The sequence below is a fragment of the Taudactylus pleione genome, unplaced genomic scaffold, assembly GCF_031769625.1.
Source record: "Taudactylus pleione unplaced genomic scaffold, aTauple2 ptg000277l, whole genome shotgun sequence".
NCBI lineage: Eukaryota > Metazoa > Chordata > Amphibia > Anura > Myobatrachidae > Taudactylus > Taudactylus pleione.
The window spans coordinates 4,066,434-4,190,199 of record NW_028284679.1 but is presented as its reverse complement, the minus strand read 5'-3'; the positions used below and the strand labels follow the sequence as shown (position 1 = coordinate 4,190,199).

The window sequence follows — 123,766 nt, the reverse complement described above, 5'->3', positions numbered from 1 at the left end:
GTGAGTGTGCCCTGTCCCAGGGATCTGCCAGGGAGTGTGCCCTGTACCAGGGATCTGCCAGTGAGTGTGCCCTGTACGAGAGATCTGCCAGTGAGTGTGCCCTGTACCAGATCTGCCAGTGAGTGTGCCCTGTACCAGGGATCTGCCAGTGAGTGTGCCCTATACCAGGGATCTGCCAGTGACTGTGTCCTGTACCAGGGATCTGCCAGTGAGTGTGTCATGTACCAGGGATCTGCCAGTGAGTGTGCCCTGTACCAGGGATCTGCCAGTGACTGTGTCCTGTACCAGGGATCTGCCAGTGAGTGTGCCCTGTACCAGGGATCTGCCAGTGAGTGTGTCCTGTACCAGGGATCTGTCAGTGAGTGTGTCCTGTACCAGGGATCTGCCAGTGAGTGTGCCCTGTACCAGGGATCTGCCAGTGACTGTGTCCTGTACCAGGGATCTGCCAGTGACTGTGTCCTGTACCAGGGATCTGCCAATGACTGAGTCCTGTACCAGGGATCTGCCAGTGAGTGTGCCCTGTACCAGATCTGCCAGTGAGTGTGCCCTGTACCAGGGAATTGCCAGTGACTGTGCCCTGTACCAGGGATCTGCCAGTGAGTGTGTCCTGTACCAGGGATCTGTCAGTGAGTGTGTCCTGTACCAGGGATCTGCCAGTGAGTGTGTCCTGTACCAGGGATCTGTCAGTGAGTGTGTCCTGTACCAGGGATCTGCCAGTGAGTGTGCCCTGTACCAGGGATCTGCCAGTGACTGTGTCCTGTACCAGGGACCTGCCAGTGAGTGCGTCCTGTACCAGGGATCTGCCAGTGACTGAGTCCTGTACCAGGGATCTGCCAGTGACTGTGCCCTGTACCAGATCTGCCAGTGACTGTGCCCTGTACCAGGGATCTGCCAGTGGGTGTGCCCTGTACCAGGGATCTGCCAGTGACTGTGCCCTGTACCTGGGATCTGCCAGTGAGTGTGCCCTGTACCAGGGATCTGCCAGAGACTGTGCCCTGTACCAGGGATCTGCCAGTGAGTGTGCCCTGTACCAGGGATCTGCCAGTGAGTGTGCCCTGTACCAGGGATATGCCAGTGACTGTGTCCTGCCCAGGGATCTGCCAGTGAGTGTGTCCTGTACCAGGGATCTGCCAGTGAGTGTGCCCTGTACCAGGGATCTGCCAGTGAGTGTGCCCTGTACCAGGAATCTGCCAGTGAGTGTGTCCTGTACCACAGATCTGCCAGTGACTGTCCTGTACCAGGGATCTGCCAGTGAGTGTGCCCTGTACCAGGGATCTACCAGTGACTGTGTCCTATACCAGGAATCTTCCAGTGACTGTATCCTGTACCAGGGATCTGCCAGTGAGTGTGCCCTGTAACAGGGATCTACCAGTGACTGTGTCCTGTACCAGGGATCTTCCAGTGACTGTGGGCCTCATTCAGAGGCGTTCGTTAGATGCAAGCGGTTGCTCTGAATCAGGGCGGCCGCTTGCATCCTGAACGGCCGCCTCCATGTCGGTCGTTTGGCTGTGGGTCAAGACCATCGGGGCTTATGACGAGACCCTAAGGTAGGGTCTCGTCAACCTTATGCCCCAGGGAGCTTCCTGCTCTAATCGAGCAGGAAGCTCCCCACTGCCATCACTGATGATGTCAGTAGGGCCGCCCCCAAACGGCAAGCGTTCCTATTGGAACGCCTCCGCTTGGCCAGGAACGCCCCCGGCCCACCCAGCAAATGGGGCGAGCTGTCACTCAACATCGACAGCTCGCCCCGTATGCAACGAGACCCCTACCGACGGAGTGCCCGTCGTTAGCCGGATCTCGCGCATGCGCACGACAGAGCCATCTCCGTCGTGCGCATGCGCTGTGGGGCAACTCACAGCACTGTGGGGCAGCTCAGCGCTCACGACCGACTCTGAATGAGCTCCAGTGTCCTGTACCAGGAATCTGCCAGTGAGTGTGTCCTGCATCAGGGATCTGCCAGTGAGTGTGCCCTGTACCAGGGATCTGCCAGTGAGTGTGTCCTGTACCAGGGATCTGCCAGTGAGTGCGTCCTATTCTTGTGTTAATACCTCACTATCTATATATATATATATATATATATATATATATATACTGGGGTGCAAGTGGCTTGTGACCACATTGCGTAAATAAATAAAAACAGAAAACTCAGCCGTCACCAGTCCTGGGAATGGCGAGTGCAGGTTTGCACCCCAAATCTGGAAGTGGCGAGTGCAGTGGATTTCTGACTTTATTTGGTTAATTTTTAATTAGCCTTTTTGTGATCATAGCTTGCTCAGGCACCCCTGTGCAAGCTCATTTATATTAACCTGTGTCAGCTGCCTTTTTGGTAGTATGATAGGAGCTATGTTTGGTGACTGTCTTTGCCTTTAAAAGCTATAAGTTAGCTGGCAGGTGAGCTTTAAACCAGGTAACATGTTTTCAGTGTAAACTCTGTGATAGCAGCTACCAGGTTTCCATAAGTATAAAGATAGTGTAGGACCTGCAGAGAAGTGGGGTCCCGTGATATGGGCTGCAGGCTTAAATGCATTGATCAATCCATGAACCAAAACCCCATTATTTATTTATTATTGTGAGTGACTTATATATGTGTGTGTGTAACATTCTTAGGGTGATTAAGCCTATGTAACTATAACTGTTCTTTATACACAGTGAGATGGATGGACAGAAGAACACAGCTGATTGTGCAAAGCCAATGACCAGTGACCTGCAGGGCCCTGATGGTGAGTTAACCAGGATGAGGTGTTCCAGGTCTCATGGGCCCCCAATAGGTAATCGTTGATGATGATGTGTTAGAGGGGTCAAGGATCCTTAGATAGCATTAGAATGAGTTGTTTGAGATCACATGGGCAGCTAGTGGCATGAGTGGGAGGAAGAGGTACTATAGATCTCCAGGGCCCCAATAGATGAGATAGTTAAAGATGTCAGGGGCCCCTAGACATAAGAGTGGGTGGATAATGAGGTGTTAGAGGACTTAGGGGCCCCTAGAGGTGAGTGTGGGTGGATGATGAGGTGTTAGAGGTCTCTGTGACCCCTACAGGTGAGAGTGGGTGGATGATGAGGTGTTAAGGCCCCTAGAAGTGAGAGTGGGTGAACAATGAGATGTTACAGGTCTCAGGAGCCCCTACAAGTGAGTTTAGGTGTATGATGAGGCATTGGAGCCCCTAGAGCTCAGAGTTGGTGAATGCTGAAATGTTAGTGGTCCCTGGTGCCCCTACAGATAAGAGTGGGAGAATGATGAGGTGTTAAAGGTCTCAGGGACCCCTAGAGGTGAGTTTGGGTGAATGATGAGGTATTGGAGCCCCTAAAAGATGTCAGGGGCCCCTAGACATAAGAGTGGGTGGATAATGAGGTGTTAGAGGACTTAGGGGCCCCTAGAGGTGAGTGTGGGTGAATGATGAAGGGTTAGAGGTCTCTGGGGCCCCTGGTGGTGAGAGTGGGTGGATGATGAGATGTTAGAGGCATTGCAGCCCCCAGTGGTGAGAGTGGGTGGATAATGAGGTATTAGAGGTTTCTGGGCCATTAGTGGTGAGAGTGGGAGGATGTTGAGTCATTAGAGATCTCAGCAGCCCCTAGTGCTGAGAGTGGGTGGATGATGAGGTGTTAGAGATCTCATGGGCCCCTAGAGGTGAGTGTGGGTGGATGATAAAGTGTTAGAGGTCTCAGGGGCCCCTAAAGGTGAGAGTGGATGGCTGATGAGGTGTTATAGGTCTCAGGGGCCCCTACAGATAAGAATCAGTGGATGATGAAGTGTTAGAAGTCTCTGAGACCCCTGGAGGTGAGTGTGGGTGGATAATGAGGTGTTAGAAGTCTCAGGGGCCCCTAGAGGTGAGAGTTGGCGGATGATAAAGTGTTAGAGGTCTCAGGGGCCCCTAGAGGTGAAAGTGTGTGAATGATAAGGTGTTAGAGGTCTCAGGGGCCCCTAGATGTAGAAGTGGTGGACGATGAGGTGTTAGAGGTCTCAGGGGCACCTAGAGGTGAGTGTGGGTGGATGATGTGGTGTTAAAGTTATGGGGGCCCCTAGTGGTGAAAATGAGTGGATGATGAGGTGTTAGAGGCATTGTGGTCCCTAGTGGTGAGACTGGACTAATGATGAGTTGTTAGTGATCTCAAGGGCCCCTAGAGGTAAGAGTGGGTGGATGATGAGGTGTTAGAAGTCTCAGGGACCCCTAAAGGTGAAAGTGGTTGGATTATGAGTTTTTTTCTCCCGGGCCCCTAGAGATGAAAGTGGGTGGATGATGAGGTGTTAGAGGCATTGTGGCCCCTAGTGGTGAGAGTAGACTAATGTTGAGGTGTTAGACGTCTCAGGGGCCCCTAGAGGTGAAAGTGGGTGGATGATGAGGTGTTAGAGGTCTCATGTGCCCTTAGAGGTGAGTGTGGGTGGATTATGATGTGTTAGAGGTCTCAGGGGCCCTTAGAGGTGAGTGTGGGTGGATTATGAGGTGTTAGAGGTCTCAGGGAACCCTGGAGGTGAGAGTGTGTGGATGATAAGATATTAGAGGTGTCTGGGCCTCTAGTGGTAAGATGAAGTATTACAGGTAACATTTTGGGTTGTATTAGTCACAGTTCATTGTCATTGTGACATTATTTTACGAGACTGAGATGTAACCTAGAACCTAATATTATATCAGTCACTGTATATTGTATGTATGAGCGATAGTCCTGCTGCTGACACTCTCAATGTTTTCACCAACAATCCTGATTGTACAGCGCTGTGGAATAGGTTTGCGCTATATAAGACGATGAGACGAATGACACTTTCTCTTCTGCACAAGGCTACATTTACGTGGAGTCTGGCGATGAGGAGTCCGTGATTGTGATCTCAGATGTGGAAGACGCCGTGGGTGAGACACGCGCTGGGAAGAGGTTACCCTGATAGATTAGCGTATTAATGATACATGTGACGGTGCCGTCTGTTCACCAGGATTATTGTATTACTCAGACTTATGTATTTATATCTTATATTTGTCCTTCACATTTCCAGCCTTCATACTCAGGTAATATGTAATACGCTAAGCACTTGCTCTATAAGATACACAATGTATTATATAGATATATAGTGTAACAAGGATGAGATTGTGCTGATTAGGTCCATGTCTGATAATTCATTATTTCTTATATTATAAAATGACTGGTTGAGTGGAGAGCTCACATTATAAGTGATCAGTGTATAATACACAAGTGCTGGAACTGACTGTACAAAGAATGCGTTATATCATCAGTGTATAACATTGAGGACGGGATGCGTCTCACCACTCATGCAAAGGACAGCTCTCCTGATAACAGCTCTCCTGATAACAGCTCTCCTGATAACAGCTCGCTTGATAATAGCTCTCCTGATAACAGCTCTCCTGATAACAGCTCTCCTGATAACAGCTCGCCTGATAATAGCTCTCCTGATAACAGCTCGCCTGATAACAGCTCGCCTGATAACAGCTCTCCTCCTGATAACAGCTCTCCTCCTGATAACAGCTCTCCTGTTAACAGCTCTCCTCCTGATAACAGCTCTCCTGATAACAGCTCTCCTCCTGATAACAGCTCTCCTCCTAATAACAGCTCTCCTCCTGATAACAGCTCTCCTCCTGATAACAGCTCTCCTCCTGATAATAGCTCTCCTCCTGATAACAGCTCTCCTCCTGATAACAGCTCTCCTCCTGATAACAGCTCTCCTCCTGATAACAGCTCTCCTGATATTAGGAGGAGAGCTGTTATCAGGAGAGCTGTTATCAGGAGAGCTGTTATCAGGAGGAGAGCTGTTATCAGGAGACCTGTTATCAGGTGGAGAGCTGTTATCAGGCAAGCTGTTATCAGGAGAGCTATTATCAGGAGAGCTGTTATCAGGAGAGCTGTTATCAGGAGAGCTGTTATCAGGAGAGCTGTTATTAGGAGGAGAGCTGTTATTAGGAGGAGAGCTGTTAACAGCTCTCCTCCTAATAACAGCTCTCCTCCTGATAACAGCTCTCCTCCTGATAATAGCTCTCCTCCTGATAACAGCTCTCCTCCTAATAACAGCTCTCCTCCTGATAACAGCTCTCCTCCTGATAATAGCTCTCCTCCTGATAACAGCTCTCCTCCTGATAATAGCTCTCCTCCTGATAACAGGTCTCCTGATAACAGCTCTCCTCCTGATAGCAGCTCTCCTGATAACAGCTCTCCTGATAACAGCTCTCCTCCTGATAACAGCTCTCCTCCTGATAACAGCTCTCCTGATAACTGCTCTCCTGATACCAGCTCTCCTTTGCGATAGAGAGACTTCCAGGTTTATGAGCCAGAAGTCCCCCTGCATGCTGAGAACGCGCTGTGTGCCACATGGGGCACTGGGAGGGATATGATTGGATCCCTTGTGTAAAAATGAGCTGAATGTGGAATAAAGCCCATAAGATTATACTGGGCGATGTCGTGTGAAGATGGTGTTACCCACCGGCTGCAGGTTGTGGACGCCTTTGCTCTCCGAAGCTTAGTGCCTATGAGAGATGCAGTCAAGCCCCTGAAAACTGCATTTTCAGGTGTTTGACTGCATAATAGAGGATGGTGCACCCCACCCTGACTATGACACATAATATCTAAATCATTTATATAATACACTATATTATAAACTGTCAGTCTTCTGATGGGAGGAGAGAGAGGCTGCACCCAGGGGTGGTCCTTCACTGTAGTATAATAGATTTATGTATACTCGTATATATCTCAAAGTGCATTATGTATATATGTATATAAAATAAAAAAGCAGAAGTGTAATAAAAATGATGTCATATCATGACAGTTAGTCTGAACTCTGACCCCTCCCACCAATGTCGGTGATGTCACTTCTAGAGAGTACCGGCATAATACATATCTACAGTCTCCTCACACTTCTATTACTACCCCATACTCACTCATCTATCATACCTCACCTCATGGTGACATCACACCTCACCTCATGGTGACATCACACCTCACCTCATGGTGACATCACACCTCACCTCATGGTGACATCACACCTCACCTCATGGTGACATCACACCTCACCTCATAGTGACATCACACCTCACCTCATGCTGACATCACACCTCACCTCATGCTGACATCACACCTCACCTCATGCTGACATCACACCTCACCTCATGCTGACATCATACCTCACCTCATGGTGACATCACACCTCACCTCATGCTGACATCACACCTCACCTCATGCTGACATCACACCTCACCTCATGGTGACATCGCACCTCACCTCATGGTGACATCGCACCTCACCTCATGCTGACATCGCACCTCACCTCATGCTGACATCGCACCTCACCTCATGCTGACATCGCACCTCACCTCATGCTGACATCACACCTCACCTCATGGTGACATCGCACCTCACCTCATGGTGACATCGCACCTCACCTCATGCTGACATCTCACCTCACCTCATGCTGACATCACACCCCACCTCATGGTGACATCACACCTCACCTCATGGTGACATCACACCTCACCTCATACTGACATCACACCTCACCTCATGCTGACATCACACCTCACCTCATGGTGACATCACACCTCACCTCATGCTGACATCACACCTCACCTCATGCTGACATCACAGACACCCCTGATACTCACCTAGTATTAATACGCATTGCTGCATCCCACCCATAGGGAGAGAGAGAGATAATGTTATACTGAAGTACCTCACAGTGAGGTGGAGGTCGGTGAGCTCATCCCTACGTCTCTCCTTGCAGAAGGCTGCGTTTACGTGGAGTGGGAAGATGACGTGTCCTCCGCTGGTGGCCCAGGTAAAGGGCTGAAGGCTAATAAAGGAGACCATGTGCGAGGTGCGTTCAGCAGGGGGGAGGTTGTCTGATAATGTTGGCCAGGACGGAGCCAGGACTGAGGCGGGGATAATGCAGAGCCCTGGCAGAGCACGCTGGCACACTTATAAGGGGAGGTGTATCACAGCTTCTATTGAGAAGTTCCCCATAGCAACCAATCAGCTGCCAGGTATAATCCTATAAAATGTACTTCATAAATGAGAGCTAGAAGCTGATTGGTTGCCATTGGGCAGGCAACTCCTCCACTTGTCCTCATTAGAAGGTTTGATACATCTCCCTCATAATGAGCTATGTACTGAGGCCTAACACGCACTATGGCCGGGATGTACTAAGGGGGAAAATGCCGTAAAACCCCTGAAACGGGGGATTCTCCACATTTTCCATATGTACTAAGCACCGGAATTCAGGCAGCGTTACCTAATAGAAGGTTATGGACTTCTTACCGGGACTCTTACCCTAAGAGGGATCCGATAGTATACCTCCCATCTCCCCCCGCACTCCATGCAGAAGGACGCCATAGGGACTTCTGGGTGTTAAACTCGGAAGTGCCTGTGTCCGGAAGCGTCGCACAGGACAGATCTTATCGGGAGAGCCGTCCTATGTGCTTTGGCGCACTTCCCTGACACACAGTTATGCGCTGCGCTTCGGATGCTGTCTCTTCTACCCGTCGGTCTAAGTCGCTCTAGATCAACTACCTGTCACAACTTAGCTCTCACAGTGTCTACCAGCGCCTGTGCCCGGTGATGCCTCCTTGTGGCGGGCATCCCCTGCAGTGATTCTATGATGGCACCAGCTAAGCTGCTGTACATACAGGAACCTTCCATCCTCCTGACACTGAGCAGGGACTGGAGGCCGCGTCTGTGCAGCTATATAAGGTCACGCAGCCGGCAGCCCCGGGCCGGGTCTTCTCTCCTCTGCGATCACAGTCCCAGTGACGTTGTCCCAGAATGCCAGGTGCGCCCGCAATGACGTCACGGGTTGTGCCACACCGGCATTGTGGGAAGAAAGAAGGAGGGAACAAGTGGCGCTGCGTGGTGGTCTCAGATTGTGGGGCTGCAGCGGGCAGGCGCTGTCTAATTAGCAGGGACACTGTGGACGCAGCACCCTGGGCAATAGCCCTGCTTGCCCGCCCCTAGAGCCACCACTAGGTTCTGGCCCGGAGTGGCACCTTGCCAGCCCCTGTACATACACAGGCCGGGCTTCCACTTCCAATGATTAAAAAGTAAATTAAAATTAGAGAGTAAAAATAAAATAAATAAATAAAAAAAATAATCTGAAACAAATGAAAATGTTGTTATAAATGACTGTGTATTTGGTTATAGACATGTAGGCCTCCTGTGCACTTGTACACGTCATATAGGTAGGCCATGCTTTCATTACATGATTGGTTTTAGCACGGATCAATAACCTTCATGCGCAGAAAGCAGGACACTCAGCGCTGGCGGTTACTACAGGTGACGGACAATCATTGCCCCCTCTGCAGCCGCTGGTACAGGGCAAACAGCAAAACTTTACAACTCGTAATAACTGACACCAGTATTTTAATGCTAAGCGGCTGCAAATGGCGATGTATCGGCGGTATTCTCCCCCGCACTCTGTATTATTCCTATGAAAGCAGGTGCAGGTACTCAGCTTACGTTATGGGGTGATGGGAGATTTATAGCAGCTACCACACTCTAGATTAGTCTCCAGACATTATGTTACGGGTTTCTTCCTGTTTCGGAGACTGAGGGGTCTAGTTACTAAGCAGTGTTAGGAGACAGAGTGAAAAGTGATAAAAAAGTGATAAGGTACCAGCAGTGCTCGAATTGGGAATTTAGAGGTGGGGGTATGGCGAATTAATCTCTTCCCCCCCCCTCCCCTTGGGCCCCTGCTTCCATATCACCCCATTGTACGTCTCACCCCCCCCCCCACTCTCCCTGCCTGCTCCCCTCTCTCACACCCTGCCCTTCCCTCTCTGTCACCCCCTACAATACGAATCGCCTGCCTCCCTCTGTCTGCCCCTCTCTCTATTCCCTCTCACTACTTACCTCTGTCCTGCGCTCAGTGCGCTCCTGGAACGGAGCTGTCAGGACTCAGGAGCACCGGGTCCCACGTTGCTGGTGCAGTTGTGCGAGCCAATGAGAAGCTGCCACTTGGCAGCTTCTCATTGGCTGGCGGCCGCGAGCCCTGTGATTGGCTGGCGGCTGCGAGCCCTGTGATTGGCTGGCGGCTGCGAGCCCCGTGATTGGCTGGCGGCCGCGAGGCTTGCGACTGGCTGGCGGCCAGTGTGTGCTGACTGTAGCCGGGACCGGATGCTTTGTCCCGGCTACATGTCAGCGTGTCCGCTGCTGCCGATCGAGATGTGTCCCCTGCGGGACACATCTCTACACATTTCCGCCGCTGTTCCAGCGCTGGGATGCCATACTGCATCCCAGCGCTGGTACATTCTTTTCTGCGGCTAAAATGAAGTGGGGTCGGGAAGTGGCGGTATGTCATACCGCCGTATACCGCCCCACTTCGACCACTGGGTACCAGCCAATCAGCTCCCAACTGTCATTTTTCAAACACAGCCTATGAGATTACAGTTGGGAGCTGATTGTTTAATTGTGCACATTACATTGTGTAATACTGCACATTACGTGGGCGCTGTGCGCTGACCGGCGCAGGCTCACGTTTCCATTGTACTTATGTTTTGCAGAAAGACTGTTCAATGACGTCAGGCTGGCGCTCAGAGGAATGGAAGGTGCGTTATTCACCTGCTGCCTCTACAGCAACATAACTAAGTAAAGAAGCTCCGCTCTCCTAGGCTTGGTGCATATGAGAAAAACTGCATTTTCGGGGATTTGACTACATATAATAGAGGATAGTACATCCCACCCGGAGTCTTTTAAGGCTAAACATTAGATGGGGAATCCACCTTCAGACAATATTATCTTCCAGGTACAATTTGTTTATTTCTATTGCTTTTGATTACGGCAGGTGTGTGCAATGAAAACAGTTCTGTCTGTGCAGTGTCATATCTAAGGGCAGGAAATAAACAGCTAGCTGATACAGTTGTGTCTGCAGTGTCATATCTAAGGGCAGGAAGTAAACAATTAGCTGATACAGTTGTGTCTGTGTAGTGTCATATCTAAGGGCAGGAAATAAACAGCTAGGTGATACAGACACAACTGTATCACCTAGCTGTTTATTTCCTGCCCTTAGATATGACACTGCACAGACACAACTGTATCACCTAGCTGAGTGGTTCCCAAACTTTTTTGAATCACGGCGCCTAGTGCCTCAGAATTGTTTTCACGGCACCCCTAAGCCAAAAGTTTGTCATTGAGAAATTCAGAAAAAAATGTAGTAAAGTAAAGTAAATTGTGCTGACCTGTCATCCTTAGGCTCAGTTATGTGGTGCTGGACAGGTTTGCGCTTTTGTTTGTCCATATATTTACAATACATTGACCATAAAGAATTTGATTTGGTGCTGGACCACCAACCTGAGACACCCCTGCTAGTGCCCCGAGGCACCCCAGGGTGCCGCGGCACACAGTTTGGGAACCACTGACCTAGCTGTTTATTTCTCTGCCCTTAGATATGACCAGGGCCGCAACTAGGGGGGGTTAAAGGTGCCCATGATTCAGGTCCTGCACCCCCTCGCGCAGTGTTGTAGTCGCTATGACTTGGGGGCTGCAGATTCCATGCGGACTAGCCGTCCGCATGGGCTCTGCTGAAAACAGCCATTCAAAAATGGCCGCCGTCAAGTAGGGGACAGATGCTAGAGGTCGTACTGGACCTCTAGTGTCTGTTAGGCCAGCGCAATGCACATAGCATTCCCAGAAGTACCGGGAACGCTGGTGCTGCCGGGAGAAGATGAGTGTCATATCTAAGGGCAAGAAGTAAACAGCTCGCTGATACAGTTGTGTCTGTGCAGTGTTATATCTAAGGGCAAGAAGTAAACAGCTTGCTAATACAGTTGTGTCTGTGCAGTGTCATATCTAAGGGCAGGAAGTAAACAACTCCCTGATACAGTTGTGTTTCTGCAGTGTCATATCTAAGGTCAGGAAGTAAACAGCTAGCTGATACAGTTATGTCTGTGCAGTGTTATAGCTAAGGGCAGGAAGTAAACAGCTAGCTGATTCATTTGTGTCTGTGCAGTGTCATGTCTAAGGGCAAGAAGTAAACAGCTAGCTGATACAGTTGTGTCTGTGCAGTTTTATATCTAAGGGCAAGAAGTAAACAGCTTGCTAATACATTTGTGTTTGTGCAGTGTCATATCTAAGGGCAGGAAATAAACATCTAGGTGATACAGTTGTGTCTGTGCAGTGTCATATCTAAGGGCAAGAAGTAAACAGCTCGCTAATACAGTTGTGTTTGTGCAGTGTCATATCTAAGGGCAGGAAATAAACAGCTAGGTGATACAGTTCTGTCTGTGCAGTGTCATATCTAAGGGCAGGGAAATAAACAGCTAGGTGATACAGTTCTATCTGTGTAGTGTCATATCTAAGGGCAGGGAAATAAACAGCTAGGTGATACAGTTGTACGAAGGTGGATTTACCTTTCTTGCCTGTATTATAGTGAATGGAGGGGACACTGTCACGTAGCCGTTGCTATCTTCCCCAGTGCATCTGCCATGACGCTTCTCCTCATCCTCATGTGTCTCTTACCTCTCCGCCAGATTTCTGCATTGCCTGTGGTAGTTTAGATGCCTGCGTGGAGCACCCCCTCTTCATTGGGGGCTTGTGCCGGAGATGCCAGGTACAATGTGACGATGTATCACCCTCACAGGCACACACTAACACATCCTATAGCGGTCTCACCTCTCACACTGCGCTGAGTGCTGTCTATCACCCTCACAGGCGCACACTAACACATCCTATGGTGGTCTCACCTCTCACACTGCGCTGAGTGCTGTCTGTCATTTTCACACTAACACATCCTATGGTGGTCTCACCTCTCACACTGCGCTGAGTGCTGTCTATCACCCTCACAGGTGCACACTAACACATCCTATGGTGTTCTCACCTCTCACACTGCGCTGAGTGCTGTCTGTCATTTTCACACTAACACATCCTATGGTGGTCTCACCTCTCACACTGCGCTGAGTGCTGTCTCTCACCCTCACACTAACACATCCTATGGCGGTCTCACCTCTCACACTGCGCTGAGTGCTGTCTGTCACCCTCACACTAACACATCCTATGGCGGTCTCACCTCTCACACTGCGCTGAGTGCTGTCTGTCACCCTCACACTAACACATCCTATGGTGGTCTCACCTCCCACACTGCGCTGAGCGCTGTCTGTCACCCTCACACTAACACATCCTATGGCGGTCTCACCTCTCACACTGCGCTGAGTGCTGTCTGTCACCCTCACACTAACACATCCTATGGTGGTCTCACCTCCCACACTGCGCTGAGCGCTGTCTGTCACCATCACAGGCGCACACTAACACATCCTATGGCGGTCTCACCTCTCACACTGTGCTGAGTGCTGTCTGTCACCCTCACAGGGGCACACTAACACATCCTATGGCGGTCTCACCTCTCACACTGCACTGAGTGCTGTCTCTCACCATCACAGGCGCACACTAACACATCCTATGGCGGTCTCACCTCTCACACTGCGCTGAGTGCTGTCTATCACCCTCACAGGTGCACACTAACACATCCTATGGTGGTCTCACCTCTCACACTGCGCTGAGTGCTGTCTGTCACCCTCACAGGGGCACACTAACACATCCTATGGTGGTCTCACCTCTCACACTGCGCTGAGTACTGTCTGTCACCCTCACAGGCGCACACTAACACATCCTATGGTGGTCTCACCTCTTACACTACGCTGAGTGCTGTCTGTCACCCTCACAGGCGCACACTAACACATCCTATGGTGGTCTCACCTCTTACACTACGCTGAGTGCTGTCTGTCACCCTCACAGGCGCACACGAACACATCCTATGGCGGTCTCACCTCTCACACTGCGCTGAGTGCTGTCTGTCACCCTCACAGGCACACACTAACACATCCTATGGCGGTCTCACCTCTCACACTGTGCTGAGTGCTGTCTCTCACCCTCACAGGCGCACACTAACACATCCTATGGCGGTCTCACCTCTCACACTGCACTGAGTGCTGTCTCTCACCCTCACACTAACACATCCAATGGCGGTCTCACCTCTCACACTGTGCTGAGTGCTGTCTGTCACCATCACACTGTTAGGATCTTCAGTTAGCAGATCCTATTGCTTGGACTTCCAGCCTTTGTTACTACTGAGGCACTGCACTAATTACTGCCCCTGTGCAGTGTCAGGTGCACTAATTGATTCTCCTCTCTGGACACAGCCCAGGTACACAGTAATCTGTCATTAAGGGAAAGCTGCTTGGATTGGATTCTGTCTCTGTTAAATTCCACCCAGCCCTGCACTCCATGCCGGTGATAGAAGTTTGTTCGTACTTCCGGTTCCTGTCTCCTGCATGTCAGTCGAGTACCTGTGTCAGTCTTGCTGTGTTTCATGTGAGCCGTTTCTTCCATCCAGGCGGCTCCACCTGCATCTCGTCCATACGTGCTGCTTGTACCATCTGGGCAGCACGGAGCGCTTCCTACCCCAGAAGCATCTGTCATCATCCGGTGAATTGTGTCAGCTCAGCAGCACCAGTCGCAGCTAAGCCTTCCAGGTGCGCAATCCACCAGCACATCGTCGCCAGTGTCATCCCAGCGACACTGATAGCAGCCACCAAGCTGGCTCCAACAGCCCCAAGGCTGCTTCACATCACCAGTCCCTTGGCCATGACTATAAAGGCCACAACCAACCCTCAAGGCTGCTCCTACTGCCCACAGGCGGCATCTCATATTCCATAATTCGCCCCAACTAGCCAACTGGCAGCAGTCCTCTTACCTGATTAACTGTCCAATCCATAAAACACACTATCACATCCTATGGCGGTCTCACCTCTCACACTGCGCTGAGTGCTGTCTGTCACCCTCACACTAACACATCCTATGGTGGTATCACCTCTCACACTGCGCTGAGTGCTGTCTGTCACCCTCACACTAACACATCCTATGGCGGTCTCACCTCTCACACTGCGCTGAGTGCTGTCTGTCACCCTCACAGGCGCACACTAACACATCCTATGGTGGTCTCACCTCTCACACTGCTCTGAGTACTGTCTGTCACCCTCACAGGCGCACACTAACACATCCTATGGTGGTTTCACCTCTCACACTGCACTGAGTGCTGTCTCTCACCCTCACAGGGGCACACTAACACATCCTATGGTGGTCTCACCTCTCACACTGCACTGAGTGCTGTCTGTCATCCTCACAGGCGCACACTAACACATCCTATGGTGGTCTCCCCTCTCACACTGCACTGAGTGCTGTCTGTCACCCTCACACTTACACATCCTATGGTGGTCTCACCTCTCACACTGCGCTGAGTGCTGTCTATCACCCTCACAGGCGCACACTAACACATCCTATGGCGGTCTCACCTCTCACACTGCACTGAGTGCTGTCTGTCACCCTCACACTTACACATCCTATGGCAGTCTCACCTCTCACACTGCGCTGAGTGCTGTCTATCACCCTCACAGGCGCACACTAACACATCCTATGGCGGTCTCACCTCTCACACTGCACTGAGTGCTGTCTCTCACCCTCACAGGGGCACACTAACACATCCTATGGTGGTCTCACCTCTCACACTGCACTGAGTGCTGTCTGTCACCCTCACACTAACACATCCTATGGCGGTCTCACCTCTCACACTGTGCTGAGTGCTGTCTGTCATCCTCACAGGCGCACACTAACACATCCTATGGTGGTCTCCCCTCTCACACTGTGCTGAGTGCTGTCTGTCATCCTCACAGGCGCACACTAACACATCCTATGGCGGTCTCACCTCTCACACTGCGCTGAGTGCTGTCTATCACCCTCACAGGCGCACACTAACACATCCTATGGCGGTCTCACCTCTCACACTGCACTGAGTGCTGTCTCTCACCCTCACAGGTGCACACTAACACATCCTATGGTGGTCTCATCTCTCACACTGCGCTGAGTGCTGTCTGTCACCCTCACAGGCGCACACTAACACATGCTATGGTGGTCTCACCTCTCACACTTCCCTGAGTGCTGTCTGTCACCCTCACACTAACACATCCTATGGCGGTCTCACCTCTCACACTGCGCTGAGTGCTCTCTGTCACCCTCACACTAACACATCCTATGGTGGTCTCACCTCTCACACTGCGCTGAGTGCTGTCTGTCACCCTCACACTAACACATCCTATGGCGGCCTCACCTCACACACTGCGCTCAGTGCTGTCTGTCACCCTCACAGGCGCACACTAACACATCCTATGGCGGTCTCACCTCTCACAATGCGCTGAGTGCTGTCTCTCACCCTCACAGGCGCACACTAACACATCCTATGGTGGTCTCACCTCTCACACTGCGCTGAGTGCTGTCTCTCACCCTCACACTAACACATCCTATGGCGGCCTCACCTCTCACACTGCACTGAGTGCTGTCTGTCACCCTCACACTAACACATCCTATGGCGGCCTCACCTCTCACACTGCGCTCAGTGCTGTCTGTCACCCTCACAGGCGCACACTAACACATCCTATGGTGGTCTCACCTCTCACACTGTGCTGAGTGCTGTCTGTCACCCTAACAGGCACACACTAACACATCCTATGGTGGTCTCACCTCTCACACTGCGCTAAGTCTGTCTATCACCCTCACAGGCGTACACTAACACATCCTATGGCGGTCTCACCTCTCACACTGCGCAGAGTGCTGTCTGTCACCTTCACAGGTGCACACTAACACATCCTATGGTGGTCTCACCTCTCACATTGCGCTGAGTGCTGTCTGTCACCCTCACACTAACACATCCTATGGCGGTCTCACCTCTCACATTGCGCTGAGTGCTGTCTGTCACCCTCACAGGCGCACACTAACACATCCTATGGCTGTCTCACCTCTCACACTGCGCTGAGTGCTGTCTATCACCCTCACAGGCGTACACTAACACATCCTATGGCGGTCTCACCTCTCACATTGCGCTGAGTGCTGTCTGTCACCTTCACAGGCACACACTAACACATCCTATGGCGGTCTCACCTCTCACACTGTGCTGAGTGCTGTCTCTCACCCTCACAGGCGCACACTAACACATCCTATGGCGGTCTCACCTCTCACACTGCACTGAGTGCTGTCTCTCACCCTCACACTAACACATCCAATGGCGGTCTCACCTCTCACACTGCGCTGAGTGCTGTCTGTCACCCTCACACTAACACATCCTATGGTGGTCTCACCTCCCACACTGCGCTGAGCGCTGTCTGTCACCCTCACACTAACACATCCTATGGCGGTCTCACCTCTCACACTGCGCTGAGTGCTGTCTCTCACCCTGACAGGCGCACATTAACACATCCTATGGCGGCCTCACCTCTCACACTGCGCTGCGCTGTCTGTCACCCTCACACTAACACATCCAATGGTGGTCTCACCTCTCACTCTGCGCTGAGTGCTGTTTGTCACCCTCACAGGCGCACAGTAACACATCCTATGGCGGTCTCACCTCTCACACTGCGCTGAGTGCTGTCTCTCACCCTCACAGGCGCACGCTAACACATCCTATGGTGGTCTCACCTCTCACACTGCGCTGAGTGCTGTCTCTCACCCTCACACTAACACATCCTATGGCGGTCTCACCTCTCACACTGCGCTGGGTGCTGTCTCTCACCCTCACAGGCGCACACTAACACATCCTATGGCGGCCTCACCTCTCACACTGCGCTGCGCTGTCTGTCACCCTCACACTAACACATTCTATGGCGGTCTCACCTCTCACACTGCGCTGAGTGCTGTCTCTCACCCTCACAGGCGCACACTAACACATCCTATGGCGGTCTCACCTCTCACACTGCGCTGAGTGCTGTCTGTTATCCTCACAGGCGCACACTAACACATCCTATGGCGGTCTCACCTCTCACACTGTGCTGAATTCTGTCTGTCATCCTCACAGGCGCACACTAACACATCCTATGGTGGTCTCACCTCTCACATTGCGCTGAGTGCTGTCTGTCACCTTCAGCGGCACACACGAACACATCCTATGGTGGTGTAACCTCTCACACTGCGCTGAGTGCTGTCTATCACCCTCACAGGCGCACACTAACACATCCTATGGCGGTCTCACCTCTCACACTGCGCTGAGTGCTGTCTGTCACCCTCACAGGCGCACACTAACACATCCTATGGCAGTCTCACCTCTCACACTGCGCTGAGTGCTGTCTATCACCCTCACAGGTGCACACTAACACATCCTATGGTGGTCTCACCTCTCACACTGCGCTGAGTGCTGTCTGTCACGCTCACAGGGGCACACTAACACATCCTATGGTGGTCTCACCTCTCACACTGCGCTGAGTACTGTCTGTCACCCTCACAGGCGCACACTAACACATCCTATGGTGGTCTCACCTCTTACACTACGCTGAGTGCTGTCTGTCACCCTCACAGGCGCACACTAACACATCCTATGGTGGTCTCATCTCTCACACTGCGCTGAGTGCTGTCTGTCACCCTCACAGGCACACACTAACACATCCTATGGTGGTCTCCACTCTCACACTGTGCTGAGTGCTGTCTGTCACCCTCACAGGCACACACTAACACATCCTATGGTGGTCTCCCCTCTCACACTGTGCTGAGTGCTGTCTGTCATCCTCACAGGCACACACTAACACATCCTATGGCGGTCTCACCTCTCACACTGCACTGAGTGCTGTCTGTCACCCTCACACTTACACATCCTATGGCGGTCTCACCTCTCACACTGCGCTGAGTGCTGTCTATCACCCTCACAGGCGCACACTAACACATCCTATGGCGGTCTCACCTCTCACACTGTACTGAGTGCTGTCTGTCACCCTCACACTTACACATCCTATGGCGGTCTCACCTCTCACACTGCGCTGAGTGCTGTCTATCACCCTCACAGGCGCACACTAACACATCCTATGGCGGTCTCACCTCTCACACTGCACTGAGTGCTGTCTCTCACCCTCACAGGGGCACACTAACACATCCTATGGCGGTCTCACCTCTCACACTGCACTGAGTGCTGTCTGTCACCCTCACACTAACACATCCTATGGCGGTCTCACCTCTCACACTGTGCTGAGTGCTGTCTGTCATCCTCACAGGCACACACTAACACATCCTATGGTGGTCTCCACTCTCACACTGTGCTGAGTGCTGTCTGTCATCCTCACAGGCGCACACTAACACATTCTATGGCGGTCTCACCTCTCACACTGCACTGAGTGCTGTCTGTCACCCTCACACTAACACATCCTATGGCGGTCTCACCTCTCACACTGTGCTGAGTGCTGTCTGTCATCCTCACAGGCGCACACTAACACATCCTATGGTGGTCTCCACTCTCACACTGTGCTGAGTGCTGTCTGTCACCCTCACAGGCACACACTAACACATCCTATGGCGGTCTCACCTCTCACACTGTGCTGAGTGCTGTCTATCACCCTCACAGGCACACACTAACACATCCTATGGCGGTCTCACCTCTCACACTGCACTGAGTGCTGTCTCTCACCCTCACACTAACACATCCAATGGCGGTCTCACCTCTCACACTGTGCTGAGTGCTGTCTGTCACCATCTCACAGTTAGGATCTTCAGTTAGCAGATCCTATTGCTTGGACTTCCAGCCTTTGTTACTACTGAGGCACTGCACTAATTACTGCCCCTGTGCAGTGTCAGGTGCACTAATTGATTCTCCTCTCTGGACACAGCCCAGGTACACAGTAATCTGTCATTAAGGGAAAGCTGCTTGGATTGGATTCTGTCTCTGTTAAATTCCACCCAGCCCTGCACTCCATGCCGGTGATAGAAGTTTGTTCGTACTTCCGGTTCCTGTCTCCTGCATGTCAGGCGAGTACCTGTGTCAGTCTTGCTGTGTTTCATGTGAGCCGTTTCTTCCATCCAGGCGGATCCACCTGCATCTCGTCCATACGTGCTGCTTGTACCATCTAGGCAGCACGGAGCGCTTTCTACCCCAGAAGCATCTGTCATCATCCGGTGAATTGTGTCAGCTCAGCAGCACCAGTCGCAGCTAAGCCTTCCAGGTGCGCAATCCACCAGCACATCGTCGCCAGTGTCATCCCAGCGACACTGATAGCAGCCACCAAGCTGGCTCCAACAGCCCCAAGGCTGCTTCACATCACCAGTCCCTTGGCCATGACTATAAAGGCCACAACTAACCCTCAAGGCTGCTCCTACTGCCCACAGGCGGCATCTCATATTCCATAATTCGCCCCAACTAGCCAACTGGCAGCAGTCCTCTTACCTGATTAACTGTCCAATCCATAAAACACACTAACACATCCTATGGCGGTCTCACCTCTCACACTGCGCTGAGTGCTCTGTGTCACCCTCACACTAACACATCCTATGGCGGTCTCACCTCTCACACTGCGCTGAGTACTGTCTGTCACCCTCACAGGCGCACACTAACACATTCTATGGTGGTCTCACCTCTCACACTGCACTGAGTGCTGTCTGTCATCCTCACAGGCGCACACTAACACATCCTATGGTGGTCTCCCCTCTCACACTGTGCTGAGTGCTGTCTGTCATCCTCACAGGCGCACACTAACACATCCTATGGCGGTCTCACCTCTCACACTGCACTGAGTGCTGTCTGTCACCCTCACACTTACACATCCTATGGCGGTCTCACCTCTCACTCTGCGCTGAGTGCTGTCTATCACCCTCACAGGCGCACACTAACACATCATATTGCGGTCTCACCTCTCACACTGTACTGAGTGCTGTCTGTCACCCTCACACTTACACATCCTATGGCGGTCTCACCTCTCACACTGCGCTGAGTGCTGTCTATCACCCTCACAGGCGCACACTAACACATCCTATGGCGGTCTCACCTCTCACACTGCACTGAGTGCTGTCTCTCACCCTCACAGGGGCACACTAGCACATCCTATGGCGGTCTCACCTCTCACACTGCACTGAGTGCTGTCTGTCACCCTCACACTAACACATCCTATGGCGGTCTCACCTCTCACACTGTGCTGAGTGCTGTCTGTCATCCTCACAGGCGCACACTAACACATCCTATGGTGGTCTCCACTCTCACACTGTGCTGAGTGCTGTCTGTCATCCTCACAGGTGCACACTAACACATCCTATGGCGGTCTCACCTCTCACACTGCGCTGAGTGCTGTCTATCACCCTCACAGGCGCACACTAACACATGCTATGGCGGTCTCACCTCTCACACTGCACTGAGTGGTGTCTCTCACCCTCACAGGCGCACACTAACACATCCTATGGTGGTCTCATCTCTCACACTGCGCTGAGTGCTGTCTATCACCCTCACAGGCGCACACTAACACATCCTATGGCGGTCTCACCTCTCACACTGTACTGAGTGCTGTCTGTCACCCTCACACTTACACATCCTATGGCAGTCTCACCTCTCACACTGCGCTGAGTGCTGTCTATCACCCTCACAGGCGCACACTAACACATCCTATGGCGGTCTCACCTCTCACACTGCACTGAGTGCTGTCTGTCACCCTCACACTAACACATCCTATGGCGGTCTCACCTCTCACACTGTGCTGAGTGCTGTCTGTCATCCTCACAGGCGCACACTAACACATCCTATGGTGGTCTCCACTCTCACACTGTGCTGAGTGCTGTCTGTCATCCTCACAGGCGCACACTAACACATCCTATGGCGGTCTCACCTCTCACACTGCACTGAGTGCTGTCTGTCACCCTCACACTAACACATCCTATGGCGGTCTCACCTCTCACACTGTGCTGAGTGCTGTCTGTCATCCTCACAGGCGCACACTAACACATCCTATGGTGGTCTCCACTCTCACACTGTGCTGAGTGCTGTCTGTCACCCTCACAGGCACACACTAACACATCCTATGGCGGTCTCACCTCTCACACTGTGCTGAGTGCTGTCTATCACCCTCACAGGCCCACACTAACACATCCTATGGCGGTCTCACCTCTCACACTGCGCTGAGTGCTGTCTGTCACCCTCACACTAACACATCCTATGGTGGTCTCACCTCTCACACTGCGCTAAGTGCTGTCTATCTCCCTCACTGGCGCACACTAACACATCCTATGGCGGTCTCACCTCTCACATTGCGCTGAGTGCTGTCTGTCACCTTCACAGGCGTACACTAACACATCCTATGGTGGCCTCACCTCTCACACTGCGCTGAGTGCTGTCTATCACCCTCACAGGCGCACACTAACACATCCTATGGCAGTCTCACCTCTCACACTGCGCTGAGTGCTGTCTCTCACCCTCACAGGTGCACACTAACACATCCTATGGCGGTCTCACCTCTCACACTGCGCTGAGTGCTGTCTGTCACCTTCACAGGGGCACACTAACACATCCTATGGCGGTCTCACCTCTCACACTGCGCTGAGTGCTGTCTCTCACCCTCACAGGCGCACACTAACACATCCTATGGCTCTCTCACCTCTCACACTGTGCTGAGTGCTGTCTGTTATCCTCACAGTCGCACACTAACACATCCTATGGCGGTCTCACCTCTCACACTGCGCTGAGTGCTGTCTCTCACCCTCACAGGCGCACACTAACACATCCTATGGCGGCCTCACCTCTCACACTGCGCTGCGCTGTCTGTCACCCTCACACTAACACATTCTATGGCGGTCTCACCTCTCACACTGTGCTGAGTGCTGTCTCTCACCCTCACAGGCGCACACTAACCCATCCTATGGCGGTCTCACCTCTCACACTGCGCTGAGTGCTGTCTATTATCCTCACAGGCGCACACTAACACATCCTATGGCGGTCTCACCTCTCACACTGTGCTGAATGCTGTCTGTCATCCTCACAGGCGCACACTAACACATCCTATGGTGGTCTCACCTCTCACATTGCGCTGAGTGCTGTCTGTCACCTTCAGAGGCGCACACGAACACATCCTATGGTGGTCTCACCTCTCACACTGCGCTGAGTGCTGTCTATCACCCTCACAGGCGCACACTAACACATCCTATGGCGGTCTCACCTCTCACACTGCGTTGAGTGCTGTCTGTCACCCTCACAGGCGCACACTAACACATCCTATGGCGGTCTCACCTCTCACACTGCGCTGATTGCTGTCTATCACCCTCACAGGTGCACACTAACACATCCTATGGTGGTCTCACCTCTCACACTGCGCTGAGTGCTGTCTGTCACGCTCACAGGGGCACACAAACACATCCTATGGTGGTCTCACCTCTCACACTGCGCTGAGTACTGTCTGTCACCCTCACAGGCACACACTAACACATCCTATGGCGGTCTCACCTCTCACACTGTGCTGAGTGCTGTCTATCACCCTCACAGGCGCACACTAACACATCCTATGGCGGTCTCACCTCTCACACTGCACTGAGTGCTGTCTCTCACCCTCACACTAACACATCCAATGGCGGTCTCACCTCTCACACTGTGCTGAGTGCTGTCTGTCACCATCTCACAGTTAGGATCTTCAGTTAGCAGATCCTATTGCTTGGACTTCCAGCCTTTGTTACTACTGAGGCACTGCACTAATTACTGCCCCTGTGCAGTGTCAGGTGCACTAATTGATTCTCCTCTCTGGACACAGCCCAGGTACACAGTAATTTGTCATTAAGGGAAAGCTGCTTGGATTGGATTCTGTCTCTGTTAAATTCCACCCAGCCCTGCACTCCATGCCGGTGATAGAAGTTTGTTCGTACTTCCGGTTCCTGTCTCCTGCATGTCAGGCGAGTACCTGTGTCAGTCTTGCTGTGTTTCATGTGAGCCGTTTCTTCCATCCAGGCGGCTCCACCTGCTTCTCGTCCATACGTGCTGCTTGTACCATCTAGGCAGCACGGAGCGCTTTCTACCCCAGAAGCATCTGTCATCATCCGGTGAATTGTGTCAGCTCAGCAGCACCAGTCGCAGCTAAGCCTTCCAGGTGCGCAATCCACCAGCACATCGTCGCCAGTGTCATCCCAGCGACACTGATAGCAGCCACCAAGCTGGCTCCAACAGCCCCAAGGCTGCTTCACATCACCAGTCCCTTGGCCATGACTATAAAGGCCACAACCAACCCTCAAGGCTGCTCCTACTGCCCACAGGCGGCATCTCATATTCCATAATTCGCCCCAACTAGCCAACTGGCAGCAGTCCTCTTACCTGATTAACTGTCCAATCCATAAAACACACTAACACATCCTATGGCGGTCTCACCTCTCACACTGCGCTGAGTGCTGTCTGTCACCCTCACACTAACACATCCTATGGTGGTCTCACCTCTCACACTGCGCTGAGTGCTGTCTGTCACCCTCACACTAACACATCCTATGGTGGTCTCACCTCTCACACTGCGCTGAGTACTGTCTGTCACCCTCACAGGCGCACACTAACACATCCTATGGTGGTCTCACCTCTCACACTCCACTGAGTGCTGTCTGTCATCCTCACAGGCGCACACTAACACATCCTATGTGGTCTCCCCTCTCACACTGTGCTGAGTGCTGTCTGTCATCCTCACAGGCGCACACTAACACATCCTATGGCGGTCTCACCTCTCACACTGTGCTGAGTGCTGTCTGTCATCCTCACACTTACACATCCTATGGTGGTCTCACCTCTCACTCTGCGCTGAGTGCTGTCTATCACCCTCACAGGCGCACACTAACACATCCTATGGCGGTCTCACCTCTCACACTGCGCTGAGTGCTGTCTGTCACCCTCACACTAACACATCCTATGGCGGTCTCACCTCTCACACTGCGCTGAGTACTGTCTGTCACCCTCACAGGCGCACACTAACACATCCTATGGTGGTCTCACCTCTCACACTCCACTGAGTGCTGTCTGTCATCCTCACAGGCGCACACTAACACATCCTATGTGGTCTCCCCTCTCACACTGTGCTGAGTGCTGTCTGTCATCCTCACAGGCGCACACTAACACATCCTATGGCGGTCTCATCTCTCACACTGCACTGAGTGCTGTCTGTCACCCTCACACTTACACATCCTATGGCGGTCTCACCTCTCACTCTGCGCTGAGTGCTGTCTATCACCCTCACAGGCGCACACTAACACATCCTATGGCGGTCTCACCTCTCACACTGTACTGAGTGCTGTCTGTCACCCTCACACTTACACATCCTATGGCGGTCTCACCTCTCACACTGCGCTGAGTGCTGTCTATCACCCTCACAGGCGCACACTAACACATCCTATGGCGGTCTCACCTCTCACACTGCACTGAGTGCTGTCTCTCACCCTCACAGGGGCACACTAACACATCCTATGGCGGTCTCACCTCTCACACTGCACTGAGTGCTGTCTGTCACCCTCACACTAACACATCCTATGGCGGTCTCACCTCTCACACTGTGCTGAGTGCTGTCTGTCATCCTCACAGGCGCACACTAACACATCCTATGGTGGTCTCCACTCTCACACTGTGCTGAGTGCTGTCTGTCATCCTCACAGGCGCACACTAACACATCCTATGGCGGTCTCACCTCTCACACTGCGCTGAGTGCTGTCTGTCACCCTCACACTAACACATCCTATGGTGGTCTCCACTCTCACATTGCGCTGAGTGCTGTCTGTCACCTTCAGAGGCGCACACGAATACATCCTATGGTGGTCTCACCTCTCACACTGCGCTGAGTGCTGTCTATCACCCTCACTGGCGCACACTAACACATCCTATGGCGGTCTCACCTCTCACACTGCGCTGAGTGCTGTCTCTCACCCTCACAGGTGCACACTAACACATCCTATGGCGGTCTCACCTCTCACACTGCGCTGAGTGCTGTCTGTCACCTTCACAGGGGCACACTAACACATCCTATGGCGGTCTCACCTCTCACACTGCGCTGAGTGCTGTCTCTCACCCTCACAGGCGCACACTAACACATCCTATGGCGGTCTCACCTCTCACACTGCGCTGAGTGCTGTCTGTTATCCTCACAGTCGCACACTAACACATCCTATGGCGGTCTCACCTCTCACACTGCGCTGAGTGCTGTCTCTCACCCTCACAGGCGCACACTAACACATCCTATGGCGGCCTCACCTCTCACACTGCGCTGCGCTGTCTGTCACCCTCACACTAACACATTCTATGGCGGTCTCACCTCTCACACTGCGCTGAGTGCTGTCTCTCACCCTCACAGGCGCACACTAACCCATCCTATGGCGGTCTCACCTCTCACACTGCGCTGAGTGCTGTCTGTTATCCTCACAGGCGCACACTAACACATCCTATGGCGGTCTCACCTCTCACACTGTGCTGATTGCTGTCTGTCATCCTCACAGGCGCACACTAACACATCCTATGGTGGTCTCACCTCTCACATTGCGCTGAGTGCTGTCTGTCACCTTCAGAGGCGCACACGAACACATCCTATGGTGGTCTCACCTCTCACACTGCGCTGAGTGCTGTCTGTCACCCTCACAGGCGCACACTAACACATCCTATGGCGGTCTCACCTCTCACACTGCGCTGATTGCTGTCTATCACCCTCACAGTTGCACACTAACACATCCTATGGTGGTCTCACCTCTCACACTGCGCTGAGTGCTGTCTGTCACGCTCACAGGGGCACACTAACACATCCTATGGTGGTCTCACCTCTCACACTGCGCTGAGTACTGTCTGTCACCCTCACAGGCACACACTAACACATCCTATGGCGGTCTCACCTCTCACACTGTGCTGAGTGCTGTCTATCACCCTCACAGGCGCACACTAACACATCCTATGGCGGTCTCACCTCTCACACTGCACTGAGTGCTGTCTCTCACCCTCACACTAACACATCCAATGGCGGTCTCACCTCTCACACTGTGCTGAGTGCTGTCTGTCACCATCTCACAGTTAGGATCTTCAGTTAGCAGATCCTATTGCTTGGACTTCCAGCCTTTGTTACTACTGAGGCACTGCACTAATTACTGCCCCTGTGCAGTGTCAGGTGCACTAATTGATTCTCCTCTCTGGACACAGCCCAGGTACACAGTAATCTGTCATTAAGGGAAAGCTGCTTGGATTGGATTCTGTCTCTGTTAAATTCCACCCAGCCCTGCACTCCATGCCGGTGATAGAAGTTTGTTCGTACTTCCGGTTCCTGTCTCCTGCATGTCAGGCGAGTACCTGTGTCAGTCTTGCTGTGTTTCATGTGAGCCGTTTCTTCCATCCAGGCGGCTCCACCTGCATCTCGTCCATACGTGCTGCTTGTACCATCTAGGCAGCACGGAGCGCTTTCTACCCCAGAAGCATCTGTCATCATCCGGTGAATTGTGTCAGCTCAGCAGCACCAGTCGCAGCTAAGCCTTCCAGGTGCGCAATCCACCAGCACATCGTCGCCAGAGTCATCCCAGCGACACTGATAGCAGCCACCAAGCTGGCTCCAACAGCCCCAAGGCTGCTTCACATCACCAGTCCCTTGGCCATGACTATAAAGGCCACAACCAACCCTCAACGCTGCTCCTACTGCCCACAGGCGGCATCTCATATTCCATAATTCGCCCCAACTAGCCAACTGGCAGCAGTCCTCTTACCTGATTAACTGTCCAATCCATAAAACACACTAACACATCCTATGGCGGTCTCACCTCTCACACTGCGCTGAGTGCTGTCTGTCACCCTCACACTAACACATCCTATGGCGGTCTCACCTCTCACACTGCGCTGAGTACTGTCTGTCACCCTCACAGGCGCACACTAACACATCAAATGGTGGTCTCATTTCTCACACTGCGCTGAGTGCTGTCTGTCACCCTCACAGGCACACACTAACACATCCTATGGCGGTCTCACCTCTCACACTGTGCTGAGTGCTGTCTTACACCCTCACAGGCGCACACTAACACATCCTATGGCGGTCTCACCTCTCACACTGCACTGAGTGCTGTCTGTCATCCTCACAGGCACACACTAACACATCCTATGGTGGTCTCCCCTCTCACACTGTGCTGAGTGCTGTCTGTCACCCTCACACTTACACATCCTATGGCGGTCTCACCTCTCACACTGCGCTGAGTGCTGTCTATCACCCTCACAGGCGCACACTAACACATCCTATGGCGGTCTCACCTCTCACACTGTACTGAGTGCTGTCTGTCACCCTCACACTTACACATCCTATGGCGGTCTCACCTCTCACACTGCGCTGAGTGCTGTCTATCACCCTCACAGGCGCACACTAACACATCCTATGGCGGTCTCACCTCTCACACTGCACTGAGTGCTGTCTCTCACCCTCACAGGGGCACACTAACACATCCTATGGCGGTCTCACCTCTCACACTGCACTGAGTGCTGTCTGTCACCCTCACACTAACACATCCTATGGCGGTCTCACCTCTCACACTGTGCTGAGTGCTGTCTGTCATCCTCACAGGCGCACACTAACACATCCTATGGTGGTCTCCACTCTCACACTGTGCTGAGTGCTGTCTGTCATCCTCACAGGCGCACACTAACACATCCTATGGCGGTCTCACCACTCACACTGCACTGAGTGCTGTCTGTCACCCTCACACTTACACATCCTATGGCAGTCTCACCTCTCACACTGCGCTGAGTGCTGTCTATCACCCTCACAGGCGCACACTAACACATCCTATGGCGGTCTCACCTCTCACACTGTACTGAGTGCTGTCTCTCACCCTCACAGGCGCACACTAACACATCCTATGGTGGTCTCATCTCTCACACTGCGCTGAGTGCTGTCTGTCACCCTCACAGGTGCACACTAACACATCCTATGGTGGTCTCACCTCTCACACTGCGCTGAGTGCTGTCTGTCACCCTCACACTAACACATCCTATGGTGGTCTCACCTCTCACACTGCGCTAAGTGCTGTCTATCACCCTCACTGGCGCACACTAACACATCCTATGGCGGTCTCACCTCTCACATTGCGCTGAGTGCTGTCTGTCACCTTCACAGGCGTACACTAACACATCCTATGGTGGCCTCACCTCTCACACTGCGCTGAGTGCTGTCTATCACCCTCACAGGCGCACACTAACACATCCTATCGCGGTCTCACCTCTCACACTGCGCTGAGTGCTGTCTGTCACCCTCACACTTACACATCCTATGGCGGTCTCACCTCTCACACTGCGCTGAGTGCTGTCTATCACCCTCACAGGCGCACACTAACACATCCTATGGCGGTCTCACCTCTCACACTGTACTGAGTGCTGTCTGTCACCCTCACACTTACACATCCTATGGCGGTCTCAACTCTCACACTGCGCTGAGTGCTGTCTATCACCCTCACAGGCGCACACTAACACCTCCTATGGCGGTCTCACCTCTCACACTGCGCTGAGTGCTGTCTGTCACCCTCACAGGCGCACACTAACACATCCTATGGCGGTCTCACCTCTCACACTGCACTGAGTGCTGTCTGTCACCCTCACACTAACACATCCTATGGCGGTCTCACCTCTCACACTGTGCTGAGTGCTGTCTGTCATCCTCACAGGCGCACACTAACACATCCTATGGTGGTCTCCACTCTCACACTGTGCTGAGTGCTGTCTGTCATCCTCACAGGCGCACACTAACACATCCTATGGCGGTCTCACCTCTCACACTGCACTGAGTGCTGTCTGTCACCCTCACACTTACACATCCTATGGCAGTCTCACCTCTCACACTGCGCTGAGTGCTGTCTATCACCCTCACAGGCGCACACTAACACATCCTATGGCGGTCTCACCTCTCACACTGTACTGAGTGCTGTCTCTCACCCTCACAGGCGCACACTAACACATCCTATGGTGGTCTCATCTCTCACACTGCGCTGAGTGCTGTCTGTCACCCTCACAGGTGCACACTAACACATCCTATGGTGGTCTCACCTCTCACACTGCGCTGAGTGCTGTCTGTCACCCTCACACTAACACATCCTATGGTGGTCTCACCTCTCACACTGCGCTAAGTGCTGTCTATCACCCTCACTGGCGCACACTAACACATCCTATGGCGGTCTCACCTCTCACATTGCGGTGAGTGCTGTCTGTCACCTTCACAGGCGTACACTAACACATCCTATGGTGGCCTCACCTCTCACTCTGCGCTGAGTGCTGTCTATCACCCTCACAGGCGCACACTAACACATCCTATGGCGGTCTCACCTCTCACACTGCGCTGAGTGCTGTCTCTCACCCTCACAGGTGCACACTAACACATCCTATGGCGGTCTCACCTCTCACACTGTGCTGAGTGCAGTCTGTCACCTTCACAGGGGCACACTAACACATCCTATGGAGGTCTCACCTCTCACACTGCGCTGAGTGCTGTCTGTTTTCCTCACAGTCGCACACTAACACATCCTATGGCGGTCTCACCTCTCACACTGCGCTGAGTGCTGTCTCTCACCCTCACAGGCGCACACTAACACATCCTATGGCGGCTTCACCTCTCACACTGCGCTGAGCTGTCTGTCACCCTCACACTAACACATTCTATGGCGGTCTCACCTCTCACACTGCGCTGAGTGCTGTCTCTCACCCTCACAGGCGCACACTAACACATCCTATGGCGGTCTCACCTCTCACACTGCGCTGAGTGCTGTCTGTTATCCTCACAGGCGCACACTAACACATCCTATGGCGGTCTCACCTCTCACACTGTGCTGAATGCTGTCTGTCATCCTCACAGGCGCACACTAACACATCCTATGGTGGTCTCACCTCTCACATTGCGCTGAGTGCTGTCTGTCACCTTCAGAGGCGCACACGAACACATCCTATGGTGGTCTCACCTCTCACACTGCGCTCAGTGCTGTCTATCACCGTCACAGGCGCACACTAACACATCCTATGGCGGTCTCACCTCTCACACTGCGCTGAGTGCTGTCTGTCACCCTCACAGGCGCACACTAACACATCCTATGGCGGTCTCACCTCTCACACTGCGCTGAGTGCTGTCTGTCTCCCTACCACTTACACATCCTATGGCGGCCTCACCTCTCACACTGCGCTGAGTGCTGTCTATCACCCTCACAGGCGCACACTAACACATCCTATGGCGGTCTCACCTCTCACACTGCGCTGAGTGCTGTCTCTCACCCTCACAGGTGCACACTAACACATCCTATGGCGGTCTCACCTCTCACACTGCGCTGAGTGCTGTCTGTCACCTTCACAGGGGCACACTAACACATCCTATGGCGGTCTCACCTCTCACACTGCGCTGAGTGCTGTCTCTCACCCTCACAGGCGCACACTAACACATCCTATGGAGGTCTCACCTCTCACACTGCGCTGAGTGCTGTCTGTTTTCCTCTCAGTCGCACACTAACACATCCTATGGCGGTCTCACCTCTCACACTGCGCTGAGTGCTGTCTCTCACCCTCACAGGCGCACACTAACACATCCTATGGCGGCCTCACCTCTCACACTGCGCTGAGCTGTCTGTCACCCTCACACTAACACATTCTTTGGCGGTCTCACCTCTCACACTGCGCTGAGTGCTGTCTCTCACCCTCACAGGCGCACACTAACACATCCTATGGCGGTCTCACCTCTCACACTGCGCTGAATGCTGTCTGTCATCCTCACAGGCGCACACTAACACATCCTATGGTGGTCTCACCTCTCACATTGCGCTGAGTGCTGTCTGTCACCTTCAGAGGCGCACACGAACACATCCTATGGTGGTCTCACCTCTCACACTGCGCTGAGTGCTGTCTATCACCCTCACAGGCGCACACTAACACATCCTATGGCGGTCTCACCTCTCACACTGCGCTGAGTGCTGTCTCTCACCCTCACAGGCGCACACTAACACATCCTATGGCGGTCTCACCTCTCACACTGCGCTGAGTGCTGTCTGTCACCATCTCCCACCTCTAGGGCTGGTTCCTGAGCTGGGGTTACCTGGTGGATGAAGACGGGCGTCAGTGTTTCTGCAGTGTCTGCTCCTCTGGGAAGGAAATACTGATGTGTGGCAGCAGGTGCTGCTGGAGGTGAGAATTACAGTGTATGTGATTGGAGTGGGGGTCCCATTATAATTCTACACTCCGATTCCAAAATATTGTTTATTTATTTTAAATATAGAGAGTTTAGGGGTCTCTGCTTTAAGTGTAATTAAGAGGTTACTGGGCTGCAGCTGCATTTACCTGGGATACTGCACTCCTGTTATACAGCACTCCTATACCTTACTCCTGGTATACAGCACTCCTATACCTTACTCCTGGTATACAGCACTCCTATACCTTACTCCTGGCATACTGCACTCCTGTTATACAGCACTCCTTACCTTACTCCTGGTATACAGCACTCCTATACCTTACTCCTGGCATACTGCACTCCTGTTATACAGCACTCCTTACCTTACTCCTGGTATACTGCACTCCTGTTAAACAGCACTCCTTACCTTACTCCTGGTATACAGCACTCCTATACCTTACTCCTGGTATACAGCACTCCTATACCTTACTCCTGGCATACTGCACTCCTGTTATACAGCACTCCTATACCTTACTCCTGGTATACTGCACTCCTGTTATACAGCACTCCTATACCTTACTCCTGGTATACTGCACTCCTGGTATACAGCACTCCTATACATTACTCCTGGTATACTGCGCTCCTGTTATACAGCACTCCTATACCTTACTCCTGGTATTCTGCGCTCCTGGTATACAGCACTCCTATTCCTTACTCCTGGTATACTGCGCTCCTGTTATACTGCACTCCTATACCTTACTCCTGGTATACTGCACTCCTGTTATACAGCACTTCTATACCTTACTCCTGGTATCCTGCGCTCCTATACCTTACTCCTGGTATACTGCGCTCCTGTTATACAGCACTCCTATACCTTACTCCTGGTATACTGCACTCCTATACCTTACTCCTGGTATACTGCGCTCCTGTTATACTGCACTCCTATACCTTACTCCTGTTATACTGCACTCCTATACCTTACTCCTGGTATGCTGCACTCCTGTTATACAGCACTCCTATACCTTACTCCTGGTATACTGCGCTCCTGTTATACTGCACTCCTATACCTTACTCCTGGTATACTGCGCTCCTGTTATACTGCACTCCTATACCTTACTCCTGGTATACTGCGATCCTATACCTTACTCCTGATATACCGCACTCCTATTCCTTACTCCTGGTATACAGCACTCCTATACCTTACTCCTAGTATTCTGCACTCCTGGTATACAGCAGTCCTATACCTTACTCCTGGTATACTGCACTCCTATACCTTACACCTGGTATACTGCACTCCTATACCTTACTCCTGGTATACAGCACTCCTATACCTTACTCCTGGTATTCTGCGCTCCTGGTATACAGCACTCCTGTACCTTACTCCTGGTATAATGCGCTCCTGTTATACTGCACTCCTTTGCCTTACTCCTGGTATACAGCACTCCTATTCCTTACTCCTGGTATACTGCGCTCCTGTTATACTGCACTCCTATACCTTACTCCTGGTATACTGCGATCCTATACCTTACTCTTGGTATACTGCACTCTTATACCTTACTCCTGGTATACAGCACTCCTGTTATACTGTACTCCTATACCTTACTCCTGGTGTACTGCACTCCTGTTATACTGTACTCCTATACCTTACTCCTGGTGTACTGCACTCCTATACCTTACTCCTGGTGTACTGCACTCCTATACCATACTCCTGGTATACTGCACTCCTATACCTTACTCCTGGTATACTGCGCTCCTATACCTTACTCCTGGTATACTGCGCTCCTATACCTTACTCCTGGTATACTGCACTCCTATACCTTACTCCTGGTATACAGCACTCCTATACCTTACTCCTGGTATACAGCACTCCTATACCTTACTCCTGGCATACTGCACTCCTGTTATACAGCACTCCTTACCTTACTCCTGGTATACAGCACTCCTATACCTTACTCCTGGCATACTGCACTCCTGTTATACAGCACTCCTTACCTTACTCCTGGTATACTGCACTCCTATACCTTACTCCTGGTATACAGCACTCCTATACCTTACTCCTGGCATACTGCACTCCTGTTATACAGCACTCCTATACCTTACTCCTGGTATACTGCACTCCTGGTATACAGCACTCCTATACATTACTCCTGGTATACTGCGCTCCTGTTATACAGCACTCCTATACCTTACTCCTGGTATTCTGCGCTCCTGGTATACAGCACTCCTATTCCTTACTCCTGGTATACTGCGCTCCTGTTATACTACACTCCTATACCTTACTCCTGGTATACTGCACTCCTGTTATACAGCACTCCTATACCTTACTCCTGGTATATTGCGCTCCTATACCTTACTCCTGGTATACTGCGCTCCTGTTATACAGCACTCCTATACCTTACTCCTGGTATACTGCACTCCTATACCTTACTCCTGGTATACTGCGCTCCTGTTATACTGCACTCCTATACCTTACTCCTGTTATACTGCACTCCTGTTATACAGCACTCCTATACCTTACTCCTGGTATACTGCGCTCCTGTTATACTGCACTCCTATACCTTACTCCTGGTATACTGCGCTCCTGTTATACTGCACTCCTATACCTTACTCCTGGTATACTGCGATCCTATACCTTACTCCTGATATACCGCACTCCTATTCCTTACTCCTGGTATACAGCACTCATACCTTACTCCTGGTATTCTGCACTCCTGGTATACAGCAGTCCTATACCTTACTCCTGGTATTCTGCACTCCTATACCTTACACCTGGTATACTGCACTCCTATACCTTACTCCTGGTATACAGCACTCCTATACCTTACTCCTGGTATTCTGCGCTCCTGGTATACAGCACTCCTGTACCTTACTCCTGGTATAATGCGCTCCTGTTATACTGCACTCCTTTACCTTACTCCTGGTATACAGCACTCCTATTCCTTACTCCTGGTATACTGCGCTCCTGTTATACTGCACTCCTATACCTTACTCCTGGTATACTGCGATCCTATACCTTACTCTTGGTATACTGCACTCCTATACCTTACTCCTGGTATACAGCACTCCTGTTATACTGTACTCCTATACCTTACTCCTGGTGTACTGCACTCCTATACCTTACTCCTGGTATACTGCACTCCTATACCTTACTCCTGGTATACTGCACTCCTATACCTTACTCCTGGTATACTGCGCTCCTATATCTTACTCCTGGTATACTGCGCTCCTATACCTTACTCCTGGTATACTGCGCTCCTATACCTTACTCCTGGTATACTGCGCTCCTATACCTTACTCCTGGTATACTGCACTCCTATACCTTACTCCTGGTATACTGCGCTCCTGTTATACAGCATTCCTATACCTTACTCCTGGTATACTGTGCTCCTGGTATACAGCACTCCTATACCTTACTCCTGGTATACTGTGCTCCTGTTATACAGCATTCCTATACCTTACTCCTGGTATACTGTGCTCCTGTTATTCAGCACTCCTATACCTTACTCCTGGTATACTGCGATCCTGTTATACTGTACTCCTATACCTTACTCCTGTTATACTGCGCTCCTGTTATACTGTACTCCTATACCTTACTCCTGGTATACTGCACTCCTATACCTTACACCTGGTATACTGCACTCTAATACCTTACTCCTGGTATACCGCACTCCTATTCCTTACTCCTGGTATACAGCACTCCTATACCATACTCCTGGTATACTGCGCTCCTGGTATACAGCACTCCTATACCTTACTCCTGGTATACAGCACTCCTATACCTTACTCCTATACTGCACTCCTGTTATACAGCACTCCTATACCTTACTCCTGTTATTCTGCACTCCTATACCTTACTCCTTCTATACTGCACTCCTGTTATACAGCACTCCTATACCTTACTCCTGGCATCCAGCACTCCCATTCCTTACTCCTGGTATTCTGCGCTCCTGTTATACAGCACTCCTATACCTTACTCCTGGTATACAGCACTCCTATACCTTACTCCTGGTGTACTGCGCTCCTGGTATACAGCACTCCTATACCTTACTCCTTTTATACAGCACTCCTATAACTTACTCCTGGTATACTGCACTCCTATACCTTACTCCTGGTATACTGCACTCCTTTTATACTGCACTCCTATACCTTACTGCTGGTATACTGCGCTCCTGGTATACAGCACTCCTATACCTCACTCCTGGCATACTGCGCTCCTATACCTTACTCCTGGTATACAGCACTCCTATACTCCTTAACTCTCCGCTCCCACAGCCTGCCCTATCCCTAATGCCTAACCCTCCCCTCCCACAGCCTGCCCTTTCCCTAATGTCTAACCCTCCCCTCCCACAGTTGCCCTTTCCCTAATATCTAACCCTCCCCTCCCACAGCCTGCCCTTTCCCAAATACCTAACCCTCCCCTCCCACAGCCTGCCCTTTCCCTAATGCCTAACCCTCCCCTGCCACATCCTGCCCTTTCCCTAATGCCTAAACCTCCCCTCCCACAGCCTGCCCTTTCCCTAATACCTAACCCTCCCCTCCCACAGCCTGCCCTTTCCCTAATGCCTAACCCTTCCCTCCCAGATCCTGCCCTTTCCCTAATGCCTAACCCACCCCTGCCACATCCTGCCCTTTCCCTAATGCCTAAACCTCCCCTCCCACAGCCTGCCCTATCCCTAATACCTAACCCTCCCCTCCCACAGCCTGTACTGTCCCTAATGCCTAACCCACCCTTCCCACAGCCTGCCCTATCCCTAATACCTAACCCTCCCCTCCCACAGCCTGCCCTTTTCCCTAATGCCTAACCCTCCCCTCCCACAGCCTGCCCTTTCCCTAATGCCTAACCCTCCCCTGCCACATCCTGCCCTTTCCCTAATACCTAAACCTCCCCTCCCACAGCCTGCCCTATCCCTAATACCTAACCCTCCCCTCCCACAGCCTGCCCTTTCCCTAATGCCTAACCCTTCCCTCCCACATCCTGCCCTATCCCTAATACCTAACCCTCCCCTCCCACAGCCTGCCCTATCCCTATTGCCTATCCCTCCCCTCCCACAGCCTGCCCTATCCCTAATGCCTAACCCTCCCCTCCCACAGCCTGCCCTTTCCCTAATGCCTAACCCTCCCCTGCCACATCCTGCCCTTTCCCTAATGCTTAAACCTCCCCTCCCACAGCCTGCCCTTTCCCTAATACCTAACCCTCCCCTCCCACAGCCTGCCCTTTCCCTAATGCCTAACCCCTCCCCTGCCACATCCTGCCCTTTCCCTAATGCCTAAACCTCCCCTCCCACAGCCTGCCCTTTCCCAAATACCTAACCCTCCCCTCCCACAGCCTGCCCTATTCCTACTGCCTAACCCTCCCCTCCCACATCCTGCCCTTTCCCTAATACCTAACCCTCCCCTCCCACAGCCTGTACTGTCCCTAATGCCTAACCCACCCCTCCCGCAGCCTGCCCTATCCCTAATACCTAACCCTCCCCTCCCACAGCCTGCCCTTTCCCTAATGCCTAACCCTTCCCTCCCACATCCTGCCCTTTCCCTAATGCCTAACCCTCCCATGCCACATCCTGCCCTTTCCCTAATGCCTAAACCTCCCCTTCCACAGCCTGCCCTATCCCTAATACCTAACCCTCCCCTCCCACAGCCTGCCCTTTCCCTAATGCCTAACCTTCCCCTCCCACAGCCTTCCCTTTCCCTAATGCCTAACCCTTCCCTCCCACATCCTGCCCTATCCCTAATACCTAACCCTCCCCTCCCACAGCCTGCCCTATCCCTATTGCCTATCCCTCCCCTCCCACATCCTGCCCTATCCCTAATGCCTAACCCTCCCCTCCCACAGCCTGCCCTTTCCCTAATCCCTAAGCCTCCCCTCCCACAGCCTGCCCTATCCCTATTGCCTATCCCTCCCCTCCGACAGCCTGCCCTATCCCTAATGCCTAAACCTCCCCTCCCACAGCCTGCCCTTTCCCTACTGCCTAACCCTCCCCTCCCACAGCCTGCCCTATCCCTACTGCCTAACCTTCCCCTCCCACATCCAGCCCTTTCCCTAATACCTAACCCTCCCCTCCCACAGCCTGCCCTGTCCCTAATGCCTAACCCTCCCCTCCCACAGCCTGCCCTTTCCCTAATACCTAACCCTCCCCTCCCACAGCCTGCCCTTTCCCTAATACCTAACCCTCCCCTCCCACAGCCTGCCCTTTCCCTAATACCTAACCCTCCCCTGCCACAGCCTGCCCTTTCCCTAATGCCTGACCCGTAATACCGTCAGGATATCAACAAACTGGATTCTAACCGCCAGATGGTGACTTCATCCCTAATATAACAGCCGTGGATCATTTCTATATATGTATACACCTACACTGCATATATATGTGTACACCTGCACTGTATATATGTGTATACACCTACACTGCATATACAGTCAGGTGCATAAATATTGGGACATTGACAGAATTTTCATATTTTGGCCTCTATTCACCACCACAATGGCTTTGAAATGAAACAAACAAGATGTGCTTTACCTGCAGACTTTCAGATTTAATTTGAGGGTAATTACATCCAAATCAGGTGAACGGTGTAGGAATTACAACGGTTTCTATATGTGCCTCCCACTTTTTAAGGGGCCAAAAGTAATGGGACTATCAACTCAAAAGCTATTTCATGGACAGGTGTGGGCTATTCCCTCGTTATTTCATTATCAATTAAGCAGGTAAAAGGTCTGGAGTTGATTCTAGGTGTGACATTTGCATTTGGAATCAGTTGCTGTCGACTCTTAATATGAGATCCAAAGAGCTGTCACTATCAGTGATGCAAGCCATCATTAGGCTGAAAAATCAAAACAAACCCATCAGAGAGATAGCAAAAACATTAGGTGTGGCCAAATCAACTGTTTGGAACATTCTTAAAAAGAAAGAACGCACCGGAGTGCTCAGCAACACCAAAAGACCCGGAAGACAACAGAAAACAACTGTGGTGGATGACAGAAGAATTATTTCCCTGGTGAAGAAAAACCCTTTCACAACAGTTGGCCAAATCAAGAACACTCTCCAGGAGGTAGATGTATATGTGTCAAAGTCAACAATCAAGAGAAGACTTCACAAGAGTGAATATAGAGGGTTCACCACAAGATGTAAACCATTGGTGAGCCTCAAAAACAGGAAGACCAGATTACAGTTTGCCAAACAACATCTAAAAAAGCCATTACAGTTCTGGAACAACATCCTATGGACAGATGAGACAATGATCAACTTGTACCAGAGTGATGGGAAGAGAAGAGTATGGAGAAGGAAAGGAACTGCTCATGATCCAAAACATACCACCTCATCAGTGAAGCATGGTGGTGGTAGTGTCATGGCGTGGGCATGTATGGCTGCCAATGGAACTGGTTCCCTTGTATTTATTGATGATGTGACTGCTGACAAAAGCAGCAGAATGAATTCTGAAGTGTTTTGGTCAATATTATATGCTCATATTCAGTCAAATGCTTCAGAACTCATTGGACGGCGCAGATGGACAATGACCCGAAGCATACTGTAAAAGCAACCAAAGAGTTTTTTAAGGCTAAAAAGTGGAATGTTATGCAGTGGCCAAGTCAATCCCCTGACCTGAATCCGATTGAGCATGCATTTCACTTTATGAAGACAAAACTGAAGGGAAAATGCCAAAAGAACAAGCAGGAACTGAAGACATTTGCAGTAGAGGCCTGGCAGAGCATCACCAGGGATGAAACCCAGCGTCTGGTGATGTCTATGCGTTCCAGACTTCAGGCTTTAATTGCCTGCAAAGGATTTGCAACAAAGTATTAAAAAGTGAAAGTTAGATTTAGGATTGTTTAGTTTGTCCCATTACTTTTGGCCCCTTAAAAAGTTGGAGGCACACATAGAAACCGTTGTAATTCCTACACCGTTCACCTGATTTGGATGTAATTACCCTCAAATTAAATCTGAAAGTCTGCAGTTAAAGCACATATTGTTTGTTTCATTTCAAAGCCATTGTGGTGGTGAATAGAGGCCAAAATATGAAAATTCTGTCAATGTCCCATAATTTATGCACCTGACTGTATATGTCTGTATACACCTACACTGCATATATATATGTGTACACCTGCACTGTATATAGAAGTGTATACACCTACACTGCATATATATCTGTACACCTGCACTACATATATAAGTGTATACACCTAGGGGTAAATTTACTAAAGTGAGAGTTTTTAGAAGTGAGTTTTAAAAATGATGTTGCCCATAGCAACCAATCAGATTCTACTTAACATTTAACTAGCACTTCCTAGAAGATAATAGCTAGAATCTGATTGGTTGCTATGGGCAACATCACTTTTTTAAAACTCTCTTCTAAAAACTCTCACTTTAGTAAATTTACCCCCTAGACTGCATATATATGTGTACTCCTGCACTGCATACAGTATATAAGTGTATACACTGTAACATGGGGTATAGAAATGAGGGCTCCAGACAGGCAGGTACTTGGTAAAGCAGTGGCTTTTAATGGCAGCAAACACTGCACCTTTGAATACGTGAGCATAATCCTGGATACACACAGGCACATAACAGAAAATGAGCAAATAAACATAAAAGTAAATGTCACAGTACTCCTTGTGCTTAACAGTCAGCTGTTACAATATCTGTGGATCTTCCAGGTCCTGGCACCCTAATGCTAACCCCCCCGATCTATCGCCTGCCCAGCTTGTCCGGCATCAGGAGCAAGGAGCATCAGGTGTGTGAGAGTTTTAAACCCTTCCTGTGCTCCAGTGATTATTCCAGCTGGGTCTGGAGTGAGCTGATCCCACCAGAATGTGGGCAATTCAGGTGAGAGACCACCCCTCTCACCACACATCCCCCCCCTTTTGCTTTTCCAAGTGACAGCCGACTCCACTCAGCTTTCTCAAACTTCCGGGACAACGCGTCCGCGTTTCTATGTTGAGCTCCCGGCCGATGCTGTACGACAAACTTGTACTGCTGGATGGTCAAGAACCAGCGCGTCACTCTGGAGTTAACTTCTCTGTTGAGGTGCATTTACCTCTGAGGTGCGTGATCCGTGACCAAGACAAATTCTTTTCCCAGAAGATAATACTTCAGGGCTTCTACTACCTACTTTATCACCAAGCGTTCTAGCTTAAATATGGCGTATCTTGTCTCTCATGGCAACAGCTTTCTACTTAAGTAGAGGATCAGCTTTTCTTCACTTGCAATGGACTGTGACAAAACAGCTCCTAAGCCTGTCATGGAGGTGTCGGTTTGCAGGACAAAGGGTTTCCAGTGCCTGTAGAATCGGTTTGGAACACAGGGCCGTCCTCATATCTTCCCAGGTGGCTTCAATTGTTTTGGCCCAGAGAATTCTTTCTGGTTGAGCCTTCTTAAGGGTCTCAGTGAGGGGTAAAGCTCTGGACGCAAAATTTGGAATGAAATGGCGGTAATAGCCTAGCAGCCAAAGGAAAGTTCTCATTTGTCACTTGGTGGAGGGTCTTGGCCAGGACTGAATCGCCTCCACTTTCCGCAGTTGGGGTTTCACTTGCCCATTGCCAATCACATACCCGAGGTGATTGGCCTCAGAAAGTCCAATGGTACACTTTGCTGGATTAGCTGTAAACTCGGCTGTCGTAAACTGTTTAGCATTACTTGGACTTTGGGCAATTTTCTGTATAGATGACAATGTCGTCTAGATAGGCTATAGCGTACCCCTGGTGTGCCCTCAGCAGGCGATCCATGGCACGCTGAAATGTCGCTGGTGCTCTATGAAGGCCAAAAGGGAGCATTTTATATTGAAACCGGCCATCAGGGGTCGAGAAGGCAGTCTTCGCCTTGGCGGTCTCACTTAGGGGAATTTGCCAATATCCCTTTGTGAGGTCCAGGGTCGTAAGATACCGCTACTCACCAAATTACTGCTGGACTCCTCAATGACCCCAAGTTGGAGCATCTATTTCACCTCTTGCTGTACTGCTCGCCACCGCACCTCAGGGATACGATACGGTTGCTGCGTTACGCCCACTCCTTCAGGCGTATTTATCTCATGCTCTACTGAGGCAGTACACCTACACTGCATATATATGTGTATACACCTACACTGCATATATATGTGTATACACCTGCACTGCATATATATGTGTATACACCTACACTGCATATATATGTGTATACACCTACACTGCATATATATGTGTATACACCTGCACTGCATATATATGTGTATACACCTGCACTGCATATATATGTGTATACAACTACACTGCATATATATGTGTATACACCTACACTGCATATATATGTGTATACACCTGCACTGCATATATATGTGTATACACCTACACTGCATATATATGTGTATACACCTACACTGCATATATATGTGTATACACCTGCACTGCATATATATGTGTATACACCTGCACTGCATATATATGTGTATACACCTACACTGCATATATGTGTATACACCTACACTGCATATATATGTGTATACACCTACACTGTATATATATGTATATACACCTACACTGCATATATATTTATATATATATATATATATATATACACACAGTGGGGCAAAAAAGTATTTGGACAGCCACCGATTGTGCAAGTTGTTGCACTTTAAAGGATGAGAGAGGTCTGTAATTCCCATCATAGGTACACTTCAACTGTGAGAGACAGAATCAGAACAAAAAATTCCAGAAATCACATTGTATGATTTTTAAACAATTTATATGTATATTCTTTCTGAAAAAAAATATTTGGACAATCAAAAAGTTTAACTCAATACTTTGTAAAGTAACCTCGGTTGGCAATTACAGAGGTCAAACGTTTCCTGTAGTTCCTGACCAGGTTTGCACACACTGCAGCAGGTATTTTGACCCACTCTTCAATGCAGATCTTCTCTAGATGTGTCATGTTTTGGGGCTGTCGCCGGGCAACACAGACTTTCAACTCCCTCCACAGATTTTCTATTGGGTTGAGGTCTGGAGACTGGCTAGGCCAATCCAGGACCTTGAAATGCTTCTTACGGAACCTCTCCTTAGTTGCCTGGGCGGTGTGTTTGGGGTAATTGTCATGCTGGAAGACCCAGCCACGTTGCATCTTCAATGCTCTTACTGAGGGAAGGAGGTTTTCCCCCAAAATGTCACGATACATGGCCCCATTCATCCTCTCCGTAATATGGATCAGTCGTCCTGTCCCCTTTGCACAAAAGCATCCCCAAAGCATGATGTTTCCACCCCCATGCTTCACAGTGGGTATGGTGTTTTTGGGATGCCACTCATCATTCTTCTCCCTCCAAACACGGCGTGTGGAGTTTATACCAAAAAGTTCTATTTTGGTCTCATCTGACCACATGACATTCTCCCAATCCTCCTCTGGATCATCCAGATGGTCACGGGCAAACTTTAGACGGGCCTGAACATGTGCTGGCTTAAGCAGGGGGACCTTTCGGGCGCTGCAGGATTGAATCCATGACGACGTAGTGTGTTACTAATGGTAACCTTTGTGACTGTGGTCCCAGCTCACTTGAGGTCATTGACCAGGTCCCCCAGTGTAGTTCTTGGCTGATCCCTCACCGTTCTCAAGATCATTGATACCTCACGAGGTGAGATCTTGCATGGAGCCCCTGGTCGAGGGAGATTGTCAGTGATCTTGTATTTCTTCAATTTTTTTAATAATTGCACCAACAGTTGATCTCTTCTCACCAAGCTGCTGGCCTATTGTCGAGTAGCTCATCCCAGCCTTGTGCAGGTCTACAATGTTGTCCCTGGTGTCTTTAGACAGCTCTCTGGTCTTGGCCATGGTGGAGAGGTTGCAGTCTGACTGTTTGAGGGTGTGGACAGGTGTCTTTTATACAGTTAACCAGTTCAAACAGGTGCCATACTAACAAGTGGAGGATAGATGAGCTTCCTTAAGAAGAAGTAACAGGTCTGTGAAAGCCAGAATTCTTGCTGGTTGGTAGGTGTCCAAATATTTATTTTCCGCAAAAATATACAAATAAATTGTTTAAAAATCATACAATGTGATTTCTGGAATTTTTTGTTCTGATTCTGTCTCTCACAGTTGAAGTGTACCTATGATGGGAATTACAGACCCCTCTCATATTTTAAAGTGCAACAACTTGCACAATCGGTGGCTGTCCAAATACTTTTTTGCCCCACTGTATTTGTAGACACCTACAATGCATATATATATATGTGTATACACCTACACTGCATATATATACAGTCAGGTGCATAAATATTGGGACATTGATAGAATTTTCATATTTTAGCCTCTATTCACCACCACAATGGCTTCGAAATGAAACAAACAAGATGTGCTTTAACTGCAGACTTTCAGATTTAATTTGAGGGTAATTACATCCAAATCAGGTGAACGGTGTAGGAATTACAACGGTTTCTATATGTGCCTCCCACTTTTTAAGGGGCCAAAAGTAATGGGACAAACTAAACAATCCTAAATCTAACTTTTCACTTTTTAGTACTTTGTTGCAAATCCTTTGCAGGCAATTACAGCCTGAAGTCTGGAACGCATAGACATCACCAGACGCTGGGTTTCATCCCTGGTGATGCTCTACCAGGCCTCTACTGCAAATGTTTTCATTTCAGTTTTGTCTTCATCAAGTGAAATGCATGCTCAATCGGATTCAGGTCAGGGGATTGACTTGGCCATTGCATAACATTCCACTTTTTAACCTTAAAAAACTCTTTGGTTGCTTTTGCAGTATGCTTCGGGTCATTGTCCATCTGCACTGTGAAGCGCCGTCCAATGAGTTCTGAAGCATTTGACTGAATATGAGCATATAATATTGCCCGAAACACTTCAGAATTCATTCTGCTGCTTTTGTCAGCAGTCACCTCATCAATAAATACAAGGGAACCAGTTCCATTGGCAGCCATACATGCCTACGCCATGACACTACCACCACCATGCTTCACTGATGAGGTGGTATGTTTTGGATCATGAGCAGTTCCTTTCCTTCTCCACTCTGGTACAAGTTGATCTTTGTCTCATCTGTCCATAGGATGTTGTTCCAGAACTGTAATGGCTTTTTTAGATGTTGTTTGGCAAACTGTAATCTGGTCTTCCTGTTTTTGTGGCTCACCAATGGTTTACATCTTGTGGTGAACCCTCTATATTCACTCTTGTGAAGTCTTCTCTTGATTGTTGACTTTGACACATATACATCTACCTCCTGGAGAGTGTTCTTGATTTGGCCAACTGTTGTGAAGGGGTTTTTCTTCACCAGGGAAATAATTCTTCTGTCATCCACCACAGTTGTTTTCCGTGGTCTTCCGGGTCTTTTGGTGTTGCTGAGCTCTCCGGTGCGTTCTTTCTTTTTAAGAATGTTCCAAACAGTTGATTTGGCCACACCTAATGTTTTTGCTATCTCTCTGATGGGTTTGTTTTGATTTTTCAGCCTAATGATGGCTTGCTTCACTGATAGTGACAGCTCTTTGGATCTCATATTGAGAGTCGACAGCAACTGATTCCAAATGCAAATGTCACACCTAGAATCAACTCCAGACCTTTTACCTGCTTAATTGATAATAAAGTAACGAGGGAATAGCCCACACCTGTCCATGAAATAGCTTTTGAGTTGATAGTCCCATTACTTTTGGCCCCTTAAAAAGTGGGAGGCACATATAGAAACTGTTGTAATTCCTACACCGTTCACCTGATTTGGATGTAATTACCCTCAAATTAAAACTGAAAGTCTGCTGTTAAAGCACATCTTGTTTGTTTCATTTCAAAGCCATTGTGGTGGTGAATAGAGGCCAAAATATGAAAATTCTGTCAATGTCCCAATATTTATGGACCTGAGTGTATATATATATATGTGTATACGCCCACACTCAATATATATGTGTATACGCCCACACTGCATATATATGTGTATACGCCCACACTGCATATATATATATGTGTATACACCTATACTGCATATATATGTGTATACACCTGCACTGCATATATAATATATATATATATATATATATATATGTGTGTGTATACGCCCACACTGCATATATATATATATGTGTATACACCTACACTGCATATATATGTGTATACACCTACACTGCATATATATATATATATGTGTATACACCTACACTGCATATATATATGTGTATACACCTACACTGCATATATATATATGTGTATACACCTATACTGCATATATATATGTGTATACACCTACACTGCATATATATATGTGTATACACCTACACTGCATATATATATATATGTGTATACACCTACACTGCATATATATGTGTATAAACCTACACTGCATATATATATGAGTATACACTTACACTGCATATATATATGTGCCTGTAACCCTTTCCTTTCCACTCCATGTTGTCTGACAGGTGTTTCTGTGTAGAATGTGTGGACCTGTTGGTGGGTGCAGGGGCCGCTCAGGCCGCTATAGAGGAAGACCCCTGGAGCTGCATCATGTGTGATAAGAAGGGGGTCAGAGGATTGTTACAGAGACGGGATGACTGGCCCCCCCGCCTACAGTCTCTCTTATCCAACAACCATGATGTAGAATATGTAAGTGACCAAGGAGGCTGATGTGTGCCATGGCATAACATATGTACTATTGTGCCCGGTTAGATCACCCCATGCTGTCAGCTCTATATCAGAGTCATTATAATCAGTCTGACAAACGTGATCCCTCTGGGTGGATGTGACAAACTTTCAGTCTGATCACTTTTGTCTCACAGGACCCTCCAACGCTCTACCCCCCAATCCCACCCATGAGAAGGAAGCCAATCCGAGTGCTGTCTCTGTTTGATGGCATTGCGACAGGTGAGCTGACACTCTGTTTCCCCCTTGCCACATAATGACTTCAGGATTTACTCTCAGATCTCTGACTGTCCTGCTAGAGGTAATATAGAGATTCTCTGCTGTCCTAGTACATAGAGCAGTGATTCCCAACCGCGGTCCTCAAGGCACACTAACAATCCTGGTTTTAGTGATATCCATGCTTAAGCACATATGGTTAAATCAAAATAACTAAGGTACTAATTAAGTTGACTGTGCTCAAGTATGGCTATCCTTAAAACCTGGACTGTTAGTGTGCCTTGAGGACCGTGGTTGGGAACCCCTGACATAGAGCAATGACCAGATAGCATTCCCCTCAGTAAATAAACAGTACTCCCCGTTCTTATGGCGTTGGAGCATCCGGCAGCTAATTTGGGATGGACATCAGAGGCCGATTGTTATCAAACAACAATGTTACCGTTTCGATGGAAGTACTTTTGCCATCAATTAGCGGGAATTCGATGGTTGGCAGGCATCGGATGCAGCTTTCTGTTGACATCAGATGGGTGGCTGTATTTTTTAACTGCAGACACCTGGAAGAAGTGGCCACAGCTCGGCTAAAGCATACCTCCCAGCTCAGCTACAGCGTACCTCCCACCTCAGCTACAGCATACCTCCCAGCTCAGCTACAGCATACCTCCCACCTCAGCTACAGCATACCTCCCACCTCAGCTAAAGCATACTTCCCAGCTCAGCTGCAGCACACCTCCCAGCTCAGATACAGCGTACCTCCCAGCTCAGCTAAAGCGTACCTCCCAGCTCAGCTAAAGCACACCTCCCAGCTCAGCTACAGCACACCTCCCAGCTCTGCTAAAGCGTACCTCCCAGCTCTGCTAAAGCGTACCTCCCAGCTCAGCTACAGCGTACCTCCCAGCTCAGCTACAGCACACCTCCCAGCTCAGCTACAGCGTACCTCCCAGCTCAACTGCAGTGTACCTCCCAGCTCAGCTACAGCGTACCTCCCAGCTCAGCTACAGCGTACCTCCCAGCTCAGCTACAGCGTACCTCCCAGCTCAACTACAGCGTACCTCCCAGCTCAGCTACAGCATACCTCCCAGCTCAGCTACAGCGTACCTCCCAGCTCAGCTACAGCGTACCTCCCAGCTCTGCTAAAGCGTACCTCCCAGCTCAGCTACAGCGTACCTCCCAGCTCAGCTGCAGCGTACCTCCCAACTGTCCCGCAGAGGCATCTGCTCACAGTGATGTGAATGGCGGTGTCGGGAGGCTCTGCCTCCTTTTCCAGAAACTCCACACCCTTTTTGGGCACCAGGAACAGCAAGGTTGAGAGGTTTGGCATTTGTTCTACCTCAAGGGGCAGGAAAATGTAATCTTCAATCTGTCTTCAGTTCCACTAAGTGATTCTGAAATTTCAGTCCTTAGGGACTTTCATTTGTCCCCACGAACCAGCATGATGAGTTCCAGTGGAAGATAGACTCATTTAAGCTACAACGTACTTTAAAGCTAAAATAATTTTTTGGTAAAAAAGATTCATCTGCCGTGACAGATTGTAGGCAGCTATCCCTAGACAACTGCACCAGATTACTACACGTTCTCAATTTGAACCCCAATCATCTAATCCCTCCATTAAAATATTTTTGAGACTATTGGAACAAAGTATTAGTGATGTTTCACATCATACTCACTCTAATTTAAATAAACTAGAATATCATGCTTTAAGAGCTTTACAGTCAGGTGCATAAATATTGGGACATTGACAGAATTTTCATATTTTGGCCTCTATTCACCACCACAATGGCTTTGAAATGAAACAAACAATATGTGCTTTACCTGCAGACTTTCAGATTTAATTTGAGGGTAATTACATCCAAATCAGGTGAATGGTGTAGGAATTACAACGGTTTCTATATGTGCCTCCCACTTTTTAAGGGGCCAAAAGTAATGGGACTATCAACTCAAAAGCTATTTCATTGACAGGTGTGGGCTATTCCCTCGTTATTTCATTATCAATTAAGCAGGTAAATGGTCTGGAGTTGATTCTAGGTGTGACATTTGCATTTGGAATCAGTTGCTGTCAACTCTCAATATGAGATCCAAAGAGCTGTCACTATCAGTGAAGCAAGCCATCATTAGGCTGAAAAATCAAAATTAACCCATCAGAGAGATAGCAAAAACATTAGGTGTGGCCAAATCAACTGTTTGGAACATTCTTAAAAAGAAGGAACGCACCGGAGAGCTCAGCAACACCAAAAGACCCGGAAGACCACGGAAAACAACTGTGGTGGATGACAGAAGAATTATTTCCCTGGTGAAGAAAAACCCCTTCACAACAGTTGGCCAAATCAAGAACACTCTCCAGGAGGTAGGTGTATATGTGTCAAAGTCAACAATCAAGAGAAGACTTCACAAGAGTGAATATAGAGGGTTCACCACAAGATGTAAACCATTGGTGAGCCACAAACACAGGAAGACCAGATTAGAGATTAAACAACATCTATAAAAGCCATTACAGTTCTGAAACAACATCCTTTGGACAGATGAGACAAAGATCAACTTGTACCAGAGTGATGGGAATAGAAGAGTACGGAGAAGGAAAGGAACTGCTCATGATCCAAAACATACCACCTCATCAGTGAAGCATGGTGGTGGTAGTGTCATGGCGTGGGCATGTATGGCTGCCAATGGAACTGGTTCCCTTGTATTCATTGATGATGTGACTGCTGACAAAAGCAGCAGAATGAATTCTGAAGTGTTTCGGGCAATATTATATGCTCATATTCAGTCAAATGCTTCAGAACTCATTGGACGGCGCTTCACAGTGCAGATGGACAATGACCCGAAGCATGCTGCAAAAGCAACCAAAGAGTTTTTTAAGGCTAAAAAGTGGAATGTTATGCAATAGCCAAGTCAATCCCCTGACCTGAATCTGATTGAGCATGCATTTCAGTTGATGAAGACAAAACTGAAGGTAAAATGCCCCAAGAACAAGCAGGAACTGAAGACATTAGCAGTAGAGGCCTGGCAGAGCATCACCAGGGATGAAACCCAGCGTCTGGTGATGTCTATGCGTTCCAGACTTCAGGCTGTAATTGCCTGCAAAGGATTTGCAACAAAGTATTAAAAAGTGAAAGTTAGATTTAGGATTGTTTAGTTTGTCCCATTACTTTTGGCCCCTTAAAAAGTGGGAGGCACATATAGAAACCGTTGTAATTCCTACACCGTTCACCTGATTTGGATGTAATTATCCTCAAATTAAATCTGAAAGTCTACAGGTAAAGCACATCTTGTTTGTTTCATTTCAAAGCCATTGTGGTGGTGAATAGAGGCCAAAATATGAAAATTCTGTCAATGTCCCAATATTTATGCACCTGACTGTAAGTAAACGAAAAGATATAATCATCCGTGGAGCGGATAAGGGTGGTTCTATTGTTGTTATGGATGTACAGATGTACAGAGATGAATGTACTAGGTTGCTATCCGACAGTTCCACTTATGGTCCCTAATCTGCAGATCCTATGCCTGTCTTTAAGAAGCAGCTCGACATGATGTTACCTGAGGCCCTCTCTACGTTGTTATTGTCGGAAGAGATTGCACGGTCATTGCATGCGGAATTACCGGTGGTGCCGGTGTTCTACATCATTCCCAAAATGCACAAGAGAGTCCCCCGGGCAGACCCATCATCTCTGCCCGTGGGTCTCTGTGCCAACCTCTAGAGAGCTGTTTGGATGCTTTGTTGCAACCATGCATACAGGATCTTCATACTTATCTTAAAGATATGTCATCATTATTGTTGAAGTTGTCAGATATTGATAAACTACCTAACAATTGTCTTTTATGCAGTGTAGACGTGTCACGTCTGTACACATGTATCCCGCATGGAGAGGGACTTCGTGCAGTGAGAGACTTGATTACTGACAATGATTTGTATACAGGACCTAGTGTCAATTTGTTTATTAGATTGTTGGGGTTCACACTTAAGCATAATTATTTTTTGTATAATGGATGGTTCTTTATACATATGGCTGACTGTGCGATGGGGTCCTGTGTGGCCCCCATCGTACGCCAATGCCTACATGTATGCGGTAGAGAAGTCCTTATTCTTTACGCATTCTGAGATTACCCAGCACATCTATCTTTAGTTACGTTATATAGATGACATCCTTATTTTTTGGACGGGTACAGAGAAGATGTTTTGCGACATTATTTTGTGGCATAATTCCTCTGATGCCCCTGCCAAATTGACCTACACCATTAGCACCAATGAGGTCACATTTTTAGATGTCAGAATTACATCTGTGCTGGGCAGATTAGAGACATCGCTATATGTTAAACCCACTGACCGTAACACTCTTCTTAGACACAACAGTTTCCATCCGGTCTCTACACTACGTAGTCTACCATATTCACAGATGCTTAGGGTCTGTCGCATCAGGAGTGAGATTAATGAACGACATGAACAATTAGATATTATGATTGCTAAATTTGTGGACAGAGGTTATCCCTTAAATGAACTATTACAGGCTAAACGTAAGGCTTTATCGGGTAAACGTAACCGACAGGTACAACCGGTGAAAAAACCACCGGAGCATAATGTCATCACCTGGGTCAACAAGTTTAGTACCAGTAGTACTAGCAGTAACAGAAAGGCCAAACAATTGTGGCCGCTGATACAGACAGATCCAGATTTAGCAGTATTAGTAAAATCCCGTATTCGTCCATGTTACACCAGGGGCCGGAATTTTAGGGATTATTTAGTCAAAAGTGACATCACAGGCTTTTCTCGTGTTGTTCCAACTCACTTCTTGCAACGCAGAAATGGATTCTATAGATGTACAGGGTGTCTTACCTGTCGCTACTTGGTTATAGGCGACAGTTTCTTGCATCCATACTCCGGCAAGAAGTTCAAGATTTTACATACTCTGTCTTGTAGCGCCCGTTTTGTGGTATACCTCCTGTCTTGCCCATGTGGGTTACACTACATGGGCAAGACTGAGAGGCAATTCAAGCGTGTCCCTGCAGATCACTGGAAGCGCGGCGGGTGCCGATTATTGGTAGGGAGAAGGAACTGAGGTGTTTGGTAAGATATTTAAACACATGTTGTTTGTATTGTTGTATTGTACGTTGGTGTCTTGAGAAAGGAGGTTCGACCTCCGAAACGTCAATCCATTAATCAAGAATTGTTCACTAAGTTTTGAAGTCTCTGATTGCCGCCTTCCTGGAAAGTTATTTGGAGTTTGCTAAACCCCTGAGGAGGGAACCGGAGCAAGTTCAGTGCTATCAAGCACTATTTACTGAGTGCCGGTCTATTGGATATTATACACATATAAAAGAAGATAAAATACAGAGACCTAATAGCAGTGGATGGGAAAGTTTACAACACAGGTGCATCACATTTAAAAAGTGTACCCATCCATAAACCCCTCTCACTCTATATGATAATGTACCAATAATATAGTGACACATTGCTCCCTGTGCCCCGGGATATCTGTATAACCGTAATCTTATTCTGTATTATGGGAAGGTTTATTGGTGCTAAAGAGACTCGGCATCCAGGTAGAGCGTTACGTAGCCTCGGAGGTGTGTGAGGACGCCATGGCGGTGGGAACGGTGCGGAATCCTGGAGAGATAGAGTATGTGGGCGATGTACAGTTTATCACCCGCAGACAGGTGAGTGATGCCCATCTCTTACCATTAGTCATGTACAATGCGGTGACTTGCTCTGTAGCGGGAACATTATCCCTATGCTATAAGTGAATGCCCGGTGGCGCCCAGTGGTGCCCGTTCCACTGTACGTGAGAAGCGACGGGATGGGTACGAGAATCCCCTGTAACTGCTCTGTTGCGTATGCAGACTGCGACCATTGCGCTGTAAATTCCGCCATCACCCTGCATTCGGAACTGCGTGTAACTCTATACAACGCCCAGCCTTTAATTTGTCACTGCGTACCTATAGGATAGCTGACGAGTCCCTCTTTTTAGGCTGGGTAACAGTAGTTGTGTAGTGAGCAATCCCAGGAACTTTGTAGATGGCTGCATGACCTGGGTCTGGAATTACCCCTAAGCCTCTCTGCTCCATAGCAAAAGCTGCCCCTGCTCCCACTAAAGCTGCGCCCATGAACGTCAGCAAAGTTCTGTGTGGGCATATAGACGGACCCGCAGGCTGCACAGTGTCGGACACAGTATGGAGGATAGTATAGAGGTGTAAGTACGCCCGGATGATGACCAGCATTATACCTAGCTTATGGTGCACATAGGGGGCATGAGCACTACAATATGCGCACAAACAGCGCTGTATACAGGCGGATATACGCATTCCCTCCGTGCACGCCTTATTGCAGCACCATAGGGCAGATTTGTTTTCTGCGCTGTATCAGGCCTAGCGAGTTAGTAATCACAGCCCTGCGACAGGTAATTATGAATAAAGTACATACAGCGATCCCTACAGCTATACCGGGGAGAGATAAGTAATTATTACACCTCTAGATAAATCAGTGGGCTCGCACTCATATTGGGAAAGTCATTGATAACCTGGCGGATCTATAACCTGGCGTGGAGGGAGGGGCTCTCCGGTCGTGAGGTGGTTACAGTGACTATGTTGATCTATGATAGAGAGGACTATGTAGCTATATGTAAGGGGAGGAGTGATGCCGGGATGTACCGGATCAGGGGTAAAACACATCACCGGGGCACCGTATACCCTGTGAGCATTCCTCACCCTGCACATCGCAATTCCCACTGACAGACCCCCACCGTGACAAGGTGTTCCCAGCAGGCGTTTATAACACAAGGTTATCAGTGACCAATATCACATGAATACAGTAATTACACACAGCACAATAATGTCATAAAAAGTAATTAGCAGACAGTTTATTAAGAGGATTATATATGTACAGTATATGAGCAACAGGGGCATTTCTAGAGGAGGGGGCCTGTGTGCAGTCTCCGACACAGGCCCCCTTGCACTCGCAAGCGGGTCGAGGGTGGCCCAGTGCGCATGGGCACGACGGAGCCGGCTCCGTCATGCGCATGCTCGAGACCCGGATAGTGACGGGCAAACCGTCGCTCCGGGACTCGTACCAAAGGGGGCGTGTTGTCGATGTTGAGTGACAGCACGCCCCCTTTGGTGGGCGGGCCGGGGGAGTGGCTGCCCAGACGGAGGTGTTCTCATGGGAACGCCTACCATCTGGGGCCAGCCCCACTGACATCACAAGTGATGTCAGTGGGAGTGCTCTCGGCTTTGTTACAGCCGAAAGCACTCTGGGCCTTGCGGCAATGAGACCCTACCACATAGTGGTCACAATGGTCTTGACCATCACAACCATCTTCCTAGCCGCTCGCTATAGCTGTGGTCACCCACAGCTATGCGAGCGGCCAGGAGGCCGCTCTAAAAAACCAGAGGGCCGGTCCTGATTCAGGGCCTGAGTGCGCCCAGAGTCTTTTTACAGCGCCGGACCCCTGCGCCGACGTGGGATTCCGGTGAGGTAAGTAATATTATGGGTGCAGGGTGTGCGGTGCGGGGCCCCCCTGGACCCAGGGGCCCGTGTTCCCCGCACACCCTGCTCCCATTATAGATACGCCCCTGATGAGCAGATAAAAATTAACAGTTTTATTCAGATAGAATCTATCGGTTCTCAAACTTGGCCTTCAGGACCCCAAACAGTGCATGTTTTCCAGGTCTCCTCACAGAATCACAAGTGAAATAATTATCTCCATCTGTGGATTTTTTAAAATGTGTCAGTGAGTAATGAATACACCTGTGCACCTGCTGGGTGACCTGGAAAACATGACCTGTGTGGGGTCCTGAGCACCGAGTTTGAGAACCACAGAGATAGAAGATTCAGATAAGAGCCCCGGGCAGCCTCCTTCTGTCTGCACGGCCCAGGTAGTCACAGAAATGTACAGGCAGCATATTGGGTTCTCCTCTCCCCAAATGAGGCCACTGTATTGTCTCACAAGCCTTTTTTATACCCTGGGAGAAGGGTGGGGGCAACAGTGACCTCCCAATTAATGTATATTTCATAGCATACATAGAACACCTGCATTAATAGTTTACTTTATTCATCGGTAGGTGGCAGCATTGCCTCAACTATAGTTATTAACAAAGAGAAGATACACTGCTCTATAGTTTGTTTATATCAGCTACAATACTGGGCAGTGTACTAAGTAGCCATTGTCCTTGTGCATGAGACCATCTGTGTATAGCAACATTTAGCAGGTGCTTTTGATATTATATTATATGTTCAAGGTCCTTGGCTAGGGTAACACAATAAGCACATAGGGGCCTATTCATCATCGATAAACGGCCTGGTAACCATGCGGAAACACAGCCGCCTTCTCACGGACTCCCCGGCGGCTGTGCGTATGCGTGACCTCGGGGGGGAGGTAAGTAACGCAGCTAGATCTGTAGCTACGGTACTAACCGAGGGGACAGCTGCTTTTCGGAGCTGCTGTCCCCGCACCGGAGCAATGATGAATTGCTCCGGTGTAATCTATCCCCCGCTGCGAGTTGGATACTTAAGTTTCTCTCGCAGCTAAATCAATACTAAATCAGCGGAGGTCATACGGCCTTTGAAGATGAGTCTTGGATTATACGTCTGGATGGAATATGAAATAAAGGCACATTCCATTATCATTAACCCATGTTGTTTTCACACAAACAATCATGATATATGTGTCAAAGGGCAGTTTTTTAGCACCATCTAATAAAACCGTATAAACAGTACAAGATGGCTGAGTTGTGTGGTAAAAGTCACATGACTGTTATATACCCATTCTGATACACAATGCGCCTCTTCTCTCCCCAGATCCAGGAGTGGGGACCTTTTGATCTGTTGATCGGTGGAAGCCCATGTAATGACCTCTGCGTAGTAAACCCATCCCGGAAAGGTCTGTACGGTATGTGGAGCACTGTAACGTAACTCTGTCACTCTGCGCGGTACACCTAGGCCCCTGACTATGGTGGCCTGTGAGTTCAGTGCTTTGGGTATGGGAACAAAGAAATGAAACGTTGGACCCTTTTATCCCACAGACGGTACCGGACGCCTCTTCTTTGACTTCCCTCGCCTGCTTCATAAAGTCAGGCCTAAGCCGGGGGAAGACCGCCCGTTCTTCTGGCTGTTTGAGAATGTGGTGGCCATGGACAACAGGTTCAAGAGGACCATATCTCTCCACCTGGAGGTAAGGGGCCACCTCTGGGCCCCATAGGACACAGGTTACCTGGATTATTCCATGGGTGTAACATGGAGAGAAGCTTCTGATATTAGATCCTCCTCAATAACCCACCAGACAAGACACAACCCAACACAATAAAAGTAATTATCATTCTTTGTAAGAAGATAGAGATAAGACCCCTCTGTATCGCAGGACTACTGTTCCCCGGGAGTTGTAGATACAGGTTACATTTCACTTCATGCTGTGCTCCACAATCCGTACATTTATACAGCTTTATTCCTTGGTGTAACCCTGGTAGCTCTTAGCCATATCATACCCAGTACTAGTATTCCTACTCAGTAATCACTGTTTCTAGCTACACAGAAATAATTCTACAAGCACTTCATGAATAGAACATAAAACAACACGTTCTCTGTCTCCTTTGCCCCTCTCAGACAAACCCGGTGAAGATCGATGCCAGTGTGGTGTCCGCAGCACGCAGATCGCGTCACTTCTGGGGTAACCTGCCCGGCATGACCAGGTTGGTGGGACAGACGCCCGGCCTGTGTCTCGCTGTGGTGGGCAAGCGTCTGTTGTGTTAGTTTTTTTCCAGGTTACCTAGGCTGATGTGTAGCCAATCAGAGCATGAGAAATTTTAAAGGTTCAGCCAATCGGAGTATTAGAATGTCTGCTTACCGGCCAATTACATTTTATATGGAGGAGCAGCAGAGGGAGCGGTAGATGGGTCTATAACACGTACCTGTGTCTCCTGCGCCCCTCATACAGAAATTGCACCTTTATACTAGTGATGTGCGTTCAGTTTTATTCGGTTATGTTCAGATACCAAAAACGGCATCATATTGTCTATCAGGCTCTCACCTGTTTTGGTTAACCAATAGGATAAATCAGAACTAATCCGAACTTGCGCTAATTTGGTGAAAAGAATTGAGTCAAAAGCAAACCGCTTATCTCTACTTTATACATGTTTATAACAATTGTAATTCTACTGGTACGGTGTTAGATATGTGATGTATTCAGCATTCCACCGTGCGGGATGCCGACGGGCGAAATCCCGGCGCCGAAATCCCGACAGTGTCGGGCTCCCTGCACCAGAATCCCGACTGTCGGCATCCCAAAGGTAAGTATTGGGCGAGGGAGTGTTAGGTTTAGGCATTAGGGGGGTGGTTAGGTTTAGGGTGTGGGGAGGGGGAGGTCAGTTTAGGAACCGGGGAGGGAGTGTTAGGTTGAGGGTGCGGGGAGGGAGAGGTCAGTTTAGGAACCGGGGAGGGAGTGTTAGGTTGAGGGTGCGGGGAGGGGAGGTTAGGTTTAGGCATTAGGGGGGTAGCCTAGGGTTGGGCACTAGAGGGGAGGGTTAGGTTTAGGGTGTGGGGAGGGGGAGGTTAGTTTAGGCACTAGGGGGAAGGGTTAGGTTTAGGGTGTGGGGAGGGGGAGGTTAGGGTTAGGCACCGGGGAGGGAATGTTTGGTTGAGGGTGCGGGGAGGTTAGGTTTAGGCATTAGAGGGGGAGGCTAGGGTCAAGCACTAGGGGGGAGGGTTAGGTTTAGGGTGTGGGGAGGGGGAGGTTAGGGTAAAGCAGCGGGGAGGGAGTGTTAGGTTGAGGGTGCAGGGAGGTTAGGTTTAGGCATTGGAGGGGAAGGCTAGGGTCAGGCACTAGGGGGAAGGTTAGGTTAAGGCACTGGGGAGGGGAGGTTAGGTTTAGGCACTAAGGGGGGGTGTTAGGGTTAGGCATCGGGAAGGGAGGGGAGGGGTAGGGGTAAGGGTTATTCTTATCTGCTGTACTTATGGCTGTCAGTATTCTGACCAGCGGCATCCCGACCGCCGGGATCTCATACCCAACACATTAGATACACCAGTTATTATCTCCGGTCTCTCTAGGCCTCTGGTTTCCACGGTAAATGAGAAGCTGGAACTTCAGGACTGTTTGGAACCTGGGCGTATAGCAAAGGTGAGAGGGCAGATATAACATATTGTGACACAGTCCGAATAGGGGTCCCTCTCCTGGGTAGATGGACTCCCTCTTTAAGTACACAGTAGCCAGATAAACAGAACACAAGTCTGGGTTCTCATACAAGCTGGTCGGTGCCAGTCTTTATTATCTGGACCCATAAACAAAAGCAAACATAAATAAAAACCTAGCCCGTCTGGGCTCTAACTAATCAGAATGTTCCCTCTCTGTCAGAACACTAAACAAAAAGCACGTCCATATTACTCACAGGTTTTGTATTCAGCAGTGTCTCAGAGCAAGCTAGCCTGTGCCTGCTCTCCCAGGTGTGAGACCCTCAGTCACAACACCACCCAGCTTATATTGGCCACTTTCAGGTGGAAGCCCTAATGAGCCTGCTACCAGGCTCACAGGCCCAATACCTGGAGTGGCCTGTGGATGGAGCCCTCCCTCTCCTCACATCCACACCCCCAGGACCCATTCCGGCTTTTCACAAAACCCGACATCTAGTCTGTTACCAAACAGACTTCTCCTGGGGGTTTTAATATACGTAGGACAGGAATCTGGGACACACGTAAAAAAGCCATTCCACACTTCCCTAGTGCTTTTATCACAATATGTAACTGATCTGATTTCTCTATGTAGTTTCCCTGTACCATGTTATATAATAATGTGCTATAATATGCAGGTAATTATGATGTTGCACCATGTAGTTTCCCTGTACCATGTTATATAATAATGTGCTTTAATATGCAGGTAATTATGATGTTGTACAATGCAGTAGGTGACATCTCCCAGCAGGAACCAGCTCTCCTCTGCCCCCTGGTGGTAAATCCCCTACACAGACATTGTCCGAGCCTGATCAACCTCAGTCATGTTCTTTGTTTTTCTATTTCTTCCGCGCTGGAACGAGAACGGCTTCTATATGGTCATAATTAGGGGAGGGGGCTGAATATTACAGTACACAGACATCAATGAAAGAGGAAAACAGAATATTTGTCAGCAGGAGGCACTAAATATCTACATACATTGTATTACCCCTGGCAGCTGTACTAATATAAATATCTAACCCGGCGTATCCTAGCGAGATATGAAAGAAGAGATTGATGGTGGCGTACATTCTGAGTCGGACATGGCTGCGCCTTTTGCCGCTTTTGCATCTTTATGCTATAGTCACTACATTGCCCCTCCCTGGTGTAGATCCGAACGTCCGTATGCGCAAGGAGTGAGACCCCCACTGTCAGCGTCCGCTGAATTACCGCCTGGTGTCGCACCATAGAGACTAGCAGCAGCCCTATAGCAGGCGGAGTGTCTCCGTCCATGTACGGTCTCTGCGTCTTTCTACACAACCGCTATCAGCAACACGCCTGCGACACTCCTATAAAACGCGACGTCTGATTAGCTGCCACCATGTTCCCATCCAGGAATGCCCCTCACATTTCTGCTACTGCGCGTCCAAATCTGTACAAAATCAAGGCCCGTGCGCGGTGCCACTCAGACATATGCGCAGACTAAAAACATTGCTCCGCTGCGTCCGACACAATCAGCTCGGCGCTCGGACACAAGATATAGAGGATCCTGTAACTAGGACAGAAGACCTGTATAATAGCCGCGCAATGCTGGAGCTTTGCAGACACACATCACATTTTCTCTTTATTATATAATGTCTTTAGGCGAAATGCAGCTATATCTATATTTAAGCTCACATATATTATTATTTATTAAGGTTTCCTGTTCTCTGCTGCAAAAGTCTGTGCTGGGGTCATCTCCTCTCCCATAGTTGTGCCCCCAGTTCATGTTCTGCACTATGGTTATATTAAATTATATCTATATTACAGAACATGAACTGGGGGCACAACTATGGGGCATTATATGATTTGGGGACAGAAGTTGTTTGTATCATTGAAAACTCTGTTATTGTGTTTTTCTTTTGTGACAAAAGAAGTTAATGTAATGAGTTGTTTTATAATATATTAAATATATTATGCCCCATAGACATCTATACAGCCCCATCCCTAGTTAACACACACACAGCCCCCGCTCATCACGCCACAGCCCCCGCACTGTCCCTCCAACCTGAAAGACAAATAGCGTGGCCTCCGGCCCCGCGCACCATAACCCGAGACCACCAACCTGATCCGGGGACCGATGTCCCCTCCTGTGCTGTGTAGAGTGCTGGCTGGATGTCTTTAGGCACGCGGAAGGGAGCAGCCCGGCCCCGAGCTGTGCTGTGCTGGGGCGACGACGCGTGCCCACAAAGAGGGCTCTGAGTATCCCCTCTGGCACGCGTGCCATAGTTTCACCACGACTGCTTTGTACCCTACTCTTACCCTGTATACTCACCCCCTGTGCTGTCCTCCTACCCCCCCCCCTGCCCCCCTCTGGTTACATATAGAAGAGCATCAAGCTGTAACAGTAAAATGACAGAAGCTGATTGGTTGCTATGAGCAACGTCTCCACTTTATCTCTCTCCGAGATTTGATAAATCTCCCCCATGTGCCCTATATATGGGCTCCGAGCAGCGTGGTACCTGGAGAGCTAATAAAAGGCCGCGCTCCGCCCCCAGGTCGCTCTCACCAGTTATTTATGAACCTCTTGTCTCCTCCAGTTCTGTAAAGTCTGCACCATAACGACCCGTCCCAGCTCCCTGAGGCAGGGGAAGGAGCACAGCTTCCCGGTGACCATGAATGGGAAGGAGGACGTCCTGTGGAGCACGGAGATGGAAAGGTGATTGTACAGCGCTCCCTGCTAACACTGTGATGCGTTACCTGTGGGCGTGAGATGGAGGCAGATGCTGCATAATTCACCGTGGGGTTATTATATGGCTATAACGGCCAGAGATCTGCACAGGGTTATTATATGGCTATTACAGGCCCAGAGATCTGCACAGGGTTATTATATGGCTATAACGGGCCGGAGATCTGCACAGGGTTATTATATGGCTATAACGGGTCAGAGATCTGCACGAGGTTATTATATGGCTATAATGGGCCAGAGATCTGCACGAGGTTATTATATGGCTATAATGGGCCAGAGATCTGCACATGGTTATTATATGGCTATAACGAGCCAGAGATCTGCACAGGGTTATGATATGGCTATTACAGGCCCAGAGATCTGCATGGTGTTATTATATGGCTATAACAGGCCAGAGATCTGCACGGGGTTAGTATATGGCTATAACGGGCCAGAGATCTGCACAGGGTTATTATATGGCTATAACGGGCCAGAGATCTGCACGGTGTTATATGGATATTAAACGGCCAAAGATCTTCTCGGGGTTATTATATGGCTATAACGGGCCAAAGATCTGCACAGCATTATTATATGGCTATAATGGGCGAGAGATCTACACAAGGGTATTATATGGTTATAACGGGCCAGAGATCTGCACAGAGTTATTATATGGCTATAACGGGCCACAGATCTGCACAGAGTTATTAAATGGCTAAAACGGGCCAGAGATCTCGTAAGGTGACCTGTCTGTATGAGGAACGCGTAGGGTGACATGTCTGTAGTGTGACATGTCTGTATGATCAACATGTAGGGTGACATGTCTGTATGAGCAACACGTAGGGTGACATGTCTGTAGTGTGACATGTCTGTATGATCAACATGTAGGGTGACATGTCTGTATGAGCAACACGTAGGGTGACATGTCTGTATGAAAAACATGTAAGGTGATGAGTCTGGATGAGGAACGTGTAGGGTAACCTGTCTGTATGAGGAACATGTCGAGTGACCTGTCTGTATGAGGAACATATAGGGTGACCTGTCTGTATGAGGAACGCGTAGGGTGACCTGTCTGTATGAGGAATGCGTAGGGTGACCTGTCTGTATGAGGAACGCGTAGGGTGACCTGTCTGTATGAGGAACGCGTAGGGTGACCTGTTTGTATGAGGAACATGTAGGGTGACCTGTCTGTATGAGGAACATGTAGGGTGACCTGACTGTATGAGGAACATGTAAGGTGACCTGTCTGTATGAGGAACATGTAGGGTGACCTGTCTGTATGAGAAACATGTAAGGTGACCAGTCTGGATGAGGAACGCATAGGATAACCTATCTGTATGAGGAACATGGGTGACATGTCTGTATGCGGAACATATAGGGTGACCTGTCTGTATGAGGAATGCGTAGGGGGACCTGTATGTATGAGGAATGCGTAGGGAGACCTGTCTGTATGAGGAACGCGTAGGGTAACATGTTTGTATGAGGAACATGTAAGGTGACCTGTCTGTATGAGGAACATGTAAGGTGACCTGTCTGTATGAGTAACATGTAGGGTGACCTGTCTGTATGAGTAACATGTAGGGTGACCTGTCTGTATGAGGAACATGTAGGGTGACCTGTCTGTATGAGGAACATGTAGGGTGATCTGTCTGTATGAGGAATGCATAGGGGGACCTGTCTGTATGAGGAACGTGCAGGGTGACATGTCTGTATGAGTAACGCGCAGGGTGACCTGTCTGTATGAGTAATGCGCAGGGTGACCTGTCTGTATGAGGAACATGTAGGGTGACCTGTCTGTATGAGGAACATGTAGGGTGACCTGTCTGTATGAGGAATGCATAGGGGGACCTGTCTGTATGAGGAACGTGCAGGGTGACCTGTCTGTATGAGGAACATGTAGGGTGACCTGTCTGTATGAGGAACATGTAGGGTGACCTGTCTGTATGAGGAATGCATAGGGGGACCTGTCTGTATGAGGAACGTGCAGGGTGACCTGTCTGTATGAGGAACATGTAGGGTGACCTGTCTGTATGAGGAACATGTAGGGTGACCTGTCTGTATGAGGAACATGTAGGGTGACCTGTCTGTATGAGGAACATGTAGGGTGATCTGTCTGTATGAGGAATGCATAGGGGGACCTGTCTGTATGAGGAACGTGCAGGGTGACATGTCTGTATGAGTAACGCGCAGGGTGACCTGTCTGTATGAGTAATGCGCAGGGTGACCTGTCTGTATGAGGAACATGTAGGGTGACCTGTCTGTATGAGGAACATGTAGGGTGACCTGTCTGTATGAGGAATGCATAGGGGGACCTGTCTGTATGAGGAACGTGCAGGGTGACCTGTCTGTATGAGGAACATGTAGGGTGACCTGTCTGTATGAGGAACATGTAGGGTGACCTGTCTGTATGAGGAATGCATAGGGGGACCTGTCTGTATGAGGAACGTGCAGGGTGACCTGTCTGTATGAGGAACATGTAGGGTGACCTGTCTGTATGAGGAACATGTAGGGTGACCTGTCTGTATGAGGAATGCATAGGGGGACCTGTCTGTATGAGGAACGTGCAGGGTGACCTGTCTGTATGAGGAACATGTAGGGTGACCTGTCTGTATGAGGAACATGTAGGGTGACCTGTCTGTATGAGGAATGCATAGGGGGACCTGTCTGTATGAGGAACGTGCAGGGTGACCTGTCTGTATGAGTAATGCGCAGGGTGACCTGTCTGTATGAGGAACATGTAGGGTGACCTGTCTGTATGAGGAACATGTAGGGTGACCTGTCTGTATGAGGAACATGTAGGGTGATCTGTCTGTATGAGGAATGCATAGGGGGACCTGTCTGTATGAGGAACGTGCAGGGTGACCTGTCTGTATGAGGAACGCATAGGGTGACCTGTCTGTATGAGGAATGCATATGGTGACCTGTCTGTATGAGTAACGTGCAGGGTGACCTGTCTGTATGAGTAACGCGCAGGGTGACCTGTCTGTATGACGAACATGTAGGGTGACCTGTCTGTATGAGGAACATGTAGGGTGACCTGTCTGTATGAGGAACGCATAGGGTGACCTGTCTGTATGAGGAATGCATAGGGGGACCTGTCTGTATGAGGAACGCATAGGGGGACCTGTCTGTATGAGGAATGCATAGGGGGACCTGTCTGTATGAGGAACATGTAGGGTGACCTGTCTGTATGAGGAATGCATATGGTGACCTGTCTGTATGAGTAACGTGCAGGGTGACCTGTCTGTATGAGTAACGCGCTGGGTGACCTGTCTGTATGAGGAACGCGCAGGGTGACCTGTCTGTATGAGGAACATGTAGGGTGACCTGTCTGTATGAGGAACGCATAGGGTGACCTGTCTGTATGAGGAAGGCATAGGGGGACCTGTCTGTATGAGGAACGTGTAGGGTGACCTGTCTGTATGAGGAAGGCATAGGGGGACCTGTCTGTATGAGGAACTTGTAGGGTGACCTGTCTTTATGAGGAACGTGTAGGGTGACCTGTCTCTATGAGGAACGCATAGGGTGACCTGTCTGTATGAGGAAGGCATAGGGGGACCTGTCTGTTTGAGGAACGTGTAGGGTGACCTGTCTTTATGAGGAACGTGTAGGGTGACCTGTCTGTATGAGGAACGCATAGGGTGACCTGTCTGTATGAGGAAGGCATAGGGGGACCTGTCTGTTTGAGGAACGTGTAGGGTGACCTGTCTTTATGAGGAACGTGTAGGGTGATCTGTCTGTATGAGGAACGTGTAGGGTGACCTGTCTGTATGAGGAACGTGTAGGGTGACCTGTCTGTATGAGGAACGTGTAGGGTGACCTGTCTGTATGAGAAACGCATAGGGTGACCTGTCTGTATGAGGAACATGTAGGGTGACCTGTCTGTATGAGGAACATGTAGGGTGACCTGTCTGTATGAGGAATGCATAGGGTGACCTGTCTGTATGAGGAATGCATTGGGGGACCTGTCTGTATGAGGAACGTGTAGGGTGACCTGTCTGTATGAGGAACGTCATACAAAAAAGGGGTTTATGATCCCGCTCTAGTTTCATAATACTTATAATTTATATTATAATATACAACACTGACACAGTAAATAAATAACGTGATATCCAATTGGAATTATTTTATTTTTATTGGTCCTTATTACTGATGTGCTACTACAAGCTCTATGTATATATATTTCAAAAGAAGAAAAAGGAAAAAGCAGAGCTATTGTTGCAGTGCACTATACTGTCAGTTCATATTAATCTGTCCTTTATTAAAACATATTAATCTTTATTCAAATTCAATTAAAATATTGACATATAAGGGTTATCACAACTGGCGAAATATTTTTTAAATGAATTCAACATTCAGTAGGATAGAAAGATGTGCATGAAAGTATGAAATTAAGTGTATTGTTTAAAAGAAAAACAAATATGCCGCTGGTTGTATGTAATTATATTCTTGTATAATAGAATTGATGTTATTCTCCCAGTATCACTGTTATAATATAGTAATATGTGGATATATGTGGATTTAATAATCTACATCCATTATCCTTTATCAGTGATATTAGGGAGATAAATGTTTATCTGCAGCAGCTAAAATGTAACAGTTGCTGTTGTAATAAACTCCCAATGCAACTATTCAAAAGTAGCAATCTCAGTTTAGCTACTTATGTAACTCTTCACATAAATATTTGGCAGTAGTCTATTCACACCACATTAATGCTGTTATTGCGTTTGGGCTAGCTAGCTCCATATAATAGTATTCAGCTAATCAGGTTCTGTAAATGACATTGCCGTTTGTCTAATGAAGGAATGTTACGTGTATAGTATTCCCTCAAACTGCTGCAGATATAAACATTTATTGCATCAAAACATATTAATAATTATAGTAGAATGCAGCCAGTCGGCATGTGAAAAGAAACGCCAACGCGAGTTTCGCCTGGCTGCTTTTTCAAGGCATCAACCCGAGTGATCGTGTCCTCCGTCATTTATTCCCCAGGTCAGATGACAATTGGTTCATTCAAATATGTTGTTGCCGCCTGAATTTCCATTGGTTCCAGTGTCTCCTATTCCCCTCTATTGCGGGTTTGGTTGCCGAGTACCGTTAATTACCAGGCTGCTCGTATGTCTCTCGCTAATGCAGTGACGTCACCTGTAAATAGATCAAATACATCCTAATACCAAAATTTTATTTGTATCATGACCTCCTAAAACATTAATTCATTAATCATATATATGTCCATATGAACGAGTACTAATAGCATATAATATTCAAGTACTTGATGAATGACAGTACATCTTATTGAAAAATAATTCATAGGGATCATCATAGTCCCCCATTAACCCCATCAGCGATATGTATAAATTATCCAGTTTATTTTAATAAAGAATTAATAATATATGTACACAATGACATACCAGATTATTCAACATTTATTAGTATATCCCTTATTATCAATTTAAAAATAAAAAGTATATAATAATTTACCTAATATATATTAACAAATAAATAGTGACAAATAAAATATAAAGTGAAAAAATTATATAATAATCAAAAAAACATAATAAATAAAACACCACACAATCAAAAATTGTTCATTAATGTAAATGTGTCAAATTAATGTGAAAATTGTGATTTCATTAATTAGCAATACTCCTAATAATAGTGTGTCCAAATAGTTAGTTATATTGTGAAGTGTTATGTATGTACTGCTATGTGTCCCAAATATCTCATGGGTGATAATATTAGTGATACAAAATAAAATATTGTAATATATATCCTATAACGTGTTTATTAATATTAGTATTATCCATCGTGCCCATATCATTATATACCTCTCCAAATAAAAATAATATGTCATTGTCCCCAAATATCTCAAACACATGTATACAGGTGCACATGTATACATATGCATACCTCCACATATAAGTATTTTATAAGAATCAATCTCTATTTATTACATACAGTAATTTTCAATTAATGTAGGATTAATGAATCACTTATACACATATATATTATAATATCCATTTATTACATAAAGTAATAATGGTTTAATACTATTTTCCATGATAAATATAGGATTAATAAGTCCTTCAATTATATATATTCTGATAATTTAAGAATGTTTCATATCTTATCAATAATATCCTATAGTTATCCTATCCATCTCAGATCCCACTATATTTTCTAGTATATTGACTTGATACATATTATCCCAATAATATTTCTAGGTAGTCTTCGATTCAAATACTCATATAACGGATATTCCACATATCCAGATTGAATATTCTTAAGAAAAAGGGAAAAGCAAGGGGAGAGAGAGGAAGAATGGAAAAAGAAAAATCTTACTTGTTATCTAATAGTTATCTATATCTGCTTTATGTAATAAATGGATATTATAATATATATGTGTATAAGTGATTCATTAATCCTACATTAATTGAAAATTACTGTATGTAATAAATAGAGATTGATTCTTATTAAATATTTATATGTGGAGGTATGCATATGTATACATGTACACCTGTATACATGTGTTTGAGATATTTGGGGACAATGACATATTATTTTTATTTGGATAGGTATATAATGATATGTGCATGATGGATAATACTAATATTAATAAACACGTTATAGGATATATATTACAATATTTTATTTTGTTCACTTTTTATTTTTAATCACTAATATTATCACCCATGAGATATTTGGGACACATAGCAGTACATACATAACACTTCACAATATAACTAGCTATTTGGACACACTATTATTGGGAGTATTGCTAATTAATGAAATCACAGATTTCACATTAATTTGACACATTTACATTAATGAACAATTTTGATTGTGTGGTGTTGTATTTATTATGTTTTTTGATTATTATATATTTTTTTCACTTTATATTTTATTTGTCACTATGTATTTGTTAATAAATATTAGGTAAATTATTATATACTTTTTATTTTTAAATTGATAATAAGGGTTATACTAAAAAATTTTGAATAATCTGGTATGTCATTGTGTACATATATTATTAATTCTTTATTAAAATAAACTGGATAATTTATACATATATCTGATGGGGTTAATGGGGGACTATGATGATCCGTATGAATTATTTTTCAATAAGATGTACTGTCATTCATCAAGTACTTGAATATTATATGCTATTAGTACTCATTCATATGGACATATATATGATTAATGTTTTAGGAGGTCATGATACAAATAAAATTTTGGTATTAGGATGTATGTGATCTATTTACAGGTGATGTCACTGCATTAGCGAGAGACATACGAGCGGCCTGGTAATTAACGGGACTTGGCAACCAAACCCGCAATAGAGGGGAATAGGAGACACTGGAACCAATGGAAATTCAGGCGGCAACAACATATTTGAATGAACCAATTGTCATCTGACCTGGGGAATAAATGACGGAGGACACGATCACTCGGGTTGATGCCTTGAAAAAGCAACCAGGCGAAACGCGCGTTGGCGTTTCTTTTCACATGCCGACTGGCTGCATTCTACTATAATTATTAATATGTTTTGATGCAATAAATGTTTATATCTGCAGCAGTTTGAGGGAATACTATACACGTAACATTCCTTCATTAGACAAACGGCAATGTCATTTACAGAACCTGATTAGCTGAATACTATTATATGGAGCTAGCTAGCCCAAACGCAATAACAGCATTAATGTGGTGTGAATAGACTACTGCCAAATATTTATGTGAAGAGTTACATAAGTAGCTAAACTGAGATTGCTACTTTTGAATAGTTGCATTGGGAGTTTATTACAACAGCAACTGTTACATTTTAGCTGCTGCAGATAAACATTTATCTCCCTAATATCACTGATAAAGGATAATGGATGTAGATTATAAATCCACATATATCCACATATTACTATATTATAACAGTGATACTGGGAGAATAACATCAATTCTATTATACAAGAATATAATTACATACAACCAGCGGCATATTTGTTTTTCTTTTAAACAATACACTTAATTTCATACTTTCATGCACATCTTTCTATCCTACTGAATGTTGAATTCATTTTAAAAATATTTTGCCAGTTGTGATAACCCTTATATGTCAATATTTTAATTGAATTTGAATAAAGATTAATATGTTTTAATAAAGGACAGATTAATATGAACTGACAGTATAGTGCACTGCAACAATAGCTCTACTTTTTCCTTTTTCTTCTTTTGAAATGTATGAGGAACGTGTAGGGTGACCTGTCTGTATGAGGAACACGTAGGGTGACCTGTCTGTATGAGGAACACGTAGGGTGACCTGTCTGTATGAGGAACACGTAGGGTGACCTGTCTGTGTGAAGATTGCTTAGGGTGACCTGTCTGTATGAGGAACGCATAGGGTGACCTGTCTGTATGAGGAACGCGTAGGGTGACCTGTCTGTATGAGGAACGCGTAGGGTGACCTGTCTGTATGAGGAACACGTAGGGTGACCTGTCTGTATGAGGAACGCGTAGGGTGACCTGTCTGTATGAGGAACGCGTAGGCTGTATGAGGAATGCTTAGGCTGACCTGTCTGTATGAGGAACGCGTAGGATGACCTGTCTGTATGAGGAATACGTAGGGTGACCTGTCTGTATGAGGAATGCGTAGGGTGACCTGTCTATATGAAGAACGCATAGGGTGACCTGTCTGTATGAGGAATGCGTAGGGTGACCTGTCTGTATGAGGAACGCGTAGAGTGGACCTGTCTGTGTGAGGAACACGTAGGGTGACCTGTCTGTGTGAGGAACACGAAGGGTGACCTGCCTGTGTGAGGAACGTGTAGGGTGACCTGCCTGTGTGAGGAATGCATAGGGTGACCTGTGTGAGGAACGCATAGGGTGTCCTGTCTGTGTGAGGAATGCGTAGGGTTACCTGTCTGTGTGAGGAACGCGTAAGGTGACCTGTCTGAGCGAGGAACGCGTAGGGTGACCTGTCTATATGAGGAACGTGTAGGGTAACCTGTCTGTATGAGGAACGCGTAGGCTGTATGAAGAATGCGTAGGCTGACCTGTCTGTATGAGGAACGCGTAGGCTGACCTGTCTGTTTGAGGAATACATAGGATTGACCTGTCTGTATGAGGAATACGTAGGGTGACCTGTCTGTATGAGGAACGTGTAGGGTGACCTGTCTGTATGAGGAACGTGTAGGGTGACCTGTCTGTATGAGGAACGTGTAGGGTGACCTGTCTGTATGAGGAATGCGGTATTCAAGGAAAAATGGGAAATATTGTCATCTTTGTTGGCGCACAATAATAATTCAATATAAAATATAACTTTTATTATTATCATATTTAAAATTCATTCTGCCTCACAAGTGAAATATGGGCCTTATTCAGGTTGGATCGCAAGGCTGTGTTCGCACACGCAGCTAGGCGATATTTGCGGTCTGCGCATATGTATACATCGCAGTTTGCATGCGCGCACCGGCAGCTGCAATCAGGAAGTGATCGCAGTGAGCTCGCATTCCCATCACATAGTGAGTGACATAAAGTGACTGTTTTGGGGTGGAGAGGGGGTCACGGTCAGCGGAACGTAGGCGTGCCTGTGCGTTTGAACACGTTACACGGCGTGCATAATTAAGCCCCTGCGATTGTATACGCCAGCAGAGGTCTAGATGGTGACAGGAAGTTTGTCCGGTAGGATCAGGTCATCCACAACTGTGCGTATGGTTCCGTAGTTACTGATGTTTTCGCTGACTTGCGGATGCATGTCATGGGAAGTGGGCGGCTTTATACAGTGATGGGCATCTTGGTATAGTGCTGCGGTTGCCGTGCGATTGCATTCATTAGCATATTTTCGCAGCGAGTGGGCGCGTGCGAACGCAGCCGTGTGATCCGTGCTGAGTCAGGCCTTATATACATAGTATGATGATATTTTCTGAATATATTAATAACATTTATAAGGACCCCTCGTCTCCTTGTTAATTCTTCCAATAATAGTTATGTGTTTATTCTTTATTTAAAGTTGTGATGATCTATAACTAATTTAAAGATTACAATGCAGGATAACGAGGGCACTAATCATCTCCTGTATTACATAGTAAGTCACTCATGGTTCATGTAGAGAGAGATTAATTTCTCAGTATTATAATTCCATCCACGTTTATGAGATACTCCAGGCTATTATTCCATGAGCATTGGCCCTATGTCTGTGCATACACAGGGTGTCATATCACCACTATCAGACATAGGCCCTCATTCAGAGCCGCACGTTAACAACAGTACGCTCGTTGCGTTCCGATGTTGACTAACCGCGCATGCGTCGGTGTTACACTGCGCATGTGCGTACGGCAGATTGCGGTTTTTTTTTCTCTCGTTCCTAAAATAGCGTACAGGAAGTGACATGTCAAATGTGATTGACAGAACAGGGCGTTTTTGGGTGTTGACGGGGGTGGAGATGAAAAAACGCAGGCGTGGCGAGGCGTTTTTGGGGCGTACATACATTAGCAGATGCGAACGTCAAATGTGTTCGGACCGTCTCATACGTCACTGGAACATCCGCTTTCCCTTCAAAATGCTCGCACAGCTTAGGGTCAGGATTACTCGACCACATTGGCGATGGCCTTCTCCTCCGTCCCGGGACTCAACGATGGTGCTGCGATTAATCGCGGCTGGTCAGTAAAGTAATTAGTGTTGGATTGAAAACCGGCTTGGTATGTGTTTGGAAAGCAGTTTATTGGGATAGCACAAAAGCGTACGCAGGTGGAAATCAGAGCTGCTAATGTCATGATTACACAATCAATTAGCGTACATTTTGGGTGTTTTATTTTGGCCACAATTTGTTGGTTATGGCCTATTGTAACAATAATGTCATCATGTTTTAATTAGCTCCCCTTTTTTTTGGTTTACTGTGGAATTTGCATCGCTATGTGATTTTTTAAACGTTCCTTAAAGAGGCCTTTTTTTTTTTTTAAGAGGGTCAGTTTTTGCCTTTAGGGCCAGGATTAAATGTAACCCATTTGTACAATAATGTCACAATACAATGTCAGTTTTTTGTTTTAAATTTATTGTTTAAACACAAACAAATTGGCCTAATATTTTTTGGCCTTTTTTTTGTGGCAAAGATATTTGGTTAAAAAAAAAAAAAAAGCCATAACTGCTAACATAAGCGTAAATACCAAATTTTAAAAAATTTCACAAGAAAGGAGAGGGAAGTTTTGACCAGAAAGGAATATGAGCCAAGCACAGAAGGAGTGTGGGAAAAGTCGCCATTGCTGTCACCGTTTTCTCGCCCGTTTGGCTGGGTGAGGGTGGGCGCCAGACCGGGTCCGGGATGCCATCGGGCTGGCCTGTCCAGAGGCAGATGTTGTGGCCTCTGGACTAGGCACAGGGCTAGGCACATTTGGAGGATTGGCTGATGTTGTGCCAGAGGTGGAGGATCCGGATGTTCCGGCAGGAAGGGAGGTCGGCTCCACCATGTGCTGGCGAACGAGCTGCTCCAGGGCATCGGCGATGCGGATGTTGGCCCTGGTATTTTCCGCCAGGGCCTGAGCAATGGTCACGTTGGCCGCAGCATTTTGCTCCAGGGCCTCAGCCACCCGTATCAGACTGGCGTCCATCCTCTGCAGAATCTCCGTATGGAAATCCGATTTAAAATTGAGTTCTGTGAGGAGGCCCACTGCCTGCGAGGGGGCACGCCCTGGACTGGCTTCTGCAGGGTCCTCAGCCGGATGTACTGGTTCCTCCCCTGCAGAGCCAGCAGAAATTCTGTGGCCAAGGCTCCCCTCTGGAGCAGACTCATCCGCCTCTGTCTCTGTTAGGAAAAATGCGCAAAGACTCACATTAGAATCTACATATTGGCACAATAGCATTTCAGAGTTGGCGACATCACAATACTTACCTGGGCCAACATGAGGAGCCGCAAAGTCTGGCATGTCCGTATCCATGTTGGACACGCCAAACACCTCCACAGCCTGCACACACCCCTGTGCCAGCTCTTCTAAGTCTGTCAACTCCAATGACACAGGGGTGGGACCCCCACCTGTCCCCCTTGCATGCCTAGCCCTGTCGGCAAGTTTTTGCTTGAGACGATATTTGAAGTCTGCCCATCTGTGGAATGAAATTGGAACCATTATCCTTTGTTTTACAATGGGGTTTGTTTATAGGATGGGAAAGTGTTTACTTACCGCCGTTTGACATCCCGGGCTAGACGGACATAATCACCCACCCTATTGACAGCAACGGCGACCTCCTCCCACATTCTCCACTTCTGGCTTTGGCTCATATTCCTGGCTGCCTGGGGCAGGATGTCAACGCACTTCTGGATCAAAACCTCCATCTCCTTGCTTGTGAAATGTGGCTGCCTTTTTTTTTTGGCAGCTTTGGCGGGTTGACTGGGGCCAGCAGTCTCTTCCATGTCATCCTCCTCACCTATTTGGGTAAATATGCAGATTTAGCCACTTCACAACTTGCACAATATTATGTTTTAAAAGAATCATTGAGACAAAATGCATGAAGGCCTTACCGCCGGATTTTTGGCCATTGTTTCCCTGGTCTGAAGCCATGTCTCTGCTTCCAGAATAAGAAAAAAACAATTTAGATACACAGTGCGCAATAAATACTGAGGTGCAGCAGGTGATGAAGACACAAAAGGAGTAAACACCCACACAACTCCAAAAACATATAAAATAACAATAATATGTGAATCCACCTCTAGCGCTCCTCTGAACCCAAATTCACATCAAACCATGTGGTAGATATATTAAACTAATGATCACCATGAATGAGTCCACTTGATAGTAAGTAAATGTACACCAGGTCCAATAGGAACTTCTTATACACAGATGATTGATGACATCTAAAAAGATTCCTCCGTTTGTGTGTAACACCAATAGGGGGAATAAAAGAGAAGACAAAAAATAGTGCAGATCAAACTTGGACATATAGGTTTTAATGACAAGTTTGCACTTACAACATGCAGGTTTAAACAGGCATTTGTTTAAAAACATCAATGGTGGTAGGCTGACAGCACTCCCAATGACTCCATCCTTCACCTTCTAGATGACAAATGAGGGAAGGCAATAGCCCAGCTCCGGATACTCGGATATGCCACACAGGAAGGGGTACTCCAGGAAGCGCTCCACCACTTAGCCCACGCTTAACGCGTTTCGGAACATCAGTCCTTCATCAGAAGCGTGTATATGGCTAAACAAACAGGATAGATATACTCTCAATATTGGATCCAACAGCTGCCCTTAATTGCCGCTAATCGGCATCTAATTTGCTTCTGTACATGCGTCGATTCTCTAAGTCCCGGAAACAAGATGGCCGTGCGTTCCACGGCTCCCGGAAATGAATTACATCCATATGTTATGCATTCCACTCGTCTCTGATCACCGCGATGCATGTGACTGCATATCAGTCACATGCTTCCACCTGCATAATGAATATGCGTTCCAGACACCCGGAAGTGTCTCATTCCTGGACAACACTTGCGTTCCATTCTCCATTTATAACTTTCAGTAGATCCACGTTCTTTGCTGACAAGTCCATTATTTACCTCATATCTTTACATGAATAATAGATGTCACTCAGAGCATCAAGTCCACAAATCAAAGTCCATGAATATTACATGAAAAACAACAACAGAGAAAAACATTTATTAATAAACCAATACATAAAAAGCAATAAATAAGAATAAAAATATTTCCACATATATATAGATAAAATGTGCCAGGCAAAGCATATTCCCATACAATTCAGGTTAAAAAGCACTTCAATTCAAAATCCCCATTTAGTCCCCTGGGTACAAGTGTCCCCAGTTGATGGATCCACCTCATCTCTGTTTGTGATAAACGTTTGTCTAGATCCCTTGTTCTCCATTTTGGTAAAATTACTTGTATACCTAAAAAGCTTTTTAAAAAACATTCTTTAGAGATATGGTGTTTTTTGAAATGCATTGAGACCACATGTGTCTCTAAACCTTTAATGTGCAAAACGGTTAAATCTAATGAAAAAAAAGTTACAGAATTTACTATTAATGGTGTGACATATTTTATTAAAGATTTTGTAACATGTCACTCAAAAAATGCGATTTATATTTTAGAATGTGCATGTGGCCTATTCTATGTGGGTAAAACCACTAGAAATTTAAAAACAAGATGGGCAGAGCATATATATAATATTCGAAAAGGTTTAGAGACACATGTGGTCTCAATGCATTTCAAAAAACACCATATCTCTAAAGAATGTTTTTTAAAAAGCTTTTTAGGTATACAAGTAATTTTACCAAAATGGAGAACAAGGGATCTAGACAAACGTTTATCACAAACAGAGATGAGGTGGATCCATCAACTGGGGACACTTGTACCCAGGGGACTAAATGGGGATTTTGAATTGAAGTGCTTTTTAACCTGAATTGTATGGGAATATGCTTTGCCTGGCACATTTTATCTATATATATGTGGAAATATTTTTATTCTTATTTATTGCTTTTTATGTATTGGTTTATTAATAAATGTTTTTCTCTGTTGTTGTTTTTCATGTAATATTCATGGACTTTGATTTGTGGACTTGATGCTCTGAGTGACATCTATTATTCATGTAAAGATATGAGGTAAATAATGGACTTGTCAGCAAAGAACGTGGATCTACTGAAAGTTATAAATGGAGAATGGAACGCAAGTGTTGTCCAGGAATGAGACACTTCCGGGTGTCTGGAACGCATATTCATTATGCAGGTGGAAGCATGTGACTGATATGCAGTCACATGCATCGCGGTGATCAGAGACGAGTGGAATGCATAACATATGGATGTAATTCATTTCCGGGAGCCGTGGAACGCACGGCCATCTTGTTTCCGGGACTTAGAGAATCGACGCATGTACAGAAGCAAATTAGATGCCGATTAGCGGCAATTAAGGGCAGCTGTTGGATCCAATATTGAGAGTATATCTATCCTGTTTGTTTAGCCATATACACACTTCTGATGAAGGACTGATGTTCCGAAACGCGTTAAGCGTGGGCTAAGTGGTGGAGCGCTTCCTGGAGTACCCCTTCCTGTGTGGCATATCCGAGTATCCGGAGCTGGGCTATTGCCTTCCCTCATTTGTCATCTAGAAGGTGAAGGATGGAGTCATTGGGAGTGCTGTCAGCCTACCACCATTGATGTTTTTAAACAAATGCCTGTTTAAACCTGCATGTTGTAAGTGCAAACTTGCCATTAAAACCTATATGTCCAAGTTTGATCTGCACTATTTTTTGTCTTCTCTTTTATTCCCCCTATTGGTGTTACACACAAACGGAGGAATCTTTTTAGATGTCATCAATCATCTGTGTATAAGAAGTTCCTATTGGACCTGGTGTACATTTACTTACTATCAAGTGGACTCATTCATGGTGATCATTAGTTTAATATATCTACCACATGGTTTGATGTGAATTTGGGTTCAGAGGAGCGCTAGAGGTGGATTCACATATTATTGTTATTTTATCTGCTTCCAGAATGAAATCAACCAGAAATTAAATGTGATTTCGTGACGTATTTATACATGCGTCCTTAGTTTGCGGCCGCATCATTGATTGTGCGTCCCTATGATTCATCCTTAATTTGTGCGGGAAAATAAACACTATTTATGGCTTGGTGTGTGTGGAGTCGAGGTTGGGTTGTTGGATTGTTGGCGGTTAAGTTGGTTGGATTTGGTTGTTTGCGGTTGGAGGATTTGGCGGAGTTTGTTTTTTTTTTGTTTTGCTACAGTTGTTTTGGTTTTCCGTTCGCATTTTTTGGGTTTATTTTTTTCCATCGTTTCCTGATTTGGTAAGTTTTGTGCAGTCTAATTTGTGGCCAATTGGTGTCTACTTCTGGTTTTTGGTTTTATATATTTTTTTTTACACTAATTTCATCTATTTTAGTTTGTTTTGGCTTTCGGACCCAAAGACCTTTTTGTTGGAAATCTTATATATTCGAGTTTGGTAAGTCCATTATTTTTCTTGCATTTGCGAACTAATTAACGCATTTTTGACTGTTGGTGTAGTGACTTGCATTTGCGAACTAATTAACGCATTTTTGACTGTTGGTGTAGTGACTTGCATTTGCGAACTAATTAACGCATTTTTGACTGTTGGTGTAGTGACTTGCATTTGCGAACTAATTAACGCATTTTTCGAGGCTTATTCATCATGTAAACCAGTTTTGCTTTTCCCTTTTCCATTTTTGGGGTCCATTTGACCCCTATTTGACGTACGGTGTGCAATGTCGTTTTCATCGATGGCCAAATGTGTGTTTCGCCTATTTTATGTGTTGGCTTGCACCAATTTGACAAACATAAAATCACCCTCTAAATTTTTGATGTCTCATTTTTGGCTTTTTTACAGTTTATACGTATCATGACAATACCCCGGCATGTAAGCAGCTATGGATGGTATCATAAAGCTAAGTTGTTTTATGTTACTTTTGGGGTGGCTCAAAAGCCTTACATTGTAAACTTTGAATTTCAGGTAGATCTGGGGCGAATTGTTCTGGCCCTGCTCCCGGAAGACGACCAACCTCAAACTCGTCCCAGGCGTAGGCATCGTAGGCATGCAAGGCCCCAGATATTTCGAACACGTGTCACCCTTTTTGGAATGCCCGATGATGAGGTTTTAAGACGCTACCGTCTACCTCCCAAAATCATCATAGACACTCTCTCATTAATAGAAAGTGATCTGGAGCGGCAAATTGACAGTCCAACAGCAATACCACCACTGACGCAATTTATGGCGGTGTTACATTTCTGTGCCTCAGGATCATTTCAAACAACGGTGGGAATAGTGGCGGGCATCTCCCAATCCTCCTTTTCCCGGATCCTGAGGGCAGTGATGGAGGCACTTTTCAAGCACCTCCATCATTTTATTAAAATGCCTTTGGATATGGGTGCCCTTAGTGTGGCCAAGGCCAATTTTTACCAAATAGCTGGCTTCCCACACATCATAGGGGTTGTGGATGGTACTCACATACCACTTCAGCCTCCAGCACGGCTGGAGGCAATATTTAGAAACAGGAAACACTATCACTCCCTGAATGTAATGGTGGTATGTGATGCCTCCCTCCAGATCCTGTCCCTGAATGCTAAATTACCAGGAAGTGCTCATGACTCCTTCGTCATCCGGCAATCAGGGATATGGCAGAAATTAACCAACCTACAAGCTGGTGATGCGTGGCTTCTGGGTAAGTGGAGACCTTTAGTACATAACAATGTTAAGCTTGATACACAGTGTTCCTGATGTTGTCTATTTTTTTTCACAGGAGACAGTGGATACCCTTGCATGTCCTGGCTGCTCACTCCTTATTTGGCTCCCACACCAGGGCCACAAAGTGCGTATAATTCCGCACTTACAGCCACCAGGCAAGTGGTGGAGCGCTGTATCGGCCTTTTAAAAGGCCGATTCAGATGCCTCCACCGCTCTGGTGGCGAGCTCATGTATGTGCCGGATATGGTGTCTAAAATTGTGGTCCTGTGTGGGATATTTCACAACATTGCCATAAGGAGTGGTGTCCCAATGCAGCCAGAGGATGCCTTACCTGAGGATGGCCCCCCCGAGGTTGGTCGGAGGTCAGTATGTGGGGGGGCCATACGCGATGATGTGGTGGCCAGATTTTTTAGGTAAGTTGTAACAAAACTACAGTGTTTATACCTAATGTGTTTGTGTTTGTTTGCGAACATCTAATTTTGTGTTTTTTTTCTCACCATCTTCTGTTTGTTCACATAATCTTTGGCACTCCAACGCTCACTACTTCCTGCTACCCTTACCAAACCTGGATCTGGTCCTTTTGGGCATATATTCTGGAACCCATATCGCAACGCCATGTTTGTGGAATCATGTTGCCATGGTCCTTCGTCAACCAGTTCTTGATTTTTAGTTTTTATTTAATTATTTCTTGGTATGTGTTGTATTTGAATTTATCACTGTGTTCTTTTTTTGGGAGTGACCACTTTGTTTTCTCTGTTATGTTGTGAATAAATGTTTGGAGAGTGAAATGGTCTTCCTTTTTTGGGACGTTAACAGCAAGTGTAACCAGGTTAACACAAGTTACATTTGACTAAGGGGTAATCCAGTACTGACGCCAGTTGAGCTAAACTGAAATATGTTTTCAGCTTCCCAAACCACACCAAAAGGAAGCCTGGCCCAACCTTGGGATTTGTAAGATTGGCCTAAGCAGCTTGCGCACCAACTAGGAACCTGTAAAATGTAGAAATATGTAATTGACACTACACCCAAAAAGGGAAATGACATTGTTACTGTTATGTGTTTCTTGTGTCTGTTTGACATACAAAGACAAAACACAATCTAACTTTTAAAAAAGGGAAATCCTTGCAGGAACAGTCTACTTATGTCATGCTAAACTATCTTGGTTTTGGATGTAAAAAATGAGCCAGAACGTATATTTGTCTGAAAAAATTTATTTGGAAACGTTAACAAAAATAAAAAAACTACTGGCGAAGGAGGCCAGACAGCCGGTCGAGGCCCACCAGAATGCCAATTACATGTTGGCGCATCTGGCCCACACAATCCGCCACCTCTTGCCGACGCCTCTGTTCCTCTGTGGGTGAGAAAAGTGTGTGGGTTAATACAACAATAGGGAATCCACATTAAAAAAACAAAAACACAACGAAATCACTCCTAAACCTAAAAAAAAAAAAAAAAAAAAAAAAGGGGGGGCTGCCAAAAATACAAGGCCTATGTACAAATTCCCACAGGTGTGATATGTGTATGTTGAAATCACCAGGAAGAGGTAAAGGCGAACTGCGAAATCACCAAAAGTCAAGCCACAAAAACACAAAGAAAGGCACGACACATGATTACATACAAACAGTTTGTGCTTTAAAAAAAAACAAAATAAAAACATACCGGGAGCCAAAACGGGAGCTCCGGAAATGCCTCCATGATCCTCCTCGGAGGATCCGTCATTCCCCAAAGAATGGGGAGGAGTTATGATGGACTCCGGGGAGGGGGTAATTGGAAGAGGGGTGGGTGGAGGAGAGGGGGAAGTGGGACGGAGGGGAAGGAGGCCCGACATTTCCGGGAGAGGGTCTGGGAAGGATGGGGAGGAGTGGGGAATAGGGGAAAGATTTGGGGTGGAGTGTTGGCTGGGGGTTGGGGATAGTGTCCGGGAACGCCGTCTGGACGGACGGTGACGGCGGAGTCTTGGCTGTCCCCCTAAAATATGTCAACGAAATTGCGGTTAGTTTATGGACAAATCCGGGGACCAAAACTAAAAAAAAAAACAAAAACAAAAAATAAGCCAAATAGGAGTAGAATGAATAAATCAGAAAGAGAAGGAAAACATGCACACGCAGATATGAGTACAAATAAGAAATAGGACAGACAGGAAAACATGCACACGCAGATATGAGTACAAATAAGAAATAGGACAGACAGGAAAACATGCACACGCAGATATGAGTACAAATAAGAAATAGGACAGAGAGGAAAACATGCACACGCAGATATGAGTACAAATAAGAAATAGGACAGAGAGGAAAACATGCACACGCAGATATGAGTACAAATAAGAAATAGGACAGACAGGAAAACATGCACACGCAGATATGAGTACAAATAAGAAATAGGACAGACAGGAAAACATGCACACGCAGATATGAGTACAAATAAGAAATAGGACAGACAGGAAAACATGCACACGCAGATATGAGTACAAATAATAAATAGGACAGACAGGAAAACATGCACACGCAGATATGAGTACAAATAAGAAATAGGACAGAGAGGAAAACATGCACACGCAGATATGAGTACAAATAAGAAATAGGACAGAGAGGAAAACATGCACACGCAGATATGAGTACAAATAAGAAATAGGACAGACAGGAAAACATGCACACGCAGATATGAGTACAAATAAGAAATAGGACAGACAGGAAAACATGCACACGCAGATATGAGTACAAATAAGAAATAGGACAGACAGGAAAACATGCACACGCAGTTTGACCCACAAACACAAACATTAAAACCACAATACATAACACTTACTTTCCAGGATCTGCATGCGAAAGCATGCCAGCAAGCGGGGCGTTCGCCGTTGCAGGTCGGACCACCTGCGCTCCAGCTGCCCGATGTTGCGGCGTGAGCCGAAGGACCGCAGGCGGGACCGTGCCTCCGCATACGCGGAGCGCTTCTGCCGGTTGGTCATGGGTTGAGGTTGGCTGGTGATCCGGCGATCCATGACCTCCGTAAGCACCAGCAGCTCGCGCCTGGTGAATGCGGAGGCTCTCATGATGGCAATGGAGTTTTTCATACAAAACATTTTTGATAAAGTGTGGCAAAAATTTCTGATTGGCTAATGTATTTTGGAAATTAACAGGAGCAATTTTATTGGTTAGTGTATGAGTCATGTGTTCGACAGGGCCAGAAATCTGTGGAGAGTTATGATAGGCTTGATGCAGTGACATGCGTAAGCAAATTTAAATAAAGAAATGAACCCAGAGAAATATGCGGGGATCCACAGCAATAGAACAATTGTTTAATTGTGGTTCACATGTTTTTTGAACAATAAAAGCGAATGTTTCATCCGTACGTATTCTGCGGGTAAACACAAACACGGACAAGAGTAAAGTTTCTTGCATTGTGTTGAAAAAAAAAAAACAATTAAGCTAATTGATACATTGATTGGCATGATACGATTGATGGAGGTAGGCAGAATAAAGGAGCAGGTAATCGACATCTGACAAGGCCACTTCCTGTTTATACTTGTGCGTGCGTTCCGTTCAAGCCATTTCGGGGATGTACGCTCGCTATTTCGTATGCTCGTTAGTTAGAGGAGGGGTCGTCAGAGTTTAGGGAGGAATTTTAGATGCGAACGAAAATACGAGCGAGCCATTGAATTTAAATATTTTTGTACGTACGCCTAACGTACGTGCGCCCGCTTGCGAGTGGGTCTGAATGAGGGCCATAGCACATAGTCATTTATACAGTATTATATGGTGTCTCAGCTCAGTGACTTGTTACCGTAAGTTCCCCAATATCCTTACATGTGAGACAGATTCAATATACAGTATGTTCATACATAATTAGTTCTTCATGTCTGGTTATGTGATCAGTGTGATCAGTGTGGACAGGCTTTTATCTACTATCAGAGCACATGAATCCTCAGGGGAGAGGGGAAATACCAAATAATGAGCTTCATCTGCACAAATCAAATAATGGGAATGATCTATCCCTGTAAGTACATTGTATTGTTATCTGCTTTACATGATGAGATCGTGTTGTAATTGCTGGTTCATTAAGCTCCAGTGCTTATCCCTTCTCATTGTGCAATACAAGGAAGCAGCGTTGCTATTCTTGTTACCAGCAAAAGCATGAATGTGTAAATTGTGTGCTGGTAAAGACTCCAGCGACAGTAATTATTCCATATCATTGTTCTTCCAGTCCTTCTTGATAGTAGATTAGGCGTTTGTGGTATACTTTAATTTGATACATATTAAGATAGTGTCCTGATTACATTGCACCATTTATGCTACACCCCAGTACACAGCTTGGTAATCTTTTCCTGCAGATCCAATATAACCTGGTACTGGTATCAGAGATACCCCTTTTACACCAGAGCTAAAACCCGGGTTATTGCAGGGTTACCCGGGTAGCTCCTGGGTGTAAAAGGGGACAGGGTTGGATTCCCGGGTGGAGTGACCCAGCAATCCAGCCCAGGTAACTTACAGGGTTGGAATAACCCATGAAACCCTGCAGTGTAAACGGTGCGGTCTGGGTTACGATGACCTGGAGCGCGCCGCATCCCGACTTCAGATATTGTCATCTCCAAGCGTCCACTTCCACGCCGGTAGAGCCGGGTCACTGCAGACCCAGCTCCGGTGTGAACGGCGCCAACTCGGGAATTTTCTGGGTCAGCACTGGCTTCATTTCTGGGTCTGATCTGATTTGGAACCCTGTTCCAACCTCCGGGTCTGACCCAGAATTTAGGTATAAAAGCAGTATTACTTATACCCATTTTCCACCAAAAACCCAGGTCAGACACCATTTACACTGCACCTTTGACCCGGGTTATTCCCAGGTGAGACCCGTTCATACTGAACCTGGGTCTGCCCTGCTAAACCTGTGAGGTCCTAATAAGTGGGCGGTGACTGCTCCACAGCCACCAATCAGTTAATTTTAGGCATGACCCAGGCCGGGTAACTCGGGGCACCATTTACACTGCACCATTACCCGGGTCCATCCTGGGTTGGATTCCCAGGTCACCTGACCCGGGTTATTTTTCCAGGACCCTTTTCCACTGAGCCACTACCCGGGAAGAGCCAGCAATAACCTGGGGTATCGCAGCAGGGGTAAAGGGGTATTGGGTACCTCTCAGTATGCACTCTAAGGAAATAATATTACATTTGCCAGCATAAATCTGCTACAACAGTAACAAATCAGTTTCCTGCTATTCCACTCTTACATAGTGGGAGATTATGTATGTACATAGTGGGAGATTATGTATGTACGGTATAGTTACATAGTGGGAGGTTATGTATGTACGGTATAGTTACATAGTGGGAGATTATGTATGTACGGTATAGTTACATAGTGGGAGGTTATGTATGTACGGTATAGTTACATAGTGGGAGATTATGTGTGTACGGTATAGTTACATAGTGGGAGATTATGTATGTACGGTATAGTTACATAGTGAGGGATTATGTATGTACGGTATAGTTACATAGTGGGAGATTATGTATGTACGGTATAGTTACATAGTGGGAGGTTATGTATGTACGGTATAGTTATATAGTGGGAGATTATGTGTGTACGGTATAGTTATATAGTGGGAGATTATGTGTGTACGGTATAGTTACATAGTGGGAGATTATGTATGTACGGTATAGTTACATAGTGGGAGATTATGTATGTACGGTATAGTTACATAGTGAGGGATTATGTATGTACGGTATAGTTACATAGTGGGAGATTATGTATGTACGGTATAGTTACATAGTGGGAGGTTATGTATGTACGGTATAGTTATATAGTGGGAGATTATGTGTGTACGGTATAGTTATATAGTGGGAGATTATGTGTGTACGGTATAGTTACATAGTGGGAGGTTATGTATGTATGGTATAGTTACATAGTGGGAGATTATGTATGTACGGTATAGTTACATAGTGGGAGATTATGTATGTACGGTATAGTTACATAGTGGGAGATTATGTGTGTACGGTATAGTTACATAGTGGGAGATTATGTATGTACGGTATAGTTATATAGTGGGAGATTATGTATGTACGGTATAGTTACATAGTGGGAGATTATGTATGTATGGTATAGTTACATAGTGGGATATTATGTATGTACGGTATAGTTACATAGTGGGGGATTATGTATGTACGGCATAGTTACATAGTGGGGGATTATGTATGTACGGTATAGTTACATAGTGGGAGATTATGTATGTACGGTATAGTAACATAGTGGGGGACTATGTATGTACGGTATAGTTACATAGTGGGGGATTATGTATGTACGGTATAGTTACATAGTGGGAGACTATGTATGTACGGTATAGTTACATAGTGGGAGATTATGTGTGTACGGTATAGTTACATAGTGGGGGATTATGTATGTACGGTATAGTTACATAGTGGGAGATTATGTATGTACGGTATAGTTACATAGTGGGGGATTATGTATGTACGGTATAGTTACATAGTGGGGGATTATGTATGTACGGTATAGTTACATAGTGGGAGACTATGTATGTACGGTATAGTTACATAGTGGGAGGTTATGTGTGTACGGTATATTTACATAGTGGGAGGTTATGTATGTACGGTATGGTTACATAGTGGGATATTATGTATGTACGGTATAGTTACATAGTGGGAGATTATGTATGTACGGTATAGTTACATAGTGGGAGATTATGTATGTACGGTATAGTTACATAGTGGGAGATTATGTATGTACGGTATAGTTACATAGTGGGAGATTATGTATGTACGGTATAGTTACATAGTGGGGGATTATGTATGTACGGTATAGTTACATAGTGGGGGATTATGTAGGTACGGTATAGTTACATAGTGGGAGACTATGTATGTACGGTATAGTTACATAGTGGGAGATTATGTATGTACGGTATATTTACATAGTGGGAGATTATGTATGTACGGTATAGTTACATAGTGGGAGATTATGTATGTACGGTATAGTTACATAGTGGGAGGTTATGTATGTACGGTATAGTTACATAGTGGGAGGTTATGTATGTACGGTATAGTTATATAGTGGGAGATTATGTATGTACGGTATAGTTACATAGTGGGAGATTATGTATGTACGGTATAGTTACATAGTGGGATATTATGTATGTACGGTATAGTTATATAGTGGGAGATTATGTATGTACGGTATAGTTATATAGTGGGAGATTATGTATGTACGGTATAGTTACATAGTGGTATATTATGTATGTACGGTATAGTTACATAGTGGGGGATTATGTATGTACGGTATAGTTACATAGTGGGGGATTATGTATGTACGGTATAGTTACATAGTGGGGGATTATGTATGTACGGTATAGTTACATAGTGGGAGATTATGTATGTACGGTATAGTTACATAGTGGGGGATTATGTATGTACGGTATAGTTACATAGTGGGGGATTATGTATGTACGGTATAGTTACATAGTGGGAGACTATGTATGTACGGTATAGTTACATAGTGGGAGATTATGTATGTACGGTATATTTACATAGTGGGAGATTATGTATGTACGGTATAGTTACATAGTGGGAGGTTATGTATGTACGGTATAGTTACATATTGGGAGGTTATGTGTGTACGGTATAGTTACATAGTGGGAGATTATGTGTGTACGGTATAGTTACATAGTGAGAGATTATGTATGTACGGTATAGTTATATAGTGGGAGATTATGTATGTACGGTATAGTTAAATAGTGGGGGATTATGTATGTACGGTATAGTTATATAGTGGGAGATTATGTATGTACGGTATAGTTATATAGTGGGAGATTATGTATGTACGGTATAGTTATATAGTGGGAGATTAGGTATGTACAGTATAGTTACATAGTGGGAGATTATGTGTGTACGGTATAGTTACATAGTGGGAGATTATGTATGTACGGTATAGTTACATAGTGGGAGATTATGCATGTACGGTATAGTTATATAGTGGGGGATTATGTATGTACGGTATAGTTATATAGTGGGAGATTATGTATGTACGGTATAGTTATATAGTGGGAGATTATGTATGTACGGTATAGTTATATAGTGGGGGATTATGTATGTACGGTATAGTTATATAGTGGGAGATTATGTATGTACGGTATAGTTATATAGTGGGATATTATCTATGTACGGTATAGTTACATAGTGGGAGATTATGTATGTACGGTATAGTTACATAGTGGGAGATTATGTATGTACGGTATAGTTATATAGTGGGAGATTATGTATGTACGGTATAGTTACATAGTGGGATATTATCTATGTACGGTATAGTTACATAGTGGGAGATTATGTATGTACGGTATAGTTATATAGTGGGAGATTATGTATGTACGGTATAGTTATATAGTGGGAGATTATGTATGTACGGTATAGTTATATAGTGGGAGATTATCTATGTACGGTAAAGTTACAGTCAGTTGCATAAATATTGGGACATTGACAGAATTTTCATATTTTGGCCTCTATTCACCACCACAATGGCTGTGAAATGAAACAAACAAGATGTGCTTTAACTGCAGACTTTCAGATTTAATTTGATGGTAATTACATCCAAATCAGGTGAATGGTGTAGGAATTACAATGGTTTCTATATGTGCCTCCCACTTTTTATGGGGATACACTAAAGTGACTATGTGAAGGGGCCTTATTTGATTATATATGAACATGGCATGTTGTAGATTACCGATAATTTTCTTTTCTCATTGCTAATGTAAGCAGGGATATATCTGCCACATACTGTATACAAGGAGTACCAAGCTGTACGCTGCAATGTGATATCAGGATTGGAATAAAATTAAGACACTACCTGAGTTTCAACAAAATCACAGTATACCATACATATGGGATGCAGTCAGGAAGCCGACGTTCGAAATGCCGGCTTCCCGACTGTCTAATCTCGACAGGGGACTAATGACAGACATCGAAATCCCGACGCCTGTCATTATCTCTACGCCGGGACCCCGATGCCCGGCATACCAAACGAAGTTGCGGCGGGCACGTACAGCCGCTGGGGGGGAGGGTTAGGTTTCATGGCTCTGGGAGGGACTTAGGGTTAGGCACCCCCCCTGGGACGGTTAGGCTAGGGAAAGGGGGGTTAGGGTTAGGCACCCACGGAGGGAGGTTAGGGCTAGGTACCCTCCTCGGAAGACTTAGGTTTAGGGTGCGGGGAAGGGGGGTTAGGGTTAGACACTAGGGGGGGTTAGGGTTAGACACTAGGGGGGGTTAGGGTTAGGCACCCCCCCGGGTGACTTATGTTTAGGGTGCGGGGAAGGGAGGGTTAGGTTTAGACACTTAGGGGGGTTAGGGTTAGACACTAGGGGGGAGGTTAGGGTTAGGCACCCCTAAGGGAGGGTTAGGGGGGGCAGGGGTAGTTTAATTTACCAAAATCTCCGGTCAGCATTTTCACATGGCCGGCGGGATTTCATACTGATCCCTTTCATACATAATCTCCCACTATATAAGAGTGGAATAGCTGGAAACTGATTTGTTACTGTTGCTGAAATTATGCAACATAGTATTAATATTACATTTACCAGCAGAAAACTGCTACATTATTTCCTTACAGTGCAGAGGAGAGGTAACTAATACCCCTTTTACACCGACCTAAAAATTTGTCAGTATAATTGGATTCACCCGGGTTCAGGGACCCAGGGATCCAACGCGGGTACTTTGCAGGGTCGGCCATGGGTCGTTCCCGTGCCACTCTGCAGTGTAAACAGCGCGATCCGGGTCACGATGACCTGGATCGTGCCGCATGCCGCCCAATTGGCCGGCTTCAGAGGCACTTGGAGATGACATCTTCTCCAAGCATCCACTGCAACGGCGGAAGAGCCGGCTGCAGACCCGGCTCCGGTGTGAACCGCGCCGACTCGGGAATATCCTGGGTAGGCGCCGCAGTATGAACGGGTTAAGTTCCGGGTCTGACCCAGAACGTTGGTATAAAAGAAGTATCTGATACCAGGACAAACAAGGTTATATTGGATCTGCAGGAAAAGATTACTGGGGTGTAGCATAAACGGTGCAATGTAATCAGGACACTATCTTAATATGTATCAAATTAAAGTATACCACAAACGCCTCATCTACTATCAGGGAAGACTGGAAGAACAATGAAATGTAATAATCACTGTCGCTGGAGCACACAATGTACACATTAATGCTTTTGCTGGTAACAAGAATAGCAACACTGCTTCCTTGTATTGCACAATGAGAAGGGATAAGCACTGGAGCTTAATGAACCAGCGATTAGAGCACGATCTCATCATGTAAAGCAGATAACAATACAATGTACTTACAGGGATAGATCATTCCCATTATTTGATTTGTGCAGATGAAGCTCATTATTTGGTATTTCCCCTCTCCCCTGAGGATTGATGTGCTCTGATAGTAGATAAAAGCCTGTCCACACTGATCACGCTGATCACATAACCAGACATGAAGAACTAACTTATTACCAGTTATTTATAATATATTTATATTCCTGTCTGTATGAGGAATGTGTAAGGATTTCTGTCTGTATGAGAAACGTTAAACAAAAAGTTGGGTAGGATCCGCACTAGTCAATCCAAACCATAAATACATATTATAAGAGATGAAATTATAGTTATAATTATGAAAACCAACATTATAGTCTTAACTATACACAATTGGAGAAAGACTTATTGGTTGGTGGTGCACCAGATAATATTTGTGAAAGTCACAATTTTAACTGTTTGCTTCTTCGCAAACAGTTAAAAATGTATGAGAAACGTGTAAGGTGACATGTCTATGAGGAATGCATAAAGTGACATGTCTGTATGAGGAACACGTAAGGTGACATGTCTATGAGGAATGCATAAAGTGACATGTCTGTATGAGGAACACGTAAGGTGACATGTCTATGAGGAATGCATAAAGTGACATGTCTGTATGAGGAACACGTAAGGTGACATGTCTATGAGGAATGCATAAAGTGACATGTCTGTATGAGGAACACGTAAGGTGACATGTCTGTATGAGGAATGCATAAAGTGACATGTCTGAGGAACGTGTAGGGTGACATGTCTGTATGAGTAATTCATTTCCCAATAGATTGTAAGCTTGCGAATAAGGCCGTCCTACCTATATATCTGTCTGTTATTACCCAGTTTTGTTCTATTAATGTTTCCAATTGTAGAGCGCAACGGAATATGCTGCGCTAGATAAGAAACGTAATAAATAAATAATAAAACTGGCATGTCTGTATGAGGAACGAGTAGGGTGACATATCTGTTTGAGGAACGCGTAGGGTGACCTGTCTGTATGAGGAATGCGTAGAGTGACCTTTCTGTATGAGGAACATGTAGGGTGACCTGTCTGTATGAGGAACATATAGGGTGACCTGTCTGTATGAGGAACGCGTAGGGTGACATGTCTGTATGAAGAGCGCATAGAGTGACCTTTCTGTATGAGGAACACGTAGGGTGACATGTCTGTATGAGGAACGCGTAGGTTGACCTGTCTGTATGAGGAGCGCATAGAGTGACCTTTCTGTATGAGGAACATGTAGGGTGACATGTCTGTATAAGGAATGCGTAGGGTGACAAGTCTGTGGAATGCATAGGGTGAACTGTCTGTATGAGGAGCACGTAGGGTGACAAGTCTGTGGAATGCGTAGGGTGACCTGTCTGTATGAGGACCACGTAGGGTGACCTGTCTGTATGAGGAACGCATAGGGTAACCTCTCTGTATGAGGAATGCGTAGGGTGACCTGTCTATGAGGAACACGTAGGTTGACCTGTCTGTATGAGGAACACATAGGGTGGCCTCTCTGTATGAGGAGGGCATATGGTGACATGCCTGTGGAATATGTAGGGTGACATGTCTGTATGAGGAACGTGTAGGGTGACATTTCTGTATGAGGAACGCGTAGAATGACCTGTCTGTATGAGGAACGCATAGGGTGACCTGTCTGTATGAGGAACATGTAGGGTGACCTGTCTGTATGAGGAACGCGTCGAGTGACCTGTCTGTATGAGGAACGTGTAGGGTGACCTGTCTGTATGAGGAACGTGTAGGGTGACCTGTCTGTGTGAGGAACGCGTAGGGGGACATGTCTGAGGATCGCGTAGGGTGGCATGTCTGAGGGACGAGTAGGGTGACATGTCTTTATGAGGAACACGTAGGGCGACCTGTCTGTATGAGGAACGCATAAAGTGACATGTCTGTATGAGGAACACGTATGGTGGCCTCTCTGTAGGAGGAGGGCGTATGGTGACATGTCTGAGGAATACATAGGGTGACCTGTCTGTATGAGGAATGCGTAGTGTGACATGTCTGTATGAGGAATGTGTAGGGTGACATGTCTGTATAAAGAATGCATAGGGTTACATGTCTGTATGAGGAACGCGTAAGGTGACATGTCTATGAGGAACACGTAGGGTGACATGTCTGTATGAGGAGCGCGTAGAGTGACCTTCCTGTATGAGGAACATGTAGGGTGACATGTCTGTATAAGGAATGCGTAGGGTGACAAGTCTGTGGAATGCGTAGGGTGAACTGTCTGTATGAGGAGCACGTAGGGTGACAAGACTGTGGAATGCGTAGGGTGACCTGTCTGTATGAGGACCACATAGGGTGACCTGTCTGTATGAGGAATGCATAGGGTAACCTATCTGTATGAGGAATGCGTAGGGTGACCTGTCTATGAGGAACACGTAGGTTGACCTGTCTGTATGAGGAACACGTAGGGTGGCCTCTCTGTATGAGGAGGGCATATGGTGACATGCCTGTGGAATATGTAGGGTGACATGTCTGTATGAGGAACGTGTAGGGTGACATTTCTGTATGAGGAACGCGTAGAATGACCTGTCTGTATGAGGAACGCATAGGGTGACCTGTCTGTATGAGGAACATGTAGGGTGACCTGTCTGTATGAGGAACGCGTCGAGTGACCTGTCTGTATGAGGAACGTGTAGGGTGACCTGTCTGTATGAGGAACGTGTAGGGTGACCTGTCTGTATGAGGAACGCGTAGGGGGACATGTCTGAGGATCGCGTAGGGTGGCATGTCTGAGGGACGAGTAGGGTGACATGTCTTTATGAGGAACACGTAGGGCGACCTGTCTGTATGAGGAACGCATAAAGTGACATGTCTGTATGAGGAACACGTATGGTGGCCTCTCTGTAGGAGGAGGGCGTATGGTGACATGTCTGAGGAATACATAGGGTGACCTGTCTGTATGAGGAATGCGTAGTGTGACATGTCTGTATGAGGAATGTGTAGGGTGACATGTCTGTATAAAGAATGCATAGGGTTACATGTCTGTATGAGGAACACGTAAGGTGACATGTCTATGAGGAACACGTAGGGTGACATGTCTGTATGAGGAATGTGTAGGGTGACATGTCTGTATGAGGAATGTGTAGGGTGACATGTCTGTATAAGGAATGCGTAGGGTGACATGTCTGTATGAGGAGGGCGTATGGTGACATGTCTGAGGAATACATAGGGTTACATGTCTGTATGAGGAATGCGTATTGTGACACGTCTTTGAGAAACACGTAGGGTGACATGTCTGTATGAGGAACGCGTAGGGTGACCTGTCTGTATGAGGAGCGCGTAGAGTGACCTTTCTGTATGAGGAACACGTAGGGTGACATGTCTGTATGAGGAATGCGTAGAGTGACAAGTCTGTGGAATGCGTAGGGTGACCTGTCTGTATGAGGAGCACGTAGGGTGACAAGTCTGTGGAATGCGTAGGGTGACCTGTCTGTATGAGGACCACGTAGGTCTGTATGAGGAATGCTTAGGGTAACCTGTCTGTATGAGGAATGCGTAGGTTGACCTGTCTGTATGAGGAACATGTAGGGTGGCCTCTCTGTATGAGGAGGGCATATGGTGACATGCCTGAGGAATACATAGGGTGACATGTCTGTATGAGGAATGTGTAGTGTGACATGTCTGTATGAGGAATGTGTAGGGTGACATGTCTGTATAAGGAATGCATAGGGTGACATGTCTGTATGAGGAATGTGTAGGGTGACATGTCTGTATGAGGAATGTGTAGGGTGACATGTCTGTATGAGGAATGCGTAGGGTGACATGTCTGTATGAGGAGGGCATATGGTGACATGTCTGAGGAATACATAGGGTTACATGTCTGTATGAGGAATGCGTAGTGTGACATGTCTTTGAGAAACACGTAGGGTGACATGTCTGTATGAGGATCGCGTATGGTGACATGTCTGAGGAATACATAGGGTAACATGTCTGTATGAGGAACGTGTATGGTGACCTGTCTGTATGAGGAACGCATAGGGTAACATGTCTGTATGAGGAATGAGTATGGTGACCTGTCTGTATGAGGAATGAGTAGGGTGACCTGTCTGTATGAGGAACAAGTAGGGAGACCTGTCTGTATGAGGAATGCGTGGGGTGGTCTGTATGAGGAATACGTAGGGTAATCTATCTGTATGAGGAATGCGTAGGGTAACCTGTCTGTATGAGGAACGCGTAGGGTGATCTGTCTGTATGAGGAATGCGTAGGGTGATCTGTCTGTATGAGGAATGCGTAGGGTGACCTGTCTGTATGAGAAATGAGTAGGGTGACCTGTCTGTATGAGGAACACGTAGGGTGACCTGTCTGTATGAGGAATGCGTAGGGTGATCTGTCTGTATGAGGAACACGTAGGGTGACCTGTCTGTATGAGGAATGAGTAGGGTGACCTGTCTGTATGAGAAATGAGTAGGGTGACCTGTCTGTATGAGGAACGCATAGGGTGACCAGTCTGTATGAGGAATGAGTAAGGTGACCTGTCTGTCAATATGAGGAGCGTGTAGGGTGACCAGTCTGTATGAGGAACGCGTAGGGTGACCAGTCTGTATGAGGAACTCGGAATGTGACCCATCTGTCATTCTTATTCCAGGGTCTTCGGATTTCCTCCACATTACACAGATGTCTCCAAAATCAGTCGGGCCTCCAGGCAAAAACTCCTGGGCAGGTCCTGGAGTGTCCCGGTTATCCGGCACCTCTTTTCTCCTCTGAAGGAATATTTTGCCAGTGTCTGATGCCGACACCTGACCTCCTGCCGACCACTATGGAGGACTATATGCAAGAAGTGTCTCTGTGGGGAGGATGAGAGAATGAAGCCACCTGACCCACATCCTGTGCTGCTACATTTTATATGTTTTATACATTCTGTATATGTTCTCTTTATTTTCTTTCTCTTGTCTTATTTTCATGGTTCTATCAGTGTTGGTTTGTGTTTAACTAGAATAATGTTTTACTCTTTCTATTACTAATGTTTGTTATAAAACAAGGATGAGTGTTAGACAGCTGTGGCCCTACGTGATTTCTCCCATGGCCCTTAGTACTCTGTGTATACCCTACATCAGGGGTCTTCAAACTTGGCCCTCCAGCTGCTGTGGAACTACACATCCCAGCATGCACTGCCACCTTTTTGATATAACAGCATGCTAAAACTATGTGCAGTGCATGCTGGGATGTGTAGTTCCACAGCATCTGGAGGGCCAAGTTTGAAGACCCCTGCCCTACATGATAGCCGTCATTAGAGCACAGACCTCGAATAACACAAACACAGACGATTGAAGTTCCCTGTCCTGATGAAGGACATTGTCCAAAATGCGTTGAGCTGGTGACCTTTACTATCGGAGGGACCTCTGGAAGCTGACCACAGGAATGTTGCCGGCGGCTGTGTATGTGAGTGTCCGGGACTCAGGATTCATTACCCCACATAACATCTGGCAATTGTGTGGTACAGAGGGACAGGTGCACAGGCTTACCACCTAAATTGGTTGTGAGTCCAATGTATAAATAAATCATTATTGTTTTATTTAAAAAGCTGCACAATCACTTTCTTTTTGGGATCTACATTGTGGAGGAATAAGACCATATATGTTGTATATTGTGGAGGAATAAGACCATATACAGTCAGGTGCATAAATATTGGGACATTGACAGAATTTTCATATTTTAGCCTCTATTCACCACCACAATGGCTCTGAAATGAAACAAACAAGATGTGCTTTAACTGCAGACTTTCAGATTTAATTTGAGGGTAATTACATCCATATCAGGTGAACGGTGTAGGAATTACAACGGTTTCTATATGTGCCTCCCACTTTATAAGGGGCCAAAATTAATGGGACAAACTAAACAATCCTAAATCTAACTTTCACTTTTTAATACTTTGTTGCAAATCCTTTGCAGGCAATTACAGCCTGAAGTCTGGAACGCATAGACATCACCAGACGCTGGGTTTCATCCCTGGTGATGCCCTGCCAGGCCTCTACTGCTTGTTCTTGGGGCATTTTCCCTTCAGTTTTGTCTTCATCAAGTTAAATGCATGCTCAATCGGATTCAGGTCAGGGGATTGCCTTGGCCATTGCATAACATTCCACTTTTTAGCCTAACTCTTTGGTTGCTTTTGCAGTATGCTTCGGGTCATTCTCCATCTGCACTGTGAAGCGCCGTCCAATGAGTTCTGCAGCATTTGACTGAATAGGAGCATATAATATTGCCCGAAACACTTCAGAATTTATTCTGCTGCTTTTGTCAGCAGTCACATCATCAATAAATACAAGGGAACCAGTTCCATTGGCAGCCATACATGCCCACGCCATGACACTACCACCACCATGCTTCACTGATGAGGTGGTATGTTTTGGATCATGAGCAGTTCCTTTCCTTCTCCATACTCTTCTCTTCCCATCACTCTGGTACAAGTTGATCTTTGTCGCATCTGTCCATAGGATGTTGTTCCAGAACTGTAATGGCTTTTTTAGATGTTGTTTGGCAAACGCTAATCTGGTCTTCCTATTTTTGTGGCTCACCGATGGTTTACATCTTGTGGTGAACCCTCTATTTTCACTCTTGTGAAGTCTTCTCTTGATTGTTGACTTTGACACATATACACCTACCTCCTGGAGAGTGTTCTTTATTTGGCCAACTGTTGTGAAGGGGTTTTTCTTCACCAGGGAAATAATTCTTCTGTCATCCACCACAGTTGTTTTCCGTGGTCTTCCGGGTCTTTTGGTGTTGCTGAGCTCTCCGGTGCGTTCTTTCTTTTTAAGAATGTTCTAAACAGTTGATTTGGCCACACCTAATGTTTTTGCTATCTCTCTGATGGGTTTGTTTTGATTTTTCAGCCTAATGATGGTTTGCTTCACTGATAGTGACAGCTCTTTGGATCTCATATTGAGAGTCGACAGCAACTGATTCCAAATGCAAATGTCACACCTAGAATCAACTCCAGACCTTTTACCTGCTTAATTGATAATGAAATAATGAGGGAATAGCCCACACCTGTCCATGAAATAGCTTTTGAGTTGATAGTCCCATTACTTTTGGCCCCTTAAAAAGTTGGAGGCACATATAGAAACCGTTGTAATTCCTACACTGTTCACCTGATTTGGATGTAATTATCCTCAAATTAAATTTGAAAGTCTGCAGGTAAAGCACATCTTGTTTGTTTCATTTCAAAGCCATTGTGGTGGTGAATAGAGGCCAAAATATGAAAATTCTGTCAATGTCCCAATATTTATGCACCTGACTGTATGTTGTACATTGTGGAGGAATAAGACCATATATGTTGTACATTGTGGAGGAATAAGACCATATATGTTGTACATTGTGGAGGAATAAGACCATATATGTTGTACATTGTGGAGGAATAAGACCATATATGTTGCATATTGTGGAGGAATAAGAACATATATGTTGTACATTGTGGAGGAATAAGACCATATATGTTGTACATTGTGGAGGAATAAGACCATATATGTTGTACATTGTGGAGGAATAAGACCATATATGTTGCACATTGTGGAGAAATAAGACCATATATGTTGTACATTGTGGAGAAATAAGACCATATATGTTGTACATTGTGGAGGAATAAGACCATATATGTTGTACATTGTGGAGGAATAAGAACATATATGTTGTACATTGTGGAGGAATAAGACCATATATGTTGCACATTGTGGAGGAATAAGACCATATATGTTGTACATTGTGGAGGAATAAGACCATATATGTTGCACATTGTGGAGGAATAAGACCATATATGTTGCACATTGTGGAGAAATAAGACCATATATGTTGCACATTGTGGAGGAATAAGACCATATATGTTGTACATTGTGGAGGAATAAGAACATATATGTTGTACATTGTGGAGGAATAAGACCATATACCGTATGATGTACATTGTGGAGGAATAAGAACATATATGTGGTACATTTTGGAGAAATAAGACCATATATGTTGTACATTGTGGAGTAATAAGACCATATATGTTGTACATTGTGGAGGAATAAGACCACATATGATGTACATTGTGGAGGAATAAGACCATATATGATGTACATTGTGGAGGAATAAGACCATATATGTTGTACATTGTGGAGGAATAAGACCATATATGTTGTACATTGTGGAGGAATAAGACCATATATGTTGTACATTGTGGAGGAATAAGACCATATATGTTGTACATTGTGGAGGAATAAGACCATATATGTTGCACATTGTGGAGGAATAAGACCATATATGTTGTACATTGTGGAGGAATAAGAACATATATGTTGTACATTGTGGAGGAATAAGACCATATATGTTGTACATTGTGGAGGAATAAGACCATATATGTTGTACATTGTGGAGGAATAAGACCATATATGTTGCACATTGTGGAGAAATAAGACCATATATGTTGTACATTGTGGAGAAATAAGACCATATATGTTGTACATTGTGGAGGAATAAGAACATATATGTTGTACATTGTGGAGGAATAAGACCATATATGTTGCACATTGTGGAGGAATAAGACCATATATGTTGCACATTGTGGAGGAATAAGACCATATATGTTGTACATTGTGGAGGAATAAGACCATATATGTTGCACATTGTGGAGGAATAAGACCATATATGTTGCACATTGTGGAGAAATAAGACCATATATGTTGCACATTGTGGAGGAATAAGACCATATATGTTGTACATTGTGGAGGAATAAGAACATATATGTTGTACATTGTGGAGGAATAAGACCATATACCGTATGATGTACATTGTGGAGGAATAAGAACATATATGTGGTACATTGTGGAGGAATAAGACCATATATGTTGTACATTGTGGAGTAATAAAACCATATATGTTGTACATTGTGGAGGAATAAGACCATATATGATGTACATTGTGGAGGAATAAGACCATATATGATGTACATTGTGGAGGAATAAGAACATATATGTTGTACATTGTGGAGGAATAAGACCATATACCGTATGATGTACATTGTGGAGGAATATGAACATATATGTTGTACATTGTGGAGGAATAAGACCATATATGATGTACATTGTGGAGGAATTAGACCATATATGTTGTACATTGTGGAGGAATAAGACCATATATGTTGTACATTGTGGAGGAATAAGACCATATATGTTGTACATTGTGGAGGAATAAGACCATATATGATGTACATTGTGGAGGAATAAGACCGTATATGTTGTACATTGTGGAGGAATAAGACCGTATATGTTGTACATTGTGGAGGAACAAGACCATATATGTTGTACATTGTGGAGAAATAAGACCATATATGTTGTACATTGTGGAGGAATAAGACCATATATGTTGTACATTGTGGAGGAATAAGAACATATATGTTGTACATTGTGGAGGAATAAGACCATATATGTTGCACATTGTGGAGGAATAAGACCATATATGTTGTACATTGTGGAGGAATAAGACCATATATGTTGCACATTGTGGAGGAATAAGACCATATATGTTGCACATTGTGGAGAAATAAGACCATATATGTTGCACATTGTGGAGGAATAAGACCATATATGTTGTACATTGTGGAGGAATAAGAACATATATGTTGTACATTGTGGAGGAATAAGACCATATACCGTATGATGTACATTGTGGAGGAATAAGAACATATATGTGGTACATTTTGGAGGAATAAGACCATATATGTTGTACATTGTGGAGTAATAAGACCATATATGTTGTACATTGTGGAGGAATAAGACCACATATGATGTACATTGTGGAGGAATAAGACCATATATGATGTACATTGTGGAGGAATAAGACCATATATGTTGTACATTGTGGAGGAATAAGACCATATATGTTGTACATTGTGGAGGAATAAGACCATATATGTTGTACATTGTGGAGGAATAAGACCATATATGTTGCACATTGTGGAGGAATAAGACCATATATGTTGTACATTGTGGAGGAATAAGAACATATATGTTGTACATTGTGGAGGAATAAGACCATATATGTTGTACATTGTGGAGGAATAAGACCATATATGTTGTACATTGTGGAGGAATAAGACCATATATGTTGCACATTGTGGAGAAATAAGACCATATATGTTGTACATTGTGGAGAAATAAGACCATATATGTTGTACATTGTGGAGGAATAAGAACATATATGTTGTACATTGTGGAGGAATAAGACCATATATGTTGTACATTGTGGAGGAATAAGACCATATATGTTGCACATTGTGGAGGAATAAGACCATATATGTTGTACATTGTGGAGGAATAAGACCATATATGTTGCACATTGTGGAGGAATAAGACCATATATGTTGCACATTGTGGAGAAATAAGACCATATATGTTGCACATTGTGGAGGAATAAGACCATATATGTTGTACATTGTGGAGGAATAAGAACATATATGTTGTACATTGTGGAGGAATAAGACCATATACCGTATGATGTACATTGTGGAGGAATAAGAACATATATGTGGTACATTGTGGAGGAATAAGACCATATATGTTGTACATTGTGGAGTAATAAAACCATATATGTTGTACATTGTGGAGGAATAAGACCATATATGATGTACATTGTGGAGGAATAAGACCATATATGATGTACATTGTGGAGGAATAAGAACATATATGTTGTACATTGTGGAGGAATAAGACCATATACCGTATGATGTACATTGTGGAGGAATATGAACATATATGTTGTACATTGTGGAGGAATAAGACCATATATGATGTACATTGTGGAGGAATTAGACCATATATGTTGTACATTGTGGAGGAATAAGACCATATATGTTGTACATTGTGGAGGAATAAGACCATATATGTTGTACATTGTGGAGGAATAAGACCATATATGATGTACATTGTGGAGGAATAAGACCGTATATGTTGTACATTGTGGAGGAATAAGACCGTATATGTTGTACATTGTGGAGGAACAAGACCATATATGTTGTACATTGTGGAGGAATAAGACCATATATGTTGTACATTGTGGTGGAATAAGACCATATATGTTGTACATTGTGGAGGAATAAGACCATATATGTTGTACATTGTGGAGGAATAAGACCATATATGTTGTACATTGTGGAGGAATAAGACCATATATGTTGTAGACTTCTCATGAATGGCATATCGACCAGCAAGAAACTGTATAAAGGACTCAGGGCCTGATTCACTAAGGATCGCTATTCTGCTTATACGCACGCAACGCAGTTGCTAATATCAGCGGTGATATGTAGATGTTTACATTCTCATTGCGATCACAGCCTGACATAAGGACGCCCGCTTCCCCTTACATCCATATACTTTGTCAACATAGCGAATGAATCGGTAACATCGGACCCATACGCACAGGTAAGGAAGCCCAGACCTCACTCAGAAAGCTATAGCACTATAAAGGGACTGTGTAAGGGTGGCATGCTGCCAGAGGCGGTCTGTGTATGGGTGGCACACCGCCAGAGGGGGTAGGTGAATGGATGGCCTGATGCCAGACGGGGTCTATGTATGGGTGGCATGCTGCCAGAGGTGGTCTGTGTATGGGTGGCATGCTGCCAGAGGGGGTCTGTGTATGGGTGGCACACCGCCAGATGGGTAGGTGAATGGATGGCCTGATGCCAGAGGGGTCTATGTATGGGTGGCATGCTGCCAGAGGTGGTCTGTGTATGGGTGGCATGCTGCCAGAGGGGGTCTGTGTATGAGTGGTACACCGCCAGAGGGGGTAGGTGAATGGATGGCCTGATGCCAGAGGGGGTCTATGTATGGGTGGCATGCTGCCAGAGGTGGTCTGTGTATGGGTGCCATGCTGCCAGAGGGGGTCTGTGTATGGGTGGCAAAGCTTCAGAGGGGGTTTGTGTATGGGTGCCATGCTGCCAGAGGGGGTCTGTGTATGGGTGACAAAGCTTCAGAGGGGGTCTGTGTATGGGTGGCACAGCTTCAGAGGGTGTGTGTGTATGGGTGGCACAGCTTCAGAGGGTGTGTGTGTATGGGTGACAAAGCTTCAGAGGGTGTGTGTATGGGTGTTACAGCTTCAGAGGGTGTGTGTGTATGGGTGGCACAGCTTCAGAGGGGGTCTGTGTATGGGTGGCACAGCTTCAGAGGGGGTCTGTGTATGGGTGGCACAGCTTCAGAGGGGGTCTGTGTATGGGTGGCACAGCATCAGAGGGGGTCTGTGTATGGGTGGCACAGCTTCAGAGGGGGTGTGTGTATGGGTGCCACAGCTTCTGAGGGGGTGTATGGGTGGCACAGCTTCAGAGGGAGTGTGTGTATGGATGGCACAGCTTCAGAGGGGGTGTGTGTATGGGTGGCACAGCTTCTGAGGGGGTGTGTGTATGAGTGGCACAGCTTCAGAGGGGGTGTGAGTCTGGGTGGCACAGCTTCAGAGGGGGTGTGAGTATGGGTGGCACAGCTTCAGAGGGGAGGTGTGTGTATGGGTGGCACAGTTTCAGAAGTGGTGTGTGTATGGGTGACTAAGCTTCAGCGGGTGTGTGTGTATGGGTGACAAAGCTTCAGCGGGTGTGTGTGTATGGGTGGCACACCTTCAGAGGGTGTGTGTGTATGGGTGGCACAGCTTCAGAGGGTGTGTGTGTATGGGTGGCACAGCTTCAGAGGGAATCTGTGTATGGGTGGTACAGCTTCAGAGGGGTCTGTGTATGGGTGGCACAGCTTCAGAGGGGGTCTGTATATGGGTGGCATGCTGCCAGAGGGGGTCTGTGTGTGAGTGGCACACCATTATGAGAGTCTATGAATGGGTAACACAGTACCAGAGAGGGTCTGTGTATGGGTGACAAAGCTTAAGAGGGGGTCTGTGTATGGGTGGCACCGCTTCAGAGGGGGTGTGTGTATGGGTGGCACCACTTCATAGGGGGGTGTATGGGTGGCACAGCTTCAGAGGGGGTGTGTATGGGTGGCACAGCTTCAGAGGGGGTGTGTATGGGTGGCACAGCTTCAGAGGGGGGTGTGTATGTGTGGCACAGCTTCAGAGGGTGTGTATGGGTGGCACAGCTTCAGAGGGGGTCTGTGTATGGATGGCACAGCTTCCGAGGGGGTGTGTGTATGGGTGGCACAGCTTAAAAGGGGGTGTGAGTATGGGTGGCACAGCTTCAGAGGGGGTGTGAGTATGGGTAGCACAGCTTCAGGGGAGGTGTATGGGTGGCGCAGATTCAGAGTAGGGTGTTTATGGGTGGCACAGATTCAGAAGGAGTCGGTGTTAGGGTGGTACAGCTTCATAGGGGGGCGTGTATGGTTGACTACTCTAACGTTGATAAATATTTTGCTTAGTCTCTGCATATATGATCTGTGCCATCTTTCTATGGTCAAATTACCGGAGGAGGGAGGTGCATCTGCGCTAGGCATCAGCCGGTAACTTTCCTTCTCTATTTAACATGTTGATAAATGTTTTGTTTGGTGTAACAATAAAAAGTAACCATAACGTATTATTCCACGGAGGAATATTGCTTTAAATTACCGTCTGATGCCCATTGCAGACGCACCTACCTCCTCTGGTACTCTGACCATAGGAAGGTGGCACAGGGCATATATGCAGAGCTGGAGATAGATACAGGTTCCTTTATGAATCAGTGTTTGGCATATAAAACATGGTGACTCTGGAATTAGGAGTAATCTGCTCCTGGAATAAAGCATTGGGGTGCAGATGTAATTGTGGTGCCCTGGGCATGTGAGTAACCTGTGTGATCAGACAGGCGAGCCTGATAGCCAGTGATCCCCTTCTAGCAGACACAATGACAGACACATGTTATCAGGTACAACGCTTTTATATTTTACACCAAAGAATTAGTATACAATAAGAGAGTTACCGTACAAAGACATAAGAGACGTACCAGAGGAAAACACATTAACGCAACAATGATGAAGAAATCACTTAACAAATAGGGGAAATTTACAACTAAAAGGCAAAGTGTAACAGAACTGCCAAATATAACATTGAGGATGAGCAGCCAATGCGGCAAGGGGCACATAAAGTTCTGTTTGCTGTATCTGGTGACGATAAACAGCTTTACACAGGCCAACTACTGTACAGCCATGGCCAAAAGCTTTGAGAATGACACAAGTATTGGTTTTCACAAAGTTTCCTGCTTCAGTGTTATTAGACCTATTTGTCAGATGTTACTATGGTATACTGAGGTAACATTACAGCATTACATAAGTGTCAGATGTTACTATGGTATACTGAGGTAACATTACAGCATTACATAAGTGTCAGATGTTACTATGGTATACTGAGGTAACATTACAGCATTACATAAGTGTCAGATGTTACTATGGTATACTGAGGTAACATTACAGCATTACATAAATGTCAGATGTTACTATGGTATACTGAGGTAACATTACAGCATTACATAAGTGTCAGATGTTACTATGGTATACTGAGGTAACATTACAGCATTTCACAAGTGTCAGATGTTACTATGGTATACTGAGGTAACATTACAGCATTACATAAGTGTCAGATGTTACTATGGTATACTGAGGTAACATTACAGCATTACATAAGTGTCAGATGTTACTATGGTATACTGAGGTAACATTACAGCATTACATAAGTGTCAGATGTTATTATGGTATACTGAGGTAACATTACAGCATTACATAAATGTCAGATGTTACTATGGTATACTGAGGTAACATTACAGAATTACATAAGTGTCAGATGTTACTATGGTATACTGAGGTAACATTACAGCATTTCACAAGTGTCAGATGTTACTATGGTATACTGAGGTAACATTACAGCATTACATAAGTGTCAGATGTTACTATGGTATACTGAGGTAACATTACAGCATTACATAAGTGTCAGATGTTACTATGGTATACTGAGGTAACATTACAGCATTTCACAAGTGTCAGATGTTACTATGGTATACTGAGGTAACATTACAGCATTTCACAAGTGTCAGATGTTACTATGGTATACTGAGGTAACATTACAGCATTTCACAAGTGTCAGATGTTACTATGGTATACTGAGGTAACATTACAGCATTACATAAGTGTCTGATGTTACTATGGTATACTGAGGTAACATTACAGCATTACATAAGTGTCAGACGTTACTATGGTATACTGAGGTAACATTACAGCATGACATAAGTGTCAGATGTTACTATGGTATACTGAGGTAACATTACAGCATTACATAAGTGTCAGATGTTACTATGGTATACTGAGGTAACATTACATAAGTGTCAGATGTTACTATGGTATACTGAAGTAACATTACAAGCATTTCATGTCAAAGGCTTTTATTGACAATTACATTAAGTTTATGCAGAGAGTGAATATTTGCAGTGTTGACCCTTCTTTTTCAAGACCTCTGCAAGTCGCCCTGGCATGCTGTCACTCACCTTCTGGGCCACATACTGACTGATGGCCGCCCATTCTTACCTAATCAATGCTTGGAGTTTATCAGATTTTGTGGGGTTTTGTTTGTCCACCCGACTCTTGGGGAATGACCACAAGTTCTCAATGGGATTAAGGTCTGGGGAGTTTCCTGGCCATGGACCCAAAATTTGTTGTTTTGTTCCCGAGCCACTTAGTTATCACGTTTGCCTTATGGCAAGGTGCTCCATCATGCTGGGAAAGGCAGTGTTAGTCACCATTGCATCATCATTTGAAAAGATGATCTAGTTTGTAATTACAGTAGGTCTGCATATATTCCCCCTCATTAACCATTTATTATTATATTACATTGACTAAATAACAGGCACAGGCCAAACTGCACCACGATTGGCAGACCATGCCGTCAGTCAGTATAAAATCAGAGAGAAACAAAACACTTGTTTTAAATTGTACAATATATAATATATGTATCGGCTGTATGGGGGAGGATGTATAGGGGAGGAGGGTAGATGTGTATGGGGAGGATGTATAGGGGAAGAGGGTAGATGTGTATGGGGGAGGAGGTATAGGGGGAGGAGGGTAGATGTGTATGGGGGAGGAGGTATAGGGGGAGGAGGGTAGATGTGTATGGGGGAGGAGGGTAGATGTGGATGGGGGAGGAGGTATAGGGGAGGAGGGTAGATGTGTATGGGGAGGAGGTATAGGGGGAGGAGGGTAGATGTGTATGGTGGAGGATGTATAGGGGAGGAGGGTAGATGTGTATGGGGAGGATGTATAGGGGGAGGAGGGTAGATGTGTATGGGGGAGGAGGGTAGATGTGTATGGGGAGGATGTATAGGGGGAGGAGGGTAGATGTGTATGGGGAGGAGGTATAGCGGGAGGAGGGTAGATGTGTATGGGGGAGGAGGTATAGGGGCAGGAGTGTAGATGTGTATGGGGAGGATATATAGGGGAGAGTAGATGTGTATGGGGAAGATATGAAGGGGAGGAGAGTACATGTGTATGGGGAGGATGTATAGGGGGAGGAGGGTAGATGTGTATGGGGAGGATGTATAGGGGCAGGAGGGTAGATGTGTATGGGGAGGATGTATAGGGGAAGGAGAGTAGATGTGTATGGTGAGGATGTATAGGGGGAGGAGGGTAGATGTGTATGGGGAGGATGTATAGGGGGAGGAGGGTAGATGTGTATGGGAAGGATGTATAGGGGGAGGAGGGTAGATGTGTATGGGGAGGATGTATAGGGGCAGGAGGGTAGATGTGTATGGGGAGGATGTATAGGGGAAGGAGAGTAGATGTGTATGGGGAGGATGTATAGGGGCAGTAGGGTAGATGTGTATGGGGAGGATATATAGGGGAGAGTAGATGTGTATGGGGAAGATATGAAGGGGAGGAGAGTACATGTGTATGGGGAGGATGTATAGGGGCAGGAGGGCAGATGTGTATGGGGGAGGATGTATAGGGGCAGGAGGGTAGATGTGTATGGGGGAGGATGTATAGGGGGAGGAGGGTAGATGTGTATGGGGACGATATGAAGGGGGGAGAGTACATGTGTATGGTGAGGATGTATAGGGGCAGGAGGGTAGATGTGTATGGTGGAGGATGTATAGGGGCAGGAGGGTAGATGTGTATGGGGAGGATGTATAGGGGGAGTAGGGTAGATGTGTATGGGGAGGATGTATAGGGGGAGGAGGGTAGATGTGTATGGGGAGGATGTATAGGAGCAGGAGGGTAAATGTGTATGGTGGAGGATGTATAGGGGCAGGAGGGTAGATGTGTATGGGGAGGATGTATAGGGGGAGTAGGGTAGATGTGTATGGGGAGGATATATAGGGGGAGGAGGGTAGATGTGTATGGGGAGGATGTATAGGAGCAGGAGGGTAAATGTGTATGGTGGAGGATGTATAGGGGCAGGAGGGTAGATGTGTATGGGGAGGATATATAGGGGAGAGTAGAAGATATGAAGGGGAGGAGGGTACATGTGTATGGGGAGGATGTATAGGGGCAGGAGGGTACATGTGTATGGTGGAGGATGTATAGGGGCAGGAGGGTAGATGTGTATGGGGAGGATGTATAGGGGGAGGAGGGTAGATATGTAAGGGGAGGATGTATAGGGGCAGGAGGGTAGATGTGTATGGTGGAGGATGTATAGCGGCAGGAGGGTAGATGTGTATGGGGAGGATATATAGGGGAGAGTGGATGTGTATGGGGAAGATATGAAGTGGAGGAGGGTACATGTGTATGGGGAGGATGTATAGGGGCAGGAGGGTAGATGTGTATGGGGGAGGATGTATAGGGGAAGGAGGGTAGATGTGTATGGGGAGGATGTATAGGGGGAGGAGGGTAGATGTGTATGGGGAGGATGTATAGGGGGAGGAGGGTAGATGTGTATGGGGAGGATGTATAGGGGGAGGAGGGTAGATGTGTATGAGGAAGATATGAAGGGGGGAGAGTACATGTGTATGGGGAGGATGTATACGGGGAGGAGGGTAGATGTGTATGGAGGAGGATGTATAGGGGGAGGAGGGTAGATGTGTATGGTGGAGGATGTATAGGGGCAGGACGGTAGATGTGTATGGGGAGGATGTATAGGGGAGAGTAGATGTGTATGGGGAGGACGTATAGGGGGAGGAGGGTAGATGTGTATGGGGGAGGATGTATAGGGGCAGGAGGGTACATGTGTATGGTGGAGGATGTATAGGGGCAGGAGGGTAGATGTGTATGGGGAGGATGTATAGGGGAAGGAGGGTAGATGTGTATGGGGAGGATGTATAGGGGCAGGAGGGTAGATGTGTATGGTGGAGGATGTATAGGGGCAGGAGGGTAGATGTGTATGGGGAGGATATATAGGGGAGAGTGGATGTGTATGGGGAAGACATGAAGGGGAGGAGGGTACATGTGTATGGGGAGGATGTATAGGGGCAGGAGGATAGATGTGTATGGGGGAGGATGTATAGGGGAAGGAGGGTAGATGTGTATGGGGAAGGATGTATAGGGGGAGGAGGGTAAATGTGTATGGGGACGATATGAAGGGGGGGAGAGTACATGTATATGGGGAGGATGTATAGGGGGAGGAGGGTAGATGTGTATGGGGGAGGATGTATAGGGGCAGTAGGGTAGATGTGTATGGGGAGGATGTATAGGGGGAGGAGGGTAGATGTGTATGGGGATGATATGAAGGGGGGAGAGTACATGTATATAGGGAGGATGTATAGGGGGAGGAGGGTAGATGTGAATGGGGGAGGATGTATAGGGGCAGGAGGGTAGATGTGTATGGGGAGGATGTATAGGGGAAGGAGGGTAGATGTGTATGGGGAGGATGTATAGGGGGAGGAGGGTAGATGTGCATGGGGACGATATGAAGGGGGGAGAGTACATGTATATGGGGAGGATGTATAGGGGCAGGAGTGTAGATGTGTATGGGGAGGATGTATAGGGGAAGGAGGGTAGATGTGTATGGGGAGGATGTATAGGGGGAGGAGGGTAGATGTGTATGGGGACGATATGAAGGGGGGGAGAGTACATGTATATGGGGAGGATGTATAGGGGGAGGAGGGTAGATGTGTATGGGGGAGGATGTATAGGGGCAGGCGGGTAGATGTGTATGGGGAGGATGTATAGGGGAAGGAGGGTAGATGTGTATGGGGAGGATGTATAGGGGGAGGAGGGTAGATGTGTATTGGGATGATATGAAGGGGGGGAGAGTACATGTATATGGGGAGGATGTATAGGGGGAGGAGGGTAGATGTGTATGGGGAGGATGTATAGGGGCAGGAGGGTAGATGTGTATGGGGAGGATGTATAGGGAAGGGTAGTAGACCTCGTGCACAGACTAGTGCCCGGAGTCTACTGCTGCTGTTAGTTTGCTGATGGCAGCCGGTGAGAGAGGAGGGGGCCCAGGACAGGGAATGCACATTGGCCCCTTCCTCTCTTAATATGTCCCTGTGGAGATACCTGCTGTGGCCCCTCCTTAATACATCTGGTAGAAACTAATAATTTGCAGTTAATGCCGCAAATACAGAATGATATAGATTTGGTAACTAGAACACGACTTGTTTAAATGATCAATAGAAGTTTTTCCCATGTTTTTTTTTCTCTTATACCAGACAGTGCTAATGCTATAACAGTGGTTCTACCTGCAAGTGTCAACACATAGAAACGTCATCTTACATGGACGAACATCATCATTCTTGGACTTTTGTCCAGGAATGATGATGTTCGTCCATGTAAGATGACGTTTTGCCTCTTTCCGAGTTCTGTTTTTTTGGAGGGAAAAATCCGAACTCCACGTGCAAACTCGAACCTATCCGAGCCTGCACATCCCTAATTAAAACACTGGTACATCGAGGACAATCGGAAGCGATCACAGCGCTTGTGGTTGCCTTATCCTACCGCAAGCACTGCGAGGACTTCAGTGTAAAAAACAGGCATGTGACGTGTACTATGACGCTGCGTGTTAATTATGCACACCTCTAAAACAGCGTTGAAACACTCAGCCACGCCTGCGTTCGCACCTCCACTCCCCCGTTATTAGTGTCCGGCCCCTGTTACCACCCACAAACGGCCTCTCCTGTCACTCATTTCACTGGGCTGTCTTTGCTGGGTGAGCGAGCGGCCTGCGATCGCACAGAGTAGTTCGTGCACGCACAGGCTGACAGGACGCGGCCAGGCTGCGATAAGCTTCAGCTTCCACAGTCTGATCAAAGGGGCAGCCCTCGCAATCGATGGCAGTGATGGTGATCCCAAACTGCGACCTCTGTCGAAGCGCTGGGATCGCAGATGCAGCAGGGGTGACAGACACCTCCTGCTGCATCTTCATTTCAGCAATTGCACATCAGCTTGTGTGGGGCTCTGCAATTCTGACCTGTGCTACAGGCCCGGCTCTAGGGGTGTTCGACCAGTGCAGTCGAACATGGGCGCAGCCCTCCCCAACATCGCGATTTCAGCGAAAAGTACTGTCACGCTGTTCCACCCGTGGGCCGAAAAGACCACGCAGGCACACCTCTAAACTGCGTCACATAGGGGTGCAACCTATGGTAATTTGGCCACGCCCCCATTTTCCACCACGCATGACGTCTGGGTGCAGTCTGAAGAGCAGGCACAGGGTGCTCCGACCACTGGAGCCGGCCCTGCTGTGCTACATCAGGCTCCGAGTGACCTGCACTTTACACATATGACCACGTTCATCTTTCCCCGCAATGCGCAACGTAGTCGCGGCAAAACGTGCTTGCGAATGTGTGCATTTGCATATTCGTGGCCGTGGCCATAGACCTAGAGGGGTATTCAATATGGGAGCGAAAACATTGTTTTTGCGTTAATATCGGAGGTTTTACTTTTACACTATTCAATTTCAAAGACATCGCAGTTTTGAAAAGTCTTTGATAAAAAACGGGGATAACTTTTCACCATTGAATATGTGTCGAAAAAAAGTGCAGAATTGGGGTTTAGGGGTGCAGGCTTAAAAAAAATAGCCTGCACCCCTGGGAATGACATTTAAAAAAGAACTGTGTTAAAAAAAGTTTTTAAAAAAAATAGGGACACCCCAAAAAATTAGTTTAAAAATTGGGGTAAAAAAAAAAAATGGGAAAAAAATGATTAACAATAGGGAAATAGGTTCAGGGCTATTCTGCAAGTATGCGGCAGGTGTATTATAGAATAGATTATTAGCGGCAGGTGTTTTCTAGAATAGATTATTAGCGGCAGGTGTATTCTAGAATAGATTATTAGCGGCAGGTGTATTCTAGAATAGATTATTAGCAACAGGTGTATTCTAGAATAGATTATTAGCGGCAGGTGTATTATAGAATAGATTATTAGCGACAGGTGTATTCTAGAATAGATTATTAGCGACAGGTGTATTCTAGAATAGATTATTAGCGGCAGGTGTATTATAGAATAGATTATTAGCGGCAGGTGTATTCTAGAATAGATTATTAGCAACAGGTGTATTCTAGAATAGATTATTAGCGGCAGGTGTATTCTAGAATAGATTATTAGCGGCAGTTGTATTCTAGAATAGATTATTAGCGGCAGGTGTATTCTAGAATAGATTTATAGCGGCAGGTGTATTCTCGAATAGATTATTAGCGGCAGGTGTATTCTCTAATAGATTATTAGCGGCAGGTGTATTCTAGAATAGATTATAAGCGGCAGGTGTATTCTAGAATAGATTATTAGCAACAGGTGTATTCTAGAATAGATTATTAGCGGCAGGTGTATTCTAGAATAGATTATTAGCAGCAGGTGTATTCTAGAATAGATTATTAGCAACAGGTGTATTCTAGAATAGATTATTAGCGGCAGGTGTATTCTAGAATAGATTATTAGCGGCAGGTGTATTCTAGAATAGATTATTAGCGGCAGGTGTATTCTAGAATAGATTATTAGCGGCAGGTGTATTCTAGAATAGATTATTAGCGGCAGGTGTATTCTAGAATAGATTTATAGCGGCAGGTGTATTCTCGAATAGATTATTAGCGACAGGTGTATTCTCGAATAGATTATTAGCGGCAGGTGTATTCTAGAATAGATTATTAGCGGCAGGTGTATTCTAGAATAGATTATTAGCGGCAGGTGTATTCTAGAATAGATTATTAGCAACAGGTGTTTTCTAGAATAGATTATTAGCGGCAGGTGTATTCTAGAATAGATTATTAGCGACAGGTGTATTCTAGAATAGATTATTAGCGACAGGTGTATTCTAGAATAGATTATTAGCGACAGGTGTATTCTAGAATAGATTATTAGCGGCAGGTGTATTCTAGAATAGATTATTAGCGGCAGGTGTATTATAGAATAGATTATTAGCGACAGGTGTATTCTAGAATAGATTATTAGCGGCAGGTGTATTCTAGAATAGATTATTAGCGGCAGGTGTATTCTAGAATAGATTATTAGCAACAGGTGTATTCTAGAATAGATTATTAGCGGCAGGTGTATTCTAGAATAGATTATTAGCGGCAGGTGTATTCTAGAATAGATTATTAGCGGCAGTTGTATTCTAGAATAGATTATTAGCGGCAGGTGTATTCTAGAATAGATTTATAGCGGCAGGTGTATTCTCGAATAGATTATTAGCGACAGGTGTATTCTCTAATAGATTATTAGCGGCAGGTGTATTCTAGAATAGATTATAAGCGGCAGGTGTATTCTAGAATAGATTATTAGCAACAGGTGTATTCTAGAATAGATTATTAGCGGCAGGTGTATTCTAGAATAGATTATTAGCGGCAGGTGTATTCTAGAATAGATTATTAGCAACAGGTGTATTCTAGAATAGATTATTAGCGGCAGGTGTATTCTAGAATAGATTATTAGCGGCAGGTGTATTCTAGAATAGATTAATAGCGGCAGGTGTATTCTAGAATAGATTATTAGCGGCAGGTGTTTTCTAGAATAGATTATTAGCGGCAGGTGTATTCTAGAATAGATTATTAGCGGCAGGTGTATTCTAGAATAGAATTATTAGCGGCAGGTGTATTCTAGAAGAGATTATTAGCGACATGTGTATTCTCGAATAGATTATTAGCGGCAGGTGTATTCTACAATAGATTATAAGCGGCAGGTGTATTCTAGAATAGATTATTAGCAACAGGTGTATTCTAGAATAGATTATTAGCAACAGGTGTATTCTGGAATAGATTATTAGCGGCAGGTGTATTCTAGAATAGATTATTAGCAACAGGTGTATTCTGGAATAGATTATTAGCGGCAGGTGTATTCTGGAATAGATTATTAGCGGCAGGTGTATTCTAGAATAGATTATTAGCGGCAGGTGTATTCTAGAATAGATTATTAGCGGCAGGTGTATTCTCGAATAGATTATTAGCGACAGGTGTATTCTCAAATAGATTATTAGCGGCAGGTGTATTCTAGAATAGATTATAAGCGGCAGGTGTATTCTAGAATAGATTATTAGCAACAGGTGTATTCTATAATAGATTATTAGCGGCAGGTGTATTCTAGAATAGATTATTAGCAACAGGTGTATTCTAGAATAGATTATTAGCAACAGGTGTATTCTAGAATAGATTATTAGCGGCAGGTGTATTATAGAATAGATTAATAGCGGCAGGTGTATTCTAGAATAGATTACAAGCGGCAGGTGTTTTCTAGAATAGATTATTAGCGGCAGGTGTATTCTAGAATAGATTATTAGCGACAGGTGTATTCTAGAATAGATTATTAGCGGCAGGTGTATTCTAGAATAGAATTATTAGCGGCAGGTGTATTCTAGAATAGATTATTAGCGACAGGTGTATTCTCGAATAGATTATTAGTGGCAGGTGTATTCTACAATAGATTATAAGCGGCAGGTGTATTCTAGAATAGATTATTAGCAACAGGTGTATTCTAGAATAGATTATTAGCGGCAGGTGTATTCTAGAATAGATTATTAGCGGCAGGTGTATTCTAGAATAGATTATTAGCGGCAGGTGTATTCTAGAATAGATTTATAGCGGCAGGTGTATTCTCGAATAGATTATTAGCGACAGGTGTATTCTCGAATAGATTATTAGCGGCAGGTGTATTCTAGAATAGATTATTAGCGGCAGGTGTATTCTAGAATAGATTATTAGCAACAGGTGTTTTCTAGAATAGATTATTAGCGGCAGGTGTATTCTAGAATAGATTATTAGCGGCAGGTGTATTCTAGAATAGATTATTAGTGGCAAGTGTATTCTAGAATAGATTATTAGCAAGTATTCTAGAATAGATTATTAGCGGCAGGTGTATTCTAGAATAGATTATTAGCGGCAGGTGTATTCTAGAATAGATTATTAGCAACAGGTGTATTCTAGAATAGATTATTAGCGGCAGGTGTATTCTAGAATAGATTATTAGTGGCAGGTGTATTCTAGAATAGATTATTAGCGACAGGTGTATTCTCGAATAGATTATTAGTGGCAGGTGTATTCTACAATAGATTATAAGCGGCAGGTGTATTCTAGAATAGATTATTAGCAACAGGTGTATTCTAGAATAGATTATTAGTGGCAGGTGTATTCTAGAATAGATTATTAGCGGCAGGTGTATTCTAGAATAGATTATTAGCGGCAGGTGTATTCTAGAATAGATTATTAGCGGCAGGTGTATTCTAGAATAGATTTATAGCGGCAGGTGTATTCTCGAATAGATTATTAGCGACAGGTGTATTCTCGAATAGATTATTAGCGGCAGGTGTATTCTAGAATAGATTATTAGCGGCAGGTGTATTCTAGAATAGATTATTAGCGGCAGGTGTATTCTAGAATAGATTATTAGCAACAGGTGTTTTCTAGAATAGATTATTAGCGGCAGGTGTATTCTAGAATAGATTATTAGCGGCAGGTGTATTCTAGAATAGATTATTAGTGGCAAGTGTATTCTAGAATAGATTATTAGCAAGTATTCTAGAATAGATTATTAGCGGCAGGTGTATTCTAGAATAGATTATTAGCGGCAGGTGTATTCTAGAATAGATTATTAGCAACAGGTGTATTCTAGAATAGATTATTAGCGGCAGGTGTATTCTAGAATAGATTATTAGCGGCAGGTGTATTCTCGAATAGATTATTAGCGACAGGTGTATTCTCGAATAGATTATTAGTGGCAGGTGTATTCTACAATAGATTATAAGCGGCAGGTGTATTCTAGAATAGATTATTAGCAACAGGTGTATTCTAGAATAGATTATTAGCGGCAGGTGTATTCTAGAATAGATTATTAGCGGCAGGTGTATTCTAGAATAGATTATTAGCGGCAGGTGTATTCTAGAATAGATTATTAGCGGCAGGTGTATTCTAGAATAGATTTATAGCGGCAGGTGTATTCTCGAATAGATTATTAGCGACAGGTGTATTCTCGAATAGATTATTAGCGGCAGGTGTATTCTAGAATAGATTATTAGCGGCAGGTGTATTCTAGAATAGATTATTAGCGGCAGGTGTATTCTAGAATAGATTATTAGCAACAGGTGTTTTCTAGAATAGATTATTAGCGGCAGGTGTATTCTAGAATAGATTATTAGCGGCAGGTGTATTCTAGAATAGATTATTAGTGGCAAGTGTATTCTAGAATAGATTATTAGCAAGTATTCTAGAATAGATTATTAGCAAGTATTCTAGAATAGATTATTAGCGGCAGGTGTATTCTAGAATAGATTATTAGCAACAGGTGTATTCTAGAATAGATTATTAGCGGCAGGTGTATTCTAGAATAGATTATTAGTGGCAGGTGTATTCTAGAATAGATTATTAGCGACAGGTGTATTCTCGAATAGATTATTAGTGGCAGGTGTATTCTACAATAGATTATAAGCGGCAGGTGTATTCTAGAATAGATTATTAGCAACAGGTGTATTCTAGAATAGATTATTAGCGGCAGGTGTATTCTAGAATAGATTATTAGCGGCAGGTGTATTCTAGAATAGATTATTAGCGGCAGGTGTATTCTAGAATAGATTATTAGCGGCAGGTGTATTCTAGAATAGATTATTAGCGGCAGGTGTATTCTAGAATAGATTTATAGCGGCAGGTGTATTCTAGAATAGATTATTAGTGGCAAGTGTATTCTAGAATAGATTATTAGCAAGTATTCTAGAATAGATTATTAGCGGCAGGTGTATTCTAGAATAGATTATTAGCGGCAGGTGTATTCTAGAATAGATTATTAGCAACAGGTGTATTCTAGAATAGATTATTAGCGGCAGGTGTATTCTAGAATAGATTATTAGCGGCAGGTGTATTCTAGAATAGATTATTAGCGACAGGTGTATTCTCGAATAGATTATTAGTGGCAGGTGTATTCTACAATAGATTATAAGCGGCAGGTGTATTCTAGAATAGATTATTAGCAACAGGTGTATTCTAGAATAGATTATTAGCGGCAGGTGTATTCTAGAATAGATTATTAGCGGCAGGTGTATTCTAGAATAGATTATTAGCGGCAGGTGTATTCTAGAATAGATTATTAGCGGCAGGTGTATTCTAGAATAGATTTATAGCGGCAGGTGTATTCTCGAATAGATTATTAGCGACAGGTGTATTCTCGAATAGATTATTAGCGGCAGGTGTATTCTAGAATAGATTATTAGCGGCAGGTGTATTCTAGAATAGATTATTAGCAACAGGTGTTTTCTAGAATAGATTATTAGCGGCAGGTGTATTCTAGAATAGATTATTAGCGGCAGGTGTATTCTAGAATAGATTATTAGTGGCAAGTGTATTCTAGAATAGATTATTAGCAAGTATTCTAGAATAGATTATTAGCAAGTATTCTAGAATAGATTATTAGCGGCAGGTGTATTCTAGAATAGATTATTAGCAACAGGTGTATTCTAGAATAGATTATTAGCGGCAGGTGTATTCTAGAATAGATTATTAGTGGCAGGTGTATTCTAGAATAGATTATTAGCGACAGGTGTATTCTCGAATAGATTATTAGTGGCAGGTGTATTCTACAATAGATTATAAGCGGCAGGTGTATTCTAGAATAGATTATTAGCAACAGGTGTATTCTAGAATAGATTATTAGCGGCAGGTGTATTCTAGAATAGATTATTAGCGGCAGGTGTATTCTAGAATAGATTATTAGCGGCAGGTGTATTCTAGAATAGATTATTAGCGGCAGGTGTATTCTAGAATAGATTATTAGCGGCAGGTGTATTCTAGAATAGATTTATAGCGGCAGGTGTATTCTCGAATAGATTATTAGCGACAGGTGTATTCTCGAATAGATTATTAGCGGCAGGTGTATTCTAGAATAGATTATTAGCGGCAGGTGTATTCTAGAATAGATTATTAGCGGCAGGTGTATTCTAGAATAGATTATTAGCAACAGGTGTTTTCTAGAATAGATTATTAGCGGCAGGTGTATTCTAGAATAGATTATTAGCGGCAGGTGTATTCTAGAATAGATTATTAGTGGCAAGTGTATTCTAGAATAGATTATTAGCAAGTATTCTAGAATAGATTATTAGCGGCAGGTGTATTCTAGAATAGATTATTAGCGGCAGGTGTATTCTAGAATAGATTATTAGTGGCAGGTGTATTCTAGAATAGATTATTAGTGGCAGGTGTATTATAGAATAGATTATTAGCGGCAGGTGTATTCTAGAATAGATTATTAGCGGCAGGTGTATTCTAGAATAGATTATTAGCGGCAGGTGTATTCTAGAATAGATTATTAGCAACAGGTGTTTTCTAGAATAGATTATTAGCGGCAGGTGTATTCTAGAATAGATTATTAGCAACAGGTGTTTTCTAGAATAGATTATTAGCGGCAGGTGTATTCTAGAATAGATTATTAGCGGCAGGTGTATTCTAGAATAGATTATTAGCGGCAGGTGTATTCTAGAATAGATTATTAGCAACAGGTGTTTTCTAGAATAGATTATTAGCGGCAGGTGTATTCTAGAATAGATTATTAGCAACAGGTGTTTTCTAGAATAGATTATTAGCGGCAGGTGTATTCTAGAATAGATTATTAGCGGCAGGTGTATTCTAGAATAGATTATTAGCGGCAGGTGTATTCTAGAATAGATTATTAGCGGCAGGTGTATTCTAGAATAGATTATTAGCGGCAGGTGTATTCTAGAATAGATTTATAGCGGCAGGTGTATTCTCGAATAGATTATTAGCGACAGGTGTATTCTCGAATAGATTATTAGCGGCAGGTGTATTCTAGAATAGATTATTAGCGGCAGGTGTATTCTAGAATAGATTATTAGCGGCAGGTGTATTCTAGAATAGATTATTAGCAACAGGTGTTTTCTAGAATAGATTATTAGCGGCAGGTGTATTCTAGAATAGATTATTAGCGGCAGGTGTATTCTAGAATAGATTATTAGTGGCAAGTGTATTCTAGAATAGATTATTAGCAAGTATTCTAGAATAGATTATTAGCGGCAGGTGTATTCTAGAATAGATTATTAGCGGCAGGTGTATTCTAGAATAGATTATTAGTGGCAGGTGTATTCTAGAATAGATTATTAGTGGCAGGTGTATTATAGAATAGATTATTAGCGGCAGGTGTATTCTAGAATAGATTATTAGCGGCAGGTGTATTCTAGAATAGATTATTAGCGGCAGGTGTATTCTAGAATAGATTATTAGCAACAGGTGTTTTCTAGAATAGATTATTAGCGGCAGGTGTATTCTAGAATAGATTATTAGCAACAGGTGTTTTCTAGAATAGATTATTAGCGGCAGGTGTATTCTAGAATAGATTATTAGCGGCAGGTGTTTTCTAGAATAGATTATTAGCGGCAGGTGTATTCTAGAATAGATTATTAGCAACAGGTGTTTTCTAGAATAGATTATTAGCGGCAGGTGTATTCTAGAATAGATTATTAGCAACAGGTGTTTTCTAGAATAGATTATTAGCGGCAGGTGTATTCTAGAATAGATTATTAGCGGCAGGTGTATTCTAGAATAGATTATTAGTGGCAGGTGTATTCTAGAATAGATTTATAGCGGCAGGTGTATTATAGAATAGATTATTAGCGGCAGGTGTATTCTAGAATAGAATTATAGCGGCAGGTGCACAAATGCAGAATTTTTAAAAACTTACTTTAGGGACATCAAAATATGCTAGCACCCATTTTCATGTACCCCAAATTTGATGGGACCACTTAAAAAAAATGAAAAAAATAACCTAAGTGCTCTTCTGCATCACTTCTTCAATGTCGGGGAAAAAACACCTGCCGCGGCTATTTAAATCCCCGACTTTCAATTAAAGGCTAAAACGGGGGTACCCATAGTGTTCCCCCATGTTTTTACAACTTTAGGGGGGTCTTACAATTATTTTAAGGAAAAATTTGTAACTTTACGCAAATCCAACTTCGGAGTTTCCTGTTTTCGTTAATTTTATATTGAATACGGGGATAACCGGGAGCGCGCACCAGACTTTAACGCAGGTAAAAACTCCGATATGAAACGTTAACTTCGACAGTGAAGTTAGCGTTTCATATTGAATACCCCTCCTAGCATTAACTGATTGCAGGCGCGATGCGTGTGTAGTGTACGCCTTTGCGTTAAGATGAACGTGGACGCATGGGGGTCTATCCATAGAGCAGAGAATAGCTCTGTTCTGCATATATAGCTTTATATGTATTTTAATAAAATAAACAACAAACTATAAAGTTTTGGGGTTTTATGAAACTCTCTCAGTTACTTTTCATGTCAGATTGGCAACACTGTGCGCTACCATGGTGTTACCGGCAGGGGCGCACTCACTCCCACAGACAGGCAGAGCAGTCACCGGTGCCGCTAGGGGTAACTGAGAGTACCGCCGTTGCCGCCGGGGGGGCTCTACTGCCAGTCACTATCCCGGGGATCATACCGCTACCTCTAATACCGCCCGGCCGCCGCTGTCCGCTCCCCGGCTCCACCCAGCGCCGGATTCCGGAAGGTGCAAGAACCGCACACAGCTCGCTGACAGCCAGCATGCCCCCGCTGGGGTCCCACAGTGAGAGCCACAGTCCCCGCAACGACTTCTCCATGCAGGAGCAGGTGAGTGCCGGGCACAGGGACTGGATGTGCTGTGTGTGTACTAATCAGGGCCGTAACTAGGGTGGTGCGACCAGTGCCATGGCACAGGGCACCGCAGGGGGCGCTGTTTGGGCCTGTTAGTTTCCCTGTTTATTTATATTATTCTAGCTTATTCTTCTTTTATCCCCAGCGTCTCCTGGCCTCCCCCATCTCTTCCCCGGCCCCAGCGTCTCCTGGCCTCCCCCATCTCTTCCCCGGCCCCAGCGTCTCCTGGCCTCCCCCATCTCTTCCCCGGCCCCAGCGTCTCCTGGCCTCCCCCATCTCTTCCCCGGCCCCAGCGTCTCCTGGCCTCCCCCATCTCTTCCCCGGCCCCAGCGTCTCCTGGCCTCCCCCATCTCTTCCCCGGCCCCAGCGACTCCTGGCCTCCCCCATCTCTTCCCCGGCCCCAGCGTCTCCTGGCCTCCCCCATCTCTTCCCCGGCCCCAGCGTCTCCTGGCCTCCCCCATCTCTTCCCCGGCCCCAGCGTCTCCTGGCCTCCCCCATCTCTTCCCCGGCCCCAGCGTCTCCTGGCCTCCCCCATCTCTTCCCCGGCCCCAGCGTCTCCTGGCCTCCCCCATCTCTTCCCCGGCCCCAGCGTCTCCTGGCCTCCCCCATCTCTTCCCCGGCCCCAGCGACTCCTGGCCTCCCCCATCTCTTCCCCGGCCCCAGCGTCTCCTGGCCTCCCCCATCTCTTCCCCGGCCCCAGCGTCTCCTGGCCTCCCCCATCTCTTCCCCGGCCCCAGCGTCTCCTGGCCTCCCCCATCTCTTCCCCGGCCCCAGCGTCTCCTGGCCTCCCCCATCTCTTCCCCGGCCCCAGCGTCTCCTGGCCTCCCCCATCTCTTCCCCGGCCCCAGCGTCTCCTGGCCTCCCCCATCTCTTCCCCGGCCCCAGCGTCTCCTGGCCTCCCCCATCTCTTCCCCGGCCCCAGCGTCTCCTGGCCTCCCCCATCTCTTCCCTGGCCCCAGCGTCTCCTGGCCTCCCCCATCTCTTCCCTGGCCCTTCCCCTTGAGGCTATGGCACTTTTTCAGGTGCACTATCTTATGTCCCTATTTAAAAATGATGATGGGGGGGGGGGGGGGCAATGCTCTCTCTGGCACAGGACACCAAAAAGTCTGGTTACGGCTCTGGTACTGTGTGTGTGCAGGTAAGACAGAAACAGAAAAAGGTACTAGTAACGGAGTACAGCAATGCTTACAGGTTGACTTGTTATTAAATTATAATAGCCTTTAATAATAATAATGTGTACTGTATATTCTGTATGTGTGTGTGTATGTGTATGTGTATATATATATATTATACACACCCATACACAAAGTGTGTGTGCATTTCTTTCTCTATCTACTGCCGATTCCACTTATACTTGTATTAAATTTGTCCGAATTTTCGCTGGTGCGAAAAGTTTGCGCCTTGTAACCAGCGGAAAAGTTTCACCAATGGATACCCGGCGGAAAAAAGGGCAGAATTGGGGATTTGGGGTGCAAAATTGCGGCAACCCCCTAATCCCTTTTTACACCCACCTTGACGCTAACTGGGTAAAAAAACGTAAAAAAAACCCCAACACCCCTAAAAAGCACTTTGAAAAAGTGGGCGAAAAAATTAAAAAAATATCTAAATAGCCTTTGGGGGGATCTGGAAGTACGGGGAGGTGTATTTTGGATTGCAGGTGCTTGCAGAAGGTGCGTTTTTGGCACATTTTAATGCTTGACTGTAGCAACTTTAAAATATGCTTTCACCCATTTTCATGTACCCCAAATTTGATGGGACTAATTTATTTTTCCCCCAAAATAGTGGCTAAATGCTATTCTTCACCACTGTCGCCCATAAGACGCCTTATAGCACCTATTGAGACCATTCAAAGACCCCAAATACCTTCAGCAGGTCTAATCGGGGGTACCCATAGTGAACCCCCATTCAGAGCATCTTTTGGGGGGTGCCAGGTTGATTTCCCCAAAAACTACCGCACTTTTCGCTGATTTAGTTTTCGGCGATTTGGAATTGAATATGGGGATAAGCGCGCAATACTTTTTCGCAGTACTTTTTCGTACCCAAAACTCAGATGACGATAAAGTCCGGCCTCGGACTTTTCGCTTGGAATTGAATGCGGGCCTAAAGGTGCCTACACACTTGGCGATGTGCTCACGATCCGATATTGTGTCTGATTTCCCCTTGAACTCTCCCCTGGCAGTTGTGGGCACGATTTGGTGATAAAAACTGTCCAATGTGACAAACGATTTATCGTGACACCTAACTATTCCAGTGCATCGCGCCTCCTGACTATTCCAGTGCATCGCGCCTCCTGACTATTCCAGTGCATCGTGCCTCCTGACTATTCCAGTGCATGGCGCCTCCTGACTATTCCAGTGCATGGCGCCTCCTGACTATTCCAGTGCATGGCGCCTCCTGACTATTCCAGTGCATGGCGCCTCCTGACTATTCCAGTGCATGGCGCCTCCTGACTATTCCAGTGCATGGCGCCTCCTGACTATTCCAGTGCATCCCGCCTCCTGACTATTCCAGTGCATCCCGCCTCCTGACTATTCCAGTGCATCCCGCCTCCTGACTATTCCAGTGCATCCTGACTGAGATTGTCCGATCTGCCCTACAGCATGGCAGCTATGAAGATGCGATGCACGACCGGCGGGGACGCGCATCTGCATCGTGAGTGGACACTTGATTTGGGCATATTTTACACGATTTTTTGTCACGATTCGTCATAATCGGGGAAATTATGTAAAGAATTGCAGGACAATGCTGGTAATGGAAAGCAGGGCGTGTTGTTGGTGTAATAAATATACTGTAGTTATATACGGGGTATTATTGGCAATGCAGATCTGCGCTGTTTCCTGCGGGTGGTAACGTGGGTACACCCATTGACTGACTGTGGAGCTGTCTATGTACCGTGTACTGATGATTAATGATAGTGACCTTGTCATCTGTCTGTTCTCCTACAGCAGCCACTCGCCGACGCTAATGAGAACAGCGCTGATCCTAATGGAGCCTCTGACCCGCCCAATGAACAGGGCCATCGCCCTCCAGTACACTCCAGACTAGTAAGCATAAGTGCAGCTTGTGCTATAACAAATTGGGTACTTATAATGCATATAGAACAAATATACATGATTGTGGCCGGGGGACACCAGCCCCACAGCTGAGATCGGCGCTCACGCTGCTGCGCCATAAAAGGGAAATGTTAGTGCTAGGCGCTTTACGCAGATTGCATGTAATGATGGAGTATGTACATATTTATTGCCTCTGCAACCCTGGCACCTGCACAGCAACTGGTGACCGTGCCTAGTGTTCATTCTAGCCCCCTGCACCTGTCACAGCCCGTGCAGTTCCTCTTTCCTGCCTGGGGTGTCGCTCTCTGCTCAGGTGCTTCTAGCACACTCTGCTCTGTATCTCAGTAGTTTGTTGAATCAGTGGAGTGTGCTAGAAGCACCAGTGCAGAGTGCGACACCCCAGGCAGGAAAGAGGAACTGCACGGGCTGTGACAGGTGCAGGGGGCTAGAATGAACACCAAGGGAGTTACATCCCTGTGCTGGGCACATTTTTATACTTTGAACTATTTGCTCTAGTGATGCTTTTGTCTTTTGGTAGCCCTAATTATTAGTGTATCCTAGAGATCCCTTCCATAGTATATGTTTCACATCAGATTGTATTTAAGTCACAGTAATTGAGTTTGCTCCTCCTGATGACTAAATGATGGGCGGTAAATATTAAATAAAGAGCACAATTGACCAGTTCCTGGGAAATGTAAGTTATAGGAGAACGTTTCCTGATTCGGTAACTTAACTAAAGAGGCTTTGGGGCTGGTCCCCTGCAGCGCTTGGTACTTTTTCTGTATATAAAGGGCGGATGTGACTCTGAGAGATCCTCTGACTCCTGTAACATCTTGTTTGCTGTGGAGTCACGCTGGGTGCACACCTATGCAATGATCGGCCCGGTTTACCCACTAACGCAGGAGCTTTAGCCGATAAACTGCTTCAAACGATACTGCAACGGTCTGATCAGGAGGTCGCCTCTGATCTGCTTAACAATCCATATGCCCGACCTCCTGATTCCCTTTAAAAAGAGTACACACGGAGGTAACAAAAAAAAAATAGCTCAGCGCAGACTGATCAGATGATCACTATGAGGATTGGAGCGTTTATCTGATCTACAGAGCGATCTACACAGTGTGTACCAGGCTTTATTGTATTTGTAAAGACAATAGCAATAATCACCCACTTGCTTCAAGACGCCTGCAACTGCTTGTATCCTGTGACCACCAGAACAGCGCAAAATGCTGTTCCGTTCTCCGGCTGTTCTGGATTGAGCCCAGTGTCTCCAAACTGAAACGCTCTGCCAGCTGCCCTGCAGAGACTGGTCCATAGTGAGGGACCAGTGGGAATTAGTCAACACCAACCAGACGGTGTTGCAGCAGCATTCTACACGTACCAAGAAGTAGGCGGTTCTAGGTGCCACTGGTAGGAGCCTGGTGGTAGCAGTGAGTTACCTGCCCACGATGCTGTGGGAGGAGTCAGTAACAGGTGGTTGCTGATGGTGACGGGGAGTGCCTACGGGGAAGTAAGCCCACTCCGGTCACTGAAGGTCGAGTAACCTCCTCTATCTATGCACAAGAAACCTGTGATCGCATTGTGTGCGGTCATCCGGTCACAGGATCCTCAGACGATCTCTCATACCAGCCCATGTTGTTCCCACTGGCCGGACGTTGGTGAACAACATGCTGCCAGTCTGATGGGTCCTCCCTGTATCATACCGGTCAGTGGTGCCTGCAGGAGTCACTTCGGGTGCTGTGAAGTGTAGAAAATGATGGGAGGGGGTTGTTTATCTTTGTAGGGTAAAGCAAAATCCCTTCACATAACTCAACGTATTAATAATAATGTGAGTCACTAGATGTGACGTGTTGCAGGTTAAACATGTGAACGTCTTTTTCAGTGGTGCATGAAATCTGTGTCGATTACAATATGGCAGCTGCTACTGATTGGCGCATGCATGGCGCTGCTGGTCATCGGGATGGTCTCTGCATGGCTTGTTCCTAAACCTTTCTGTAAGTTTCTGTTTACTATCTTCATACGTGTACATGACTGCGTGTAGATCTTGTGTTGCCAGGCACTTCTAACCAGAATGTAAGAATAAAAACGTCGGATGTTAGGAGGGAAGGGTGTGATCCTGAGCTGCGTCCGCCGTGGAGGTGGTGGGGAGTATGGAGGGTGCCTGACAACACCGTGGGTGCAGTGGAATGGGAGGAGAATGTCCGAATCATACGTCATTAGAGAGAGACCAGCACAGGACAGGTGTGGTACAGAATGCCTTTTTCATCTATTTAATGTCTAAACCTACCTGCGGCATAACAAGAGCATGAGCTGTCCACACTGTGCCTGCAGCATAACCACATAACAGGTTCTGCACAGATATGGCAGCAGGATGGGAGCAACGAGACCAAAATGCAGAGCACATACAATGTGTGCAGTGCCATGGTACTGGTGTCTGAATACCGTCACATAGACGGAGCTGTATAACACGTATAGGGATGTGGTTATTAATTATCTGTGGGAAAAGAGTTGATCCGTAATATTGATTGGGATTTGTGCCTGGAACATTAGGAAATAAATGAGAAGGGATTTACAGAGCTGGAGTAAAAGTGAAGTGTGGCTGAAAAGACAGAAATTGGTGGAATTGTAATTTATTGTACAGAATTACAAGTGAGAACATGAATACATCATAGGAAGATTGAGGCTGTGCGAGCCGGTAATAATCCTGGGTGAGCCGTTTCCCGATGCTGTGAGGGTGCTGTAATGAGGGAGCAGGGTCCGGCTTCTCTTATTACAGTATCATAGTGCTGCCTGGTCCCCTTACCATGGC

At 46.1% G+C, this 123,766-nt stretch overlaps 2 protein-coding genes across 2 annotated transcripts in view; both read left to right on the top strand.

Moving 5' to 3' along the window:
- Positions 1 to 2,653: 2,653 nt before the first annotated feature.
- On the top strand, positions 2,654 to 92,726 carry DNMT3A (DNA methyltransferase 3 alpha). The gene is made up of 15 exons (XM_088481749.1): positions 2,654 to 2,720; positions 4,773 to 4,841; positions 7,712 to 7,804; positions 10,482 to 10,526; positions 12,447 to 12,526; positions 31,752 to 31,864; positions 46,213 to 46,396; positions 46,570 to 46,654; positions 52,149 to 52,294; positions 55,431 to 55,521; positions 55,655 to 55,803; positions 56,232 to 56,317; positions 57,672 to 57,741; positions 60,347 to 60,465; positions 92,585 to 92,726. Exons 1-15 carry the CDS (start codon positions 2,654 to 2,656, stop codon positions 92,724 to 92,726), a joined length of 1,539 nt encoding a protein of 512 aa, XP_088337875.1.
- A 24,857-nt stretch (positions 92,727 to 117,583) lies between these two features.
- LOC148513563 (C-type lectin domain family 2 member D-like) overlaps positions 117,584 to 123,766 on the top strand; it is a 22,176-nt gene continuing 15,993 nt past the window's right edge. The window contains exons 1-3 of the mRNA XM_088481747.1: positions 117,584 to 117,883; positions 120,853 to 120,951; positions 122,840 to 122,951. Coding sequence (XP_088337873.1) covers positions 117,818 to 117,883; positions 120,853 to 120,951; positions 122,840 to 122,951 — 277 coding nt within the window. The 5' untranslated portion in view covers positions 117,584 to 117,817. The remainder of the gene's footprint in view (positions 117,884 to 120,852; positions 120,952 to 122,839; positions 122,952 to 123,766) is intronic.

What these genes read in the sequence shown, in the direction of transcription:
- DNMT3A (XM_088481749.1), top strand. Translation starts at nt 2,654, where the DNA reads ATGGATGGACAGAAGAACACAGCTGATTGTGCAAAGCCAATGACCAGT. An exon ending in TGACCTGCAGGGCCCTGATG is followed by an intron (nt 2,721 to 4,772) that starts GTGAGTTAACCA and finishes CTTCTGCACAAG; the next exon opens with GCTACATTTACGTGGAGTCT. An exon ending in GGCAGCAGGTGCTGCTGGAG is followed by an intron (nt 31,865 to 46,212) that starts GTGAGAATTACA and finishes GTTGTCTGACAG; the next exon opens with GTGTTTCTGTGTAGAATGTG.